The sequence below is a fragment of the Rhipicephalus microplus genome, chromosome X (assembly GCF_043290135.1).
Source record: "Rhipicephalus microplus isolate Deutch F79 chromosome X, USDA_Rmic, whole genome shotgun sequence".
Taxonomy (NCBI): Eukaryota; Metazoa; Arthropoda; class Arachnida; order Ixodida; family Ixodidae; genus Rhipicephalus; species Rhipicephalus microplus.
Genome location: NC_134710.1, coordinates 386,832,232 through 386,976,410, shown reverse-complemented (window position 1 = coordinate 386,976,410; position 144,179 = coordinate 386,832,232). Strand labels below are relative to the sequence as shown.

At 43.6% G+C, this 144,179-nt stretch overlaps 1 protein-coding gene across 1 annotated transcript; it reads right to left on the bottom strand.

Annotated features, from left to right (window-relative positions):
• Window positions 1-49,533: 49,533 nt before the first annotated feature.
• LOC142775414 (uncharacterized) lies at window positions 49,534-143,694 on the bottom strand. The gene is made up of 7 exons (XM_075876812.1): window positions 143,335-143,694; window positions 61,090-61,223; window positions 60,450-60,550; window positions 59,421-59,521; window positions 56,513-56,713; window positions 53,571-53,634; window positions 49,534-49,623 (listed from the first exon to the last, which is right to left on the bottom strand). The coding sequence occupies exons 1-7, from the start codon at window positions 143,692-143,694 to the stop codon at window positions 49,604-49,606; spliced, it is 981 nt and encodes a 326-aa protein (XP_075732927.1). The 3' UTR covers window positions 49,534-49,603.
• Window positions 143,695-144,179: the final 485 nt, after the last annotated feature.

Below are 144,179 nucleotides of genomic sequence, written 5' to 3'. Positions count from 1 at the left end.
CTTATTCATGCTCGCTTGCTTTACTCCATGCGAGGGAAACAGTGTCGTCATTGAAGGCCTTGTCGAAGTGAATGGTAAGTGAGCATGCGCATTGCGCTAGACGAGCGAGCGCGTGTCGTCTGCTGCATGTGAACGGCAGTACAAAAGCCGGGTGCTTTAACGTGGAAAAAAGGTTTAACTTCTAATTATGCTCCACCTGACTTACAAAAAGACTTCTAAATATTCGGCGTCTCTCATAATCATATGGTGGTTTTGGGACGTTAAACCCCACATATCAATCATGACTTCTAAATACGTTACGTTTTCAAGATCATCGTTGATTTGTGACTGGGCGCTTTCCCCGACGCAAATTTTGTGTCCCAGCATGACCAGGTGGTGGGGCACACTGCAAAACTTATTATGAACGAGCACATGAAAAATCTCTGGGTCGCGGTGCTCTTCTGGCAATCTTCAGCATTTGTGAAAATATATGACAATATACATAAAGCAGGCTATGGTTCGGCACTCTGTTTACGCGGTGACTGTGGAGACACTGAAGGTTCGGCAGGAATGGCAGAATATTCAAGCGTATCGTTACTTTGTGCCAGCGCTGTGCTCCCCACAACCTTTCAGAATGGCAGCAGTGCTCTTACTTTTCAAAGGAGAACATGACAAAATACTAGTGTAACATGGAGGTAAGCTATTACAGATTCCTGATACAGCTTCTTCAATCTAAATAATATTTCGTGGAACGTACACCAAATAACCATTCGGGTAATTGTGTTTTTTAGCCTTTTCGTTGTCTGACTACAAGAACGCAGGAAAAAGATGAAAACCAAGTGACGTGGCAGGCATAAGAAATGCGCCGATTGAACTTAAATCATATAAACTTTAGTCTCGATAATAATAGGCTCACCAAGAATGCCGAAAATCAGTTAGCAGATGAGACATGAGCACATTTGTGACGTGATTCGTGCGGAAGGATGCTATTGTCTTCACGTTTGCGCGCAGATACTGTGACGAGTCACGAAACGGCACTAGTAGTTCCGCAAGCCACGTACTTCTGTGTTCACCCACAAAAAGATTGCGAATGTACTGGCGAGCCCACCCTAGGTTAGGCGTTGTTAGGTTTTCTTTAGGCCGGTACATGCATTCGAATTCAGTGCATGTTGTTGCGACGCGCACCTCCGACGACGTTACGAAGGGCGCTACGAATCTCACCGCTGCAACCACTGTTTCGAAAGACGGCGACGCCAACACGGTCCCGAAGGCGCCACTGCTTCCAACTCCGCCGGGAAGGTCACCAGCCGTTTGGTAGCGTATGTTTCTCAGCTCGCGACTGCTTCTGCTCAGAGCTGATAAGACGAGCGGACAAGACGACGGTGAGTTAAACAAGGTTTATGTACAGCATATATACAGAGGCGTTACAAATTCGGCACTGGGGCCGACAGACTCGAAGAGCCGAGCTCTCCTCTCTAACACATAGGTCTGCTCTCAAACGGGTCCGCTCTGACACACATGTCAGCTTTCCCTAGGACCGCCGATCGCGATGCGCCGCAGGGCTTCTTTTATTTGCACCGGGTCCAACCAAAATGTCCAATCAGAAGCGCCGCTGGTCGTCAGGGCAGGCTCCTCCAATGGGGTCGCCGCGCAATGCATCAGACCCCCAGACATGAAGACGCCAGTTGTTTACTCGACGGTTCGCTTGCCGAGGCTGACTCACTGCACGTGCACGCCAGAGAGGCGCCGTTGAGTTGATCGCGTCAGGCGGACTGGCCTTGACACAGATTGCCTTTTTCAGAGGCACGGCCGTTCACTGTGGACTCGCAGGCATAACAGCACCCCCGCCGCCAGACAATGCGCCGAAAAGACGAGCTGCTTCCACGGGGCTCGGATGACAGGCGCGCTCGTTCGCCAGGTCCCTCCAGGTTCGCCTCCAGGGCCATGGGGAGAATGCAGCTCCAGACTCTGTTCCGGGAACACATCCCATTCTCAACGACAGATCCCAGCTCCACTGGCTTGTCGCCACTGGCTTGTCGCCACAACTTGCTGGCCAACTTCGCTCGTCTCTTCTGACCATCTTCGGTTTCAGCACTTGTCGATGGTGTTGCAACTTGCTAAGAACGGTTCAACAACAGACAACACACGACACAAGCAAGTGCCCTCGGTCACCCAACAGAACACCAGACAAAGTATAGTACAACATATACCTATCTACGTGTCTATCGGAATTTTGTTCCCTCTACATCAAGAGGCACATGTGGGACACAAGACTCTTAAAGTAAGAACTTGAATTTTTCACACTTACACCAACGCAACGAATTAGAATACCACATAAAGTTGGCCCTTGAGATCACTCTGAACGAGAGCGCTCAGCCCAGGTCGTGATAAAGTCAAAATTTTGCCCCGAATCGCCAGCGAGAAACCGAAAGGTTGAGAAGGTACTAGCTAGAATGCACTGCTCAATGCACCTGCATTAGCGTTTAGCTTTCCCCTTTTTTTTGATAGCGAACGTCAAAGTTGCGCTGTGGAGCAACATGCTCCACCTCAGTAACCGGCCACTTTTAGGCGACGATACCTATGCGGCACCAAGAGGGGCTCACACTTGCGACGTTGCACAGGGGAACAACGATACGGCTTGCTACGGATTGACTCCTCACCGCTTAGCTCGATATCGTGTTCGATCACCCTCGTGTTTCCGGGGCGGTCCGAAAACACGTCTCCAAACTCGGATACAATCCTTCTCGGGTCCTCCTTCCGGGCTTCACTTAACCTAGGCTCTAGGTTTATCTGCTCCCAGATTACTTTCGATCCCCCTTCGATTACCTCACTAGAACTCAAAACTTCCGCTCCCTCTTCCTCTGAAGCATTCAACAGCTGATTTACGACCGCTTGATGTTGAACATTGGGTTTCATCAAGTTGTAAATTTTGTTCAGCCGCCTTCCTAATTTCACTTCATAATCGGCATCAGAAAGCTTCGATACTACTTTTGCGGGCCCTTCCCAATCAACCTCAAGCTTGTTCCTTTTGGACGGCTGCAGCAGCATTACCTGACTTCCTACTTCAAAAGCACGCTTATTCACCAATTTCTCGTAGTGCTCCTTCGACAGCACTTGTGCCGCGTTTTTGTGGCTTTCCACTAGCGCATCAATAGAGAGATCCTCACGCTGCTCACGAATGAGCGTCTCTCGATCAACTCTCGGCAGCTCGCTCCAACTTTCCGCTACAGGCGAGAGCGTTGCAACCCTCTCGCTCTGACTCAATGGCGCCATGTCGTCTCCCCCTACGCATACCTCACCGGCCGCTTCCGCGACGGGCCGCTCGCGTGACCGCTCACATGACTCATGCGGAAAATTTTCTTTCTGGGGTTCCGTCGACCCGCCGACAAGGTCACTTGAGAGTTCACTGCATTGAACCAGATCAAGCTGCCGCGATAGCTTCCGCGCTTGCGATCGCGTGAGGGCCATCCACGCTAAGTTGGGGAAGAACGATTTGCCCTGCTCTTTGAGAAGCTGCTCTGAGTTGTTGGAGAAAAGATAAGGAAAACGATCATTTAGCGCGGCAGACACAGCCGCTTCGGTGCGAAGCTTACTGAACGAGCCTTCAGTGACAACCGTGGCGATTGGTAAGCGAACACTCTGCTCCTCGGCGACTTGCCTAATCCACGCGCATTCTCCTGTAAAGTCATCCGGAGACACCAATGAAGGATGGACAACGTCCATGGTTGCCGCTGAGTCTCTAAGTGCTCGGCACGTTTTCTCATTCACCCTAATTTCTTGGAGATACGGCTCCAACAACCGCATGTTTTTTTCTGATTCTCGGATTGTTGCGAAGGCAAACTTTTCCTGACAGTTTCTCGCGATGTGGCCTTCCTTTTTGCAGTTGTAGCAGATTAGCGGCTTCCGTTTGTTTTCCGATTCAAATGCCCGTGTGGTATCAGTGCGTGGTTTAGGAACCTCATTCGATTTCTCCGCTTCTGTTTGCCCTTCCCCTACACTGTCCTTCGTAAGAGACGGGTCCTTGAAATTACGATGCGGAGCGGGTCTCCGTTGATCAGGTTTCTTTGAAAAGCCCTCTTTTCTCTCATCCTTTTCAACGCGCACTGCCCTGCTGTGCAACTTTCGGCGAGTATAATACTCCTCAGCTAACTCTGCTGCCTTGTTTAGCTGTACTTCACCAAGTCTGTCCTGCAGCCAAAGCCTGACATTATCCTCGATGCAGCGGTAGAATTGCTCCAATGCAACGCATTCCACCACTCTATCGCGGTCGTCATAAACACCTTCGCCCTTGAGCCATTCAAATAAATCGGCCTTAAGACGAAACGCGAAGTCAACGTGTGACTCATTCCCCTTTTCAGCATACCGGAACCTTTGCCTGAAAGCCTCGGGTGAAAACTTATAACGTCTCAAGAGCACTTCCTTAACCTCGTCATAGCTCTCAAACGCTTCCCTCGACAAGCAAGTTATTGCGTCGGACACTTCACCGGGAAGAAGAGCTAACAGGTTCTGCGCCCAAAGAGACCGCTCCAAAGCGTTTCGCTCACAGACGTGTTCAAACTTGACGAGATACTTCGCCATGTCCCTGCCTACTACGAACGGTGGCAGTTGGTCCCGAATCCTAAAACCGCTGACCTGAATCGTCGGAGAAGCTACGCTAGGCGCCTGCGAACACTGTAGGATTGCCAATTCTCTTCGTTTCATCTCGAGGCGCTCCTGTCTCTCGGCCTCCTCGCGCTCGCGACGTTCTCGCCTTTCAGCTTCTTCACGTTCGCGAGCTTCTCGCCTTTCAGCCTCTTCACGTTCGCGAGCTTCTCGCCTTTCTTCACGTTCGCGAGCTTCTCGCCTTTCTTCACGTTCGCGAGCTTCTCGCCTTTCAGCTTCTTCACGTTCGCGAGCTTCTCGCTTTTCAGCCTCCTCGCGGCGTGCTTTGATATCCACCCAGGCCTCATCGACTTCCTCAGCCGACACTCCCTCATCCTTCATGATCTCAAGGATCGCTTGCTTTCGTTTCGCACGGCACAAAGTAATGCCAAGTTCCTCACAAATTTCGATGAGTTCCTTCACTTTAAGGTTCTCCATCGTTCACACTAGCCTCTTGCTGTTTGCCCCTGTTAACAATTTACTTGCTGTACCCACTATAAGTCAACTAGCAAGACGCGCAAGCAATTTTTCGCACTCCCGTGTTTACCCCCTCCGCATTAACTTTAGTTTCAAAGCACTTCGACTTTGCTTTAAACGATCAAAGCTCACTTCAATGCTTCACACAGCCCTTCTCTAAACTACTACAACCTGAGCTAGAGTAGTCTGGTGAACTGAGGGGAAAACATCAGGCACTCACCGCATCGATGTCGCTGACGCCGGCCGATCCCGCAGCTGCCAACCACTGTTGCGACGCGCACCTCCGACGACGTTACGAAGGGCGCTACGAATCTCACCGCTGCAACCACTGTTTCGAAAGACGGCGACGCCAACACGGTCCCGAAGGCGCCACTGCTTCCAACTCCACCGGGAAGGTCACCAGCCGTTTGGTAGCGTATGTTTCTCAGCTCGCGACTGCTTCTGCGCAGAGCTGATAAGACGAGCGGACGAAACGACGGTGAGTTAAACAAGGTTTATTTACAGCATATATACAGAGGCGTTACAAACTCGGCACTGGGCACGACAGACTCGAAGAGCCGAGCTCTCCTCTCTAACACATAGGTCTGCTCTCAAACGGGTCCGCTCTGACACACATGTCAGCTTTCCCTAGGACCGCCGATCGCGAAGCGCCGCAGGGCTTCTTTTATTTGCACCGGGTCCAACCAAAATGTCCAATCAGAAGCGCCGCTGGTCGTCAAGGCAGACTCCTCCAATGGGGTCGCCGCGCAATGCGTCCGACCCCCAGACATGAAGACGCCAGTTGTTTACTCGACGGGTCGCTTGCCGAGGCTGACTCACTGCACGTGCACGCCAGAGAGGCGCCGTTGAGTTGTTGATCGCGTCAGGCGGACTGGCCTTGACACAGATTGCCTTTTTCAGAGGCATGGCCGTTCGCTGTGGACTCGCAGGCATAACAATGTGTAGGATTCCGTGAAAAGTTCAGTTATGTTTGATATTCTTATCTCTGGTGTTTGCAAATTGCCTAGTTCTAACGAGCGTAATAAGAGAGAAATGTGAATCTAGAAAAGTGTTTGCTAGTCTTTAAGTAAACACTCCTGCCTCGTTAACAGCTTGCATCGTACACCAAAATTGTTTTGTTTTCACTGTTGTAGCTGTTTCTGACTATTTTTTTTGCGGAAGAGCTATGTGAAGTGCGTGCAAGATTATTTACACAAAGGCAGGGAAGGAAACGTAGCCAACAATTTTCTTTTCTTTGTATAGCTCATTCCGGCAACTAAGTGGTGTGGCAACTACTGCCTTGTTGTCTTGTCAATTGTATGTGTGTTGTGTGCATTTACTGCCGTTTGACTCTTCTTCCGGTCTCTTAGATTGTTGCCTACAAGTTTATTTCTTGTGTGAAAATTATACTCATGATATGGCAGCTGTACTTCCGTGTCTTGAAGTGCAACGTACCTATCTATTCGTGTCCACATTCATATAGCATCCCCGCAGGGGCATCTGTGCAAGCAGGCGTTTGATGTGTAGCGACACCATGGACCCGAGCTAATGGGGGGGGGGGGGGGGGTTCGACTCCCCTCCACGCCTAGCCGTGCGTGACTTGCCATGTCCGGGGAAAGGGGCATCCTGGGGTTTGAGCCGGCACCTGGTGATTGGACTTTTAAGGCCCCCTGGCAGAGGCAACACACCTCTGGCCTCAGGTTCACGTAGATGGCACCCCTGGGCTGACCCACCTAGGAGAAATTGGCAGTCGCCTTTTCCTATCTTTCTCTCTCTAGATCTTCGTCTTTATCTCCTACTTTATATCTGTCCTATCATCTTGTGTCTTCTATATACTTCCGAATTTTTAGGCGGTGAGGGTTAACCTTGTGTAGTCACTCAACCTTGGGCAGTTATATTTGGTTTTATTGACATTGTGCGGCTGGCGTCTGCAGTCCTATACAAGTGCTACAACGTCCCCTAGTTGGGCTCCGTGTTGAGTGGCCGCCATTGCTGCTGAAACAACCAAACTATTATGGGAACACCTTCGTTTCCCGGACTACTTAATCGTCGCTCTCAAAAAAGGGTGCGCACCGAGGAACTAGTTTATTTGAGCCGCCCCAGCCTATCCTTCCCAGATTTTCATGTGATTCACTGTGAAATTCCGAACAAACAAGCAAGATCAATTTCTCCATTTCTAGTGTCAAAGTCGCTGACCGAAGTCTTTGGACCAGATTACAAGGTCACTAAGATGCCAAGTGGTGACCTCCTGCTCAAGCTAATGGAGTGACAACAATTTGAAAAACTTTGCAGTCTAACAGCATTCTGCAGCATCCCAATATCTACTTCGCCTCACCACTCGATGAATACCTCACGTGCAGTCGTATCAGAAGCAGACCTTCTCGGGCTGTCCGAACAATAACACCTGGAAGGCTGGAAAGATCAGAATGTAGCTGAAGTTAAACAAATCATCATCAGACGCGATGGCAAGAAAACACCTACCAAGCGCCTCATATTAATATTAGTATCCAGTGTACTACCTATAGACGTTGAGAGAGGTTACATCAAACTCTTCGTCGGCCCATATATTCTGAACCATAGACGTTGCTACAAACGTCAGAGATTTGGCCACGGCTCACAGAGCTGCCGAGGTCAAAGTACTTGCACAAAATGTGGAGACCAAACATGCATCTAAAATAACTGCACTAACACACCCTACTGCATCAACTGTGACGGTGATCATGCAGTATACTCTCGTTCCTGACCAAACTTGAAGAAAGAAAAAGAGGTTATCACGCTTGAAGTAAAAGAAAACATCTAATTGAAGGAAGCCCGTAACATATGTGCACTATTCTACAAAACCTCTTACGCTGATGCGGCGCGCAAGGGGGCAATGTCGCACCAGCGCCCACCACTCCTTCGGCCAGCGCAAAGTGAGCCGTCGGCTGTGGCACCTGCCCGCTTAGCTGTAGCAACCCAGTCTGTTCAGCCAGCTCGCGACAAGGTACCAGCGACCCCAGGGTCATTAGGTACCAAGGCGTCGTGTCGCCAGGCGAGGTTTAAAACCCCGATTATCAGCCAGTGCGTGTGGGCATCCATGTGTGCCTCCCAAGAAGCAATGAACACCACCATACCCCTGGTACCGAAAGATTGGCGTGGCTCCTTGGACCAGGCCAGGAAGACAAAAAAGCGGATAACAGGGCCCGATGACGACTTTGTTATCTAAATTCAGATCTCCTTCTAAACAACAGAACCCAATTTCTCGTACACACAGTGCTACTTTACTTTCAGGATGAACGCACAAATTATACAATGGAACGTCAGGGGCCTTCTTAGGAACCTTGACGATGTCCAAGAACTCCAATACAAGCATTCGCGATAAGTGCTGTGTGTACAAGAAACACACCTAAAATCCAAACACACTAACTTTCTTCGTAGCTACATTATTTTCCGAAAGGACCGTGATGATGCAATGACATCGTCTGGAGGTGTAGCCATTAGAGATAATCAAGAAATTACATGCACAAACCGCTTCGGTCGTCCCTTCAAGCAGTGGCCATTCGAGTGGTACTCTTTAGTAAACTCGTCACAATTTGCTCTATTACCATACCTCCACATTTTCAACAGCACAAGCATGAATTCCAGTCCATCATAAATGAACTTCCCGAAGCCTATCTTGTCTTAGGGGACTTTACTGCGCATAGTAGTTTATGGGGCGACTCTCAATTCGACGATGCGAAAAAACTGAGCAGTTTCTTTTCTCTTCTGGAGCCTCTCTTGCGAATCGGAAAAAGCCCACATACTACAGCCTTGCTAACAACACCTACTCCTCCATAGACCTTAGCTTTGCATCTCCGTCGCTTCTACCCCTGCTTCAATGGGAAATCACTATTATTCCTAATGAAATTGACCATTTTCCTGCAGCTTTGATTGCAACATCATATGAATCTCCTTAGCAGGTACCCAAATGGCTCGACGAAAAAGCTAAATGAGAACAGTTTCAAAAGGATACTGTCCTTGCCTGGGCTGACTTGTCTGCGTTAAGCATAGAGGCTGCTGTAGACTACTTCACAGCCTTTTTTAATTCACGTTGCCACCAAATGTATTCCTCAAACAAGTCGAATATCTGACAAACTACGTGTTTCTTGGTGAAACGCTGAGGGTCGAAAAGCGCGTAAAAACAAAACAAAACCTGGAGATAGCATCGAGAATGACGGAAGGAAGAAAATCTCACAAATTTCAAGAACATCAAAACCCAGGGCAGGAGAACGCTCAGACAGGCAAGAAAGGAATGTTGGGAAAAAGTTTCATCTGGTATCACTTTTTACACACATGGTGGTAAGGTCTGGAACAGGGTGAAAAGGGTGGAAGGAAAACAAGCGTATATGCGCTACCTCTGGAGGACACACAAGGTAACAGCTTGGAAGACCGGGCAAGCCACCTAGGAGCACACTTCGAGCAAGTTTTCAGCTCGTCACACTACTCTCAATAGTTTCAACGCCACAAGATACGGGTGGGGAAGCAGAAACTAGATAGCAAATGTGCAAAATACGATGCATACAACTGATATTTTCCTTCAGCTGAACTACAGGCATGTCTAACTTGCTGCAGCGATTCTGCTCCGGGATCTGATTGTGTGGTCTATGAAATGCTGAAGAACCTACCTCTCCAAACGCAAAAAACCTTACTTCACCTTTACAATGGCATCAATTGTTTTTCGATGACATTCCTTCGAGCTGGAAAGAGGCCATTGTCATTCCCATTTTAGAAGAAGGCAAGGATCCATTCTCTGTTAGGAGTTACAGGTCCTTTGCACTGACAAGCTGCCTATGCAAACTTTTCGAAAAGATGAAAAATCGCCGACTTGTGCACTTCCTTGAAACTTGATCCATACCAATGCCGGTTTTGAGATATCAGATCCACTATTGACCACCTGGTGCGCATTAAGCCACAGATCCAAGATGGTTTCCTCCATAAGCGATTTTTTCTATCAGTCTTTCTCCATATAGAAAAAGGCTATGACACCACATGACGCTTCGGGATATTGCGAGACCGCTCACACTCATGTGTCTGGGGTAATATGCTGAGCATAATTCAAAGCTATCTGTCCATTCTCCCTTTCCGTGTTCGAGTGGGGAATGTCTCGTCTCGAACTTTCGTACAGGAAACGGGAGTGCCGCAATGTAATGTGCTGAGTTGCACACTTTTTATTATAAAAATGAATACCTTATATACATCTATTCCACGAAGCATGTTTTATCGCATATACGTCAACCACATGCAGATAGGCTACAAATCATGCAACCTCGCAATGTGTGAGCGGCAACTTCAATTTGCTTTCATTAGGATAAATGATTGGGCTGACGAGAACGGTTTCACCGTTAACCCACAAAACAGCACCTGCGTCTTATTCTCAAGAAAGGGAGGTCTCAATCCAGCTCCGCATAGTGACCTGCATGGTCAGAGGCTATCATTGAAGTCAGAGCAAAAATTTTTAGGCATTATTTTAGACAAGAAACTATCACTCATTACTCACATTAAACATTTCCAAAACAAGTGCCTAAAATCAATTAATGTAATCAAGGTTTTATCACGACCATGGGGCAGTGTCAGAAAATGCCTGATGAATCTGCATAGAAGCCTCATGTGCACACGTCTAGACTATGGGGCGATCATATATCAGTCTGCAGCATCAAGTGCCTTGAAAATGCTTGCCCCTCTCCACAATTTCAGCATACGCCTTTCTACGGGTGTTTTGCACCAGTCTCGTAGAAAGCATCTATGTTGAGTCAAAAGAGTGGTCGCTTTACCGGCAGAGAACTTACATGTGCTTTGTATATTTCATCAAGGTGAACGCAGACAAGAACCGCACACCTCATATCCCACTAATAATGATTTCTCGAGCTCCGATCTGTTTCAAAAGAGACCTTCGGTGAGGCAGCTCTATTCAGTTCGCTTGAAAGGACTGGCGGAGAAGACTGGTGTGTCACTTTAACACAGCTTAGTGGCTCCTGCGGCATACCTGTTACCGTGGCACTGGCAGATTATACACAGTGATGTGTCTTTACTAGAAGTTACAAAACACGCCCCCACTTCCCACATCCACACATACTTCCTGGAAGTTCAACGCAAATACACGTGTCCTGAGGTTTTTACAGATGCCTCTAAGTCTAACTGTTCTGTGTCCCACGCTGCTGTCCGGCCATCCTTTTCTGATGCTGGCCCTCTACATCCAGATGCAAGTATATTCACAGCAGAAGCTTACGTGATACTTACGGCCGCTAAACACATTTATTAATGGCAACTACAAAAAGCAGTTATTTACATGGACTCTCTCAGTGTGATGAAAGCTCTGCAAACTCCTAAAAAACAAAAAAATCCTGTCCTCGTCTCAATTTGCTCTATTTTATGCGCTCTCCACAAACTCAAGGAACATATCGTAGTGTGCTGGGTGCCAGACCACCGTGAGACCCAAAACACGAAAGCATTGCCACTACACCCATATAAACCCATCCCTTAACCTTAAACCGTCTCTCAAATGAAAGCTCAGGGATTAATGGCAGAGCAAGTGGGATAGACACACATGAAACAAACTACCTGTTATTGAGCCACACCTTGGTAATTGGCAGCTAGAATTGAAATCACGTCGTACAGAGGTAACAATAACAAGGCTAAGGATAGGGCACACATACATGACACACTCATACCTTTTGTCCGGTGGGGTTCCACCATTGTGTCACAGATGTGGCAAAGCACTAACAGTGCTTTACATTTTAATCCAGTGGGCACACTTAGACACTCAGAGAAAACAACACTTTTCATTACCCTGCCGACAACAGATTCCACATAACCCGGCTATGTTTTTGGTAGGGAACCAATTTTAACTCATAAATCTACTTTGGCTTTTTTAAGACTTGTCCGCACTTTTATTGTAATGCACCGAGGAATTGCGTAGCGTGACCTCTCAAGAGAGGTTGCTGCTGCGGTGATTTCTTTGAAAAGCACCTACCTCGCACCCCTTAGACACAAGGGAACAGATGAGGCACTTGTGCTAGTGTCAAATATCTCCACTGTGCTTTATTATTAGAACCGTTTGCATTCATTCTTACTATACATTTGACGTCACTGTCATTATCGTATTACTTGCGTATTTTACCAGTATTAGCGGGAGGAATTTTAAGGTCCTTATACAGCCACACAACACATTCATTGTTCACATCTCGTCCTGTGACCTGGCGCTTTTTGGTCAAATGACCCTTGCGCTAAAAAACACCACACATCATCATTATAATCCTTCATATAGCATTTGTTTACCAAGAATATTACTTCAAAATAAATGTTTTTACTCCTTCAACAATTGTCATGTTTTATTTAAAATATCTTCATAGACACAAAGTGGCATCGTGTGGCTTCCGCTCTGGCGGTGCAGCCTACACGAAGCTACTTGGTGCATGATAACGACGCGTTAAAAAATTAAGTATGGCGTCAGAGACGAGAACACACTAAGAAGTGGTCTCGGAGGCTGTATTATATTTCTAACCACTATAAAAGTCATCAAGACATCATTTCCTTCGGGCTTCCATCTCTGATGCTTCGAAGGTTCCCAACTGCCGTTTGGAGCACTCCTAACCTAAATTAGTCGTAGAGGCCTATGAAGTGTGCTCTCCTAACTTTTTATTTATCATTCTATGACCATTACACAGCCTCATGAGCCGCCGTCTCGTCTGCCTCAATCGACAAGTCTTTTCTCATGGGATTTGTCATGAGAATGATTGCGGGGAGTAATACGTAAAATACAGCAGTTATTCACTCTGAAAAAAATGCCTTCTTTTTTCCTATTTGATGTGAAGCGTCTTAAGATCGAGCTCAATCCGGTGTGTGGCGTGCTCACCCTTACAGCGCAGGCGCACCACTCCCGCTCCTCTTCTACGCTCCCCCCTCTTCTAAGAGTCGCGGGCGAAGGCAGCAAAACGCCTCCTCGGCAGTGCGGCATTCACACACCCACTGCGCATGTGCATCTCCTTCACCCTCTCTATTGTCTTCTACACCACCTCCCCCCCCCCCTTCTCTACACTTTTGGTGAATATGCATCCCACGTTTCCATGAGACAGAGCTTGTCCACAATAAAATTCAAATACATAGGTCGCGAAACTTGGAACGAAAATTGCCGGAAACCTATTGCCACAAGTGAGGAGAGGACAAAGAACAATATATTGCCACAAGAGCGACTACGTGAGGATAGGACAAGCAACTAAAACTAAAAACTTGATATGAATTTTTCTTCAAATATTCGTAACTTTATATGTGTCAAAGCTAACTATGAATTTACTTTACGGAGTATCGCACACCAGGCTAAATGGTTGACTGCCTCAATATTTCGCATAGTGCCACAAGTGGGGAGGAGCGGGCGTATTCATGGCAATCTGCTCTCAATATATTTTGTTTATTTCGGCGTGTTTTTCAGTTTGGCGCATTGCCAGGTCACCGAGGCATATATTTTTGTGGTGCTCTCGTACGTAGCTTCCGTAGTTTATTTATTGTTTTTGTGTTGTTTGCTGGTGTAACATTTCAGAGCTTAACTAGCTCACAGAATGTGTAGATAACCGCTCCTCAGACGGCCGACTGCTTTCGCGGGCGGTCGGCCAGTGTACCCTCGCCTTTGGTAACAATGAATGCGAGACGCTAAGCGACGAGGCGCTGTACTCTACGGTTGCCAAAGCTATGTTCTCAAAGCTGCTGGCTCAATGATTGGGCAACGTGAGTTTTCGAACTACGATTTTATTGTGCTCGTGAATACTTGTGTCACCATTGCATCGGCGAAGTTTTTCATGCGTATTGTAAGTACCTCATTCGTCTAATAAAACAGCCTTGCTTCCTCAATATTTTGTTTTTTTTTTGTTTTTTTTCTCCCGCATGCGATAGGAGAGCCATAAAGCACAATAACTTCGCGTAATAATAATGGCTCATAAAAAGTCAGCAATAAAAAGCTGTCGATTTGGTGCCATGTAAGGTGAATGCACGACGTTGCTACAGCTTTTGGCTGTGACGTTGAATTTTATTTTTTAGTTCTTGTTTACTGTTAGCTGCCCCTTTCATACGTAAATAGAGCCGCCAATCACTGAAAGCATGATATTCTATGGAAGTTACGCTAATAGTTTACCTATCCTATGATGCGTCTGCGTTATTCGTAGCCGTTCATCATCAGCCCCTTCTCGCGTGGTGTGCACCCCTCGCGCAGCTCGGATCGCGTCATTGTTCCCATGAGCGGGAGATGGTGTATTTGTTTTAGAGAGTGCCACCTTTTCAGCGCACCTGTTTTTTTGTGCTGGACATGGCCCCCGTAACGTGGTGTACGTCAGTGTATGACCACGTTCAGCAATGTCTAGTTCTCCCAGAAAAAAAAAATATTGGTGATGTTTTTCCATTTCATTTTTTCTGTATGTTTTTCTACGTGCGTCCGCGATGTGAGCGAGCACAATTGAAATCAACTGCAAGCTACCGTACTACTTGCGGAGCAAAACCAATGCGTGGGAGCCCCACCACCGTATTCTTCTTTCGAATCTCTAGATAAAGTATTGCCAAGTATAGGAAAAGAGGCTGCTTATGTCGAGATGATTTAGGGTGACAACAGGTCTAACGTAACCAGAATCTTCAGTAGAAGGACGCAGACGCAGAACACAATTTAGACAGACACGTCGCGCAATCTCGCAACTTCTTATAAAACGCTGGATTGATAGCGTTTTATCATTTGATTTTTGTTCACAAAACCCCTGCACCGTCACACTTATTACACGTACTTTGGTTTTGCTTCTTCATAACATGACCTTGCGCACACTGGCAGTAACGTGAATGCGACCGCTATAGTTCAGAACAGTGATCGCTGTAGACGTCTTCAGTAAGCTGCTGCAGTCGTTCTCTCATACGTTTCGTTAACGAATCACGCTTTTTGTTGCATCATTACGTAAAATAGTACTTTTTGTTTCATTATTACGTAAAGCAGCATCTCTTTTGACTCACCGCATGAGTCTGACGCTGGTCGTACGTTCAAAAGAGTTTCAGAGTCAGTACGAGTGTCATCGGTGTGCTCAGAGGCATACGCGTCGCCATAGAGCCAAATCCACCGGTGACGATGGGCAAAGTGAAACAGAACGCACACGCCACGCTTCTTCGTCCGACAGCATTAGCATGCTTGCTGATTTTTCATGATGGCAAGCAGCTGGCAGGGGTCCTGGCTGCGGCGGCTGCATTTCCGATGGAGGCGGAAATGTTGTAGGTCCGTGTACTCAGATTTGGGTGCACGTTAAAGAACCCCAGGTGGTCAAAATTTCCGGAGCCCTCCACTACGGAGTCTCTCATAATCAAATGGTGGTTTTGGGACGTTAAACCCCACAGATCAATCAATAAAATCAATCAAGCTGGCAGGGTTCTGATTTCAACTCTCTCGGAGATGTTTTCGCAGACAGCCAAAGATCAGTTATTAGACAGATTTAGTTGGGCGTCCGCAGCCGCCGAACAGACGCGGCCTGCCATTGCGATCGATAGCAGGCGGCACCCTTACGGCTGGTGCGGCAGCGTGACTAAATCTGTCTACTTTTGTGGCAGTGATCATCACGTCCAGGTCACGTGCTTTCCAAAGGCACCTCAAACATAGACGTAAGGCTTTGGCTTGATTACTCACGAACCAAATCACACCCTTTGCCTCTGTTTAGCGTAGTTGAAACACTGATAAAAAATCATCAGTATGACGTAGTGCGGTGAATTCTCTTCAGCGTAGAATATTTGGACGTCATTGAAGAAGGTAAGTGTCACCCCGACAAGATAAGTGAAAAACAACACCACATAACCCATTCACCACAGTTATATAAAAAATAGCATTTCCTGGTTTTATGATAGTTTCTGCCAACGCATCGATTAGAGTTAACCACAGTTGGCGTTGTGCATGGCTGGGCATATAAGGAAACCGAAGGAGGCGCACGTTTAACACTCAACCAACCATAGTGTTCCCAGTGATTGACTGAAGGCAAGATGTCATCGAATATCAGTGCTTCTCTGCTACGCGCGACGAACTACTGCCTTCCGGACGAAGTTTGGTGGAACATTGCAAAAAAACTGGATGCAGAGTCTCTTCTTGCCCTTGAAGACAGTGGCGTCATACGCAAGATTTTTTTGGAAAGCCGAGGTTTTGCACGCACAGTAAAGCTAAGTCCACACTCCGATGCAGAACTTTTGGTTCGCTTTCTGAACCGTGTTGACCCGAGTAACGTAAAATTCTTGTGCGTTGCAAACTGTTTGTTGATTCATCCACTTCAGCTACTTGAGTGCGTGACGTTACTCGACAAGCTTGTCGAGCTGGACTGCGTCAACTGCCGCTTAAGCTCGGGCCACCTTTTCACAGTTATAGCTCAATCATTGCCTGCACTAAAGAGGTTACGTTGGTCCATCTTCGATGCGCCTCGTGAAAATGTTCTGGAGAATTTGGCTTAATGCCGGCACGTACGTAGTCTGCTGCACATGTACGTAGAAATTTGTGGAGGCACATACGGATACTCTATCTTGTCCATGATGTTGGTAATTTGCGTAAATCTTGATCACTTGCATATTCACGCCATGGAAGGACACCACATCGGTGTCTTTCACTTCTGTGAGCTTTTTATCGATGCTTCAATGAAGCTAAAAACGTTCACGTTCACGAGCGAATTCACATCTGCTAATACACAGTGGTGTGGCCATCTAGTTGCACCAGTGTGTGCATTGCGCCGCTTAGACTTTCGAACCACAGCTTCTGTTTGCGGGAACATGGTGTATCCAAGGCTGCCTGACAAGACAAGTACGTGTGTCTACGTTGCAGATATGGTCGGATGGGAAGCCCTGCAAATACTTGGTGACCAGGTAACCCTGTGCTTAAGAAATAGCCTCGACGCGTTGGCACAGCTGACAGAAGTGACCCAGCGGCCGTGGTGGTCTCAGTTTCAAAACTTAACACTGGCGCTGCTCCCTGGATCTGAAACTACGCAAGAACGCGTGATACATTACATCACAACTGCCTATATCAAACCGCTACAGCTGTTGTTCGCCGCTAGCACAAATTTGGTCCAGCTGAACTTGAGCTTTTGCCATTTTGTTCACCAGTTGGACTGGAGCAGTTTGTTTCCATCAAGAAGTGTCCTGCGCATACGTGCCTTAGCGCTTCCACAGTGTGCTTTGAAGACAGCTGCGTCCATTGAACAACTTGTAATTTCATGTCCAATGCTAGAGAACTTTGACGTATACCCTGGGAGCATCTGGAGCAGCGATTATCCGAGATGCTCATCGTGTCACAGTTCCTTCATTGCCTTCAATCAAGACTCAGTGCAAATGCTATGCGAAATCACGCGACTACAGCGGCTGACCCTGTGCGACGTTTTCGAACTTGGTTCCTTGGATTTTTTATCGAACTGTCATCTAGTCGAACTACGGCTTTCGTGGCAAGCAACGAAGACTGTCGGCAGCACGCCACAATGCATTGCCAGGTGGCTCGGTACAAATCGGTACTTACGTTTTCTGACGTTAAGGCCTCGAAACATGAATCTGAAAGAGCTTTGCGTGGCATTGAGCAACGTAGACTTGCGGTCTCTCGAAACCATGTGCATCATTTCATCCACTCCAGTTCGCCCAGTAAGTGTTCATGAGATGCTTGCAAATATCCTGACAAAGCAAAGACTTTTGAATACCTTGCATGTGCACTTCTGTGACGAATTACGCGTTAAAAAGACAGTGACGTGGACAAGCCGTCGCCTACTTTGCCAGGCACCTCAGAATGAACAGTTCTCGAACGGCGCTCTTCTATATAATGCTCCTTGCCCCCGGACCTGTAGTTTTTCGACGTTTATTGGATTGACGAAGCGGCAAAACTAAATGCAAGGACTGTTATTGTTAATGCCTACCACGCTATCATTCAATGCCCTCTACCGTGTGCATCTACTTCAGTAGCTGTCGAATGCTATCTGTCGTCCAATCACTGCACTAAACGAATTTTAAATGTCCTCTACCCATTTTGCACACCACTTGAAGTGCAGCTCATGCTGTTGTAGTAAGCACTCGAAATGACGACCAGATCCACAGGTCTAAGTCCTCTTCGTCCTTACATCTAGGAATTGTGCATGCGCGACAAAATTGAACGCCGGCCTGCTCGCTTGCACGTTTTGCTTAGAAAGTTGCGGTCAATGTTTTGTCAATTTATAGACACTTGGTTTTTTTATCCTTTGAGAGTGAGTGCAGTTGTGTTTGCGACACTTTGTGACCACACGATTCTCGGTACATGCCAATTTGACAAACGCGGTTTTTGCTGCTGCTACGGCTGCTAATGCGGTTTTTATCTCTGACTTGCAATTTTGTGGTTGTGAAATGGACCACGTTTATCGTTCAAGCAAACGTAGCACATCAATCTATATCTAGTATCTGTTTATTTTGTGGGAGTGTGCATGAGTCCTTACCACTGAGTACGAATGTCGCCACAATGTAGGACTCGCGCCTGGAAATCACGGTGTTAGGGGAGCTGGTATGTCTTATTGCAAAAAAAGGTTAAATAAAATTTGCTTTACATGCACTCTGTACTTTTTGTTTTTTTTCAGTACAGGACAATTTTTCAACGTAAAGCACGTGGCGATATAGCGCCAGTATAAAGATATCTGTACAAAAAAAGCCTGCAGCGTTGACTGAGGCAACTACTTCATGTAAATTTGAAGCACAGTTGAAAGGATATACGAAATTCATGTTCACTGCCTTCCGACACTAAAGTGCGCTAATGGCTTGAAAATGAAGACTGCCGTTGGTAACTCAATTGCGCTAAATTGGATATTTTAGTATCCCGTGTGGCTACGGAAAAATCACACTGGCACCATAGTTACATTTTAGCTACATTGAACTGCTGTTTTAGCGCAAAGAGTAGCCTGGTTTCTTATTGTTGGCAGAAGAAAAAACAAAGAACTCTGCACATCACCACACTGTTTTGAACCTTTCATTTTGCGTAAGCTAATTCGTCTGCGTTTCTTCGCCCAAACAGAAGGCTCGCGCTCATTTAGGCATTCCTATGCGTCCTTACTCAACGCATGCCACCGGCAACATGCGCGCAACCGAAGTTGCGCGCATGTTGGTAAAAGTCGTGGCTTGCAGGCTGCTCTTGATGCCCGCTATCAATGCCGACTTTTTCCAAAGCTGATGCTTAGCGTGTATTGTTGTGTGGACTTCAAAAGAAAGCAACGACACGCACTGCAAGGAAAGTAATATAGATTCATAGTAAATCTAGAACCAGTTTCGTTGTGTGGCTTCAGAAAAAGCCCAATTGAGCTTTTGATGCTCGTACCGACGTGTTGGCTGACATGTCTCAAAATCACTCCGTTCATGGGAAAATGTTTATAATATACAGCTATGTGCCAGCGCAATGAGCGTACATTAATCAATCTGATGTAGTTGCTGTGCTACCCGGTGCAAACTGTCGTTCATGAAACTAAATCTCACAAAATGTAAGCCTATTCTGTTTCGGCGTGAGAGTAACAATTGTCTATTTAACTCCTCAACGATGTTGCATTCGAACTCGCCACTTCATAAATGTTTCTCGTATGTTCATATATATTGTAATATGAAGAACCATAGTGTAACATTCTTTCCAACTACAATCGCACAAGAATAATAGCCGCGAAATTCAGCTTTTATTTTTCATTTCTAACGCAGAATCTAAACCTTTCACTCTTCTACTGTTTTGACACAATGTAACAACACAGCATTCATGACGTCGTATTTATTTTATCACCGCACTATATGTGCCATCACTTTGATTATCCTTACGAGGTAGGTATCTTATTTTTAAAAAAATTGAAAATGTTCTTTCACCCGCTATCAACCAAACAAGTGGTATCCCCTTCGCTACTGATCAAGTCTTTAAAATAAGTTTTGAAGCAATATTTGCCATAGCAACAAGCCCTAGTCTGTTAATTCTTTTACTGCGAAAGCTGTTAATAGATCACCAATCGAGTCTCACGCCGCGCTGTAGGGTCCACCGCCACCGCTGTCCGTAACAACAGCGCGTGAAATAGAAAAAAGAAACAGTACCAACGACACAGTGGGGCTTGAACCTGGGTCGGCTGGGTGCCATCCCAGTATTCTACCAGTGAGCCACGCTGGTGCTTCGGCCTTCTTGGCAAACTTCCCTTAGGCAGGCTTGATGTCCGAAAAGCAATCTCGTTATTACGACCTATAAAGCGTTTTATTACAGCAAAAAAAAACAGTCGTCGCGCAATGCGAATAGCGTAACGATTGGGTGGTCCCAATCTTCAGTAACAAGTGACTACAGCGCCACCACTATTGTCAGCCGCCGGAGGATCAGCCGAAATGCAGGGCGGCCGCTTCGTTCATTCCACTGCCTCTTTCAGTACACTGTAGCCTGATTGTAGACCCGCTGGTTACGTGATCGAATCCCGACCGTGGTGACCGCACTTTTAATGAAGCCCAAAATTATCAAGACCCATGCTCATAGATTTAGGTGCTCGCTAAAGAACCCCAGCTGTGCGAAATTTCCGAAGCCCTCCACTACGTCGTCATTCATAATTTATCATACTTTCTTGACGTTAAACAGCATCAATTATTACAAGTTTCCTCATATAACTTTAGTGTAGCAGTCAAGGTGCTCGATGGTGACCCGAAGGTTGCGGGTTTGATCATGACTGTGGAGTTTGCATTACGGTAGAGGCCCGTGTGCTGTGTAGATTCAGCGCACATTAGAAAACACCAGATTATCTGAATTTCAGGAGCCTTCCACTACGACGCCTTTTATAATGATATCCTAGTTTCCGGACGTGAATTAATAATAATAATAATAATGATAATAATAATATAAAATAATATTATTATACTGAAGCAATGATGACAACACCAGAGAAACACAAGCATCATCAAAGAAAAAGGCACCTCGAGACCGGTGCTCGAGCACCACCATCTCCCTCGTCCTGTCGCTATCTCGAATCTTCCACCTGCCCGTTAGGTTCACCCGAAAACCTTTTTACATTTGGTGGATCGTGCTGGGTAACCACATCGCCTACGCCCTGGAACTCCAATCCCGCACCCTGCCGTCGACCATGAAAGGTGACCCTGCTTAACAAACAGTACATTTCGCGGCCGCTGCTTTGCCCGGCCCAGTTCACCAGCGTGACCCCCCAATCTTTAAAGGCACCGAAGACCAGGATCTCGAGGACTGGCTGTCGTCATACGAAAAATCAGTGAACCCAACAGGTGGGATGACGCTGATAAGTTGGGCGCTGTCGATTTTTATCTGACCAACGTGGCCAAGCTGTGGTATATGAACCACAAAACCAAGTTCGCGAACTGGTCCGCTTTCAAGGAGGCGATATGCGCCGTTTTTCGTCGCCCTGCCTTACGGAAGCTACGCGCCGAACAACGTCTGCGCACATGGGCACAGGAGCCAGGCGAAATTTTCACCTCATATATATAAATTATAATTGATCTCTGCCGGCGTGTCGATGCTTATATGAGCGAGAGTGCAAAGATACAGCACATTATGAAGGGTGTCGACGATCACGTTTTCTAGATGCTTCTTGCGAAGTCTCCTAGCACTGTGGTCGAAGTGGGGACTGTGTCAGAGCTATGATGAATTGCCGAGGCAACGAGCTAAGACACCACGCTCATTCCAGACAGTCCAACCAGTGACCGCACTGCACGTAACGACTGACCAGACAAACCCTCTCGCACAAATGAAAGACTTCGTGCGAGAGGAAGAGGCTCGGCAGCTTTCTCTACTGCCTTTTGCTCAACGCCACATTTTGTAGATCATTACCAATGTATTTCTTAGCAACCCCGTTTTTCTATTGCTGAGCTTGCATAACCACCCCATGGCTCGTGTCTCCGTGAATCCAATATGGTCCATGTGACTTCTCCCTTTTAACGAGCTGTTCCTTATAATGCCCAAGTATTTGAGTGAATCCACCTGGGAAATCAGCTCTGTGCCATAGATCAGGAAGCTGTTTACAGGATCCTTGAACGAGAACGCGAGAAGCGTGATATTGTTTACGTTGGAAGACATTTGAATTTGTTCCAGCCATTGCTCTATCACGTTTAGGTAATTCTGTAAAGTCTGTGAAAGTAATTGCAGATCACTATTTCCCCGCCGGGGCGCGTGCGCAAGAAGCGTTTGGTTAGTAGCGACATTACGGTCTCGAGCTAACGGGGGGGTCTCGACCTCTCTCACGCCTGGCCGCACGTGACTGAGTCGTGTCCAGAAAAAAAGGGAACCTGGTGGTTGAGCCGTTGCCGAGTAATTGGATCCTTGCGGCTCCTGTCAGAGGCAATACACCCCTTAGACCCCAACTTCACGCAGACGCTGCCCTGGGCTGACCCACCCAGAGGAAATTGGCAGTCACATTTTCCTGTCTCTCTCTTCTTATATCTTTGTCTCTTTCCTCTTTAAATGTATCCTGTTTTTTTCTCGTTTCCATTTACTGTTTCCATTTATGTTTCGTGGAGGCTAGGGCAAAGCTAGGGTGGCAACCGTACCTAGGGTAATTCATGTTCGGCTATAGTAAAGGCGTGTAATGATGGAGTAGTGCAGGCTTGTTCACATGTTCTGCCGCGTCCCCTTGTTGGGCTCCATGGTGGGTGGTAGGCGCCGCTGCCGAAGAAGCCACTTTTTATGGGACCTCTGAACCCCCCTGTAAGCAATCGTGTCCTCGAAAGGGTATGCACCAATGCATCATCTCAGTTTTTCCGCAAAACATTAAAAACTTCCCAAAATTTCATGTTGTTCACTGCGAACAATCTTCATCCAAAGCCAGAACAATCTGACTTTTTCTTGTGACCAAATGCTGAAATGACACCTTTAAAACCAGCTATAAGGGCAAAATGGTGGCAAGTGGGGACATTCTTCTTGAATTCAAAGAAAAAGGACAGTTCAACCGATTCTCACATCTCGTTGCTTTTGGCAATACTTCCGTATCAGTAAGTGTACATCGTACCATGAATACAGTGATGCGCGTCGTATTCAATGAAGACCTGAAGACACAAAGCGAAGAAGAACTCCATGTGGGATGGAAGGACGAAGGCATAACACATGTGCAGCACATAAAAATCACACGCAACAGCACCTAAACCACAACGAAGCACCTAATGATTACTTTCAATTCAAGCGATTTACCCCAAACCCTTCAAACCGGCTACTTAAAACTTCCTGTGCGTCTATAAGTTCCTAACCGAAGACGTTGTTTTAAGTGCCAGCAATCTGGAGACGGATCTCAGACCTGCCGAGGTCAGTTGACTTGTGGTAAATGCGGCACAACTGGTCACAGTACTGATGAGTGCAAATATGATGAGGTTCACTGTGCAAACTGCAAATCAAGCCATCCCGCATACTCCAGAGCGTGCTCAGCCTGGAAAAAAGAAAAAAAAATATTATCTTCATAAAAGCTAACGAAAATGTAACGTTCCTTGAAGCACAACAACGAGTCTCGCCTTCCTTCGCACTAAAAACCTCCTTCTCTGAAGTGGTGCAACGAGGCGTGCCACCACAGTGGCCCTTGGTGGCCACGCCTAGCGTGCCCAGGTCAAAGCCACCGGCCCTCTGGTGGGAGCAGCTAGCGCTGCCCTGCCCACAGCCAACCAGTACACACCGGTGGGCTCTACAAGCCCTGTCAGCAGGCAGAGCAACGAAAAGGATAAGGGGGTCCCAACAACGTCTTGCCCGTTGGGATCAAAGACTTCGTCAGCTCAGGTGAAGTCTAAGCGACACACACATCGCTCTGTAGAACGGGTGTCCAGTGCCTTGCAGGAGGCTAAAGACATTACTTCTAGCCAAACGGTGCCGGTAGCGCCAAAGAAGCGACAAGCTTTCGTCGACCACTCAAAAAAAGACAAAATACCAAAACATTGCCTTACATAGGCCCTGTAAAATAGTCTCCTTCTTTGCGGTACCCAGTATACTACACACAGCACCACTTTCTGCCCAATATAAATCCACAAATAATGCAATGGAACATAAGGGGCTTTCTTAAGAACCTCGATGGCATACAAGAATTCATCAGCGAATTCGATCAAAGAGTGCTGTGTGTACCGGAGACACATCAAAAGTCCAAACATACCAACTTTCTCTGTCACTACGTCACTTTCCGAAAAGATCGCGATAAGGCTGCGGCGTCATTAGGTGGCGTGGCTAATATAGAAAATAAAAGTGTGGCGTGTTCTCATTACCCACTTACAACGCCTCTTGATGCAGTTTCCATCCGAGCCATTATTTTAAATAAGCTCATTACTTTTTGTTCACTGTACATACCACCTCATCATCAGCTCTAAAAAGAAGACCTACAATTATTAATAGACGAGCTCCCTGAGCCCGATTTGCTTTTGGCAGTTTTAATGCACACAATGTTTTTGGGGCGATTTTCGCTGCAATACTCGAGGACGTCTTATCACACAGCTGCTTTTTATCCGCTTAGGTATGCCTTTTTGATACGAAGAATCCCACGTATTTTAGCCTCGCAAACAATTCATATTCGTCTATAGAGCTTAGCATTTCATCTCTATCGCTTTTAACCTATTTTAAATGGAATGTTATCAAAAACCCTTATTAAAGTGATCATTTCTCGATAATCCTCGGTGCGCCAAACCAGAGTACCTTCTTCGTCAGGCCCCTCGGATGAAGCTTGCCGCGGCCGACTGAGAACGGTTCCGAACTGTTACTGACCTGACGTGGGCTAAAATGTCCGGTCTGACTATGGAAGGTGCTGTGAAGTATTTTACAGCTCTTTTGGTTGATGCTGCTTTTCAATGTATTCCAGAAGCGTGTAGCTCCAAATCTAAACGATGTGTATCCTGGTGTAATAATGAATGTAGTGAGGCACGGAACAAACAAAACAAAGCGTGGTGGTTGTTGCGGCCATCCCAAACAGCAGAGAACCTCACAAATTTCAAGAACGTGAAGTCTCATGAAAGGAGGACGCGCCGGCAGGCTTGAAGAACGAGCTTGCAAAAGCTCTTGTCAGGAATATGCTCGTATACAGTTCAAAGCAAAGAATGAAACATGGTTAACAGGATACATGGACAAAAAACACACCCCTTTTGTGACTGATATGCAGGGCAATACGCTGGAGGACCAAGCAAACTTCTTGGGAACCCATTTCGAACACGTGTCCAGCTCATTGCGTTACTCCAAAAGTTTCCAGCACTACAAAGAGGGAATAGAGAGACAGAAACTAGAACGCAAGTGTACAAGATACGAAGAATACAATACACCTTTCTGCCTAGCTAAGTTGCAGGCATCGCTAAACTGCTGCAACAAATCATTCCCAGGTCCCGACTGTGTAGCATATGAAATGTTGGTGCACCTGCCTCTGAAACACAGAAAACTGTCCTTTCACTCTACAATGTCATATGGCGTTCCAGTGTAATTCCTACCTCGTGGAAAGAGGCCATTGTACTCTCTATCTTGAAACAGGGCAAGAATGCGTCCTCTGTTTCAAGCTACAGACCGATAAATCTGACAAGCTGCCTCTGTAAGCTTTTTGAGAAAATGGTAAGCCATCGATAACATATTTTTTGGAATCAAAGTGCCTCCTTGATCCACAACAGTGTGGCTTTTGAGAGGGACGATCCACTACTGATCATCTCGTGCAGAATGAAACACACTTTAGAGACGCTTTCATACACAAGCGATTCTTTCTCTATGTGTTTTACACACAGAGAAAGCATATGACACTATATGACGATTCAGAATACTGAAAAACATTTCAGAACTCGGTATTCTTGGTGAAATGCTGAACTTTATTGAGACCAACTTGTCTAACCTCACTTTCCGCGTTATACTGGGCAACGTTTTGTCACGACCGCTTGCACAGGACACTGGAGTACCACAATGTGGCGTGTCTAGCTGCAGGCTTTTCATAATAAAAATGAATTCCCTGCGTATATGTGTCCCATGAACTAAGCTCTATTCGACATACGTAGACGATATCCAGATAGGCTTCAAATCATGCAATCTCGCAATATGCGAGAGACAGGCTCAGCTTGGTATGAATAAGGTGTCAAAATGAACAGCCGAAAGTGTATTCTGCCCTAATCCACAAAACACCACCTGCACCCTATTTTCTAGGAGGACAGACCTACATTCAGATCCAAATCATGATTGACGTGCACGGCCGTTGTCTTCGCGTAAAAACAGAACATAAATTCTTAAGATTCATATAAATATCAAATTAACATTTGTATCACACATAAAAAGTGCATAAAAACAATGACTATTCTTAAGATTTTATCGCTCACAAATTGGGGTAGTGACAGAAAATGCCTCATGAGCTTATATAGGAGCATTACACTCACGCACATAGACTACGAGGCTGTAGGGTATCAGTCCGCCACACCAAGTGCTTTGAAGATGTTGGATCCGGTCCACCATCTGAGCATCCGCCTTTTCACAGGCACCTTCAGGACTAGTCCAATACAAAGCCTTTACTTAATAGCAAAGAAGTGGTCGTTGGAGTTGCAAAGATGCTATTTATTGTTCACATACTTAAAAGTTAATGCAAACTACAATTACCTACAATATTATGATGTAAACGACCTGTCTAGCTCTTCTTTGTTCTATAACCATCCTGCCATGAGAAAACCATACTTTCTGCGTGTAAGAGCAGCACGCAGAAATTCTTTTCAGCAGCCTTCTTACCGAAAACAGCCGCCGATTGGAACCACCTTCCCTCTTCCGTTGTAACAATAACAGACCCTTTGTTATTCAAGACTGCAATTTCTCAGCAATGCTTGTAACTATACGCAGTTTCCATTATCTATCTTTGTCTTGTATGTGCTTGAATTCTTATACATTTTTAGTTGACTTATGTTGCCTTCCCGATTCGCGCATCTGACACTTGTTTCTTTATTTTGTCTTTTTTTTCTTGTGTGTTATAAATGTTGTACCCACCCCCTCTGTAATTCCCTACGGGCCCTGAGGGTATTCTAATAAATAAATAAATAAAGAGATGTGGCTGACGAAAGGAGCGTTCCGTTTTTTGAACATCAGCTCATAACTCCTGTTGAACAGCTCCCGCTGTGGAAATGGCAGCTCATAGACTGTCATTTATCTTTTATAGAACTTACGAAGCATGCCTCTGCTGCACTTATTCCCACACACTTCCTTGAGCTTCAGCATAATTATTCTTGTCCGGGATTCTTCACAGACGCATCTAAATCTCCTAATGGTGTATCGTACGCAGCAGTCGGCCCATCTCTTCCAGAGGCTGGCATATTACATCCAAATACAAGAATATTTACGGCAGAAGCATACGCAAGATTAGTGGCTGCTAAGCACAACGAAGAATCCAACATACCTAAGACAGTTATATACACGGACTCCTTAATAAGCGTTGTGAAACACAAAAAACTATGGAACACACAAAAATTATGTAATAATGCGTCTCTATTCACTGTTATGCACTGTTTACTCGATCCAAAGGAACGTTGTGGTATTTTGGGTGCCTGGGCACCGAGATATTGAGGGCAATAAAATTGCCGCCTGTCTAGCTTCATCTGTTCTTACAGACGGCTCTGAAACATTCACGGAGATCCCTGCATTGAATCTAAAGCCCTTTCTGAAGAAAATACTCTAGTCACACTTGCAATATTTCTGGGACACTCAAACAGAATATAGGTCAGCTGGTCAAGCCATAGCTGAGTAACTGGCCACCAACATCAAAAACACGTCGCACAGAAGTCACACTCTGTAGATTAAGAATAGGGCACACTTACAGTACCCACGTGCACCTTTTGTCCAGGGTGACTCGCCTAGCTGCGATAGATGTGATAAGTCCCTGACAGTTTTGCATATCCTTATACAATGTGCAGAACTAGAGCCGTATAGAAGAAAGCACTTCCAATTACTTTACGAGCACCAAATTCCTTTCCATCGTTAAATGTTTTGGGCAAAAAACCTCTCAATAAACACGAGTCAATTCTGAAGTTTTAAATAAATGTGCATACTTTCAATGTCATCTCACCTGCTAATCCATAGCACGGCCTCTGAAGAGAGGCTGCTGTTGCGATACGCACTTTATGGAAATCACCAGCCTCCCAGCCCTTCGTCTCGAGGGAATCGATGAGACATCCGTGCTAGTGGATTAGCCTTACAGTGCTAGCTATACAACCTCCCGCCATTCATTTTAATTGTACTCACAAGTCAATCTCATGAATTTAAATACTCTTTCATTGCGGTCGTTATTACGCAGAATTTTAGGCCCCCATACAGCCAGCTAACACCATGATCGTTCGCAAACCATATTTTGTTCTGGCGCTTTTTAGCCATCAGTGGCCCTTGCGCCATAAAGTACAATTCCTCATCAGATCACTATTTGTTACAAAGAAGGAAATGTCATCTGCGTAATCATATAATATCGATATGTGTTGGAATCGGGTTGAAGAAGCTGTTAAACAACACCGATGAGAGCACTGCCCCCTGTGGTACGCCCCGGCACTGCTGATATGTGTTAGAAAAACAACCCCTTTGAAAGCAATAAAACACTCTCTTCCTTGAAAACTTTGCTACCGATGCTGTCATGTAGTTTGGTAAGCGATATATTTTCATCTTCTGTATTGGTATTTAATGCTCCCCTTTGTGGCATGCCATGGCCAAATCTAGAGTAACTAATGCACAATACTCTCATATACGTGGAGCCAGCTGTTTACGACTATCCAAATCCACGTTCGCACACCAGATGGAACATCCCGATCTAAAGACAATTTGACTAGGGTTCAGTATTGACTTATCCTCAATGTATGTCAATATATGGGCATTCAAAACTCTTTCAATCAGGTTAACTGAATTAGATGTAGTAGAAATCGGCCTTACGTTGTCAAGAGTAAACCGAAGTCCCTGCTTTTTTTAAGTACAAGAACTATTTTGGAAAATTTTTAATCCGCAGGTATCCAAGAAAATCTCAAAGAGTAATTAACCATATTACGTAGTTTATATAGGGAAATGTCGTATAGTACTTTTATAATTGCTGAGGTCATCATATCTGGTCAAGAAGCTGCATTAGGTAAGCTGCTCACTACATCGGCTAGTTCCGCTAATGACACCTAATTGAAGTGCTCCCCTGTAATTGGCTTTACTATGTGTTTAGACGTTAATAATTTGAAACTATCTGCTAATTCTTTAGCAACACTTACTAAAAATTTGGTGAGTCTGCGAAGTGGTAGAACTGAAGAATCATATCGTCTGTTGGCGTTATCGCTTTTCTGTAACACCAAAATCTCAAACGTGCTTTCTATTGTTTGATTTTGAAAGAGCTGAATTGATTAGTGTCATAGTACTCTTTTGCTTTGCGTACTGTGCGTTTAAAATCTGCCGCCATGTATTTATAGTCACACCAGTTTTTTGGCCATTTGTTGTGAATAAGTTTCTCCAACACCGCTTTTCGTTTTCTATACCCGCTCGTACATTCAGCATTCCACCATGGCCTACACGATCCTCCTGTGCCTGAGGTTATTGTGAAAGTTGACTTTTTAAGTGCTCTTTTCAATGCCGCACACAGACTCATAGCCCGACAGTTCTTCTACATGTCATTGTGAGGAATTGAAGCAGACTTCAAGCCTTTTGGAATTGTTAATAATTTACAAATTAGCAAACTTTGTCAGTTAAAACGCCTTGGAAATGTTAACATCAAAACTAATAGGAAGGTGGTCACTGTGTCTTGCAGAATCTCAAGTTTTTCACGAACACATCTTTGGTAATGAGCTGGAGAAAGTCAGATCTATAACTCACTTACGTTTCATCAAGCATACGTAACAGTGGGAATATTCACACAATATAATTGAGTATCAGCCATCTACTCCCCCAAGCGCCTTCCACTTACATCAGTCTTGAAACCCCAAGACACGTTGTTTGAATTCAAGTCACCAGTTCCAAATGCTTCGTTCCTGCATGAAGTTAACATCAAATTTATGCATCTTGTGTCTTGTACTGCTTCTCGAAAGTATGCAATAACAAAATAAAAAAGGGGAGCAGTCTGGCCGAGTGATGTCAAATTTCATATTTTCATAGTATCCATACACAGGTAGTTAAACTTCGCTCTGTAACGAAATTTATTTGATGAAGACGGCAAGTCCACCACCTCTGCTAGGTCTATCTAAACGAAATAACCGATAATTTTTTAGGTAAAATTTTTTTATTTGTAAGCTGGGTTTCCTGAAGATATCTGGGGAAATTTGCGAATATATAGAAGAAAAATCTGTGGTAGCCAACCCCATTGATCAATAATTTCACTGTAATACATTAGGGTACACTATTTCGAAACTATAAACTTATCGCAGAGACTGCTTGATCCGAAAGATCTTTCTTCGAAAATCTTTTTTAGAGAGGTTCTCAAAGAGGCCTTTCTTTGAGAAGTAATTTTTAAATTCTGATTTCTTCCCATGACGTTTTCAAGACGGGTGATCTGGCGTGCTTCGAGGGCTTTTATGATTCCGCGTCCATATATGTGATTTGACCAGAATATTCTCATATGGGTTCTAGATCTGCCCGCACTAACACTTTGGGGGGTCGTGCTTGAGGAGATGCATGTCGTGTAGGGGGTATCAGGCTTTCTGTCCCTGCACTGCTTGAAACTACTAAATCCTAAGAATTTGGTGTTTTCATAGGCACTGAAGCAAGGATTTGGGTCAACTGAGATGTTAATAATTCTTCCACGGCTCCGATAAGATTGTTGGCAAGACGCTCTATTGCCTGTTCATTTGCATTCTCTGTGACCTCTGCTAGAGATTTTGCTAATGATGCATCTGTATCACCGGTATGCCGTGCTGTTACTTTTGCGTAGCCTTTCGAGCGTCCTTGTAGTTCCGTCACAGCTGCCCTCCCAGAGCAACGCCCGCGTTCTACAATTTCCAGTAGCCTAACATCTCAATCTTTGGACTCACAGTCTATAGAGTCTCCAGCACGTGCTTCAAGACATAAACAACACTTCGCTTCACAAAGTTGCACTCACGGCTGTCATAATTTTTTACGCATAATCGATATCAAGCAATTTACCAGAACCCTTTTGCACTGTGGCCATATCTCCAACAAATAAAGCACTGCAGTGGCTTAGGGCCAGATGTTGTACCTTATAGATAAGAGGCCAAGCCTTAATTTCAGATGGCCTTATCGTTCCAGCTAAGGTTGCCATCACCGATTCAATGGGTAATTTAATGTTGTCATTCAGACAACAGAAAACGCGTGCATCTGTATGTTGACAATGCACCTGCTACCAATAATAGGTCCAAAACTGTAGGGCTCAGGCTCGTATCTACACCGTGGACTAGGTCTTTTGAACATGCAAGATGCGCTAGATTAAAAAAGCTCACCGCATAGGCTGCAAAAGCGGAACGATTAAAAAGCTCTCGGACGCATTCATGATCGCCAGAGTAGCACAAAATACCACCACGACCGAAATGCTGGACCTCCATGATCTTTTGACAGTGGGATGTGGCTTTCTGAAGCTCCACTTGAATAACCTTCGGATTTTTTATCGGTATTGTACCTACATTCAGATTCTCATCGGTATCGTACCAGAGCCATGGGGACGTTTGTAACACCACTGCTTTGAAAAAAAAAAACCAGTCGGCCAATCCTAGGCCTGTATAGAAGCTAGCTAAAGGGAAGGCCTTTGGCCAGGTGAAGAAATCGACATCGAGATAGCCTGAGTCACTTGAACACAAAATCCAATAGCACAGACCACAAAAAAACTGTCCCAACAGCACTGAAAACCATAAACAAGCAAACGCTAAACTCAAGTGCGGTCCTGCCACACGTCGTTTCAACCGTGTTCTAATGTTCTTCTTCTTAGAGTCTCAAATGAACAGAACAGAACCGCCTCCTGCCTACTCGTTATTCTTTTTTGTCTTCTTCTTCTTCTCTTCATTCTTGTTCTTTTTCTCCATGCCGCACTGCACATACGCGCTCTCATAAATGCACTGTGCTTCCGCACGACACTTTAAGTTCCCGTTTCTGTTTCGTGCACCACATATTATCACAAAGACTATATGCCACGCTGTTGCTGATCTAGTGGTCGTTAACTAGCTAGCTTGGGATATACAGAATTTGATATTATGAGATGGCAATGCGTAATGGAGGTATATCACTTTTGCAAACATCGTAATCATAAATTTCGTGTCATATAAGAACATGACTACGTGCCACGCTCATGATGTGCTATCAGCTGTTTCGCTAGCTTCACACATAAAAAATTTGGTATTACGTGACGTGAGTGGACGACGAGGGTAAATGACACGTCCAAATTTGATAAACATGACATTCTTGTGATGTAAACCATGACTACGTGCTGCACTCATAGTGCACTCATGGTCGCTTTGCTAGCTTCACATATACCGATTTTGGAGTTAAGTGACGTCAATGAGTGTCGAAGGTATATGACTGGTGTAAGCATGCTAATTATGGAACGCGTGTCATGCAAGAACATTACAACATAACATGCTTATTATGGCCTCACGCTTGTTTCGATAGCTTCACAATGCCACGCTTGGTATTAAATGGCGTAAATGGCCAACGAAGGTAAATGACATGTCCAAACATGATATTTATCGCACGCGTGTCATGTAAAACATGACTACATACGCTCATAGCGCACTCGCGCCTGTTTCTCTTGCTCCACATATACGAAATTTGAACTGATGTGGCGTGAATAGACGACGGAGGTAAATGACGCGTCTAAACATGATACTCATGGCATGGAAGTCATGTACGGTATGATTTACGTCCGCCTCGTAACGTTGCGCTGATTTTAAAGTTACATTTCAATGTTCCTCATTCGTGCTTCACATATCATTGATTCCCACGTGGGATTTGCCAATTTTTATCTCTCCTGTTTTCTTCTCTTTTCCATATACTACCCTGTTTCCTGGTGGAAAGAGCTAACCTTGTGTGTGTGTCCTCTCTTGGGCAGAGTATATACAGTTTTGGTAGCTGTGTACAGCTGGCGTTCGCTGTCGCGTCCCCATGTTGGGATCCTTGTTAGGCACCGGGCACGACTGCCGAAAATACTCATGTTGTATGGCTTGCACCTCTGTTCCCCGACATAACGATCGTCTTTACTAAAGTGGAACGCATTAAAATAACTGAAAATGTGTTCATGAAACTCCACGAAATTTTTTCACGATTCAAATATATTTCCTGAAAATCAGTCGACAAGAATGGTAGAATAATCTCCCCATTTATGGTATCCAAATGTTTTACCGACCCACTAGTCTGAGTTTACAAGGGCGCAATAATGGCTTGCAGAGATCTTCTTTTCGAATATAACAGAAAATCAAAATTTAAAAACCTGTCTAAACTTTCTTCGTTCAGAACAGACCTATTTCTGTCACCCTACATCGCTTTTTTTACAGCTCGCGAAGAGTGGTATCAGACCAAGAACTGCTTTATTTCTCAGAGAGTGAACTGCTCGAGGCCTGGAGTACCAGAGCACCATGAATGCCCAAAGAATTAAAATCAGGTGTGATATGAATGAAATACCAGCAAAACATCTGACCTTATATTTGTTTCTAGCACGCTTCCAGAATATGTAAGAACGGCTTATTTGTACTTGAACGTCTGACTGTATATTCCCAACACCCGGCGCCGCTTCAAGTGCCAGCGCTTCGGTCCCGGCTCTCAGAGCTGCCGTGACCGCCAAACATGTGCTAAGTGCAGTTCACATGACCACTGTGCAGACAGATGCGGTGAAACTCTCCGTCTGCAAACTGCGAGGGTGTGCTCCCAGGATACTCTACCACATGTACAGCATGAAAGAAAGAAAAAGAAATCATAACACTGGAAGTAACCAAAAACACTTCATTCAAAAAAGCACAGAAGATTCTTACATTTGTGCAGGTTGCTTTATTCGTGGACGTTGCATGCATGAGGCAGTGCCACAATAGTTCACTGTGTGCACACGTACCGCACACAGTAAGCGGGTGGTAGTGTAGTTCGCTGCCTCAGCAGAAGCAGCAGTCAGTGCTGCTCCGCGACCAAAGGGCATGCAGGCCTCCAGACCTGCAGCCCCAGCACCTTCTGTTGCAACAGAAAGGTCAAAAAGACGAACAACCACGTGCAAAACCCGCAAGTGGACATCCAGCGCCTCTTCCGAGGCAGAAGACACTAGCTAGACACACGCCGTCCCCGACGTCGAAGAATAGCCGCAACTCGTTAGAGCGCATCAGAAAAGTGACAACTCCCGTCATGGGGCCTCACAAGGACTCCCTGACTTGAAGTAAAGATTCTTCCAGTACACATAGCACTACTTTACACACAAAACGGGGACGAAAATTCTACAATGGAATATCAGAGGACTGCTTAGAAACTTTGATGATATCCAAGAACTTTTACGAAAATGTTCACCAAAAGTGCTGTGCGTGAAAGGCATTTCAAATCCTTACTAATTCAAACGTACCTTGAGGCAGTGGCTGTTCGAGCTGACCTTTTCAAAAAACTCATCAACATTTTCTCTCTTTACATACCCCGCATCATCAGCTTTAAAAGTTTGAATTCTAGGTCTTAATTGATGAGCTTCTAGAGGCTTATAGCACCCTTTGGTAGTTTAATGCGCATAGTAAGGTTTGGAGGGATTCTCGCTGAGATCAGAGAGGTCGTGTATTTGAACCATTCCTTTTTTCGTACAGCGCATGTCTCTTGAATCAGAAACAGCAAACGTATTAAAGCGTGTCCAAGAATAGCTACTCGTTCATAGATCTTTGCATCACATCATCATATCCCCAACGCTTCTACCGCTTCTCAAATAGCAAATCATTAGAAATCCTTATGAACGCGAGCACTTTCCAATATCTTAAGCATTGAGATAGCTGAGGAACGTCCTGTGCAGACTCCTAGATAGCAGATAGACAAGGCCGACTGGGAACAGTTTTGAAAAAATACACACATATGTTTGTCTGATTTACGTGACGTAAGCATAGAAGCCGCTGTGGAATACTTAAAAGCTCTTCTTTTCGATGCTGCCACACATTGTTTCCCTCAAACTTGACTGTCTTCCGTGACTGCCAGAATGTCTGAAAAAAGCAAATTAAGGCATGGAGGTGACTTCAGAACTCACCGACAGACGAGAACCATGATAATTTCGAAATCATAACTTCTCAAGGCCGAAGAACACGCAGACAGGCGAGGACGGAGAGGCGGCATAAGTTTTTACCTAGAATCAATTCATATACACAGGAGGTCAGAGTCTGGAACTTGGTAGGAATGTTAGTAGGACGACAATCTCATCCACTTCCTCTTGTGAACACACAAAGCGACAGCTTGGAGGACCAGGTGAACACTCTTGGGGCGCACTTTAAACAGGTCTCCATCTCGTTGAAATACATCACATTGTTCCAGCAATACAAAAGAATCGAAAAACAATAAACTGGAGCGCAAATTCACAAAACATGAACCATTGAATGAACATTTCATCTTAGCTAAGTCACAGGCATCGTTAAACTGCTGCAATAAATCCGCCTCAGGCTCCGACCGCATTGTATACGAAATGCTAAAACACCTGCCCTCTGAAACACAAGAAACGCTTATTTCCTTGTATAAAGCCGTTTCGGCTTCCGGCGAGATTCCGTCTGCCTGAAAAAAAAACCATTATTATTTATATTCTAGAGGAAGGCAAGCATTTATCATCCATGACAAGCTACAGGCCAATCACAATCACTAGCTGCCTATATATTCTTTTTGAAAAGAAAATTCACCGCCGGCTTTTACATTTCCTGTAGAAAAAAGTCTACAGAGCCCATACCAGTGTGTATTTCGTGATGGTAGATCCACCACTGACCATCTGCTACGCATCAACACACAATTCTGCAACGTTTTAGTTAATAAACAATCTTTTTTTCTTTCAGTATACTCAGATATAACAAAAGCGTATGACACGACAAAGTGGTTTGGCATGCTGCGAGACCTCTCACATTTAGGTATCATAGGTAGCATGGTTATTATAACCGAGAGGTATTTGTCCAATCATAATTTCCATGTCTGGATGGGAAATGTCTTCTCTCGGACATTTTTCTAGGACACTAGAGTGCCGAAACTTAGTATTTGAGTTGCAAACTTTTTATTAGAAAAATGAACACCTTGCATTCCTGCATTCTACGCCACATGTTTTATTGCTTTTATTGCATGTATATCGACGAATCGCAGATCGGCTTTAAATCCTGCAAAATCGCAACATATGAGCAGCAGGCCCAAGTGAATTTAAAGATGGCTTCCGATTGGGCAGTGAATAAGGAGTTTCGACTGAATCCCCGGAAAATCACATGTGTCTTGCTTTCCAGAAAGAGAGGCATTCACGCTGACTCCGACATCTACCTACTGGTAAATGTCTGACTGTAAAGCGCGAATTTGAATTTCTAGGCCTGATATTAGATAGTAAACTACCATTTGTACTTCACATTCAATGTGGAAACAACAAAGGTTAGAAACTGTGAATATTGTGAAATTAGGAGTGCCTTCTCAGCCTTTATAAAATATTCATTCGAACACGCCTAGACTACGGGGCCGTTGTCTATCAATTTTCCATGCCAATGGCTTTAAAGATGCTGGACCCTTTGAACCACTTTGGAAATTGCCTTTTACGGGTGCTTTTCATACCTTCTCCATGGAAAGCCTGTATATTGAACCGAATGAGCCGTAATTACATCTCCAAAGGTGCTACCTATTTTTTGGGTACTTCGTCAAAGCACAAGCGAACAACAAATACCCCTTACACAACACTATCAGAGGTATGTTCAGTTCTGCCCTCTTTGACAACCACCCTGCCTTGAGACAGCCCTACGCAATTCGTGTGATAAGTCTAGCTAAAGAAACAGGCCTGCCGCTAGAACACAATTTGGCTGCTCCTGCTCCATATGTCCCGCCATGGCAGTGGCAGTTCATAAACTGCGATATGTCATTTGTAGAAGTTACCAAGCACGCACCCATTTCACATATCCGTACAGGTTCGCTTAAACTCCAGCATAAATACTCATTTCCTGAATTCTTTACAGATGCCTCAGAGACTCACACCTCGGTGTACTATGCAGCGGTTAGGCCATTTTTACAAACGTCGCCACTTTGCATCCTAACGCCAACACCAGCATCTTCACACTAAAAGCCTACGTGATACTTGCAGCCATAAAACACATAAAACAACTAAATTCACTAAGCGCAGTAATATACACAGACTCCCTGGGTGTTGTGAAAGCTCTCAAAACCCCACAAACACACAAAAATCTCGCCATTGTCTCGCTCTACTCACTTCTATGCATATCGTACACACCTAAAAACATGTTGTGTGCTGGCTGCCAGGGCACCTCAAGATACAACGAAACGTATTGGTGCACCAGCTAGATGCATCCGCCAACAAAAACTGCACCACTCTGTTCGTAGATATCCCAGCGCTTGACCTAAACACAGGCGAAAGTTCAAAGCTTACTGGCACAGCGCATGGGATATACACACGTAAAATAAACTACACGTCACGAAGCCGCAATTAGGTAACTGGCCATCTAAGTACCACCATACTGAAGTTACACTTACAACGTTTACCCCCGTATTAACAAATGCTCCTTCACTCAAGGGCTCTCCTCTACTTCACGACGTCAAGGCGGAGCGTGCGCCTCCACTCAAGAAGCCGCTGCGTTTCATGAACGCTCCTCCACATTTCCTTTCCCGAAGAAGGCCAGGAAACACTCCCTTCACTTGAGTGAACCGTGTGGGCCAAGAAAGGCACCTGATAATTAGAGTATTCCTAATTGTGGTTAGGAAATGTCGATGTCTATACACTAAATGAACGCTTTCCTTAACTATTCTTTATAAATTGACATTACGGAAAAATACATGCACTTAGATTGGTATTGAAGTTTCCGTACGCCTTTAGTCGGTGTAGTTAGTGAAACCCCCGCTTCGAGTCTGGCAACAGTCACACGCAGGCAGCTGAATGAACAGCTGATGACGTTTTGTCTGCTGCTGAACGTTTCTGCGTGCTTCGTTTATTTCGTTTCGTATGCGTCTGGTAATTGCAGTTTATATTTACGGTAGTGTCCACGTGTGTGTTGTTTTAGACCCAACATTCTGGGTGACTAACAAGCCATCCGTCCAACAATAGATGGTTTGTTGCTTTGTTTACTTTTTTGCTTTCGCTTTGCTGAGAGGATGCTGATCACAAATATAGCCACCGAACGATTAACGTGGTGGAGTGAGTAATTTTTATTATATATCACACTACATCGGCGTCCTTTTAGAGTTCACCACTGCATTGTGTACAAGAAATACTTGTACGTAAATTCGTTATCTCTGTGGGGGTACGCGCACAGTACGTAAGTTCAGGGGCCTGTGTTAGGTTTACTTATCTCATTTACTGCAAATTTTAACGTGGCACTTTTGTAGTTGTCTTCATACGTGTAATAGAATATTTGAAAGACAATGCTCGCAAGTGCCATTCAAGGTTCTACCAGGGTAGAGTTAAAAAGTAGGCATGGTATATTCATGGCTCAGCGTTAAAATTAGGCTGCAACAGAAGATAAGAAAAGCGATCGTGTGCCATTCTTCCACTATTGAGGAAAATAGCATTTTAAAGTTGTTGTTTTCCTCAATTAGCAGCTTATATAGAAACTGGTTTATGTTTGTGTGTGTTTCAATTTTAAAATTTTCAACTTGCAAGGATACAGTAAGCAATTATTTTGTATTTGTTTTATTCACCTTGCATTTGTAGATGTGCCTAATATGACAAAATATAAAAGGCGTAACCTTTAAATCTCTTTTGGTTCCGTCTATAAGTTCGCACAGTGGCCACGTCTTAAACGTTTTGTCCGGTCTTTTTTAGCTGCGAGCTCAGAAGCACATTCGATAGTGCACGAGTTGCCGTTGCGCTTTCGTTTCGGCTTTATTTGGGGAATATGATTTCTGGAGATACTTGTTGAAAAAGATTGTAGTGTCTGTGCTGCGCTCCAAAGTTTCGGTAGTACATAATTTATAGGAAATGTTTTATTCTTAAGGAAATCATAATATTGAAGTGACTTCTAACTATGGGTGCTGTTAGATCTTAAAAACAACCATGGACGTTTTCTCAGATTAGGAGAAAGTGTCGTTAAGAAGCAAAGTAATTTACTCTGCTGATTTTTACTATACAAATATTTTACTCTGCTGCAAAGACGAGTGCAACAAAGTGGTAAAAAATGCTGAAGAGTATTGCACTCATCGCGGATACATCTGGTCAGAATCGTGTAAATGAAATGTCCGCTTTTGCTGCAACATTAGCATGTCTGCTTGTTGTAACCACGCCATCTAAGTTCCATGGAAGGGGAGTGGTGCTGCTATATAGAAAACAAGTTTGATTTTTGTAGAAGTGTTTTTTGTAGACTCGGAGAAGAAGTGGTTTTGGCAATCCGGTCTCATCATGAAAAGAAAAGTATGACGGTAATTGTGTATTGGTAAATGAAAAAAGCAGAAATTGCGAATGGCAAATGAAATTTATTGCATGGGGCTTATGAAGAGCAACGTGACAAAACAAGAGTGTTTCCAACCTACACAGTGTAAAGATAAAGTTCGACACCGTAAGTCATCATAAGTAAGATCAAGGGAGTAGACACCATAGCGTGTCTAATGCATTGCAGCTGCACGCATTCACTGCAGGTTTTATCTTTTTGTATACAGTCGTGAAACCATTGCAATGCATTGCTAATACATCGCACTTTAGGCGAGCTTTGCTCTGTGTTCTTCTGTCGGCAGCCTAGCCCCTGCAGTAAAGATTTATATTAAAAAGAAATAGGTAGGACACCAAAGCCGCACTTTTGTACTTCTCGTGGTGCACACATTCATAATTATTTCTTGCGTTACAAAACAGACACGGTTGAGTTATTAGGCTTTGACTATTTGACACATGTTTGACTCAGCCACTTGGGCAGCGGGCCAAGCAGATGGTTATAAACTTGCATTATCTAATTGCACGAATCTGTGGTGTAGCCAGCGATTTCTTCTCAGTGGGGGAAGGGGGCCCGAACCATTAAAAACAAACCTATATTGTATCAGCTGTATTTATATTTGATATGTATGCGCTTTCAAACGACACTTCATGCATTCTTGCATACATGCAGGTTTCACAGAGCAGGACCCTCTACTTGATTCCCTATAAAGATTGGCTTGGTTGTTTACTTGTGAGCTGCACAGACTATTTATATAAAATTTATGCATCACCCGTAGTAGCAACAGCAGCACACTGATTGAGCTCAATTACATTGTGTTTTGTTTATCCTAAACTGTATCTAATAGTGATCTGACTTATGTAGGGTGATAATAAAAAAAACGCAGGAAAACTTACCATCTCGTTGACACAATCATCTAACGGAAGTATGCTTCACCGTAAACTTCGGCTATGGTAACTAAGATTCACTGGAGCGGATGCCGCAAGACTACGGTGAATGCCGTGCATCGAAAGTTCGCTATAACGTTTCCTTTCCGCTTGTTTGTCTAGCTTACGTGCCACACTTGAACTGATATGGCGTGGCAGCTTAATCGAAAAACTTTAAAGCACTGGTGTCCGCAGTAAGTCTTGCAGCGCACGCACGACCAGTATACGCACACTCGAACAGATGTAATCGACTGGTTCATGCACACAACGCATGACGGTACTGGGGAGTGGTCCTTTTGACACCACGCGCACCTGTCCTGGCGCCACTGTAGCCGTTGTCGAACTATTTGAAGACATCTCCGTAGTAAACGCTTACCGTCACTGGCGAAAGAACGCTGTGGTGGTAGCATAATTGGTCAAGAAACGCCGTCAATGCGAGACGGTATCCGCTATGGACGCGATGTTGGCGGAGAAACTTCCCTTAAAGAAAAATTTAAGGTAGGTCAATCGCTTCCTTGATAGTCTCGAGGAAAACACTTGAGCTTATATCAAGTCAAGGTACGTTTCAAGTGAAGGGTGGTTTGCAAATGTGAAAACGACACTCAAGGAGCGTTTTGAGTGAAGGGTCGAGTTGAAGAGCGTTTATGAACACGGGGGTTGGAATCGGACACACTTACAGTACACATTTATACCTTCTATCCGGTGGTCATCCACTGATGCGTGAGAAATGTAGCGACCCACTGACCGTGCTTTATATTTTGTCACAATGCTAAGAACTAGACCTTATTAGTAAGAAATATTGCACACTATTGCACCGAGAGCCTCTTTATACAACGTTTTTAGTGGTAAATATTTGCTTCTTAAACTCAATTCACTGTTCTCGATTTTAAATTATGTTCAATGATTTCACGTCATATACCCTAGTATTCCACAGCATTACTTCTGAACAGAGGTCGCTGTTGAGGTGGCTACATTAAAGAAAGCACTGGCCTCGTTACCTTTGGCCACAAACGCTTTGAGTAGGCACGCGCGCTATTGTCCATCTCTTCCTGATTTTACAGCGAAAGATACTATGAGATCTCAACTCGGGTCTCGCTCGGCGCCACCACCGCCTCCGCCGCTTCTGTCCGTAACGATATTGCACAAAATTAGCAAAAATACTTAATACCATTGACACAGTGGGGCTCAAACCAGGGTCCACTGGATGTCAGCCAGTATACTAACACTGAGCTACGCTCGTGCTGGGGCAATCTTGCGTTAGGCAGGTTTGATGTCGGGAAAGGAATGGCGTTATTATGAGTAACAAAGCGTTTTAGAACAGTAAACGAACGACCACGTGCCACACATTTTCAACGAGTGTAACAAGTGAATCATCTAATGTTTCAAGCTATTACAAAAGCTTGTTCTTGATAACCTATTAACTGTGGGGCACACCCACTTCAGACATAAGCCCTCATCGTTGTCAGATACTGCGTGAACCATTGGCACAAAATTCCTCGCAATATTTTAGTGGATACCACACTTCTCAGAAGAATCTCGAAGGATAGCAGAGTGAATGCCACCTTCTGCCCTAAAAGTTTTATTAGTAATGCCGTAGTGGGTACCCAGCAGGTGTGCCTGCAGGAGTTACTCAATGAGCGCAAAAAAAGGTATCAAAGGCCACTCTTCGAGGTTTCACTGTGACTGCATTGTGCCTTCCGCACAGGCCTGGCGTTTCACAACCGTTTGCCGATCATTTTCAAGGCACACACTACAGGTCATTCCCATGACTTTATTACTTATATATTTTATCCGCCTTGAGGGCGAGCAATTTTAGGCCTCTATACAGCCACTTAACATAACCATTCTTCAATTTCTCAGCCATTCATTGGTTCTCTTCGGCCACCAAATGGCCCTTGCGCCAATAAACATCACATAACAACAACAAATAATTTAAAACGCGAAGTGAATGGGCATTCATTGCAATAACGTGTTCTTCACTTCGAGACGGAATTGAAGAGCTCCCAAGTTTTTTGACTGATTGATCTCATGCTACAAAGAATCTAGTTTATATCTTCCAAGCATTCGTAACAAAGTTTACATTCAATACAAACATTTTATGCTTATCGTGTGGCTGACGTGGTCGAACCAAGAGATGTGTTCTTTTGTAAAAATTACGCAGTTGTTAAATAATTTCCAAAGTGTAGTTGTACGTGATTGAGCTGAATAAAACATAATCCTAGCTGTCTTCGTGACAAAAACATTGCTGCCTTAGTTTCAATTTGAATTGGAACCACCATAAAGTGCTGTCAAGGAAAGTGTTAGATGCAATAATTGTAGTGTAGACATGAAGAACTGAAACCTTGCCACTGGTAGACACTCAATATAGAGCTTTCTAGTATAGGGTCCGGTCCTCTACCAACAGCGACACCGGCGGTCATCCGCCCGTTTCTTTTGTGGGGCTGCAAGAGGTCTCACCAGTGCGAGCGCCCTTGGAGAATACATGTGTACTTTTTAAAGTTCTAGCTTGTCCAAATTCGTCAGATTTAGACGGAGTTTTTGGCACTGTGTTCCTCTTTAGTGTACGGAGAAAATGTTGCCGACAGACTTTCTACTCAGCCTTTTATTTTTTTACAAACCCGAGGCGAATATCCAAAAAAATTTTACTTTTGTATTGCTCTTTTTTGTTGTCTTTAAAGGACAATAACTCAATTATTCGGAGGTCATAAGTTTGATTCCTGGTTACGGAAAGTTATTTTTTCACCCACTTCTATTTCTTCTTATTTACTTTACTATATATGAAATAAGGGAAAAATGTGAATACCTAAGGGCTCGTTTTTCTGTGTTTTAACCCAATAATAATGAGATCTAACAGACAGTAATGCGAAGAAATGTACAGGGGAAGTTATTAGAATCAATAGAATGTAAATAATAAAGAAAACCAGCCGTGAGCAGGAATCGAACCTACGACCTTGGAATAACGCGTTCGATGCTCTAACCACTCAGCTACCACAGCTCTAACCACTGAGCTATCCACTTTTTTGTGTTTATATGTGAATTTAGAAGTAGGAGTGACAGTCAGCGTCATCTATATATATATATATATATATATATATATATATATATATATATATATATATATAGATGGCGCTTCTCCCAGTCATATATATATATATATATATATATATATATATATATATATATATATATATATATATATATATATATGACTGGGAGAAGTGGCCTAGCTCATACGCCATGTTTATTTCATTCAGCTCTTCATCCTCGGCCTCTACCAACCATCGCTTCATACGTCACACGATTTCCCCTCCCCCTGAAAGAAAGCATGAATTACGAACAAGAAAAAGTAAACGAGGAGAGGTTGAGAAGTCACAAATGTGAAAATGCACAATTGGTTTCATGGCCCAGTGGTGTTCCGTAAACTCGCAAAACTTCAGAAAAGAGTGCAGAAGTCCGGTAAATGGGGGAGTTCTGGTGGGTGAGGCTGGCTGTGGCGTTCTGGAGAAGGTAACCGCGTCTTGCAAAACTGCACTGACCATGACATGACTTGAGCAGCTGCAAGGAACGAACAAGGTTGAAAGTCCTTGTAGCACTTGTAGGTCGAATGATGTAGGCGCCGGATTCTCTGTCGTACGCCCTGTATTCTGTGTCGTGGTTGAGACAGAATCAGGGCTTGCAGCCTGCGTGTGCAAGATCTGAAGTTCAAGAAATTATGTCTATGTTCGTGCTTTGTACAAACTATAACGTTCAGCCTCTTTCGTAGTTTTCTGTGGCGTTGGTTTCGTTTGATCGCATGGTGGACGATGTTTGGATATCAGGTGTAGAAGACTTCCTTGGCGTGTTTTTTTTTTCTGCGAAGATAGCTCGGATGTTGACTTTGTCCTTCCCTTAAGTGTGATCGTTTCTTACGACCTTCCCTAAGTCGCAACTATGATTGTGGTGTCATTTTTGTTCGTTGTAGTGCTAGTTCATGTAACTGCTGTAGTAGCGGAATCTGACGAGGTAGGTTTCCTTTAGTATCATGAGCCTGCTTTTCTTTCCAACTTGATGCGATTAGTAAATAGTGGGTACTCATTGAGGCCCCATGCTTCTTGTCATGCAATGAAGATTGTGGGCTACAATGTGGCTAGAAATGAAAGCTAGAGGAAGATCTGCGAAGGCTCTTGCAACGCTGCTCTTAACGGACGCTTTTGGTTCATGACAGTGCTTGAGAAGTGATGCTTCTGAGCCTCCTGTGTTGTTTGGACCCTCAATTGGCTGGACACTGGACAGCGACACTGTGACCGGTGCGATTTGGTAAGATATTACTTGTAAATGTCGGTCAGTCTGTAAAACTAAAGAGCTGAGCTCATTTATAGCGTGAATCTGTATTGAGTCTGGGCTCGGTCAAGTACCTCCGAATTATTCTGCTCTATTCCGGCCACAGTGAGCATTTTAGGCATGAGGTGGGCGAAGTGAGCAACCAAAGGGTCAAGTGACGGAAGACCAGGTGGTGGGCGAAGTGCTTGAGACCGGGAGCACAGTGCGCGAGGTGGTTCCGTAACACGAGTCTTTTGGTTCAGTAACGACATAAAGGTTGGTTTTCGATCGAGCAGTTGCAAACCGCGGTCCAGTGGAGGGTAAACTCTTCCTGCAAACAGATCTGGCTGCCTTTCAGTTGAAGGGTGCTTGAAGTGGTCTTGTTTAATTGGCCAATTCATTCTTGGTGTCTGAATGCGTGAGCAGTGCTTTTGACTGTGGCGACCGAGTGCGATTGTTTTCACATGGTTAGCAATAAGAATGTCTTAACCATAGTCGCGAAAAGGGGCGATCATTTTTTCTTTGATCTTTTGCCACGTCGCTTTCGTTGTTTTCGACCATGTGTGTCAATTAAAACTTGAAAGCCTCACCGGAGATGTAGTCAGTAAAGTTGGTGACCATCTCGCGTTCCGACCAGGATGCAGCGGCGGCGTGGAGCTCGAATAGGTTTAACCAGTTCTGTATGGGTGTCGTCCGCTGATCCGGTATACTTGAGGATGTCAAGGTCGGCTGATGGTCATGATTCTGGTCTTTGTGTAGAGTTGGGATGATCTTGTGTGGTCCACGTTCCGTCACTGCGTCTTGCTGAGATGTTCGATGATGATGGCTGGTTGATGAAGTGGCCACCAGCTCTTCATCCTGTCGACTCGTGTCATGCTATGATGACTGCGAGACGTGGCCTGGCTCGTACGCCATGTTTATTTCATTCAGCACTTTTTCCTTCTCGACCTGTCCCAATAAGTCACACATATATATATATAGATATATATATATATATATATATATATATATATATATATATATATATATATATATATATATATATATATATATATATATATATATATATATATATATATATATATATATATATATATATATGTGTGTGTGTGTGTGTGTGTGTGTGTGTGTGTGTGTGTGTGTACATACAGGGGGTCCCGACAATCTGAGCCACCATTTTGACAGTGAAAGACAATTAGGCGAATTCAACTAAACGTATACTATTCTCACGAGCCTGTAAATACGCGGTTGATTTTCCCCTATGCTAAATACTTATTGAAAATTAGTTACCAATTTTTAAATTATTGGCTAATATTCCCACTGAGCTGTATAGCACTTTCACAAACCACCGGCTGAATTGCTTTCTGTGCGATATAATTGTCACACTGTTATTTTTTCGCGTAGTAAAGTAGGCTCGAGCAAGCTTTAAAGCCACGTGATGGACCGCGAGCGTGTTTTGTCGGCTTTTTCACGACGGAGAAAAACTAACAGCGCAACACGTATTGTGCAGGACACAATTTAGTCGGTGGTTTCTGAAAGGGCTCCACAGCTCAGAGGTCATGTTTTGGTGTTTAAGCGAATAATTAATACTTTTGTTATTAAATATTTAGCTTAGAGGGAAATAAAAAAATAGTCTAAGTATCTACAGGCTAGTCCAAATAGTATTTGCAACTTTCACAGATGGTGGCGATGACATGCGGCAGCCGTCGTAAGTGTCGTTTTGGTGTGGCCCGCTCTCATGTCCTCTTTGCCCGTGCTTGGCGAGCTTGCTGCGTTCGATTGGCATCACTTTTAAGTCCTCGGAGGCATATCACGAGTTTTTCTCAACCTTGAAGCGAACCACTAAAGCCAGAAAAGTGATGAGAATCGTAGAGGCAATTATTTTGTTGCGTTATTTGCTCAAAATGAGTAAGATATACAAGAGTCACAAAATGTGCTACGTGTCACAATGCACAGCTGTGCAGTCAAATGTGAGGTAAGCCTGCACACGTTTCCTAGTGACAATCGAGTTAAAAAGAAGTGAATTGTGAAACTACGAATTTGAAAGCGAGTAATGAAGGTGATGATGGTCTGCAGCGCGCACTTTGTCCCGAAAGAATTTTTCTGGGGTACAGTAGGTAATTAAATATTTCGAATTCACATGTATCATAAGTGTCACGGAGATAGCTTGCTTTAGCAGGAACAAAACAGATGTTCAGTGTACGAGCACCCATGAGTGATCAATGTAGATGTTCACTGCCAGCTCTAACAAAATTCTAGATAGCTTGGTTTTACGAACCACCAAAATAAATAGTCTGCATGCAGCCCGGAGGGTCTCGATAAGTTTCGGACATTTCGCGTGCCTTTAATATGCTCGGAAATATATCAGCGTTAGCCACTGGCGTACCCATAAACTGTAAGAGTTAATATATACCCTTCGCGCTCCCAGCCGAAGTTTTTCGACTTCCGTGCATACAAACGTAACATAGTTTCCACGGAAACAAAAGCACGCCCGCAAATATGGAAGGGCGGGTACATGATTGCTCTTGAATATATACAAATGCACGTGATTAATTTTTACTAATATCCCTGAAATAAAAAAACACAATTATTGTCGTTATGTCTATCCACTTATTAGCTAGGTAAATGTCAGCATGTTTCTGGGTAATCTTTATTTTTATTCGTTACAGCTTCCTGTGTCTAGTTATTGCCCTCAATCTTTTCTGAGAAAATGAATGATAAAGTCACTTTGATTATGATTGTTAGAAGCCTGTGAATTGGAATAGGAACATTTCAGTAGAACTGCTTAAACATCACTAAAACGCAACTCGTATAATCATTTTTCATTTTGGTTGCATGCAGTAGGTGCCTTTAGGTGCCAGCATAAAATTATTTGACAAAGTCTGTCATCTCTTATATTTAAGTCCAACAAATTTGGAAACCAGCTCGGAGACAGCTGAAGAAGACTGCAGTACCATTGAAGTGCCTACTTGTGCACAGCCTACTTGTGCGCAGGACGCAGTAAGACACCAGGCATCAGCTGAAAGGGCCTTGAGAGCCGAATTAACAGAAGCAGCAAGTAAGTCACGTTTCACTGAATCTGCAATTCACAAACTGCCATGAAATAGTTATACGATAAGATTCATTTGAAAGTCTACGTTTTATGGTGTTCATCACACACGGAGTACAACGAAGTATATTTAAACATTTCGTCACAAGATGTAGATTGACATCTCTATTTCTGATGGCAAATCTTTTTTCTGGGACCCTACTTTCACACTTAATTTCAATTCAACAATCTTCGAAGGCATTGTCTTTACTAGAAATCAAACTACAAGCAAACACCAAACTTGTTCATTCTCTTCCTATAACTTCTTAGATATAAAATTACAAATTACAGGTTAAGAAGAGTTTTTGTATTGCCTATGTTGCCAATTTTCTAAGTAGGTGCCTATTCAACCCTTTTTAGCTTCACAATTTTTTTTAAGTCCGATATCAGACTATTTTCAAGTTATCAACCTTACAGTGGCTGCTGAGAACTATATTATGTTCAGTCACTGTACAAGTTCTGTTACTAAGTAAGTTCAACAAATTGTAGCAAAAATCAGCTGCATTTTTGCTTGGTCGCATTGCTAGCACGTTTAAGACAGCGTATACATAAAAACTGGGACCGGGAGAATGATGTGTGATCAGTTGGCCTAGGTGCAGCTACTCACAGTATAAAACAAGACAATCACAAAAGTGTCCAGCTGTCACAAGGTTTTCGCATTTTCCAGCCTTTGAAACAGTGAAGCTTAGGTTCCGTGTACATGAGTTTGTAAATGTGTGTGTTGCATGCCCCTGCCTGGCATATGAGGGTATGCGTCAAAAGTGATCGAATGTTAAGTATGCAGTACTAAACTGTGGTACATCCAAGCGGGGCAGCCAGTTCAGGTGTGGTACAACAGCTATGCAAGCTGTACAACATGCATGACGAACGTCAACAATCACACACCGCACACTGTAAAAAAAAATGTCTCGGTACACAGCAAAAGCTGCTGGTAAATCGTTGCCGGAGGCATTCTGTAAATGAGTAACAGCAGGCTCCGTATCACGAAGTCTCTGTTATACATTTTTCCGTATTCTCTTTCACATCATATCTGTATTCCTGAACACAGCAGATCTGTTATTTCAAACACAGCAAATCTGTTAACCCAAACACAGCAAATCTGTCAACCCAAACACAGCAAATCTGTCAACCCAAACACAGCAAATCTGTTAACCCAAACACAGCAAATCTGTTATTCCAAACACAGCAGATCTGTTATTCCAAACACAGCAAATCTGTTATCCCAAACACAGCAAATCTGTTATCTCAAACACATCATGACTCTGTTTGTAGGAATACAGAATTTGCTGTATTTAGAGGAGGAATAAACGGAGATCGCTGTAGAGCAGTCTGGCTGTAAATTATTCCGTTATTATTAATGAAAACAGAAGCTTCAGTAAAACACCTGGTTTCGTTTAATGGCTTTTCTGTGCTTGACTAAGGTTTTGTGTAGTTTCTTTGCCTTGAAGGAAAGAGTTGTTTCACTGAGCATAAAATAAACTTAGTTTTGGTAGTAACTTAATTTGTGAAAAACTAACACAAGCTTTTGTTGACCAGTACTGTCGAAAAGCCGATGTTTTACGGGATGGAATGGAATGTTTATGTGGCTGCCTGTAGATTCTCATGATTGAGTTTTATGTCCAATTTTATGTACTGTTTCAACCTACACTAATGCAGTCTTTATGTACTGTGTGTGTGTAAACCACCCCTGCTGCTGCATACCATATAAATAATAATGCAACATTAACAAAACACAGATGAATTTATTTACATATAATACATGTGCTGTAGCTTGCTACATCACCATTCTTCATCACTTCAGCATGTTTATGCCTGAAAAGAATGTGAAAAACAAGTGATCAAATGAATGCAAGAAGCAACTTACACACACTTTATAATGCCTTCTCTGTGTATGTATATGGCCCTTGATACAAAAAGTAGGGGCACGTGGTAGAGCAAAATGTGAAAAAAAAAATCGCTTTGTTTTCTTTGCAATTTGGGGAGGGGTGTCCCTTTGTGCATCCACATTCGTGCTTTTCATAAACAGCATTTTTGGTGGCTCAAAACCAGTTTTTCCAAAAGGAAGTAGCCAGTGAAAACACACTCTAGTGCAAGCCCCTTGCATTCGCTCTATGCTTACGGCCTAATTTTCTGACGTACAAAAGTCAAAATGCTTGTCTAGAGTCAGCTGTGTATAGAAGATTGTCGGGTAACTTCTAAAGCAGTCCGAAGACACTGTGCACCTTTGTATTCACAATCCGCCTTCAGAATACATAGGTTGGAACACTTTCAGCTCCTAGCATCATTACACCTTGCATTTGCCGTGCTTGTCGATAACCTTAGATGCTGGGGGTAAAGAAGGTTCTGAGGAAGTGTAAATTTCGTTGAAGCCCGTACAGTTTTCTTGTTAATGTGAATAAATCCCTGTGACGTACTGAGGTGCTGAACCAGCAAGCTCTTTATTGTTAAACCTCCCAGCCTTTTCAGCATCTTTCGAGGTGAATCACGTATATACATGGGGACAACGGGTATGCTCTAATGGACATGGACTAATATTTCTGATGCAACTGAATAACAATGTGTGAGAACGACTCAGTGTAAGTGTTGAGTTAATGGGAATTGAGTCACAGAATCTTTCCTTTCTTTGTTTAGGGTGAGAGTCCTAGAAATGGCGACATTGAATATTTTTTTTGCATTTAATAATGGTAGTATCACACGAGCCTCTATTCTGAGATAGGATTGAAGCTTGGCCAAACTACAATGAATTTGCTGGAAATCGTTGACCACACTTGACGATACGTTGCAGATAGAGCTGAATGACATCTCACAAAAAAAAAAAACAAGACAAGCATTGCGAGAGGCTCCACGGCGAAAAATTGACTTTGGCAGTGATTACCAAGCTTGTAACTACTAAACAAAATAATTGAACAGTGTTTCTGACAGTGCGATCACTTTTCACCTGTTTTTGAACTTTATTCCATATCTCAAAACAGTTTTTTATTACTTAGCTACCATTATTTCCCATGTATTTTAAGATAACCAGTTGATTATTTTTTTTGTATACAGCTACTGAAGCAAAATAGAAGCTATGCACTTTACCGTTATTGTGTTACAAATTTTCATAGATGCCAATTAACTCAAAAGTCAAGCTCTAGTGGTAAAAAATTCACAAAAATTCTATATTATGAAGTTAAAAGAGCAAAAAGTTTGGAAGAAAATGATGTATGGATTATATGAATATCCCTTTTAGTCACTGAGAAAACTACCTAAAATCAGCAAAAATGCACAGGATGTATAGGGCCTGCCCGGCGCTCCTGAGAAGTTTCCCACTGGCTCTGATCATGCTCAGAATGAGCAGTTACATTTTCAGAAATATTTGTTGCTATTGTATAGCAGAATGCACGGGTGAATACCTATACTGATTTTCAACTTTGCATTCTGCTGTTAAGCTCTATGTGCCACATATAGCTACAAATTATGGCTGAACTTTCTTAATATAGATTTACCAGCGCAAAAAAAGACGGCACATATTTTAATCATGAACCAACTCGCCCAAGCAGCAGCTTTAGTGAAATTTTTTAAGCACTGTTTATTGATCACAGAATGTTTTTTTTCACTATGCTGAGGTGGGAGGGGGGGGGGGTTGAGGATCCTGTAAAAAAACTGAAAGAGCTTGACCTGAACTAAGAAACATCATGTGAATATACACTACACTTATTCGTAGCCAGGCGGTGGCACACCGGGCCCGTGCCTCTCCCCTCCTTCCCCCCAAACTTTTTTCTCCATGAAATACTTAGCGCAAAATTACCATTTGCCTGCCCAGACCTCTGGTTCAGATCAAAAAGGGCCCCCTCCCCCTAAAAAGTTCTGTGTATGCCCTTGGTTTAGATGAATGAATTTCCAAACCCTGTTTAACATAAGCATCAGTGAGATTAGATAGATATATGGGGTTTAATGTCCTAAAACCACATATGGTTATGAGAAACGCTGTAGTGGAGGGCTCCGGAAATTTCGACCACCTGGGGTTTTTTAACGAAGCATCAGTGAGATTGATAACTAGGATAAAATTAAGGCCAAACCTTCCATTTTTCTCTTTTCACAACATACTATATGTCCTTGGCACAATTCACAGTATATAGAAATCTCAATTGAGAGTGCATTTTCATGTGCTGGCTCTTGTGAAATAATAGCAGTATATTTTGACTACACTCCGAAGGACAAAAAAAAAGAAAACGCCAGGCTCATAATACTTACAAACAAATTAAATTGAAAATGCAAAGCCACAATCAAGATAATATTCAGCTCTAATAACCGGATATCATCAGAAAATGTGTATGATTCATGCTCACACTTTCACTGATTGAAACGCAGCTTCTGGGCCAACTTCATTATCTTTGTGTGCACACTTGTGCGAGACTTCTGGCCACCTTCGCACCTGCTGCCCTTTTTCGTGTTGGAGCCCTTTAAGGTTATCAAGGTGTGGTTCAAATGAAACATATGAGAAGAGCACAAGGATGGGTACAGACTCGTCAATGGGCTTCATTTAGAACACGTATGGTTACACGCTACAGTCTGCAAATTCCTCATCTATGCATCATAGACTTGCATTAATTCTTGTACAATCTGAGCCAAATACGCTGGCCCAATCATTTTCCTCCTGAAAAAAAAAAAGAAGACCTCAGCAAGCTTAGGAGCCAATTGGTCAAGGCTGCATCTCCGAATTTCATTCTTGCCAGTAATGGCTGTCATAGTTTCTGACAAGTAATCAATGGACTTTCACTGAAGTCAGAGGCAGATAAGACCCTTGTCAGGAATCAACAACTTGTGTTCCCTGCGCCGTTCATATATATATTGGCCTGTTTGATTGATGTAAACATTCCTCCTGGTTTGATAAGCAACTAACAAACTAAAAGGTGTGGCACTTAGTGCAATTTTACACACCCTACTAGTGGTTTGTACGCTCCCAAAATTTTTCCAAGGCTTCCTTTGAAAAAATGTGCAATGGCCTTTTTCAGTCTTCGAATACGCACAATCATAAAATAAGTCTTCACATGCTCGTGGTAAATATGTTCAGAATGTATGATCTGATGTTAAAGTTGGGTTAATATTAAAGCACAGCATTTTGTCTGGTGAGCTAGTTTGTGGGTGAAGGTTACTCTTCTGTGCCGTTCAAGGTAAATGCTAAGACCCCGCATTGCCTCTATGAGGTGTGCAAGATTGCACTAAGTGCCACCCCACTGAGTTCGACGTGCGCTCGTCAAGTAGGATAACGAAGTCACTCAGACATGGAGGAATGTTAACATTGGTCATACAGGTCAATGTATAAATGAATGATGTAGGGAACACCAGCCCTTGATAAAGACCAGACAAGGTTCTCACCTGCCCAACTTAAATGCATACGAATTGTTTACTTTTAGTAAACCATGGCAGACTTTACTGGCAAAGACAAGAATTGAGATGCAGTTGTGACCCAATGGCACTTGAGCTTGCCTAGGCTTTTTTCCTAATGAACAAAAGCAATGATTGTGTCTGTGATACTTCACTCAGACTATCAGAATGAACGCAGGTTCCCTGCATGAGTGTACTGAATAAAACCCAGTTGCAGGTCTGCCCTCATCTTCCACTCTTCTCCTCCGACAACATCTGTTATTTAAGTGTATAAGTATCTACTGCACCTTGTAGCTGGAGTTAGGCTCACACTCATGTTGTAAAATGTCATCAATTTACTTGACCTCCTCGCACAACAATCAACACATAATGATATCGACAAGGGAACTCACCCAGTGCAATGATTGTAGGCGTTGATGGCAACTCGGCAAGCTTTTCAGTGATGCTTGTTCCCTCCTGGATGAGCAAAAATATCCCATGTACACAAAAGCACAAAGAGATATGTACAGTTGCGGCCATTCCAATATATAAATCAGAGATGCGATCCCTGCAATTCCGTTTTCCACCATGGTTCCTGGTCTATTGCAGGCTGTGTGCACCAAGTACAAATTACCTACCTAGGAGCCTTGAAACTTGGAACAATTTTAGAGCAAAGTAGAATGGATAGCGAGCACGCAAAAAAACCTGCTCACATTTTGATTCATTTTTCTCTTTGGATTACAGCAACATCATAGACAACTCTGAATGATTGCAGGTCAATATATCAATGTTAGTGGTGATAGTATTGCTTAAAATTATTTTGCATGTGCGACAGCAAGGGACAAAGTGAGCAACATCTTGCAACAACTCTGGCCTATTCCCATTCTTAGTGCCCTCCTCACTGCGTCGTAATGAGGCACTACAGCCAAAGTGACGAGAAACATTGTTCTGCAGTGCATTGCAAAAAACTAATGCTTTGTGCATGTGGAGCACTCTGATTGCACACAAACACTTTTTTTCCCATTGAGCCTGAAAAAGGCTAGTAAACCAAGTTTGTGCACTGTGGTTCACCATGCGTGCACCATGCCCCAACACAGTTTTTGTTGCATGAAGTCTCACTTTTCACAGCGCTACGTTCCTTCTCATTCACTCTGTGAACTTTATAGTCGGATGCTTGGGGACTTCACTCCCTATCCTAGTGGCTCTGATGAAACAATGGCACCTGCCCGCACTAACTGTTGGCTCAAGGGCAGTGTATTTTTTTTTTCAGAACATTTTTGTGACTACGACACAATGCGGATAACCAAAGTAAGTTCCACAAAAAAATTGAAAATTGCCTTTTTTTTACACTATCTTCAAATGCTGATACTTGTGACAAAGCGCGTGTTCCGGTGTAATTTTAATGAATAATGCTGCTGTACAAAGCCACCAAAATTACCTTAAAATGAAGCACAAAGGCAAAAGATATGCAAAGCTACACTATCCTCCTTTTAACTTGTGTCCAGCAATTCATGAATTAGGTATTTTTGGATGTTTAGCATATTTGTTCTGTCAAAAAATTTTGCTGCAGCGGTCACTAAATTCTCATACGGTAGCATTGCACTTGTTCTTTATGGGAAGAAAATACATCGATTAAGAAGTGTAAAAAAGTTAAGTCTGCTCAAAGTTCAGAAATTGTGAAATTAGAAGAAAACTGATTTCAGCAGTCAAAGTTTAATTTTCCTTTATACAAAAGCAGCTTTTTTCACAAAATTCAACTGAAAAAGCTATTGTTTTGTGCTAAAAACCTGCACAGCATTCAGTCGATCCCAGATATATTGAACTCGAAGGGGATCGCGATATATGTAGTTCAATATATCGATGAGTCGAAACACAAAATATGTGTATTTAAGGCATAAATTAGAGCATCTCAGACCTAAAAACAGTTTTTTGAAATCCTAACAAGCACTTAAAGAATGATTCTCTCACAATATGATAAAGAACAAGGCCTGAACATCTACTTTTGCAAGTTATCGCACTTCATTTCACTTGAAAATAGTCTGTAAACTTTTCTCTCTTTTTGCGTGCCACCAAGTTTCAGTTGTCCTCAATATCACTGGACCCTTCCAAGTAAGCAAATTCAGCTCATTCGGCCACAACAGCGCTGAGTGGCACTGAATGCCAATGTAAGCTCCGTAGAGCGTTGGTGGCGAAAGCAATAATTCCACGGCACCGTCAACATTGGGCATCATCTCGGCATCCATGCAGTCAGAACCAGCGACGTCGTCTTCTGCTCCAATGAAGCCGCTCGCTGTCCGAGATGGTGCCCGAAAACACTAACAAGGCATAGAATTTACTGAGGCATTGTACGCCCTTGACAGCAGTCATGACGCACTCAAAGTCGTCACCTGGCACAAAGCCCGCAAAGAAACAGTTCACGACTGTGCTTTACTTGAGGTCGCTCCTAGCACCAGCCATGATTTTTATCGCTACGAGCGTATCAATGTGTAGCGCCGACTTCCAAATGATGATTTATCAGTAACGAGGCGAGAAGTACACAGGTCCACAAGCCACAAAAGGCGATGCTGCCCACAAACGAGCAAGCTCCCACCGTCAGCATGTTGGTGATAGCGATGTCACTTGTGGCTTTGTCATTTTGTAACCGACAGCTGTTGCTTTGGTGCGGAAAGCTAGAAAAAAGCGTAGCCTCCGAAATGAGCGTTCTAAAACCGGAAGCACCAAAATACCTCATGAAGTTGCACATCTCGAAGGCCACGCTTTTCAGTCCCACATGCCATCATACACGATTGAATGCGAACATCGCAATGAGATCACTAAACTTCCTTAAGTCATTCCACTTCGTTTTGGTGCCCTCGGTCATCACCATGCCCCCACGTTAAAACCTGCAGATCGCACATCAAGCATACCGGTGCACTCACAAGTGCTGTGCAACGAGCTAGATCAGCAAGATGGAGTTTCAATGTTTCACTTTTCAGCACCCCCTTTTAGTCACTTGCACGCGAAAAGGGATCGGAACTTGTCGAATTGTGGCTATAAATGATCATTATTTGTTAGGAAAAATGCAATTTGTGGGCTTTAGCGTGGCTCAGAGTTCAATTTAGCGGATGTTCTGCTGTGCGTGAGTTCGATAGATGTGTACAGCAGTCCCGTATTTTTGCATGGGAAATTCAAGGGGATCTCTCAACTTTTTGATATAGCCAATAATTCGATATATCATAGTTTGATATACCCGGGATCGACTGTATTCTATAAAATCTAGAACCTAAAGCTGTTCTCAACAAACCAATACATCACTTTCTGAAAAGATGTTACTGTCCAGTTTTGTACTAACATAATGCAACAAAGTGAAACTTACTTCAAATACTTGGTAAAGGTAGTTCTTGTCTTCCTTAAAATGCGCGCAGAGGAATGGTAGCACAGCTACCTGGACTGCTTTTTCTCTTTGTCCTTCGTCTCTCACGCGCACCACCAGTTCCATAGTATGTTTCGTCGGCGCCTCCTCCATCATCTGAAATAATGCAGGCGCACAGGCCGCCATCCTCTCCTGGAAGATTTCCTGCAATTATTCCAAAAATCAAAGTAAATAACAGTTACTTGATAATAGATGAATTCATCTGTAGAGATATTAAAGTGAAAACTGATTGAAATGTAGAACTATATTACCACCCTACAATTGAGTGCAACAGCTGTGACACGCCAAAAAAAGAAGACAAAAAACAGACTGGTGGGGAATACCACCCTGAAACTACTGCACCAGCTTACTAGAACATGTTGTTGGCTAGTAGGTTCAGGCTGAAGAAAGGTAGGGACGTAAACCACATAGACAAGAAAAAAAGAAGTGGACGAGATAGAGCATTGATTGCAACAGATTTTGTTTGCAAAATAAAAAAGGCTCCTTTTGTTTTTGTAAACACCAAAGCATATGAGCAGGAAAATGGCGTGCACTCCACGATTATGACATCACTATAAAAAAAAAAAGGGGTTCAGCGGCAAATCGCTGTCACAACCAGACTCCCTTTCACAGTTATCTCCAACATCAGCAGGGGGTGTGCTACTGTGCTCTTGATCTGAACTGGATTCAATTTCAGGTACTTCCGTGCACTGTGTTGCAGTTTTGCCCCGGTGATACCTTGAAACATGTGTTCTGAAGGAACCTGCTGACCTCAGCACACTACCACAACCCACAAAAGGACACATAACAGCATCAATTCCACTCTCCAGATGGGCAGCTATGTGACCAAGAAGCTCCGTGCGAGTAGGCACACTCGCCCCGCATGACAACACAGAGCAGACAAACGCATCATCAGTCTGTTTGCTGCATCGCTTCTTGTGATGTCTGAAGACGTGACTTCTTAGGCTCTGATAGTTTTTAAACAAAGCTCCACAAGGCTCACAAGGGCAAAGGGCACCGCCCAACACACTGCTGTGATAGTGGTAGTGCTCGAAGTAGTCGGTCAATGTTGAAAATGTCTGTGCGCAATGCCGGCAAGTGGGCATTCTTCATTGATGTTATGGCTGCAATGAAGGTAGAGCACTTATTTTGCTAAATTACATTCACTGGCTTGTGCACTTTTTCAGACCGCCCAATTTTATAATAAAAACACTGCTACAATGGTAATAATACCTTACAGTCTACAATAGTAGAATCATTCCAATATCTGGTTAGCATGTCAGGTTATGTTCAATTTCATATGAACATTAGCCAATGCTTTTTAAGCAGTCCTCTATATAAGAGCACAGTGAATATAAATATTCTTGACCTGCTACAAATGTTTAAACTAAGTTGAAGCAGGCGGCGCAAGGAAAAGAAATAATGACGGAGACTGTAACATTAACTGCACAAATTCTACAGAAAACTGCACCCATACTTGCGCAACTTGGGTCTCTTAAAAGGCTATTCCTGAATGTGCAGTCAAAAGTGAGCTTAGCATATGCTCCAACATTACACATGTTCACAACTTAAGTAATGCTATCCATTATATCGCTAATGTTGACAACAGATGTTCATATCTTGCACATATGTGAAAGCAGCTTCAGCCTCTCAAGTGCAGCCAGGTCCAATATTGAATACAATTACTTTAAAATTTTAGCTTGAAACATAATTACTTTAAACAATTACTTAAAGCTTTTTGTGATATATTGACTAATCAAACAGTTGATACCAAGTATGAATTGCACCGTAGCCTGCCAGTAGTACGCGCAAGAGATGGAAATGGGTGGCTTCAAGATAGGGCACCCAAAACTTCGCATATGCGATCGCTTGATTCTGTTGCCATACACCAACTTCTTGGGTACACACAAGGACTCCCATGCTGGATTAGCTGCAGTTAAGCAGTAGTATGGCTAAGTGACGTGCAAATTCGCAATGTTGTCGGGTGTAAGCAATGTGTCGTGCAATTCCAAAGAAATGAACTGCTGAGCACGCAAATCAATAGACACAACAGAACATGCATGCGAAATGCGAGCGCCAATCGTACCTCACGGCTGTCACTCAAATTCCGCCAAGTACGGCAAAATAAGTTTACACACAGCCAAGTGACAGTTGCTGCCCCTGTCGTCTCCTACACCTATTTTTGTAGTAATGGACGTATGACTTGCAAGCGATGCAGGCATGGAAAACACGAGTGCTTTGTCTGCGCTCGATAAGACGACAAAGACACGTACACGCCTGGTGTGTACGTGACAGCAGACTCCTGCTGATCCGGCTTACAAGTGCACCTTATAACAGCCATGTGCATGGGCACCGAGGAGATCACTAATGAGTGCGTGCACAAACTGACCTGTGACATCCTCAAACTACAAAGATGCAACTCAACAGCAGGCTTCACCACAATAATACAATTAAGTGACACTAACAAAGGAAAAATGCCGTTATTGCTGAGTGCAAGCAATGCTTCATATAATTCCGAAGAATTAAACTGTTCACTGTACTGCTTCCTGCATGCGCAACTCAATAAAGGTGCAACACAGCGTGCGAGCACTATGGTCGTACCTCATAGCCGACACTAAAAATCCACAAAATGCACTGAAATATGCCTACGCACAGTAATGTTACCGTTGCTACCCCTACTGTTTTCTGTGCCTAATTTAGTAATAAGGTATGTATGAGCGATGCAAGCATGGCAAACACGTGTTTCATTATTCACCTTATAATAGCGACAGACATGTTACATGCCTAGCTCGTATGAGCTGTGGCATGCGAGTGCACCTTATAACTGTTTATAAGATAGGTAATGATCGATAACGGTGAAATAAATGCCTACCTGATTGTGATGTGTGCCAGGTGATGGACTTCGCAGGAAGGTGAGAGAGCTCTGACAATAGCCGCCTGCCTTGACCACGTAGGGTGCCAGAGACCACTGAGCTGAACAAGTGAAGAGTGCGCCAAAAAACTTGACAAGTGAGGAACCAAACAAATGAACTGCTAGCACTACTTGGTCCTGAGCACGTAAATCAATAACAAGATGCAACACAACCTGCATGCAAAATGCGAGCACCAATCGTACCTCACGGCTGTCACTCAAATTCCGCCAAGTACGGCAAAATAAGTTTACACACAGCCAAGTGACAGTTGCTGCCCCTGTCGTCTCCTACACCTATTTTTGTAGTAATGGACGTATGACTTGCAAGCGATGCAGGCATGGAAAACACGAGTGCTTTGTCTGCGCTCGATAAGACGACAAAGACACGTACACGCCTGGTGTGTACGTGACAGCAGACTCCTGCTGATCCGGCTTACAAGTGCACCTTATAACAGCCATGTGCATGGGCACCGAGGAGATCACTAATGAGTGCGTGCACAAACAGACCTGTGACATCCTCAAACTACAAAGATGCAACTCAACAGCAGGCTTCACCACAATAATACAATTAAGTGACACTAACAAAGGAAAAATGCCGTTATTGCTGAGTGCAAGCAATGCTTCATATAATTCCGAAGAATTAAACTGTTCACTGTACTGCTTCCTGCATGCGCAACTCAATAAAGGTGCAACACAGCGTGCGAGCACTATGGTCGTACCTCATAGCCGACACTAAAAATCCACAAAATGCACTGAAATATGCCTACGCACAGTAATGTTACCGTTGCTACCCCTACTGTTTTCTGTGCCTAATTTAGTAATAAGGTATGTATGAGCGATGCAAGCATGGCAAACACGTGTTTCATTATTCACCTTATAATAGCGACAGACATGTTACATGCCTAGCTCGTATGAGCTGTGGCATGCGAGTGCACCTTATAACTGTTTATAAGATAGGTAATGATCGATAACGGTGAAATAAATGCCTACCTGATTGTGATGTGTGCCAGGTGATGGACTTCGCAGGAAGGTGAGAGAGCTCTGACAATAGCCGCCTGCCTTGACCACGTAGGGTGCCAGAGACCACTGAGCTGAACAAGTGAAGAGTGCGCCAAAAAACTTGACAAGTGAGGAACCAAACAAATGAACTGCTAGCACTACTTGGTCCTGAGCACGTAAATCAATAACAAGATGCAACACAACCTGCATGCAAAATGCGAGCACCAATCGTACCTCACGGCTGTCACTCAGATTCCGCCAAATATGGCAAAATAAGTTTACACACAGCCAAGTGATAGTTCCTGCCCCTGTCGTCTCCTACACCTATTTTTGTAGTAATGAACGTATGACTTGCAAGCGGTGCAGGCATGGAAAACACGTGTGCTTTGTCTGTTGCACTCAAAGGTGGTGTGGTGTCCATGTCGAACGCGGACAGCATCATGGGCACTTCGGCATTGGGGTCACTAGTAGCCGGCGTTGCGCCCGCGCCAGTGTTGGGTCGGCGCGGGTGCTTTGTTAGGCCTAGCCTTGAACGTACCCCGGGCGCGTCCTCGTTGTGGGGTTTTTTTCGCTTCTGTGCTTTAAGTCCCGAAGATTTTGGTTGCAAAAGAGTCTTAGCAGCTTTACTGACCTTGCGCACAGGAATCTTGGAGGCAGGAAGAGAAGTTCCGGGGCAATCCGGCGTTTTTGTGGGAGCAGATGCAGCCGTGACTGATGTACACGACGCTCGTAGCGCCCTCTTAGGCTACGAAGGGAGGCGCTCAGCTGAAACGGCACCGGCGGGTGGTGCGGCTTTTAATCGAACTCGCGACGCTCCCTTTGGGGCAAACTGACTACTTTAGCGCCTGCCTACAATTTGTTTTTGTATTCTAGCCGACACCACGATGCACCGATGCTATCTTGCACCCATTCTATTGGGCAGTGATGGCCGGACACACCGCAGCAGTCGTGTTATTTTGTGTGACCATCAACGCATTTTTTTTTCTTTTGGCCTGTTGTGGTTGGGAAGAGCTATGGTGGTGCAAAAAATTTATCGGTTATTCAGGAAAAGTGGTGTAAAGGGAAATAGTTCTGAAGAATCGATGTTCTCGTCGCAGGTAGTGAGAACCATTCAACAACCGATGAATTCTTCGGTGACGAAGTGAAGTCGCCGTCGGTGTTCACCGAGTAGACTCATGAATTCATAAAAAGAACAAACGTTTCCCCGAGCCTTCCAAATTTTATTATTGGGCTTGAGCTTGCATGGTAGGCTTGACGGTGCGAAACAGCGTGAAAACAACGAGTTCATACAAAGAAACAGCAAACCGCACCCTTTTAAAATACACTTCATTACTGTGTTTCATTGACTGCGTGTTAATTGGTGTGCCAACTATACAACGCAGCTACGATTATAGGATTGCTCTCACTAAACAAGTCAAGGCTTGCAAGCACGAAAAAAAAAAGGAACGAAAATAGGAGAACATGTACACTGTCTCTTCTTCTGTGTGTCGTGCATTCTCACGATGTGACGAAAAAAAAAAAACGTAAACTATTATGCACACCATCAAGATTCACATATATGCAGGGATTCTTGGACGGGTATGTTTTTTTTTCACTATCTTTTGTCAATAAAGTCTCATAGACGCAGTACAAGTACCTGTTCGCTTTCAATCTTGCAAGATTGAAAACGAAGTGCAGCGCCTTTCGACGATATATATATATATATATATATATATATATCGGAAGCGAAAAAGCACGACGTACGCCGAAACACCTTTACTAATTACAAATGTTTCGGCTGATGGGCCAGCCTTCGTCAGTGTGACCACACTAACGAAGGCTGGCCCACCATATCGTCTCGCTTTATAACTTTTTATGGCAACCCGACTTCGCTACTAATAGTAAATTTAGCTTCCCTTGCGGTGAAGTATCATAATGCTGTAATTATCCTCTTCCTTAATCGGTAAAAACTCTGAAACGTTCTCTTTTTCTTTTTTACCGCTGCTATCCTTCTCCGCCTCTCCGAATATATATATGTATCCATACTGGCACTTTCCAGTGATCCTGCATGCAGCTCTTTTTCTCCATTGTGAGTTAATGAACAGTTTCTCTTCCTCATTCTCTCGTATTTCTTAGTCTATCTTCGAACCCAATGTTGCTCTAAGCTTAATTTCCTCATCAAAGCCTGCCCAGTTATCACACTTTCCGTCTTCGTTTTCTGACTTTCCATGAGCGTACAATGCGAATCTGCGCATTCCTTACACACTGTGGGACGCCTCATCTTAGTCGGCGACTGCAGCGTTGCCGCTGTATGTATACGTTAGCCACCCGCCACGATAGCTCTCTCAAGGCATTGTCCATGGCTATCGCTTAATTTTCTGTTCTAGTTCACTGTATCATTGTCGAACGGGGGGAATGGTCAAAGTTCAGCCAGTATGTCGCCGACAGCTCTCTCAAGGCATTGCCCATGGCTGTCGCTTAACTTTCTGTTCTAGTTCACTGTATCATTGTCGAACGGGGGGAATGGTCAAAGTTCAGCCAGTATGTCGCCGTGCACACAAATCACGGAAGCGTGTTCTTGAAGTACAGAAGACATACGTTTTTCTGGTGTTTTACGGAAGGAGCGAAAGAACGGAAACATCGACTGCTGCTTTACGGCAACTCCTGCTGTTTCCCATAAACCGCAGCACAGTTTGTGCTTTAAACGTCCAGTCTCGCTATTTTTCAGGAAACAGATGTTACTCTGTAGTTTCTACGGTCTGCTCCGACGTTAAAACACGGATATTTTTTACAGTGCAGCAAAATTGTCCATGTCCAAAAATGTCCAGTACCATGATGCTGGTGAATTTAAATATTTTAAGAGAGGTCATGCCTACTTCGAAACGGACTTGTATATATAATTTTATGCAGATTTGCTGGTTGTACACTTTCACAGAATGTGGCTGCTGCTGGATCTCTGTACATGCAGAAGTGTTGCAGTGCAGCAACCTAATCTTGCCAGTCATGCATTTGTAACTTTCACACAAGAAATTCCGTTCAATATACTTCGGGGAAGCGACTAGGGATGCAGAGCATCAGCGTTAAGTCAAACCACCCTTTGCTCACACACTCTGGCGAGCTTGTAGACAGTTTAGGCTGACTGTTTTCACCCCAGCAAGAAAGTTGTGGCTCTTGAAATGAACCTACTTTGTTGTTTCAATCGCCACTTTATGTTACATTTCACGGAGAGCCATCAGGGGAGAGGAAAGCAAAGATAGAAACAAAAAAATACGGTGTGCACGTGGTTTCATTTTGTTTGTAGTTTCCACTTTTCAGGCACTCACTGATGGGGGAAAATTTACCATAGATGAGGAAAATTTACCAATTCTTCATTGTAAATTGCATTTGCGAAAAAATAGCAGTGCTAAACTGAAAAACCTTCCCACAAGCGTCTACTTTTAGCTGAATGTTTATTGTCGGAAAATGTAAAATACGAGCACACATGGTTCATGCTACAGGCTGGTGGCTAAATTATCATTCTGAAGTTTATGGAAGTTGACCGATAGTCTTGTCGCGCGCATCACAAAATTTGTGAATGAAACAAAAGTGTCTAAACAAAGTAAAACAGAAGTGTTTTCAAGGCTCAACAAAAATGTTTCCAATGATTATAAAGGCCTTCTACATTCATAATTTTAGTGACGCGTGTGTGGCGAAGCCATAGGTAAACTCGCATAAGCTTCAGATTGACTAAATGCCTTAATGTGTCTTCACATTTTTGATATATCTGTGTGTATATAAACAGCAATATATTACTTCTGGTGTTATTTTGTTTTTTGTCTTTTACTTTTTTTTCAGATGCCATCCAACATACGGTAAGACCCGGTCAATGCGAGGCATACCTGCCTCATGTTTTTTAGCAGCCTGTCTATACACTTCTTTGTTGCTCTTATCAGCCATGTCAAAAAGAGAGAGACAGGAGTGTGTTGATTCAACAGGAGACGCTTGACTTACCATGCTGGAGATTATAGGGGCATACAGTATTCTGCCAACCATGTGGAAAAAGGACGATTACGTGACCATGTTTAGAGACTTTGTGCCGTTATTAGCAACAATATTTTTTGCTTGCCTGTCATAGATGCAGGTCATGCACACTTTTGTTTTGAACTTATTTGCATAGCCCCGCCGCGGTGGTCTAGTGGCTAAGGTACTCGGCTGCTGACCCGCAGGTTACGGGATCGAAGCCCGGCTGCGGCGGCTGCATTGCCGATGGAAGCGGAAATGTTGTAGGCCCGTGTGCTCAAATTTAGGCGCACGTTAAAGAACCCCAGGTGATCGAAATTCCCGGAGCCCTCCACTGCGGCGTCTCTCATAATCATATGGCGGTTTTGGAACGTTAAACCACATAAATCAATCAATCAAATTATATGCATTTATGAAAAAATAATTCTGCCCACTTTTGATGTCGGAGACCTAAATCCTGTTTGTCTGCCTATTTTCAGCGCCTAAAACATTGTTTTGCCTGCATAGTTTTGACACCTAAAGTGCACCTGTGTAAATCCTAGAAATCCAACCTTTAGTCATTACTTGCAGGTACAAAAGTGCCAATTATGTCTACGTTTGCTTTGCGTGTGTCTTTCAGGGCTCCACTCACCTGATTCATTTGAGGCGTTCAAAACATCGCTTGTTCACCAGCACGAAGCGACATCAGCGTAACCTATGTGAATTAGGACTCTTATGCAAGTGGTCATGCTCCCAAAGCTCAATAGGGCCTACTTCACAGTTGGTTATATTGAGCAAATTAGTTCTAATCTTATGCGTCCACGACTGGCTAAAAAGGTTCCATTTTCAAAGTGTTGAACTCACTTCTATATTTGCAGTTATATGAGCTAAGTGAAAACTTCATTGCTATTGAGAAACTTTTCTATTGTTTATATTTGTATTCCTAATGTATTCAGTGTCATTTATGTCGAATGAAAAATTTGCCTTGTTCTGCCATTCTTATAAAATTTTGCCACTCATTATCTCTCTATTTAACAAGAAGCATCAGAACGTTAAAGCAGTGCTAAGGACACGAAAGAAGATGATGCCGCTGAAGCTTTTCTTCTCCTTTGTGCCCACCCAACGAAGATTTACGACGTCCATAGTGCTGCAGTTGTGTACCTGCTGAAGTTAAACCAGAACCAGACGACATAATCTTTGCATAAGGCTGTGCAGGTCAAAACAGATACAGCACCCAGCACTAACTGAACACTCGTGTACTTGTTTCGCAGTGATTCTTGTGTTAAAGCGTACACAGATGTTGAGAGTATGAGGCTTTTATTCACTATTACTGATGATGTGGCTCAGGTAGACGATGTTATGGCAGAGAGAAGCGTATTAGAACGCGTAACTATAGTACTCGTGCCTAAAGACTTTTCTATCCTTTAGGTGCCTTGCAACATCCTTTTCAGTGTCTGAAACCACAGTGCACCTTTAGTTTTATGGCAAAATAAGCCCATTGACAGCTGTCCCAAAAGCAGCAATTCCAAGGCCAAGCAAGGCAGAAGTGCATTAGAATCAGCCTCAATGCTTTGATGCGTACAGGGATGTTAGAATAGTGCTTGACTGCACAGAAGTTTAAGTGGAAAAGTCTTACTGTGCATCATGCCAACTTCTAACAGATTCTTATTCAAGGGAGTTCATACCGTTAATGTTTTAGTTGTGTATCCCCAGGTTCTCAGGTTACATTTCCGAGTGACCGCTTTGGAGGTCGCGCTTTGACAAAACAGTCAGCTAAAAGGAAGACTTATATATGTGAAACAAGCAAGAGAACAGCAGAAGCAATTATACAAAGTTACGACGACGACAAACAGTAGTGTATGTAGGAGAGAGAAATAACGACATACACAGGCGCTAGCACAAGCCAGTCTGGTTTAGTGCTCTCTGGCAATTATGATATACACTGCATGAAAAATCAATAGTTCAAAAAACGCACAAACGTTGCGGTATACTAATAAAATACCTCCATGAGATAGACGAACAAAAATTATGAGAAAGATCATGCTCCTGCTTTGAAGTTTCTTGTGTATCACAAAGCACACTACTACAAGGACACTTGAAGCTAGTGACAAAAAAAACGTCAACAAAATAGTCACATTAGGAAATTCTAGGTACACCATGCCGTCTCATCGTGCTGTAGGGGAGTTGACAAAAGTGGTGCTGATGATCTTGCCAGCTTAGATGACGAGGGTCTGGAGTTGCAACAGATTATCCGTTGTGTGGGACAGTCCCCGCGAGCCTCAAGACAACGATGATCGTGCACTTCACTGGTTGAACATCAACCGCCAAAGAATTACTTTTGTGGCGTACACATATGACGCATGAGAGCCATTCCACCAAGGCATGCCTATTGCCTGTGGTGGGCGAAAGCGCTGGAGCAATAGCGTTATTCAAATTTTTTTGTGGGAAGTCTCCCTCCTGACACCGCAGTGTCGTTTTCTTGACGAAGGCGGTGGCCGAGCAAGAAACGCAGACGTTCATAATGGCTTCCTATGTGGTGAACTCTGACAAACAGTTCACTAAATAAACATAATGTAGTCACCGAACCAAACTCTCAATAAATGACAGACACTTCTTCACAACAATCACAAGTGATTGCACCCGGCTGTACACAATGAGGTATCCTTCTTCCAACTCGAGAAGAAATAGCCCTAATTGTACTTGTGAATAATAAGAATGAGTGGGTCTCAACGAATAGTTTTCGCCGTCTTACGAAATGTATGATACGTTTTTATGATTAACAAGGTCAGAAGTTCATCAAGTTTTCCCACGTGTTGAGCTTTTGATTTCAAGCAACACAGTTGGTTTTACATGACGAAAAACAATTCAATCTGTGCTGAATCCGGGCCATGGAAGCATCGGGTTTAAAACAAGACCCACATTATACACTTCCTCACCAATGTTCGATTGTATTCTTCAACGGATGGTTACTCACAAGCTTTTCCATATCTCATTGCATCATTCCCCCCGAAGTTGTGGGTCAGAAGCTTGATTACCTACTCTTGCCACCTGCGTTCTGGTGATGGCACAAACGTGTATAGTGTGCCATTCACTGCCTCTAATTCGAGGCGTACGTTCCCTTTGCCAGTGAGTGACGCTAACTATGCGGCCCGCGATACGAAAATTAGATAATGTGCACTTTGTGTATGTGGTGTAATATTTTGGCAATTGGGCTTAATTGATAGAGAGAAGAAGAGCGATTTTTAGTTGACTTGGAGAACTAATGGGCAGTCTTTTCCGACCATTGTATTATTAATTCAATTTCAAACTTCAAAGAGCAAGTAATTAACTATAAAGCAGCTTTGTTAATTGAAGGATTTCTTTGAAAGATATATTTTGAAAAAAACCCTTCTAGATTCGGGAAAAGTTAGCTGCGAAAACTAAATGACGTAACTTTCTTCGTGTTATATATATATATATATATATATATATATATATATATATATATATATATATATATATATATATATATATATATATATATATATATGGCACATCACTCCCATTTTAAGAAAAGAAAACAAAGCCAGCAGACAAGTAAAGTTATTTTCTCTGTTTTTCCAGACTAGGGGCAAAGGATGTTAAAATTTTGTTGTGACTTGAAGCTCATTTGAAATATTCCAATCTTGGACAGTTCTGGGAAAAAATAATATTTGAAGCAGTTATTGCAGGTACGGAAGGGCAATATTGTACGATCATGGCGTTGTCTATTGGCGTAACCTGAAGAAAATGAAATAATTTTTTCATTATCTATCTTGTAATGCCCATTATTTATTTGATATAAATATTTTAATCGGTATATGTGGTTTATTTCCGAAAGTAAAGGTAAGTTAGGTCTGACTGACAGTTGATTTACCGAGGTTCATCCACACCTGTTATATATGAAGAAAACGGCTCTTTTGTGCATTTTTTTTTACTTTATGAATGTTGATTTGAGTAAATAGATCCCAGGTCAACGCAGCATAATCAAATGAGTGGAGGACTATCGATTTCTTGGCAAGAACACGGACAGATGAAGGAGAGAGTTTCAAAGTCCTTCGCAAAAAAAAAAACAGTTTCTGATTAGCCTTGGAAGTTCCTATATTAATATGTTCGTCCAGTTATGATCATTTGTTATCCCTAACCCAAGATACTTGTAGGATTGAAATTCTGAAAGAATGACATTGTTTGCAAAGTATTGAAAATCTAATTTGTTTTTCTTTTGAAAAATGGACGCGTACACTGTTTTTTTTTTCGAAATTGATTGACACTTGCTAAGCCTCGCACCAGGAAACAACCTTGTTAAACAGCTCATTCAACAAAACTTGGTCTTTTGAAGATTCAATTTCAAAGTAAATAACGCGATCGACCACGTAGAGCCTAATATTTACAGGGATACCATTTATTATGTCGTAATATATAAAATACATAAAAGGGGTCCCAGAATGGAATCTTGGGGGAGGTCAGAGTCAACGAAAACCCTGTGAAAGGAATAATTGTTAAGAACTCCAAATTGTTCTGTTTTTCAAGTCGGCCGATATCTAAGTTGATCATTCTAAAGAATGTTTTTATAATTTGTATACCAGTTTACTGTGAGCAACCTTGTCAAAAGCTTTTTAAAAAATTCGTAAAAATTGCATCTGTTTGTTTTGCAATAATAATTGAAGTAGCGAAGTCGTGTATTATGGACACCAATTGTGTGGTTGTTGAAAATTCTTTCCTATACCCATGCTGTTGTTGGTTTACCGATAGTATGTTCGTCCAGGAAATATGAAATAATAACCTAATAAACGACAAAACTGGGATCAATAAAGGCAAATACATCAGACCACCAACATACATCTCATCACGAGGGTACCATCCTTTGAAAGTGTGTGAATATACGTGCCGAACATCAACGTATCCAATACTTCTTTTCCTAAAACTATTCACGAATGAAACGGTCTTCCGAAAACCATTGTGACCGCCCCTTCCACAGCGTTTTCTTCCCTATCAAAGGAGTATGTGGCCCCATAACGATATTGTATGCTGTGATTTAGGTGTTTTTCGTTTTTTTTATTTTTTGAGTGCCATGCAATTCAATTTCTCCCCACTGATTTAAATGTACTTTGTATTTGAAACCCCCCCTACAACAATGCTCCCAGAGGCCGCTGTAGGTATATGTATAAATAGATAAATAAATAAATAAATAAATAAATAAATAAATACATAAATAAATGCCATTGTAGATACTGTGTTCCAGAAGCTTACAAACGGTTGAAGTCACCAATACGAGGCGATAATGTTTGGCACTCTGCTTGCTGCCTGATTTATGAATAGGCTTGACTCTAGCTGTTTTCCAATCGTGCGGAACCTGACCCTCACGCAGCAATTTTGTAAAAACAACTAGGAAGTATTTCGACATACATTCAGCGTATCTTTTTAAGAACGTGTTAGGAATATTTCAGGTCCACAGGACTTTCTGATATTAGGGTCACAAGGATATTCAATATGCACTGTTCCCTAACAACAATATCGAGCATTCGTGGCGAAAGTTTGAAAGATCGGTAATACAGAGTTGTCACAAGAAAAAACCGATTTGAAGTGATCGCTGAAAGCATTTGCGACTCGAGCATTATCGTGTGCGAGAATACCACCGACTTTAAGAAGTCACTGTCTCTCGACGCGGGCGAAATTCTCCTCCAAAATTTCTCGGGACAGGAAGTGCAGTAACTCGACAGATTCCCCCCCCCCCCCAAAAAAAAACGCAGCTTATGTGCTTCAATTGGATTTTTCAGATTTACTGAAAGCTTGGTAATTTTTTGTGAATACTCTTCATTTATACTTCGCTTTTCTTAACACAATTTATTTGTCGTCTTAAACTCAGTGTTATAGAAGAAATTCAAAGATTTTCCCGCTTCGATTTTTCAATTACGATGGGGAAAAATGATTGAATGCATTCCTTGACAGTGTACTTAAACCAGTCACATAAATTATGTATATAAGTTTCATTATTCGCAAAATTATCAAAGTTGAATGAATGGAGATTTATAATAGCAGTATCATCTGCATGATCAAAATTAGAGAAAAATAAAGAGGGTAATGTCTTATCAAAAACTGTGTCACTTAAAGTAAATAGCACTGCATGATGATCGTAAATTCCAGGTTATATCTCGGTCGTTGCTTTAAGTGTAATTGCCTGGTTAACGAAGAAAAGGTCTAGGGTTGACTGAGCGGTCCCTTGCATTCTTGTGTGGCCTCCAACTAGGTGAAAGAGGTCAAAACTGTAGCAAATATAAAACACGCCTTCAACCGAAGTGTCGCACTGCTTCAGGGAAAAATTGTCCCAATATATATTAGGTAAATTATAATCACCTGTCATTATAATCTGGTCATCATGCTTATTATTCAGTTTCAAATAATTCTTCAAGTCATTCAGTACGTCAACAGGAGCATTTCGATGCCTACAAACACCTCCAATAGTGGAACAGACATCATTGTGATAATCCTTACAAAATATACCTTCTACTCGTTACATATCTGCCTTTCTACACATTTTGAGGTTTTCCTTGAAAAGTACACAAACGCCACCGCCTTTACTAGCCCGGTCATTTCTGTTTGCGCTGCAGCCAGACGGAACAAATTCACTATCAAAAACCGAGTCGCTTAGCCACGTTTCCGTCAAGACAGCAATAACATGATCTTGAGAAAGTATTAATGCCTCTAATTCTGTGGCCTTATTAGGAACGTTCCTACAATTTACATTTAGTATTTTTAAAGGGCCAGTCAACAGGCTCCGAAACGCCCAGGGAAAGCTCGCGCATATGCCTGCGCGTGACCAACCTCCTCATACGCGAAGTGACGTCAACTCGGCGATCAACGTCGTTGACTTTGTTACTCATTATAGAGATCTGGTTTAAGCCAATCGACGAGCTGCGTGCTGCGTGACGTCGCACCACGCAGCGACATGACGTGACGTGCTTTCTTGACCATGTTGTTCTATTATCAAGGGATCTTTTGGCATGTGGGGATATTGAATTAAAACCAGAGCCTCCTAACAAAGATATGTTGAAGGAACTGTTGGAAGAACAAAAGAAGCTCACTTGTGTCGTTGAACACGTTCGGGAATCGCAAGTAAAGATTGAAAAAAGAGTTTCAGCTTTAGCTGCTCGTATATACAGCCTCGATTAGAAATTGAATGAACTTGTCTAACGACGTTAAGAATATGAAGGTGTGAACATCAAAGCTGCTCTTTCTCTAGACACGGCAAGTCACTGCATATCAGCGATAATCTGCTGCGATTCTTGAGTAGCACAGCGTCATTTTTAAGCGGAGCTGTGGCGCAGTGATCAACTCTGACAAGTGAAGGGCGAAAGTCGAGTCGAGGAGCGTTTCTGAATATCGAGGTTAAACGTGCTTGACACAGTGAGGAGATGTATTGTTTGAATTATTGATTTTTGTTCGCATTTTCCGCGTGGTAACATCTTTGATCATGTTTTTTTTCCTCGATACGGTCGCAGTCGGCCGACCCGCTCTGCGGCGTACGATACTCGTGCGCACGCAGCGTGACACACAGGGCAAAGAATGATTCGGAGGTGCTTCATCCGGATAAATAGCGAGACAAATAAATAACAATTCAAGTTTCAGTTATGTCCAGTGCCCCGAACTTACCGCATCTGTAGATGGAGACAGCCTGTCTTGGCGATTTTCCGGCCAATTTGCGCTGTTGCTCTCTTTAATTCTGCCGTTTAAGCACAAAGTGCAAAGCGGAAAATGCATTGTAGGTTCACAATATGAACCAAAATCTGGCTGTGAATGGTACACAGACTCCATATAAGCGAGTATTGCAGCACGTTTGCTCATGATCAGCCCAACAGTTTCGCTTTCCCAGCTCGTCCATCAGATGGCGCCAGCGGTGCCGCCCGGCGCGTCGGGAGTACCACGTTCGCGCTGCTCGCCTTCTCTCGCTGGCGCCCGTTGCGCATGCGCGAGCTGCTGTTGTGTGCCCACCTTTGTGAGGAGGACTCATTTACTCTTCCCTACGTCCAACTTCCGAAAACGTGACGTAACAGCTTCTCCTCTGTATATCACTTTCTTCATGAGCTCAGCAAAAGAAGAGAAGAGCGTCAACGAGCGACAAAAGAAGCAGGCACGAAACACAAATGCCACGCATTTGCCTTCGCATCAAGCTCAGCGGGAGAACAATTATTGGGGAGGAGAGTGGTGGAATACTCGATGTTGTTACTTAGGTGTGCTTTGCATTAGTTTGACATGAGACTAGTTCCCGGCTTCACAGGATTTGACAAGCTTCGCCTGCCGCTTGTTTCTGAGAAGAAAGATCTCAATATTTGTCGATTCTGCTTTAGTTTTGGAAGCTTTTGCAATTGCCATATCCTGCATGGCTTCTTTTTTCTGCGTTCTCTTAACACATCCACACCTTTTGGCATTGTACATTGTTATTTTGGCCCACCCATAAGGTTTTCTCCGTTCCCACGTTAACATGGTCGACCAGCTTCCTCTGGCTACTGTCGGGCCTTGCTCCACCTCAGGTTTGGGGCCGCATTATTGGCCTTCAAAGCTTAGACAAAAGACAGGCCAACGTCAATGGCTCCCTCTACGCAGACCCGAAATAGGAAGCCAGTGTATCGTCAAGCGCAGCTCTCTTGCGGGCTAGAGATGTTTTGGTATTAAGCGCAAAAGGAGGCAAAAACCAGAACGAGTAACTAGCGTGGTCCCGGATTCCTTCTTTTCCCCCCACATCCTTTTATGCTCGTAATTATGTATTTGCTGCGTCGGCGTGACTATGTTGGCAGACCGTTGAAAAATTGCTTTCCACGTTTTATATTTCGCCTGCGTTTAATGCCCATCGGCGCTGTTTCGTCACAGAAACGTTTCCAGGGCACCACCACGGGGAGCAATAATAATGCGACCAAGCGTTGAATTTTCAAAAACTGTTATTGAGAACTCTCAGAGAGTGCATGAATGCTCCAACCCCACAGTAGCTCAACGCACATGGGATCATCGTATCCCTCAAACTCGCTCGATTGTGTTGTCATTACATCAAAATAACCCCAATATGCGAAGTGATATCGAGATGTTCCTTGTTTAAGATAACAAAAGTAGTCCATAAAATATCAATAAATTCAGCATCATACAACCCCGGACTAAGTTCTAACAACTATTTACTACCTATTAACCAGCGTGGAGTTCTATCCAAGGTTACAATGTAACATGGTGTGCAAAATTGTCATCGTTGTCGTACATATCTCTTTGTTTCTCGTAGCAACAATTTTTCACGAAAAGGACATTGTGCATTGCGTGATGGAAAGTAATTCAAGTTTGGTGTTACGCAGAGATTTTTCGTTTTTTCTTGAAGTAGTGCAAAGAACATTGGTTCATTGCGTTATGGAAAGCAGTTAAAAGTTGGTATTGCTCATAGCTTTTCTTGCTTTTTTTGCAGGAGCAGTGCTGACCACACTCGCTACGTTCACATGCTGCCTCACCAACACTTCGTCTCTTTCGCACTAGGGGTATTCGAAGCGTACGTCATCGTGAACAAAAAACTGGCCTCGATTACAAGAGTGAGTGCTTCAGCCGTAACCAACGTCCCCTCTTCGAAAAACTAAGTTTGACAATTTAGGAAACAGTGAGAGAAAGACCTGCAAGCTGTATTGCCGGCTTTCCTTAAATCGAGAGGAAACTGTAGAAAAAAAATCTCTCTTAAAGGGGCCATGACGCGAACAACCACCAAATCACGACATTCAGCAAAAACTAGAAGTAGAGGGTCTGGACCATTGTACATCCAGATATATGGACAAAAGGTGCTGTAAAAATATTTCATTGCGAAAATACCCCTCAAACACGCCGGCTATTAACCCACTCTACTGGTGGCGACCACCGTCGTGCGGTGGCTTTCGTGACGTCATATGCTTCATGGAGTGGCGCCGCTATCTTCTACTCAAGTTTCAGCAGATGCACATCGTTATGTTTTAAACGCCAAGCCCAACGAAGCGGTAAAAGCTCTATTACACGCGCAGCTGATCATGAAAGGTAATATTTGACTGGAACACAGACGTTCGCGAAGCAAATGGCTTGTTACTGCATGGCCCGCAAGTGCGGCAGTGTTGTAAGACTCTCAGGCAGCCAGCATGTTTTTAACAATATTCATTAAAAACTGGCTGCTTGACCAAATATGTGGAAATTTCGCCAGCCAATTGGTGAAGAACGATAGATTAATCCACATAACACAGTCTATTAGTGAAAATTAGGTATCATAGCCTCTTTATGCAGAGACCCCGGTAATAAGTTGTGTAGACGGTGGCATAATATAGTCATTTCCAAAATCACCTTTCTTGGCTAGTTATCAATAATAATGCTTGCCTTTCTTCATCACATGTCTATGCGTTTTATCAATAATGGCGAACAACGCCAAAAAATGAGAAGAACGGATGTAACGAAGGTTTAAATCTCTGGTAGTTTAAACTGAAAACATAACGTTATGCATGAAAACCTACTTATCTTTATGGTTTTTTACGCTACAATGATCTTTTGAGTGCATATGTGAGCATGATAAAGAAACCAAGTGATGGAGCGTAAATTTGATTGCACATTTGAGGTGAGAAGTATAGCGCAATACTTAGTTTGTGGCATGAGGCAATGAGGTTTGGAGTCGACGTGCATCCAGGCTACGTGACAATGCCTCCATGGAGAGCAATTATTTTATGGGTGTATTGTAAGGAAGGGTCTGGCGTTACGTATCTATTGTCAGGTGGCATTTAGTTACAAATATGGGCCGACATTTAGCCGATCACATGGTGGTGGTTTGAGATAGCCACAAACGTATGGTACTTTAGAGATAGCACCATACTCTACTGCACTATTATGGTCAGGGACCGACCGAGGAGGCGCACCAAGCTTTACGACTCCAGGAAGTAAACGAACAACAACGATTGGCCAGTGAGTATGACAGGGTCTGTCCTTTGTGGTCGCCAAATGACCTTTTTTCTGGGCACCACGAAGGTTGTTTCTTTTAAAGCACTCAAGTTAGCCACGTGCCCCACCAGTGCGCAAGATCTGACGCTATCTCTAAATAGCTGATGTGCGTGATTAGCGCAGACTTCACCACCGCAGGGGCGCCTGCGCAAACAGGCTTTTGGTGTCTTTGCATACCACGGTCCCAAGCCCAACAGGAGGGGGGGGGGGGGGGTCACCTCTTCTCACACCTAGCCGTGCGCGGCTTAATTATGTCCGTGGAAAAGGAGATCTTGGGGATTGTGTTGATGCCGGGAGATTGGACCTTTGAGGTCCCCCGACAAAGTTAACACACATATTTGGCGCCGGCTTCACGTAAACGGCAGCACTGGGCTGAGCCACCCAGGAGAAATTGGCAGTCGCCTTTCCTACCCCTTTCCTTACATATTCGTCCTGATCTCTCTCTTTTTATCTGTCCTGTCATCTTCTCTTTTCTTTTTCATTTACTGCCAAACTTTCTGTCGGTGAGCGCTAACCCTGGGGGACTGACCTTTCTTGGTCAGGACCATAGGGTTGTATGGCTAATGTCTGTATGCGTTCCCTTTGTTGGACACCATGGTGAGTGGCCAGCATAGCTACCGAATGATCATGCTTTTTCATGGTAAAAAGTAGCCCCCCTTTTCACAATGATCGGTTCTTTAAAAGAGAACGGGCGGAAGTCAACAAAAAACTATTGACTAAAAAGAGCCATTGCACAAAACGTTTTGTTGTAACGTTTTTCACTGAGACTAAAATTCAGGACATATCAACATTTCCGATCGCAAAAACAACCAAAGGGTGCATTGGAAGCCATTAAAGTGCAAAAAATCAGTTCAGGAGATCTTCTCATAAAAGTGGAAAACAAAGAACAAAGTGACGAAATCTGACCCCTGAAAAAATTGGACAACATGAAGTCCATGTAACAGCTCACCGATCTCTCAATAACACGTGAGGAGTATTATTCGACAATGAGCTGCTTAAGTGTACCGACGCAGAAATTGAGGAAGCTGTAGTGGGTGAAGGTTGACTTGCCGCAAGAGCAATCATCATCCGTAAAGATGTTGCTACTTGCATGTATATTGATATTCTAGGGGGCGACGCGCGTGTGTGCCTGACGAGGAAGACGAAGAGTTGTCTCCGCTCCATCGCTGGTGAACCGGGCACGCCATTACCGCTGGTTTTGAATATATCTAATACCCAGCCTCGTCTTTACGGCGTCTCTTCTTTTCCGTAACAATATCAAGAAAACTCGCACAAGGGATGTAATACTAACCTTCGCACGACTCTTCCTATAGCACTTAAGGTAGCGTACCTATACCTGCGTGTGAGGCCCTACATACCTAATCCTCGTAGGGTGCTTCCGGTGCCGGAGATTCGGGCACGGGTCGCATTCACGCCGTTGTAATCCAACCTGCGTGAAATGCGACCAGAATGACCATGATAATGGCGAGTGCACCAACGCTTTAAGCTGTGTGAACTGCAAGAGTCCCCATGCAGCGTAATCACGCTTCTGCCCAAAGTGGTAAGATGAAAAGGACATACACTAAAAACCAAACATACCGTATCAAGAAGCAAGCAATCGAGTGGCGCTTGCCCAAAAGGGCACATATACACTGAAGCGGTGCAAAAGAGGAGGCACTTAGGCACCACCGACGGTCTTTGTAGGCACACTGGTCGAACTCCAGGACCTAGTGGCCGCAGTCCATCCCCCCAGAGAAGAGGGAATAGAAGGTACTAAGTGCCTTTTTTCAGAAAGACCCTTAAGCCTCAATCAGTGTTGGTGACAACCAAACTAATGTTGAGGCAAAAAAGGTCTCAACAGAGGTTTCGAGTAGCCAGTTTCCTTTGAGGAGGCCAGCATCTTCGCCGGGCACCAGCAGTGTTGAGCACCCTTGTTTTCAGATTCCATGGACGCGAGTCCACCGGACGCTAAAAACCTTGGAGACCCTGCTCCAGCCAGCAGGGCTATCAGGCAACCCATAATCCCGCTCGGTAAAGAAAAGAAAAGGAGCCGGAACACTTTTTCGACCCCACAAAAACGAAGTGACCAAGCACGGGAATAGCGTCGCTTTTCAGCTTGCGCACAACTAACTCGAAGTACAATTTTTTTTACACATTATTCCACACAACGTATAAATCATTTTTTGGAACTGTAAAGGAATGGCACAAAACTTAAGCGGCGTTAAGGGCATAATTACGAGCTTCTCTCCTGCAGCTTTATGCTTGCAGGAAAAGAATGTGGGACCAAATAAAAACGAAATATTAAAAGGTTACACTGTTATACGCCGCGACTGCTCGCAAGACAGCCGGCTGCCAAGTGGCATCGCCATCTTTGTCTAAAGTGGTATAGCGGTAAGAAAATTTATCGTTACCAGCTTCACTGAACTGGTTGCAGTGACCATTTTATCACATAAAACTGTCACTATTTGCTTCATATACATTCTACCTGATACATATATTATCGCAAAAGATCTAGAATTTATTGTGGAACACAACTCAAATAAACATTTTCCAATGGCAGGAGATTTCAATGCGCACAACATACTATCAGGTAGTGTAAAGACAGATAGTAGAGGGCAGGTAGTTGAAGATTTCAATCTAACTAACAATGTGTTTCTTTTAAACACTGGGTTACGGACATAGTGCTTTCCAGGCACAGGAACCATAAGTTTCTTTAATTTGGCACTATGCTCTAGCTCACGGTTTGCTAATTATACTTGGGGAACAATAAGCAATTCTACGGTGGTGACCACCTGACATCGGTTGTAAAGCTAACATCATCACACCAACTATGCGTTCTCGACCACATCAATCGAAGGTTCGCCAAGCTAATTGGCCTTTCTTTAAACAGAAAGCTAATCTACAAGATCAGTTCTCTGAACACCTAACAATAGACGAAATAAATGACAAGTTTACCACTTGCTTACTCTCTGTGGCAGAGGAAGCTATTCCCCATTCTTCTGGACTAGTCAACTGAAGCCATGGTGAACCAGTGAGTGCGCACAAGGAAAAAAACTAAAAAATAAAGCATGGTTAAACTTCCGCAGGTACCCTACATGTCACTACCTTCTCGCGTTCAAACAAGCTGAAGCAAAATGACGATATATTCCTAGAGATGCAGAAAAAGCGTCCTGGCAGAAGTACGTTCCTACATTCAATAGCACAACTACATCCAAGAAAATTTGGAACTAGGATAGAAAATTCAGTGGTGGCAACTCTTGATATGCAATACCCATACTTACAGACCGAGGCACACATATACCTCCAGAAGAGCAAGCGGACTTTTTAGGCGAACAATTTTACACTCTATCGAGTTCCGCTAACTACACACAATCTTTACTTGCATACAAAAACTGCCAAAAAACAAAAACTGCCTGTAACCGGTGGCCTAAATAAGCCGTACAACGCTCCTTCAACACTCCAAGAGGTAAACACTGTGCTTTCGGCGGGAAAAAAGATAGCGGTTGGGCCGGACAGAATACGCAATGCTCGTGCACCTTTCGCAAGCTGCTGCGCAAGCAATATTAAAGTTCTTTAACGTAATTGGGAAAACTGGCAAAATGCCCACAAAATGAAAAATGACTACCATAGTGTCATTTCTAAAAACTGGAGAACCACCGACTTCACCGGGTAGCTATAGGCCTATAGTACGTACAAGCTAGATGGCAAAATCATACTAAAGCATAATGAACATCAGGCTAGCATACACCGTTAAAATAGACGATCTACTAGATGATCATCAGTGGGAGCTTAGGAAAGGCCATTCAACGGTCGATCATCTTGTTCGTCTCAAACACACAGTACGTGAGGCCTTCTTACATAGGCAACACTGCCTAGCAGTGGTTTTTGACCTGGAGAAGGCCTATGGCATCACTTGGAGGTACGATATATTGAAAGACGTGGTGAATCTCGGAATACGTAGAGAATGCTTAATTGCCTTTATGACTTTCTATCAAACCGAAATTTTGAAGTACGGTTGGGCTCCACATTATCGCGTGTTTTTGTCCGAGAAATTGGTGTGCCGCAGCGTTGCATGTGAAGCACTACAATTTTCGTAGTCAAAATGAATTCAGTGAATGAGGTAATCTTACCCTTCATTACGCACTATTATGTGTTGTTGACCATGGGATAGCATGCCGGGCTTCAAGTATATTCACATGTGAAAGGCAGCTGCAGCTGTCCATCAACAAACTGACCAAATGGGCAGATAAAAACGGCCTTTGCTTTTCTACGCAGAAAACGGTTACCATACTTCTTTCGCGAAAGCGTGGCTCGTATCCGGACCCTGTTTTTAAAATAAACAGTGTACTGCTACTCAAGTTAGAACACCAGCTCCAGGGTCTAGTATTTGACAGGAAACTAAACTTCATTTCCTACGTAAATTACACACACAAAAAAAAGCAAAAAAAGGCACTCAACATCCTGAAAATACTATTCTGGAAACACTGGGGGGCCGATCGAGTCTGCTTTTTACGCATATACCGCTCGATTCTGCACAGCATCTTTGACATCGGCAGCACCTTTTACAGGTCAGCCAGAAAATCCTACCTCAAGCGTCTTGACCTAATACAAAATCATGGATTGCGCTTGGCGACTGGGCCGTATAGAACTTCAACTATGCCGACCTTTTATGCTGAAAGCAATGAGCATTGCCTAGAACAAAGAACAGCTCTACTTACTGTATCCTATGTATTAAGAACCCGATGTAAACCAAGCCACATATGTTACACTATTGTTTCTCACATCGGTGCCAGAATACAGTACAACAACAGACCACACATGGTGAGACCACTTGTCCTGCGCTTTGAAGAAATGTGTCAAGAGTATGAGGTACCTAAGCAGGTGCTAAGCGTTGTCCAAACGCCAGAAAGAGTGACTCCATGGTTGGACCTCTCGCACTACACTGACTTTGCCTTAACTCATTTAAGGAAAAATGAAATCTTAATGGAAACAAATTATCCAGCATTTGCTAGCCACACAATAAAAATATAACACACATTCTGAATAATACACTGATAGATCAAAAAGAGAACATACAGGAAGCGCCGTTATATCAAAACACTCAGAAACATGCATAAAACTGCCGCCATTTGTATTTGTCTTTATAGCAGAAGTATATGTTCTTTCGGCTGCCCTTGAAGGAATTTTATCTGGAAACCGCAAAAAGCTTTCATATATACCGACTCTCTTAGTGCATTAAAGCCCTACACTCAAGGTTGGAAAGCGAATCGTTTCTTGGGGATATTTCACAGACGATAAATATAGCTGAAAAAACTGGCAAGACATTTCGTCTAGTATTGGTGCCGAGTAATGTTGGTATCCTAGGAAACGAAAATGCAGACAAGGTAGCAACAAGAGCAAGTGATCAAAACATAGCAAAAAATAAAGTTAGCGCTCAGAGACTGCTTCAACAGATGTTGGACAGCCTTTAGGGCAAATTGGCAAGTAGAGTGGTAGGCTCGAGTGCATAACAAGCTCCAAATTGTGAAGCCTTTTCTACAAGAATAGAAGTCCTGCAATCGCCAAAAGCGCTTCATCGAAGTAATACTACGCCGCCTGGGGATAGGCCATGCTCACCTAACCCACAACTTTTTACTGTATGGAGAAGATCAGCCAGAATACGAACAATGCAAGGAACCTGTGACTGTCAGTCATATTGTCACGTGCTACAAAAGGTCTTCAACTCGAAAGAACTGAGCCGACGGGGAGACGCACCGAAAGCTGGCAAGATGGCTGCTTCAATAATCAACAACCAGAGCGCGTGTTGCTTCAGAACGTCGCCTTTCGTTCTATCGGGCAGCCATTGCTTGCGTTCGCCGTACCTAGTAGCCAAATGGCAATATTTTAATAACATACCTTGACTTGGAAAAAAGAAGACTGGCTTAATTTAAAGAATTCTATAGAACACAAACACCGTTTCACCCGATGTTAAAGCTATAAGAAAACGCAATTATCCCCGTAGAAGATGTTTTTCTGTTTCTTGTGGCCGCAGGTTCTTTTAACAAACTGTAAACAAAAATCTTACAAAATTTTAAGCCTATTATCAAAATCACCTAGTGTCTGGCGCATCATAGTCATTCTTGCTTTTGCACCATGAAACCTAACATAACTAACACAGAGTTTACACAACCTATATTGTTCTAGAAACTACCATGAGCATAGCATATATAGACGGCACCTTTAGAGACGAGTTTGAGGGAGGCGGGCGTGTCTTAGCGGTAACAACTTGACTTCCAGAGGTCTCAATGAAAAGATAGATATGTGGAGTTTAACGTTCCAAAACCACCGTATGATTATGAGAGACGCCGTAGTGGAGGGCTCCGGAAATTTCGACCACCTTGTGTTCTTTGACCTGCACCCAAATCTGAGCCAACAACATTTCCGCCTCCATCGGAAATGCAGCCGCCGCAGCGCGGATTCGATCCCGCGACCTGCGGGTCAGCAGCCGAGTATCTTAGCCACTAGACCACAGCGGCGGGACCCTCTCAATGAAAACAAATGTCCATAACCTTTTGTTGAAAATCCTCATCCAATGGCATAAAGACATGCATCTGCAGGTCTCTATGTGGGAAGTTTGAATAGCGTACAATTCGTCGCCTCTAATTCAAAAATTTCAGATGGTATTGGTTTGCCGTTAGTGTGAGGTTCTGAAGCTCGTATGTCAATCGTTCTGAACAGACAGATGACACTATGCGTTATACAACTACTTTTTCGGTTCTCTTAAGACCGTGCGCTTATCTCTGTAGCGCAAACGGCTTCCCTTGAACGGCTCGTTTTCGGCGCGACCAGATGGCAGCTTGCCTTGTTTCCGGTTACGTGACCTTGCTACTGCTTCTTTGAGAGAAGCTCAGGTTTAACGTCGTGGCGCGGAGACGCACGCTACTAATACAAGGAAAGCGATGACAGGCAAGCACCTCTTGCTTGCCGTAACCGTTAGAAAGGACAGTATGAGCTTCTTGCCCATTATTTTAGCGACTGGCACCACGCTTCCGACCCGCTGACTCTGAGAAGACGGCACACAGGCTTCAAGGCTACAACACCAATATATCTCGGGCATAGTGTGCGAAGCCGCTGTCACTTCTGGTGTTTGGTGAGAGTGTGCCCGCGGACATGTTGCGCAAACGTGTGTAATCAACTTTGCAAAACATTTACGCAGAAAAGAATTGCTGAGGCTGCGTGAGGAAGAGGAAGAGAGCCATGGTGGGAAAAAGTGCCAAAGCCTGTCGAAACAATAAATGCACTGGTATCTGGATTAGGTCAGCCCTAGAAGGAGAGACTTAAGTTGACGGTAAAGAGATTGGTTAAGAGATTGGTAAGGTTGACCAACAGTGGTCACCTTCTCTTTTATTTGTTTGATGCAATGTAATAAAGACCAGATGGATTTCCCTTTATTTCAGTCCAGGCTGCAATCACATAACTGATAAGTCAGTAAGACTCCATACGATGCAAGTTTTATTTGGGTGGTAACTACTCGGTGGTCTATAAGTGAGGTACGGTTCTTCGTGCGTAGTTACAGTGCCCTGGTCTCTAAAAAAAGGGAATTATAGAAGAGTAAGACACTGTTTAGGCCTATGTTGTTATCAGTGTGCCTCGGAAGCTGTAAATATTAGTATATATAACAAACAGTATATCTTGAATACTTCATTGCTTCGAACCTGCCCCCTGCTTCATTAACGCCAATAATTATTCTCTCTGATGAGACTGCATCTTCCCCAAGGCGAACACATCAACGAAGAATGAGCACAGCTGTTACCATAAATGAACAGAACTTGAGTGCTCCATTCAGGCTGCACACAAATAGAGCCCGCCTGCCAAACATGCAGAGTAATATGCCCGATAGAAGAGCAATTTTACTTATGCGGCTTAAGGCAAGGTATACTTGATGAGCATTACTCGCCGAGTTATTTGCTGCGCCTAAGTATAGTGTAAGAAGCCAACTACCGCAAAGCATCTGTAAGTTTCGTTTCTTGATTATGCCCCACGTCAGTTATTTACGAATACAAATTGTTCCGATCTGATGTAACAGGGAGGCTGCGTCTCCTGTGTGTCCGGAGTGCTCAGTTTCGACTTCAGCATTCGAAATTTGTGTGGAGTATTTCGAAATCCGCAAAAATTTTGTGTTTTATAAAAAGTGAATAGTCACGAATTATGGCGGCCTACAACGTTCCCATGCGATCAACTCTCTTCTGCTTCAATGTAGTGTTGATAATTAGAAGTTTCTTTAACACTACCTTGTAAACTTTTATCATCGAAATATCTTTAGCTGCGGCGAATTGTTTCCGCCTTGATGTTGCGAAGATGGCTGGTGTCTTCCTGGCAGAGGTTTTGAATAAAAAGTTCGCGCTGTACATACTTAATACTGACATCATATTCATCTCGAATAACATTGCGTTCGTGTGTAATCTCCCCGATGTTCTATGTAACGAGCGTCACACACGTTTTACTATTTGAACTTTTTGTTTAATAAAAAATCACTGCTTCAAATCTTTAGAGAAAGGTTCTTCACTTCGAAAGCACTTGAGGAAAGTTTCGCACAGTGTGCTCGTTTAATGAGTAGTGTCATTCAAATTCAGTGCGTTAGCCTGTCGTTCTCTCGTTCAAGCGGCATCATTGGATAACATATATTGCGATAGATTCAGATCTGTCTTTCTAATGCATTCCAGCACATTGATGGCTGGTAATTGTTTTCAGCAAACTTTTAACTTAGGATGACTTGAGTTTTGCTTTTGTGAGTTTGGCTGTCTCAGCCTCACAAGTAGTGCGTGCCAGTTCACGAGGCTTCAGTGTGTTACCGAAACTTGGACAGTGAAGCATATTTTATTCCAAAGGCTGCCGATACTAATTGCTGCTTTTGCTTTTCCGAACCTCTGTACTGGTGCAGAAGCGTGTCGCAGTGCTGTGGGTGATCGCAGTCGCGATCACAATGCTCGTGTGCTTGTTTCCCTACGCGTGGGATTCGGCTTGCATCCCGTACGACCGCGTGCTGGCGGCCTTGTACGCCTCTCTCTATCCAGTGCTATGGAGCGTATCAGTTAGCTGGATGCTGCACTCATGCATCACGGGAACGGCAGGTATGACACGTTGCAAGACGTTTTCATGAGTACTTTTGTGCATTTTTCTATTTCAGTCTTCTCCACACTCTGGGTGCATTGCATAAACGGACGCATGAACACGTGCAGTAAGGCGACAGAAATTCTTTTAATACTGCGAGAGATACTACTATGCAACAATGAGTAATTAATGTTAATATTGCATAATAGAATATGTAAAATAAACCATACTACTGGAAAACCCAACTTGAAAATTTTGCTGATCGTAATAAAGAAGCAGGGCAAAGTTTCGATAGGCGCTCAATGGTTAATCTTGAAAGACTTGGTAATTGAAGCTTTTGCTTTATCGAAGGTATCTTAATGTGTCAGTGGTCCACCTGTAGGCTTCCATAGAGGACAGAGGGAGTTTTCGATTGCGCATGTGTAAAGCAGTGTCAGTTGGCGCTTGTCCCTGTCCACTCGTTTGTGGATGTATCCTATTTTCACGCAACCTATTCATTTCAAGCACGACGAGCACACTATGCCAAGAAAAAAAATTACAAGAGACTTCTTTAGCGCGTGCTCAGTACGCTACATATTGAGCGTAACGGCAAGCGATGAGAACCGCATACTACAGTATATCACAGCAAATTATGCACGACAGCTCTATATATTATACGCCCCTAAAGAGCAAGGTGGTTTTTCGCTTATTAGTGAAGTACAAGTAGAAAATCCTGCAAAGACCTCACTAATGCAACACGACGCTTAGTAAGCGAGAAAACGCACGAGAAGAAAATGTGGTAGGCGATGCCACCTTCAGCTTTCAGTCCCAATCGCCGTGACCTAAGAAATTTTGAAGACGTCTACTGGGTCCTGCATAACTTCAAATTGACAAAAATGAAGTAAATTGTAATCTCTGAGCGCTATAAATTTGGCATACAATGTCTCAAAGAATTTCATTGAGCAAATGCCGCGAAAATTGCGAAAATACATTTTGAAATTTCTAACGCCACGCGCGCACATTTTGGCACAAAGTTTAACAGTAAAACTTCAACTTTGATTTTATCAGCTAATAATGAACACAGGTGACTTAGACTTCTCAAAGTGCAGTTTCTAACTTTAAGCCAATAATTTGCGTCCCTTCGTATGCTCCACACTTGAAAGATACGATCCCGGCACTGCGTCGAGCCAACTGGAGAGTTTTCAGCTGAAAAGATCCTCGTTTGTGTGTATTGCAGCGCAGGGAAGTGACGCGGATGTCGATACCGTTTATTAAGATACACCGGGTGAAGGGACCGAGTGAACGCACATAATGGCCAGACGTGTGGCAGCTTGAAGACGCGTTTTCCCCGCTTAGTTCTTTCTTTTCTGCGGTCCAAAACCTTTTTTCTCGGAGTAATAGGTAGCAAACTGGATGCTCACCTTGTTTACCTCCCGGGCTTTCTTCCTCCTTTTTTGTGATATTTCCACTTACAATATGAGCTTATATATTCTAACAACTACGCTGCAAACACTGAACTTCCCCGAAACGTTCTATGTGTGTGCACGCAGCATAATGTAAAGTATTATCTGATGACTAAGGTTTCCTTTATTCTAGACCTTATGAGAATTTGAGGGATTATAAATTTGTTTTTGTTATGATCACAACGTAACATTCCGTTTCGTTGGCTCAATCTGCAGTATATACAAAAGACTGCTCCCTCACTTCCCCTAACCCCGATAACTAAGAGGCTACAATAACATCTCGGCAATGCTGCGTGTAAACTGCCTGGGCATGTGCGCGAACTGTATTAAGCTGAACTAATAAGTGCCACCCTCTTGGAGTTTTTTCAAAGCAAAGGTGTTAGGCTCGTGATTCGACATGTGCAATGGGCAGAAAATTATTATGGTCATCAGTCAGCATGTGCTCTCTTCTTCCTCGTCTTCACATTCGTCTACACATGTGGAAATTTATCCAGCGTGTCCGGCGTTGGCTGTGATGGGCTATAGAACTAGTACAGTTTAAGAAACATAGAGAGACAGGGAGTGACAGAAACAAATAAAAAGGGGACATTCTGCGTGAAAAAGATTTTTTCACAAGATGTCCTTTGAACCGGCGTACCCACGATCCCAAGCCTAGCATTGTAACCACATGGCTAACCAAGCACGATAGCAAAGCATAGCATTACCTTGTATAGTATAATTTAGCGTGACGAGAATTGGAAAGTGAAAATGAGGAGAAGAGTTATGACTGTGATGGAAGGCTCAAGGGCAGCACAAGCACAAAGAGAGAAACAAAGAGTCAGAAATAAAGAGATGAATAGAAACAAGGGAATAACGAGAAAAAAACGTTAGGGAGCGAGAGAGTGGCTGTAGTCAGAGAGGGAAAGCAAGACGGAAAACCGAGAAAAAATTGTGAGAGAAATGTAGAAAACAGAGGAAAAGTTTGAAAGACAGAAAAAATAGAAACATACAAAGAAACGCAGAAAAAAAGAAAGCAGGCATAGCAATTTATTATAAGTGTAGCAACGAGCGGGAAATAGATAGCCTAAAGGCTTAAAGCATAACCTACTTTTCAACAGGAATACTCGGGGACAACGTTCTGTGGCAATGAAGGGAAAACTACGGGGGCGGACCTACTTCTTCTGCACTCATCCGTGAGGTAGTCCGGTTCGGCTCGCATTTCGAAAGGCGGTCGTGTTCAAGTAATCCCACTGAACAAAATTTCATACGCCTGCTTACACCGCCATTTGTGAGTGAAATTCCACACAAGCTCCTTTGGCGAGTCATCGGAATTGCCGGAGAACGACAAGCACTCACCTAATCGCCAGGACGTCATTTTAACTGTGAGGTGCCCGTAAAACTTGGGGCGTTGTGAGACGAGCAAAAACATAAATTGACTCTTCAGAATGCAAGAATAAATACGAATATGTGCTTGATGAGTGTAGTGTCTCTTTATGAACCGCATACAGTAAAAAGATAACGTTGTTCGTTACTCATTTTCGCGCAGAAAACATGGACGCATATGTAGCATTATAATCTACTGTGGTGGCGCACACTCACTTTGGCTCCGTGGCCTTCCCCTCATTGCCGCAGAAAGTTGTCTCAGAGTATAGGTGCCCACCATATCTATGACGAAGTCTTGCGCGACATAGCAGAAGTTGAGCCATTTTTTTTTCGTGCATTCAGTCACGTTATTCACACTTCCCTGGTATAAGAAAATATTGATGCGATCTTCTTAGAATGGAGGTACGAGCAAGTTTTTATTCTGCTAGCGTAGGAACCTTCGTAGTGGTAAATGTTTGCGCAACAATGTCGGATGCAAGTGCGTGTCTTCCCTGTCCGGTCTACTTTCTTTTTCACAGCTTGTGCACTCCCCTTCACAAAACATGTAGTGCATCTACATGTATTTGAATCGCCTTCGTACAAGTAATCTTGTGCGTGCTGCACGTTTTCAGTAATTGCTCACTTTTAAATTCGAAGTACATCTTACCAACTTCTGCTGCCGATTTGAGCGTATCTATCCATCCATCTGTCCACCATGCCCCGACCCTATCTTACACTATGCTATCTTACAAATACCTTACACTCCTTTACCTTACCTTACTCTACCTACCTACTTACGACTGTGTCCTCTCATAGCCGTTTCATCACCTTGATTTATACCAAAACACTAATTTCGTTCAAACACTAACTATGGTAGTGAATAAATAAAATAAACAAATTAACTTTGTAACAACTTGGAATAAGCAGTTTAGTCAAATAGCTGTATTGAAGTTCTTTTTGCGAGTAGTGCATAGCCACTTTGAAATGTCTGAAGAGCATCCACTGGGAATTATGGCGGGACTGCGAAATCTGGCTAATTTAGCAGGTGAAACAAAAAAGGCACACAAAACAGCATCTCTGCAATTTACTTGGTAAACGCTCTCAATGACGACTCTGTTTTTCGCGCATTGGGGGAGGAGGATAAGCGAGTCTCGATAAATGGCCATGCGGCATTGCCACTACACAAAGTAGATTGACGGTTGATGAGCGCGAGAGAAAGAGTGCCGTTGTCAAACTGAATGTTAGATGCGCTGTTTGGTGCGCTGGTTTCTCTTTCTCCCTCTTTTGTCTACAAAATTATACAGATTCAATTGCCTCGTAATGAATACGAGGGGTAGCCTTTCGGAGAATTCAAAGTTGCTAGGGACTATTGGCAAAAAGCACTTGAATTTGCCTTTTAGACTTTTATTCCCACTGCTCAAAGTGTTTTAATTTCTATAAATACTGTCCTAATTATTGTTCGAACACATCTCAAGATGCCTTCTGCCACCCTAACTGGAACGCCACCGGTAGCATGCAGATACATTCTTTCCGCAATATTTCAACCACATTGGACACATTTCTTCGAACACCCAGTATACCAGAATTGGTGTTGCGTGACATGAGTGAGTGTCGAATGTAAAGGGCAGGTCACACTTTTATAGACACCAGAGAATACGTTTCACTAGCATTGTTTATAACTGATTGTACATATGCACCCTTGACAAACGCGCTATACAGAAATACATGCGATAATATGAATGCCGTATTTAGTGTACAAGACGCACAATGCGATGTATGCCGCTTCTTGCTCACTGCTTCACATCAGATCCATTCCCACAGTGCGTGGGATACGATGAATTGTTTCTTTCTGTTGCTTAGGAATTCCTTAAATCGAATTCACGTGCGACCAAAAGTTACTCCTTCGGGATTACACCAATTACCCAGCCTTCCCGTTTGACAGTTTCTTTGTGGTACGTCATTATCATCGTGGTTGAGGTACCATTTTCACTTTGCTAATTACACAGCATTGTGTCCTGCTAAACCACCCTTTCTTTCGCTAGGACTCGCGAACCGGTTCCTGAGCATGGGAGTGTTCATTCCACTGGGGAAGCTGAGCTTCTCTCTTTACCTCGTTCATCCGTACGTTCTCTACATGAAGGTGGTCACCATCAGGCAATTCAGGGCAATGGACCACTGGACAATGGTGAGACGTGGGCACCTTTAATTGGCTCCATCTTTAAATTTTAAACTTTACTTTTTATTTCCTTGATATACAGCTCATAAAAATCGAGAAATTTGAGTGGGGAACTATTGTCGGCATGCAGCGTTTAAGCGCGCTTTCCTGCAACTGTTATACTCTTGAAGTTTTCTAAATATGCGTTTGCCGTTTGCAGCTTACTCGGGGATGATGAGGCACCATGATTTGGCATGTATATAAAGAATGCCTGCACGCGCACCTTGAAGATAATGTGCATTTCTATCTTCGCAGAAAAACAAGGTTATGCCTTTGGTGTTTCCGCTTGAGCATTGTAGTAAGAATGGAGACAGTGACACAACAAATTCTACCTTGTTGCTCTTTCCTCACAGTTGTCTACGTTTTTGTCCCCTGCTTGGCTGTGATCACGTGATTCAAGAAGGAGAGTTAGAAAACGGAAAGAAAAAAATACTAGAGAAAAGTAGGCTCACTGATATGCACTGTGAGAGCCAACATTACGGATGGCAGATTCTAGAGGAATGTTATTGTTACTTGAGAGACGCCTTCATCTAACAAAGCAATTCGAATAGGGACTGCAATAGCTCGTTTGCGAGTGTAGTGGAGCCACGTTACTGTTGTAACCAAATTCTAGAGCCAGTAGGCCACCTTAATATTGAAAGCGAAAGTGGCCCTGGCTTTTTGAAGCCAGAAAACAGCAGTAAGCCTATGATAAGGTGCTTGCGCTCTTTCTTGGCGTGGCTAGGAGTACAGTGTCAGAAAATTTATTTATTAGTTGACTCACTCAGACTTTACTTGAGCCCTGAGCGTGAGTCTGAATAGTTATATCTCAGTAATAATTTGGTCAGTTTGAATTTGAGTGAGTTTGGTTGAGGAAAAATTTGCTGAAGCTGAGTACGATCAAGGGGTTCCAACCAACAAAAATTAGCTGTACCAGTGACGTTTGGCCTTGGCTATTGAATTCGTGTAAATGACAGCGTCATTTAGTTCGTGATTATGAATTGCTCATTATCTTCTCAAAGGCATAGTTTTGGCTCCGCGGACAGTTGGTTAATGTCATTTAGTCCACAAAATCTGTTCCTTTCCTCCAATGCCACTGTGCCCTGAAGTCTCCCACCAGCAAGCAGGTCGCGGGATTGAATCGCGGCTGCGGCGGCTGCATTTTCGATAAAGGCGAAAATGCTGTGTACCCATGCGCTCAGACTCGGGTGCACGTTCAAGAACCTCAGAGTGTATAAATTTCCAGAACGCTGCACTACGGTGCCCCTCATAAAATATGGTGGCTTTGGGACGTTAAACCCTACCTATTGATCAATACCCTGCAAACTCCTTCAAATAAAAGTTGTCACTGTAGACGTAGACGTTGCTTGTGAATACAGAATTCTAGACCAGCAACAGCTTGTAGGAATTTCACATACGGGATATGGAGGGTTCAAAAATCGTATGTTGTGATGTCTTTCCTCTAGTAATGAAATTGTGAGCAGCGTACTGAGCACAATTGGTGAAATTCACGACGGCATTCACTTAAGACTGGCGCATATCGGCGACTTGCAGCGGTCGCGTGACCATTCGCGACTGGCGACTAAAAAGCGACTGATGTTCACACCGGCACAAGCTGCATGCGAGCGACCCTAATACCCCTGTCATGCGGCCACCACCAAACTCCGTTGAACACCGTCAACGTAAATCTCCCCTGGGGGGTTCGACGGAGAAGGAGTTGTGGCAGTGCCACACGGCAAAGACAAGGTTGCAACAGTTGCCGCGAGGGGGCTCAGCTGGCGCTGTTTGATTTTCGGAAAAGCGTTCTAATTTCATCTCTATTGATTTTTTTGTGAATCCTTGTTATGCGGTTTTTAGAAAAAAAGCACCATTAAGTAAGTATGCGGCTGACAAACCATTATTAAAAATAATTTCAAATAAAAATTTATTTGTTAAATGTAGCAATGCTGCTAGTGATGCTGGCCACATTGTGCTTTTAGTTGTTTTCTTGCCGGTATACATTCTCGGTACGAAAATTCTTATGTTTCCTTGCCTCGTGAGCGCACATTTTGTGTTCTTCAGCCATGAGTGACACAGCGGACGACGTGAAGAAGTGGTACCATATTGCGCGGGTAATGACGTTTATCGGCTGGCGCCGGCCGGCCTGACTCGTGAGGCACGGTGTGTAGGGCATCAGTGTTGAGAGTAAGTGAACTCTGGCGGGCGGAAATATATGTATACAAACACGCGTTGTGAATGAGTACTACAACGAAAGAACGTTTAATATTGCCAAAATGTATTATTCTTTCACTGTGGCCACTTAGTACTCGAAATTTTTCTCTGACCTCTACACTGCTGGGGACAAGAGTACCTCGTTTTGCTGCGAAGGGAGATCGTTGAGCGTCCTTTGCGAAATGCTCCGTTTACTTTCGTTTGCTTAAGGGTGGCTGTGTGACACTTACCCCATCTTCGTTGTCGTAAGGACGAGGGAGTTAAATGGTCTTAGCGGGTACCCGTGTGACAGGGGTATAAGTCGCAAAACTGGAGAGTCACGTCCGGATCTCGTTATCAGCGAAAACTCTCGAGACCGTCGCCGATCAGCTGATCGCCGCCAGCTGAGTGAACGGAGCAAACCGAGCGTGCCGCATTTATTGTTTTCGCCCGTTCTCGCACAGGATTAAAAAACAAAACAAAACAAAATTTAGCATTGCTGATTGGTTCCAGCAGCTTTGTGACTGCAGTCGCGTGACTGAAACATCGGTCAGGAAGCGACTAGCCAAAGCAGTAACTTTTCGACCGTGTGCGACCATTCGCGACTGTTTGCGACCAGTCGCAAATCGCGAAAAGTGCCGGCTAAAAATTGTAGCTTATTCGCATCACTGGGGGACAGACTGCATTCGCCCAATTTAGTGGCTTTCGGTATAAGTTCCTGTGACTCATCAAACCTGTGTTTTTTGCTCTTGACATAATCTGCCCAACATGACAAGCGACAAATTTACCAAGCTTGCGAGTCGTTATGCTTCATGGTAAATCATACGTAATAATCCACCTCAAACGTCCAAAAATGTGGCAGAAGGAATGAATTTCGGAATATAGTCAGCGTAACCTACATATCAACTAATCTTGTCTTGTCATACAATGCTCGAAAATAACATTATAAGACTGATCGGCACCGAGCACAAACGCGGTCTGGTTCCGTCACGCTATACACACCCCCTTCATAAATCTCTGACTAGTTGTTTTTCATGCATGGCTCACTAAAATACATGTATTTGAAAGGCAGGTTAACTAAATTTGTTATGTTCATTTCCTATCATTACTGCCAATTTCTCTCAAATATAGGAAATGGCTACTGAATTTACATCACATCCCAAGACTGGAAAGATTAACAGTATTTCGCTGTAAATAGGTTCATTGTTGACTGCGGCTGAGAATTTATTAGGCGAAAGGCTGCAGTTTCTGCCGCTGTTGCATCCAATTCAAACTCTGTACTATCGTGTATACTAAAGATGCAATAAATCAAATTCATCGCATCCTCGGTTGTTCGTTATTATTTGGGAGACACTTCAAGAAAGCATTGTATCCCGAGCTTCGGTGCTTGCGAAGCGAAAGTCCCAACCATACTCTTTCCAACTTGGTGCAGGTGGAAAACAATCTTGCGCGAGAAAAAGGACGCACTCAACCAATTCAGCCGCCTTTATTTTTGCTTGCTCATTGTTTTGTTTTAATGGTATTTCGATAAAATCAACTTATTCTGAGAACGTTTAACCGGTACCATTGCTCTCGTTTAGTGATAAAATTTTAACGAACAAATATTTTGAAGTGTGGGTGTCACAAAACTTTTTGATGTAACTGAAATTAACCGCATTGTGCCTAAACTTCTATCGCATTTGCGCACGCACTGAAATGACACTCAAGTTCAATGCGGGTGTGACATGAATGCAGGATAAAGTAGAAGTGGTTGTTTTTTAAATGTTAATTTATTGTTGCCGATTTTTTTGCAAGACACATAGAGGCGCGAGCATCATTGGGGCAAGAGATGCATAATTATGGCGACAGTGTGTTCACATGTGACTTAACATTATTTTACTCTGTCACGCAGCTCACCGATGCTGTTTCGCTGCTGTTTCTCAGCTTGTTCTTCGCATTCATCTTTTACATTGTGTGTGAATGCCCAATCACTAATTTGATAAGGTGGCGGTGGACGCCATATTGAAAAGAAAAAGGCGAGATGCGATGAACGATGCCCCTCCAGCGAACATCTACCCCAACAACATTGAGCTAGGCGGCTGCGGTACACAAAGTCTTGCTAAAAGCTTCAAATGATTACATCAATGTGCATCATGTTTGAGATATTTTACATTATTTTTGTTTCCTATGCTTTCTATGTGTAGTGCTTTCTATGAATAGTTTAGGCATTAGAATTTGTATTGCCCCCTCTCACCAAGAACTTGTATACAAATGGCACGTTGGGGGTATGAAGGGGGTGATGATTTGCCTCTCCATAACTGCCTTCAATTGGTGGCGCTTTTCGCAAACAATAAAGCATACGTGGAGTCAATGTACAGGAAGATTTATATTTATACGTAACCAGTTCAAACACTGTGTGCTTGTGTTTTAGTTGTATTTGTTCGCACTTACATTGAACATCCAATTTCTCAGTTTTGCATAATCTTTTATTTTTTTTCAACTTTGGTCAAGGTTTCTGACCCTCTCTTAATGTCTTGTTTCCACGTGTTTTGTAATTATTGAACTCAATTTATTGGTGAGGTTTTTACACACTCGTACTGCTGAATGAAATACAATAAAAATACGATGAAATATAAAAGCCTCTTTTTAATGATGCATTTATTAGTTCTCAATATGCGTCAGGGGACCGCAGAGGCTTCTGTGTAAGTAAGCGTTTGGTTTGGTGCGTAGTGACACCACGGACCTGAGCTAACGGGGCAGCGGGGGGTTGATTCCTTCTAATGCCTAGCCTTGCGTAGCTGAGCCTTGTCCGGGCCGAAACCTTGCGTAGCTGAGCCTTGTCCGGGCCGAAGGGGATCTTCAGGGTTGAGCTGATGCTGGGTAATTGGCACTTTAAGGCCCCCTGGCGAAGGCCACACACCACTTTTGCCTCAGCTTCACATAGACGTACCCAGCACACCTGGGCTGACCCAGCCAGGGGAAATCAGCAGTCGCCTTTTCCCACATTTCTCTTCCTACGTGTTCGCCTTCCTCTCACTTTTTATCTGTCCTGCCATCTTCTATCTTTCGCTTACTTCTACTTTTTTTCTAAGGACGAGGGTTATCTTGTTATATTTGGTTATAGTGGCGACGCATGGCTGGCGATTTGTTCTACCTTGCAGCATCCCCTTGTTGGGCCTGGTCGTGGGTGGGCAACATTGCCACCGAGTATTATGTTTCCTGTGTGGCATACTATCTCCCCACATTACCTGATTGCCACCCAAAAAGGTGGGGCACCGAAAAAACTTTTGCACTCCACAAACTTGAACAGTCCTTTCAGAAGTATCATGTCGTGCACAGTCAAAAAGGAAACAAAACAGTTCATTCAATTTTACCTTTGCTGGTCTCCAAAACAGTTGCAGAAGCCAGCCCAGGCTACAAGGTAACCAAGTTGGGAAGCGGCGACCTCTTCCTGAAGGTACGCGACAAGCTCCAGTATGACAACTTATTTAAAATCGTAGCATTCGAGGATGTGCCAGTTTCAGTAGGCCCACACAGGTTGGTGCCTACAGTGCGTGGTGTGGTCTCTTATGATGACCTCCTCCAACTATCTGAAAGAGAATACTTAGAAGGCTTGCAAGAACATAACGTAGTCAAGGTACATAGCATAATTATACTACGAGAAAATAAGAAAATACCCACTAAGCACATAATTATAACCTTTCCTACCAGCAACGTAACCGATTCAATTGAAACAGGCTACCGTAAGCTCCGTGTCAGGCACTATGTACCGAATCTCTGTCGATTTTTCAAATGCCAGCGCTATGCACATGGATCGCAAAGCTGCAGAAGGTGTGCCACTTGCGTAAAATGTAGCTCCAATAAAGAAACATTTTACAATTGTACAGCTGCAGCCCACAATGCAAATTGCAAAGGAGATCATTCCGCCTACTCGCGACCATGCCCATCCTGGAAAAAGGAAAAAAAATCGCAGCATATTCATGGAATGAACGATGGGGAATATGGCGAAGGGCTCGTCGATCCGTCCGTGCTTCCTCCGTGCATCCGCCTTCCGTCCGTACGTGTGGCCGTTCGTGCGTCTGTGCGTCAGTTCATCCGTACGTGCATGCATTCGTGCGTCTGTTCGTGTGTCCGTCCGTGCATTCGTCTGTGCGTGCGTCCATGCATCCGTTCGTCCTTTCATCCATCCATGTGTCTGACTGTCTGCCTGTCCGTCTATCTGTTTCTCCGTCCATGCGTCCGTCCGTGCGCCCATTCGTTAATCCAGTGAGCACTTGAAGTACCCGCCATCCCACTTGTTTTAATCATATATTCAACATATACAAGTGCCGATATCCAGCGGACAATCCAAGGACTAAACGTGAATATGTACCACAATTCTTATGTCAGGGCTTTGTTAACATTTAGAGCGTGATAATGACACCATGCTACATTTTTCGTTACTTATGGACAAGCGGATATGTGCCACTAGTATGCGGGTATGTGCCAAACCTTACGCAATACTACGAGTGGGGACGCACAAGCCACGTCATATGAAGCTTCGCCCCTAAAACAAATCCTTGAACATAAAGTAAAATTTAATCTGCCGTTTCAAGTGGCGCGTCAGTACTTCTCCCTCCATAACCAGCGCTCTCCTTGCTTTGAAGATCTGACGCACCAGGGCGCCACGCCACATCTTTCCACTGGCGCGGAAAGATGTGGCGAGACTGAGGTCAAATCGAGTGCGACTGCGGTCGCGCCACCTGCAACCAATGTTGAATTAGCCTGTGCTGCTCCAGCTCCTGCCAAACTGGTTCAGCAAACTTCAGAGTCTGGTTGACCCCAGATCACTGCACTCGCAGTTAAGTCTGAAACTTCTGTGAACATGCCTGCTCACCAGGTGCCATCAGCCTCCTCGCAGGAGGTGATGGATACAGGTCCCACTCCTCCTGCGCCTCAGACGCCGTAGAATAGGCGCAACTCTTTGTAGCGCACTCAAAAAGAAAAATAAAGTGCCAAAACACTCCCTCGACAATATTGCAGAAATTTGAGACAAACACACACCAAGAGTGCGGTGTGGGCAAGAAACACATTTAAAATTGAAACACACAAACGTCCTACGCAATTACTTTATTTTTCGAAAGGATCGGGATGACACGGTCGCGTGATCTTGTGTTGTTGTCATAATATTTATTCAAGGAACAGCCTGTACACATTTGCCCTTCCAAGCATTCCTGGAGACAGTAGCTGCCCGAGCTGTCATGTTCGACAAACTGCTAACGATTTGCAGTATTTACATACCTGCTTATTAACGGCTGAACTAACACTAATTTCAGTCATAAATAATAATTGATGAACTTCCATAACTCTATCTCGTCCTAGGGGACTTCAATGCACATAGTAGTCTATGGGGTCACTCTAACTGCGATGCGCGAGGCCGCCCTACTGAGCAGTACGTTTTCTTCTCTTGTGCGTGTCTCCTCAATTGAAAAGAGCCGGCATAGAGTAGCCTGGCTAATAATACTGACTGTTCGAAAGACTTCAGCACTGTCTCTCCATCGCTCCTAGCTTTATTAGCATGAAAAGTCATAACTAATGCTTACGAAAGTGACGTTTTTTTTAATTTTGAGTTCACTAATATCTGCTGAATGTCTTGCACACATTCCAAAAGGGCTCGTAGAAAAATCCGATTTGACCATTTTTATAAGAATGCTAGCTTAAGTTGGACTGACATACACGTTTCTAGCATAGATACATCTGCGAAATAGCTTACTACTTTTCTTATTGAAGCTCGAGATAAGTACATACCGCAAACTTCTGGACTACCCAGCAAACCACGCGTCTTCTGGTGGAACATTGAGTGTCTTAATGCACGCAAACAACAACAACAAAAAAGCATCGAGGCATCTTCGAGACTCACCGACCACTGAGAAGCTTGTAAATTTTGAAAATATCAAGTCCTTAGGCAAGAAAACGCGTCGACAGGCCGGAAGAGAAAAGTGGCGGAAGTTTCTATCCAGCATCAACTCATATACACATAAGGCTGGAGCATGGTCAGTAGTAGGACGAGAAGCATATTCACTTCCTCCAGTAAACACACAAGAAAACAGTTTGGACGACCAAGGAAACTTCTTTGGTGTACGCTTCGAACAGGTGTGTAGCTCATTCCGTTACAGTCCAGCGTTTTAACGCTACAAAGCAAGAATGAAAAAACAAAAAAAATAGAGTGCGAATCCACAAAAAATGATGCATACAATAAGCGTTTTGTCTCGCTAAGCTGCTGTAACAAAACCACTTCATGCTCCAACCGTATAGCCTTCGCAATGCTGAAAGGTCTGCCCCATGAAACCGAAAAAAAAACCTTCTGTGCGTATATGACGCCGTTTGATTTTTCGATGGGATTTCTTCCAGCTGGAAACAAGCCACCATTCTTCCGATCCTTAACCCATATTCAGCATAAAGCTACACGCCCATAGCGTTGACAAGTTGCCTTTGCAAGGTCGCTGAGAAAGTGATTAACAAGCAGCTGATGCCCTTTCTTGAAACAAATAGCCTACTTGACCCAAACCAGTGCTGGTTTCAAGTGGCTATATTTTTTACGTCCCTGCATGTCCGTATCGAGGCACAAATTTGGGATGCTTGTATTATTCAACAATTGTTAAGCGAAGGATTTGTTAGCAAACTTAGGCGTTTTTGAGCGTATCTATCTATCTATCTATCTATCTATCTATCTATCTATCTATCTATCTATCTATCTATCTATCTATCTATCTATCTATCTATCTATCTATCTATCTATCTATCTATCTATCTATCTATCTATCTATCTATCTATCTATCTATCTATCTATCTATCTATCTATCTATCTATCTATCTATCTATCTATCTATCTATTTATCTATCTATCTATCTATCTATCTATCTATCTATCAATCTATCTATCTATCTATCTATCTATCTATCTATCTATCTATCTATTTATCTATCTATCTATCTATCTATCTATCTATCTATCGATCAATCAATCAATCAATCAATCTATCTATCTATCTATCTATCTATCTATCTATCTATCTATCTATCCACCTACGACTTTTCGCTCTCCTCGCCGTTTCGATAATGGTATCAATACTAAATCTAACATGGAATAACAGGACTGTAATACGAGCATAACCAACTAATCATAACATGAAAATCATGATGTGTATGTCATGAATGTCATGATTTACGTTCCGTGATCTTGCTGCTCTTACGGTGGTTTCGTTCACATGACTAGTTCCGAAACTGCTGTGATATGACATGACTGCATGGAAAACACAAGAGACAAACCCTAACGTGGAAATTATGATATGCGTGTAATGTAAGAGCATGATTACATGCCACGCTCATGATTCGTTCGCGGTCGTTTTCGTAGCTCTGCATGTACCAAATTTGTCATTACGCAATGTGAGTGGATGACAAAGGTATGCGACTGATGCAAACATGATAATCATGAGATGCGTTTCATGTAAGAACATGACTGCAAGCCACGCTCATGATGCGCTCGCGGCAGTTCTCGCTTCCCATATACCACATTTGGTATTAGGTCACGCGAACGGACGATGAAGGTAAATGACTCGCCCAAACATGATAATCATAGCATGCGTATCATATAACATCACAACATGTCATGCTCATGATGCACTCGCGGCCGTATTGCTAGCTTCACATATAACAAAGTTGGTATTACATGACGCAAATAGACGAAGAAGATAAGTGACACGTCCAAACATGATAATGATGACATGCGTCCCATGTAACAACATGAGTACATTCCACGCTCATAATGCGCTCGTGGTCGTATCGCGAACTTCACATACACCAAATTTAGTAGTACACGATTTGAAGAGACGACAAAGGAAATGACACATTGAAACATAATAATCACGACATGGAAGTCATGTAGCGCATAATTTAGGTCTGCCTCGCGTTGTGGTGCTCAATATAAAGCGACATATGAATCTTGTTTATTCGTGCTTCGCATGTCATCGGTTCCCACTGTGCGTGGCATCTGCCAATTCTTCGCATCGAATTCTTGCGCACTTTGAAGTATGTTTGCAAATGCCTTGTTTATGATTAGGTACTTAAATCTTATGGAGTACGTAGGATCTGCCAATTTTTTTTTTCGACACGGTAGTCGTTATCGGCTGCTAGAGTAGACCTTTTTGAAGCACACGAGTGCCACCAACGTCTGCACAAGCACTCCAGCAAAAAGTGTACGCACCAGCAGCCGCTACGGTGAGTGTGTCGTCCGCATGCTTTAGCTTTCCGTTTGCGCCGAGCTAGTACTTGCCAGATAAAGTGGATTTGGCAAATTATTTCATATTTGTGGATAATTCAGTCATGCACTTGGGTTTAGCTACGAAAACCTCTCTTTGATTTGCACCTCTCTAGTGCTCCAGAGTGCCACTGTTGGATCAGCTAAGTGGTTCCGAAGAACCATAGCTTCTTAGATGCGAAGCATCTGATGAGAAGGATTGCTACTGACTGCTCAGTGAAATTCGCGAATTGAAGAGCCAGTTGTCACCGAAAGTCACCAAATTTCTTTAAATTTTGCCAAAAAAGTCTGTGGTACAGTCCACACCAGGGACCGAATTCACAAAACTAACTTATGAAACAATTTTCGCGCAAAAGAAATTTTGTTGCGTAAGTCGATTGAAGAACGGAAAAATTGTCATAAGAGGCCATCTTTGTCACATAGTCCGCTGCAATAAAGCGCGCTGTGACTACCCGGGAACATGTCAGCGATGGTGCTGCAGTTGCTATATTTGCTTACCTCACTGAAAAAAAAAAGCTCGTAAGTGAATTCATGGAGCGAAATTTCGCGTACGAACTGTGTGGCTAGGGGAAGAGTGGCTAAGATTGGTCCGGACCACTCTTAGGAACAATGTGGCTAGTTAGAACCTGCGACCGTGGCGGTGCACTTTGGTGTCCTGGCTGGTTTTAGTTAATTCACGCCGATGCAGGGTGCCTGATGACTGCTGGTGCGTTTTAGTTTATTTCAGCGCTTTGAGTTTCCTGTGTTGTTTCCCTTGTACGCAGTGGATGGTATTGACAACCACCATCGTCCAATAAGTTCGGAGTCGCAGTAATTGAAGAATCTTATTGGGCGTCAATAGCGTAAATTTATACAAGTAAATACTTGTGATTGGATGAAAACCAATGTGCTACGTGACTGTTCGGTGCATTCGAATGTGGCACGCCATATGATCAACCTTGTTTGTTTTGTTGTTGTTTTGCGCCCCACTTACCCCAATTAAGAGTACAACTCGAGATGCTTGCGTCATTGTTGGAAATGACAACCAAAGAGGTTAATAGAAGCATATTCCTTGCACGCTATTTGATATAAAGATGAGCGCAACTTTTCAGTTAGCGGTTGATAAAGCCTTTTTTGTGGTTGTACCGTAGTGTAATTCGATTGGTTCTAACTGTCCAATGCGCATGATCTCTTAAATACAGCTGCCGGTACACTTTTGGACGATCTGGAATGGGCGCGTACTTTGTAGACCGAAGCGTATTAGAGGTACACGTGATTATGCATGAAACTACAAACAAATCAAGCGTTTCTACTTTCACTGTTCAGCAACCGATATGTGCCGTGATATTATGGCAAACAGTCGGGATAAAATGACCCTAGTAAATTTAAATTACACCTGAAGTGTGCAAACGCTCTTGATTCTGGGGCAAAACTTGGCAGAATTCGTTCCTACGACTATTACCAGCCGTTTCACTTGGCGCACGAATATCATTTAAAAGTGAAGTGAGCCACTGACATGTACTTTGTGCGACGGAGCAACCACTTGAATTGGGAATAATTGCGTTGCGAAGACGAAACGACCGTCTAGTGGCTAAGGTACTCGGCTGCTGACCCGCAGGAGGCAGGTTCAAATTCTGTCTGCGGCGGCTGCATTTCCGATGGAGGCGGAAATGTTGTAGGCCCGTGTGCTCAGATTTGGGTGCACGTTAAAGAACCCCAGGTGGTCAAAATTTCCGGAGCCCTCCACTACGGCGTCTCTCATAATCATATGGTGGTTTTGGGATGTAAAACCCCACATATCAATCAAGACAAAACGACCGTAGAATGCTCTGATCGAAACAGACGACAAACGCGAGCAGACGATGGCTTTACCGACATGCGCTGCTTGCGATTAGTTGTGAAGCAATACTCTCAACATGAGTTCACTCCATGACGTTGTCGAAACACTTATTTCATCTGGAACGCCTATCGTGTTCGTCATATCACCCCCTACATCAGAGCAAACATTGGCACGCCGTGAAAAATGTGCAAAAGCTTTCTAAGAGCCCTCTAACGTGCTTTCCACTTGTAGAAAACAAAATGGCGTCATAAGCAGCATACCTTTCTATGCGAATTTTAACAAATGCCTCTCGTTTTACTTCTTTCATCGTTCGACTGGATGTGTTCTGATTACCGCTGCTTTTTCGGTGCAATTAAGTGGTGTGAAAACCAGCAGCGGTGTACCGGTGTACGATGATGCGTAGCGAAGCCTGTGCCTCGGTGTGTTTATTAAGCGAGATCGCCGCCTATGCATTATCAACAACTAGCACTCGAAAAGGCTGTAATGTGTGTTTGTGCACTGGTAACCGTTCGTTCGCTTCACTTTCCAGTCTATCAGTTGGGTGATGTGCGACATTTCGGATTGACAGCGTTTTGGTACGTTACTTGAGTGACTCCAAATACGTTCGGAAACGTATGAACTGCGGGCTGTGTTCGGTTCTTGCTTCGCCACTGGTTAGCCCATACGCTTATATTTTTTTCGGGAAAAGTCAAGTGTTCGGGAGTGAAACGATGTTCGTTGTGAACAGTGGTGCTGTGTTGACGTTTCCAAGACTTGTGAAGAGGATCTGCTAGTGTGACCGAAAATTGAAAGGCAGCGTTGATAATGGTATTGTCCTGCAAAGTTGCAGCGGTGGGGCTTGGCGTTTTTGTTTAACTCGTCACTTCTCCTTTTTGTGATAGCCATAGTCCGAGCGCCGTGATGGGACTAACCGAAGCTGCGAGATGCTACATTCTGTTGTGGCAAGATGGCAAGTTGGGCCAGTTGGATTACGCTGTGAATGATTTTGCAGCACGCCTAGACTGTTCTTCGCTGAGAACTTCAGAGTTCGTGTGCCAGCAAGAGCCAGTGAACGTGAAGCTTCCCTCAGGTCATCAGAAAGAGCAATGATTTAACCGGTGCTTTGCTCTGAATATAGTTGTGGGCTAGTACCAGCTAACTACCGGCTTTCGAACTCGTCTGGCCATTGTGCAGCAAGGTACTAGAGCCTTGACAACGGTGGTTCATTGCCAGTTCCTACAATATATCAATGAACTTGCACACCTGGCCAGCCTTTCATTGCTATTTCATCGGCAGCTTCCAGTCTGCAGATGTTCTTTGCCTGTTGGCTCGAGAACACACTTGGTCCCTGATGACACTGACGGCTACTAAATACAGCCGTTGGTGAGTTCAAGTTTGTCATGTTCAAGTTTTTCAGCGCAGCAGCTGTAATGTTTCCTCACGTAAAGTTCAAGCATAAAAATTACTACTACTGTTATACACATCCATATAATATGTAGAGGTGGCAAATGAATCAGCAGTTTTTTGTAATTTGTTATAAGTTAGCTCTTGTGTGATTAATAAGGTGAGCCTGTCTATTTACCACGTTTGATAGCTGAAAACGTAATGTGAATTTATTTTCCAGGAGACAAGTTGCACTTGAGGAACTCATGTTATTTTAAAAAAAAGTAGTTCTACAGACGATTACTGCTGTGGTAGCAATGTACTTCACTAGGGCATATAAATTGCGGTATGTAAACCCTACATGGGGCTTCACTTTCTTTCAAAGTGATAGCACTAGATATGATCACTTTGATGAAGTTATAGCTTCGTCAAGTAAGTATAGGAAGTGAGTGCTTTTAATGATTGTTTTTAAATATATCTTTTTCGGCCCTCACAGATCGCAGAGTTTCTTAAGGTGCTGCGTTGCATCGGTTGCTCGTACTGGCAAATCAAGCCTCTTAATTACTTGGAGCTCCTGCACGGAAATAGGAAAGACACGTGCTCTCTATATGTGCAAGTTTATGGTACGGCTGGGACTGTTATCATTCAGCGGACCTGGAACTGGCCTGGAAGCTTGCATGGCAGTCTTATCTAGAAGGACTGTGATCTGCCAGGGAGCATCGAGGGCACAAAATGGCGTAACGGCTGGTTGCAAGGCTAGATTTTCTGAAATGCGTAAGATTAAGTAAACACCACTTACTGTGCACAAATTGAAGGTTGCTTGCAGTATTGTTTTCTCACATACTGCTTATTGAACATTAATACAAGTAAATTGTGAGATAATTGAGAATGTTGAAAGTGGAAAGCTTGCAGCTTATGAAGAAACTCCACTCATCTGAGGCTGAAAAGCTCGTGCTTTTGAACGAGCATAAATACTTTGATTCCTTTTTGATTATTGAGCTTGTGACTCACTCTGTGGATGAAGTGCTCTGAAAGAAAAAAAACAAGTGGGTGAAAATCACCTGGCTGTTCACAACTCACAAGGAGAAAGACCTATCGTACAAGTCTCATATGACATAGGGCTGGTAACTGCGTATTTTACTTGATGTAGCTTCTTCTCTCTAAAGGTGACACTAAGTGTGCCTCAAAACCATGGCTCCTCACCTCCCTGTCCGTGTCTAGCCTACTTGAGCAACAGTGCGATTCAGCCAGCACCCATGGAAGCCAACTCACGGAGTGCTCCTTTGGTGTTCTGTGCAGGACACAGCATATCCGTCCGGCCAGACACTGACATCAGTAATAATGGGGAGTGTTGTTGGCATCTGTAGGAGCCAATTGTGTTTGTTGTGCATGATTATTCTCCCTAATGAAATACATGTTTGGAAGGTCTTGTTTTCGTTTGGTATAATAGATATGAGCAACAAGCCCACTACTAATCCACAAGTGCTTTGTGTCTTCTAGACTGCCCATTTGCTTCTATACGATATATATGGTGAGCTGGCTATTTTATATAGCATTAAAGTTATGAACATTAGCTGTTGTCTTCTCAGGCAGTCCAACTTGTGTTCTTTAGGGAAATTATTTGTGGTCAGCTTCTGGCACCTAGTGTAAAGTCGAAATAGAAGATACTTTATTGGCTTATTATGCATGGCAGAAGTTTTATGCCTTCATATATAACATTGTAGTTTTGCACTTGTGTCATAATAAAATATATTTTCAGTCTCCATTGTTTTTTTGTGCATTGAGACTTCTTTTCTTTTTATTATTTCTGCATACTTGTAATCGGCTTTTGAAAATACATTTGTAAATATGAGTACATATTTAACAACTGTACACTTTTGCATGTAGCATGGTTGTAACGATGATCTGTATTCATCTGAATTCCAGCAGTAACAAGGGATCAGGTGCTCCATGATCATGACCAACGTATCACGAACGGAGAATACATTTGGTCAACTGCAGTGTTTTGCTAGTTGGCCACAAGACAAACGGCTGAGGCATATGTCACAGGTGTGTGTTCCTTTCTCCTTAATATGCTACCGTGCACTTCAATGCTTTAAGTTCTGGCCGTTACTGGTCCCACAACACCACCTTTTTTCCCATGGAATTTGAGGCATGAACGGTTGCAGTCCTAATGGAGTTTTCTTTCTTCAGTAAAGGAAGCTTCGATGCTTTCGTTCTGTAATTGTTTCTTACTAATTCAATTTTTTTCTACTAAGTCTGCTAGTGCAGGGAAGCTTTTTTAAGCAGCATGTTTGTTGTTGACAGAGTATGTATGGTAGCCTATCAGCAGTTAGGCGAGCTTCCTTTTCTGTTCCAACGTGATGCACACACATAAGTAAGACCAGGTTTATGCAGCTGTCTGGACGACCAATACATTTGGTCAACTGCAGTGTTTTTCTAGTTGGTCACAACACAACGAAGGCTTAGCTGCATTTATCAAACTGTCAACAATTAAATTAGACTGAGGCTGATTTGAGATGGAAGCTGTGTGCGAGCCGCCACTGCTTGGTGAACTTCGTGTGCTTTGTACATCACAATTGTGGACTGTTGTCACTAGTTCGCACAAATGGTGTTTCATACCTGGAAGGTCTGTTGTCTGATCATCTTGTCGTGCGGCTGCTGATTGTTACATTCATGCACTTCTAGGATTGAGGCAGTGGAGAAGAGACGAGACGTTATTTAGCTTGCCGCTTTAAGCAGCGAAGGGTGCAGCGGGTGTACCCTTTGTTGCGTGTCGGCATAGAGTGTGCATGAAGTGTTCATTTCTGGTTGTGGAGTCACCTCAGTTGGGGGACAGAAATCTAAGCTGTTGTAGATAAGGGCAACAGGTCCTGCGAATACTGAAGATTGAAGTATCACCGTCCATTTGATAGATGCAGTTTCTTGACCTGAAACGGTGAAATAAAGCTGAAATCGCTGTGTGAGTGTGAACAGCATTCAGTTCCCCCACAAATCGCCGATCATGAACTTACGCGCTAAGACATCTCTGCTGTGGACGTTATTTTGCGTAGAAAGATCCGCATCAAGTGAGCTCACGATGATGCTTAGCTGTTGCGTGGAGGTACTCTGCTTTTTTCACCAGAGGTTGTCGTTATCGGCGACGCTTGAACGACTCCTCATGATTGACTAAGCCACCCTAACTTGACGCCTTTAACAGAGAATGCAGAGCGAAAACACACGAAAATAAGATCCTCCATACTACTGTGTTACGATGATGATGACGATAATAGTGAGTAGAAATCAAAATTGCACAAGTTTCGATTTCAACTTAATATTAAAGTAGTTTTGTAACAGTGAAAAAAAAAGACAGGCAAGGCAGAATAAAAGAGTGAGGCAAAAGTTGTTTGCGAAGGACCGAATTACTGTAGGCACTAATATAACTGTAGGACAACGCTATGACTTGTACAGCGCAACTGAAATTTTAGTTATGCACTCATCACTTGTTTTTTTTCACCCTCATGATACGTTTTTACGATGATCTTTATGTTGCGCTCAACAGATGTCACCAAAGCAAAATAGCAGTTATGATTAAAACTAATATCAAGATACGCATGAAAAATATTAAAACCTACCTATTTATAGAACAAGCAATAGCCTTTAAGATTGGCACTGGCTTTATTTGTCTCAGAGGCTATACAATGTCAACATCGGGTCGCGCTTTGCATCATGGGCTGTTATAGTCACGTGATAAGATTTCGCACTCAAAATAATGGAGAGTTCCGCCGTGGTCCCTTCATAAGTAGTGAACAATGTGAAATTTTAGTTTATATAGAGTTTGCATGGCTGCATTTATCAGCTTTGTGTTCTGCGGTGCCCCTCGTGTCCGTGTACAACTAAGCAAGGCGTTCGGCGACGGCTTCCACCTGACTACTCCTGACGCTGCATGATCAGGTAAGTAGCGGGGTTTGCAGTCTTCTTTTTTGTAGCCATTTTTGTCCTCGCATGTTTTGTCGCACTAATTGTGACGTAAGTCACGTTCACTACTGGTGTCACACGGGCACTTTTGATCGTGATTGGGCTCCTCAATTGCTGTTTGACTCTCGTTTCGGGCAAACTTGATCCATATTAATTTGCACCGCTTAGCAACGACTATTGTTGATCGCGATCAAGAAATCAGGTGCGTCCTCGTTCCGTTCTCGCGCTATAACTATTGTGATGTCATACCAAGTAGCCCAAACTGCCACGCTTCCAAATTAACCCTTCTGACGAGCAAACGTGCTTCTGTGACACCGATGAAATCTACTGTATGGAATCAAAAATCGTATATTGTCATTTTTGCGTACATTCACTTTCAACATCTCGATTTATGTAGTGTATACAATGTATGTACTAAATAAAGTAAAAATAATATCAGCTATTCTGTTCTCAAAATCATTGTTAGGTGTCTGTGTGTGACTATGTCTACAAAAAAGTAGCCCTTTGAATGAGTGACAGCTCTTGTTCGTTTAAACAACGGTTTCACCTTGTTTCCCCGGGCCACTAGTTTTGCCGTAACCTCTTCCGTCGCGTCTGTTATCATGGCCTTCTGCGCTTGGCTCAAGTCAGCGTTACTATATTTGTACAAGTTACTTCGTTTTATAGTATTAACACAATTTTACTCCAATTAGTCTGTGAGGAGAACAAGTATGATTCTATTAAGGCAGTTGAAACAACCGCAGCCTGTAAAGCGTATCCCTATCGACGTGGTGGCGCGCGGCACAAGTATTCATTTGCTTTAACCACTTGCAAATAGTTGAAAAGTGATAAATAAATGCAACTTTCTTAATAATTGTGTAACCAATCTTCACACTCAAATGCTAACCACTCAAATGTTGACCATAACCTGAATGACTTAATGTTTAAAAGTTAACAGTGTGGAATAACCCCCTGATTAAGACTACTTGAAAGTACTACACTGTCTTCAAAGGCACCTACAATCCCACCTAGAGATTCGGAAATGCCTTGTCACTGTCGTTTGTATGCTATAATGCTTTCATGGAGTCTATCCTTAATACAGCGTCCTATCTGACCCATGTAGCTCCTGCTGCATGTCAGTAATTGTGTACATCATGCCTTTAACACAAGTTACATACTTCTGCCTGTGATGAGTGCGGCATTGTTTCCTTCCTTTCATCTGATCGATGAATCTGCGTAGGTCAGAAAGTTTCGGGGGTCATAAGCTCTACTTCAACTCCAGCACTTTCTTCCTGTTTTCTAGTAGAGTTTGTAAGAAACACTCTGTATGCTAAGTGCGACAGCCATCTTCTTTTCTTGCAGCCCTCCAGATGGTCTGTAGCTCCTTTCTACGCCTCGCATGCCTAAGCAAATCCTCGGCTAGAGGCAACTCGTGTTGAGTGGAACCTGCAATATGAAGTCTAGAGATTTTCTTGGAAATTGCTTATACCACCTTGTGTTAAAGTGATTCACACAGAGCACTCTGCAAGGCCATGTGCATGGCCGGCCTCTTCACCCTCTTTGTGTGCCCCAATGGGAAAGGCAGCAGTGGCTTCCATAGAGGAGACTTATACCACCAACTTGTGCACCATTTTGTAAAAAGCTGTGTTAAGCGCAGGGATTAGATTGTGACACATTTGGGAATCTCTTGTGTTGCCACAAGATGCTGCATCTTGTGCTGCAAAACCTTCATACTGGGCTTGACAACCTATTGCAGTCCACAGATTCTACCAAATTAAACAGTAAAAAATTATCGACATAACAGGAGATTGTACAGCACTGAAACCTAGCAATCGGTTATTATTGTTCATTTAAATACTGTTTAAGTGCAGGTCTTTAAGAATTGATACAGTGCTAGATTCAAAACTAATACCCTGCCGTAACAAATACACGTTTATGACCTAGCCAGGAAAGGTAGACTCAGGTAACAGCGTGAGAAACACTTCCAAACACCTGCCAGTGACATTCAACACTTTCCAGAGAAGGATACTGCTCAAAGAAATTCGATAGCATCCTTGACGCAGAGCAGTAGATCCTTTGCGCTAACAGGCTGTTTATATTTGGTTAATCATTGCATTGACCTTTAATGACTTGTACTTGGCCTGGGCTGAAAGAAAAACATCAATAAAAGGCTGATGACTACTACTGCTGTAAGATCCTCCTGCTTTGTAAATGATTTTTCGGTGTTTCACTAGGCAGAATCAATAGGCTGGGAGTAGATTATCGTGCCCACTTCGAAGCTTTCATAGGATGTGCTCAAACTTCTTGAAATAGCGTAGCTGCTTCTTGAATGAGGCACGATTAAATTCTTGATCTTAGGGTGGTTTATCAAAGGATAACACTCATATTGGTGATATGAACCTTGTGCTTAGAAGCTATTGCTGCTTTTGTGTCCGGTATTCAAAAGTGGCTAAAAGGCGGAATATGTACTTACCTTTGCAGAATGCTCTATAGCAATCGACTCTTCTGAAACAAGGTGGATGATGCATTCTCCGAGTCAACATCCCATTTTAAAATTGCGGGTTTCACTCAACATGTGTTGTTGTTGGTAGCTGTGAGTTTGCTTACGTATGTGATGGATCGTAGGCAGCAAGAGGAGTGGCTGGCCGCATCGAAGGCCCAAGAAAGGAATAAGGTACAGTGCATGTACAGTGTTGCATGTACATTTGCATGTACAGTGTTTCACGCAGACTCAAGGAGGTAGGGACAAAGTGTTGAACTACAGGCAGTGTACTTTCTTGCCTGTGCAGATCCACCCCTTGAATGAACTAAAAAGGCTGCAGCTCTGATCGCAGGCAGAAGTGTGTAACAGGTTTTCAACACAAGGTGAACACAATCCCTTTAACAAAGAAAAATGAGCCCCTAAAATTTCCTTTTGTTCACTGATATGGAGGGCCTCGTTACTGTAGACTTGATGCCTTTAGGTAGTGTAGGAGAGCATATTGTCAGCTACTAACACGTAGAAAGATCACGTGCTACGAACCGTGCCCACTAACACTCCCATGTTTATGTGCTCGCAAACACTCGATAATGTCTACAAAAGGACAGCCGCCACTTTACTTAATAAGAGCTTCGAATGCATTATCCGAAGGTTGAGGTTCAGTCTTTGCTTGTGGAAAGTTGTGTGTTTGTCCACCTTAATTTCTGAACATTTTAATCGTTATTGCTGTACTATAGTCAAAAAGCTACTAATAACGTCTCCTATATTTTTCATAGGCTGATTGTCTGTTTTCATTGAAGGACTGTATATACATCTGCACTGCTTTGTAATAACTTTCAGTTGGAAGATGGTGCTGCATCTTTGTATCTTTTGTCCATCCAATTGCATTTGCTCGGAGTAGCCTTTGCAGGCAAGTTAACTTTTGGGATAGGTATGCAGGGGCATGGTTGTTGTCTACAAAATATCAACAAGTGATATATGCTGGAACACACTTAAAATGAACTTTACAGTGCTTGTCATACCATTACTTGCAGAACACTCCTTTGGTTTCTGTCTAAACAACCCACCGCCTTCTAGGTCATAAGTTTGTGTTGGGTTCAGCAAGCCTTGCAAGGGCTTTCCTAGCAGACTTCTTCAAATGAAGAGGGGGCACTCTTGCATGGGAGCACAAAGGCTGCGCAATTTTATGGGTCATGCATATTTACATCTCAGAGGCAAAAGTATCCCTGCACCCAGAATGCCTTCACTGAAGAAAGTTTTCTGTGTGGGGACCACATCCACGCGGTTTTTTATTCATGTAGCGAGCTATGTTCGAATGAAAACAAGGTTGCATCTCACCTCACTTGTTTAGCGCCCTCTGAAATCAAAATCGTGACTGAGCACTGTAAAACCTTTTTCTAGTTAACTAGCTGTTCCATACACAATGAGTGTGTCATTAACTACTTATTGCAACAGAAAAAACGCTATTCAAATATTTTGTGTGAGTACTCAGGCTGTGTATATGTAAGATAATTGAGCCCTTAAATGCTCTTTTTGTTCTGTGACAGGAAGAAAGGTCAGTGGCTCAGACAAGAACCACACATAATGATACACTCTGTGAGCACCATTGCAGTATATAAACAGCAGTTTAAAGGTTTCTCGGAATTCTTGCGTGGGTTGATGGTTTAGGCCCATTTTTGAAGACAGTGTGTTTCTTGCACTTAGTTCAGTTCAAAGGGTCAGGGAGAGAGCAGAGGTGGAGCTGATTGCAAGGTCAACTGACGCATGTGTAAGCATGCTATCGTTGCACTTTTGAGATAGAGAGCACTCTCTTTTTGTGGGATTCAGGGATGCGAGAAGTTAGGCTGCATCTTTTTTGTTTCGCTTATCCTGGTATTTTATTCTGTGCATGGTTTGATGCTTTTATTTCTTGTATTTTTTGTATACAGCTTACCCTTCATGCAACTAGATGGACAGGTGAACAGAAACATTTTGGTGTTGCAAGAGTTTCGTTATTGGAAAATAACACAGTACTTACTGAAATACGCAAGGATCCATACCATATTGGAACGAAATTGAGGACACAACAGAAAAAGCGTCACTCGCAACTGACGTTATTCTTAAAAAAATCAGCGAAACATATAAGCGCAGCAACCATGCGCGTGCGCATTGCCTCGCATGCCATTCAAAATACATGCAATAAGACTGACAACAAACGAATGATGACAAAAAAGCCACTAAACAAAAAACATTCTAAGAAACGAAAATTCCCTACCATGCAGAGCAACAGATGTAACCCTAACATGCATATCTCTCTTCTTTTTAATGTAAAATGCTTCCATATTTTAACGTTCTAAAGTATCATTACTCTTTCCAAGGACTGATACACTAGAAAACTTAGCCTGACATTTGCAGAAACCACAATGCGCTGGCAAATATGCCGAAAGTATTTTTCACGGGAAGTACTTGGTCCCTAATTCTGTCCTTTATGCACCGGCACATTTGCCTGCACATTGTGGTTCCTGCAAGTGTGAGGCTAGGTTTTTCAGTGTATCGTTCCTTGGAAAGAGTAATGACACCTTAGCACGCAAAATTATGGACGTCTACTACATTATAAAGGAGAGAGATACGCATGTTTGTATTACATCTGTTGCTCTGCGTGGTGGGGAATTTTTTTCTTCAAAATCTTTTTATGTTTAGTGGCTTTTTTGTCATAATTTTTTTGTTGTCAATCTTAGCGTGTTTTTTGACTAGCACGTGAGGCAATGTGCGTGCGCAAGGTTGCTACGCTTATATATTTGCTCATTTTCTGAGAATAAAGTTAGTTTCGAACGACGGCCTTCCTGTTCTGTCCTCAATTTTCTTCCCCGATGGTATGCATCTTTTTAGAATGAAGTAAGCATGTACTAACTACCCCAACAAAATGATTTATGAAGGTGGCGGTCCGACTCTGGCAGCACCCGCTCTGCACTTTATTCACTCTTTGCCGACGTTCTATGCTCAGCCTATTGATAAGAATTGTATTGCATTAAAAAGCTTACATTCTCCACTTTTTAACGACAGCTAGTATTGTCGCCTAGTTTGAAGTGGTTTTGCATAGCATTCAAAACAGTGTGAGCAAAGACCAGCGCTTTTGCTGTACAAGCCTTCGTTGCACTAGAAGTGGGGCAAAACTGTTCAACATAACCAAATAAAATTTCCTGAACCTCTTCAGAACGCATTATGCAAGGATCGTATGAAGCAATTTAGCCAGTAAACCAATCAAAAAGTCATGCAGGCTTCAATCAAAAAGAGCAGAACAATGTAGGTTTATGAGTGAATAACATTTCTTCTTTTTTGAGTAGAACAATATTCAATGGGTTTCCAGGCTACAATGTAGCCAATGTCTATGCGAAGTTGTTTCGCGTTCTGACGAATAGCTCATGAATAATAACTGCTTGAATTTTCAAATTTATGGATCCACTGGTTCAGGCATTACCGACGAGGTGCAATAACTGTCCTAGAAGAAAATCTAAAATTTTCAATTGTGAAGCAGCGAACCTTTTTATGCAGAGAAAATTTTCATAAGTTAATTAGAAAAATGTAAGACAGAGTGAATTTAGCTCATTTTTTCTGTTTGCCAAGTTTGTGCAAGTTTACTTTTTTCTTTTATTGCTAATTCAGAAATATCACACATTAGCAAGACTATATCATATTTTGTAATTACCAGTGCTCACTAACTTTGCGTAGCAGAACTTGACTCAAAAGATTTTCAAGAAATAGTAAATGTCGCAAACATTTTTTGATGATTGCGTCATCTGTGAAAAGAACCATGAGGTTGTCTCGTGTCAATTCTGACGTTTGTCAAAAGCCCCGCCGCTGTGGTCTAGCGGCTAAGGTACTCGGCTGCTGACCCGCAGGTCGCGGGTTTGTATCCCGGCTGCGGCGGCTGCATTTCCGATGGAGGCGCAGTAACTGCGCCTCCATCGCAGCATGTGCGCAGCATGTGCGCAGTAACTATATTAAGGCGCAGCATGTGCGCAGCATGTGCGCAGCATGCAGCAGGAGGCGCAGCATGTGCGCAGTAACTATATTAAATACTTTTTAGTTAATAAGCCATATTTCCCTAACTGCAGCAAAATGTGCGAATAGATGCGTGAGCTCTATTGCGTTTCCAGCCACGCGCATCAAAACAAATGTCCAGTGTCTTGACGCCTTCTGAAGTCTGGGAACAGTATTTTCAGTATGGCGTCTTTTTGATAAAAAAATGTGTTTGCTAGCGTAATAATTACTCTCAAATTACGGTAACACATGTATTGCAAATGATCATTGTGTCCTCGAAAATCATTGATGTGATGCCATTTGCTTGTTGTAGTGGGCAGTGACTGGTCTAGCAGGGAGATAGCAGGAATAATGCTTGAACTGCACGAAATAGACAAGACGGTCACCATTTAACTCTAGCAAAGCTAAGCTTTGGCATATAATCTGTTTGCTCATGTAGGCCTTGTTATATGTTACTTTTTAGGCGCCCGGCTTCACTGACCATAGTGGGACATAACGCATGTACTCTAAGCATCGGCCACCATAGACACCTAGAAAATGAGACGTTCGCAGAAAACGTAGACGCACTCAAGCGTATTTCTCCAATGAACTTCTTCGAGTGCTCACTTGGTGCAGCCACAAATGTGTGAGCCGCCTATTCCCCTGCACTTCCCGAAGGACAAATGCAATACCCGAAGTGGTTTTGCAGCTTCCACTCGCTAAGCCAGGGGTCGCAATCAGCTAGCGTGCTGTGCAGACATTCAAGATGGTAAAAGCACGAAAGGGGTGAGAGAAGGGGAGGCAATTTCAAGTTTGAAACAACATAATCGGAACCTTAAAAAAAAAGGACTGGGCGTGAGTTTTCACGATAACCGTATCACATGCTAGTGATATGAGTACTCACATAGGTGAGCACTAATTAAGCAATTGTTTCGTGTGAACACTTCGCATACCACACCACTGTGCTGCTGTTCTAAAACTGGAATGAAAATATCTGCCATACCATGTGCACAAACTGATCAGATTCTGACAGGTCTACCGTTGCATTCGTGAAAGCCCACTAAGTGTGTAGGTGGGGTGTGAAACTTATGTCCCAAAAAGACTCCCGAGATCTCATACGCGTTTCTCTTAGAGAATTTGAACGCCTAAGCAGCCATCGTTTTCTCCTCCTTGGTCTGCTGTATTCTCCCGCCAATAGCTTTCTGCGCCTCATGTGGTTCGTCAGTTTCTCGGGGATCTGCCGAATTTAGACCAAGCGGCGATGTCACTTGAAGACGTCTTGATTTAAAAAATTTTGGTGATACATGATGTCAACGAATGACTTTATTTAGCACTTGTGTAGACAGCGACAGGCACGTTTCGCGCTTGATGAGGTCTGTAATCTTTCCTGACCATGTGTGCTGTGGTGTTTATTTTGTAGGAGCCCACGAATATTATTACCTTTTCACACTGAATGGAATACTGCCAAAGACATATAAAAATAACCACTTTTTGGATTAGAAATTTGCGTGAATATGATATCATTAGATTTGTTGTTCAAAATTCAGTGGGTGCAATTCGCATCTGTCTTACAAATTAATTGCGGTGCGAGCGGAACTCGTTTTATAGCTGAAAGAATTGACTCTCATATGTTTCTATAAATCTGAAAACTGCATTCATGTATGTAAGTGTGACGCCACCCTCTAAGTACGAAAGTTGCGCTTCTTTACCCGATCTCTTCCTCTGTCTGCTCACCACGCTTTCACCACATGATGACCGATGTCACCCCAATCCCCATATATATTCTTGAAGGTTTCGAGTAGTTATGTGAGAAAGAAAAAGGAAGTGGCAACCGATACATCTGTGTAGCGATGCATGAGGCTAGTAATGTTTTGGCTGGCTAATTCCTTCCACCGTTCATGAAATCACCGTTTTTTTGCTCACTGCAAGGCATGAAAGGGGGCTTTGTGTGAAAATAGCGAGGAAGTAGTAAAAGATAGTTTTCCGGGTAAATTATGTATGTAGCGACATAAGTATCAAGCGGACCATGCGCAACACCTGCAGTTTATGTGCAGATGGGTCTTCTGTTAAAGGGAACGCCAGAGCACGTGTCATGTGCTCTGGTGTTTTTCACAAACTGCCACACATAGTGGCCATGAGGCCAAGAAGAGGATGTGACATTTAACATCCCCTGAAACGGGTTTGCAAACCTCGCGAGCTATAGCTCGTGTCTGTCAACTCACTACATTCCCCCTGTAGGATTTTTAGAACGAATATGAATAACACCCGCAGTGAATAATGCTACCGGCTGGAGAGTAAAGCCCCGAAAAAGGGGCCATCTTACCTCTGTTGAAGGAAGAGTGCCCCTAAAGCAGAGGTGGAGACAGGGAAGTAGCAGGACAGGAAACTTGCATATGCCACAGGGACGTCTCACATCATGCCCATCAAGGTGCTGCCTCACAAAGACTGGTGTGCAGCTGCGGCCTGCTAGCAATGTTTAAAAAATACAGGCACATCTTCAGAATCACTGAAAGTAAGTGGTTCATCGGAACAGAAGCTGCTCTCCAGTGGAATTTCGATGCATTCGTCTTTTTTTCTGTTATTATTTAGTGTGATTTAAGCTCCGAAAGTGGTATTATAAGAGTGATGCACATTAGAGTAATTCGAGTGTCAGAGAGACGGCATGTTGTAAAGGGTATGCCGTAAAATGCAGGCATTCTGTTGCTTTTCACGAGGCAAATTGTTGCTATCAGAAGGTATACCAGTATAATGAAGGCTAGGCATTGTACGTGAGTTAGCCATGATTTGTTGTGAATTTGCAGCTTAAGATGATATTCAAGGGAATGCCTCTGCGAAGCCACTGATACAGTGTCTTCATGACGAGGAAGTACATAAATTTTTAATCCCATGCCACAAAGTGTAGAGCAAAAAACTATGCTTGTTCTAATTTAAAAAATTGGAAATATTCACTTAAGGCAAATGCAATAAATCGGGTCAAGCTTGTTTTGATGCTTTAAATTTAGAAGGAGCATTGATAGAGTGAGCAGCACTTGTTGAGCTAACTACTAATAAAAAATTCGGTAGCCAACTGTTGCACTTCTTGAATTAACACAGGTGGTGTATCCAAATAGAAGAGCCATATAGATAACAATGTCCAAGAAAACAGTTCACTAGCAATAACATAATTTTGAGATGGTAGATTATCGGTAGTCAACGCATAGCATGAGTGCTGTGTAGCAATGTTTATTTTGCCTCAGGAGAGAATTATGTACGCAAAGACAGAGAGCAAGTCTATAAATATTTGGTTTTTGTTTAAATAAACAATTTTTTTCTGGAAATATTTGAACATATGTCAAATAATATGAAATTGAAAACCTGCTCCTTAGTAATTATAATATGTGCTCTGACTTTATTCGACAAGATATAACAAATCTATACAGACATTATGCCTCCGATGTGAGTGGCATCCTCAGTGTGCACTGGCACCATATGTGTGAAGGTGACCGAATTCACTTATTGCCTCGTATGTGTCTACTCATCCGCGTGGAGGACGTGATTGTTGTTACACGCTGGCTGGTCACGACGGTCTAACCACGACTCGAAAAGCTTTCTCTTCCCTCTTTTTTGTTCCCGAGCCAGCGTCATCGAATTACGGAAGTCGAAGGCATTCCCCATTTTCAAGCAGTGTTTGATGAGTTTTGTCTGAGAATGCATGGTTTTTGTGAAGTCCCCTTTGTGTCATTAAAACTCGTTAACCACTTCCTGCCAGTTTTGCCAATATAAGTGGTGTCGCAGCAACCGCACAGGAACTTGTAAACAACCCTGTTTTGATCATTCGCAGGGGTGCTGTCTTTGGGCTTAGAGAGAACGTTTACCAAGGTACAATGAGGCTTGAAAGTAGTTTTAATTCCCAGTGGACGAAGTGCTATTCGAGCAGAGTCTGAAAATTTTTCAACATAAGGTTCAGAAACAGTGGGCTTTTAGTTTTCTCGCGGCACACTTGTTCTTTTTTGCATGTGTTTCTGGGTGTCGTTGATAAACCTGCTCAGATAATGACTTCGTTACTATTAACCAACAACGTTGTCCATCTATATGACTGCAAGTGCTGATCAGTGATCTATGTGACAACACATGCATGAGTGAAAAAGGTATAAAGCGACCAACAGGGCTCAAAGAGCACAAAGGAGACATTTCAAAAGCCACCCATTATAAGACAAAACTCGTCGAACGCTGCTCGACGACGGGACATGCCTTCGACTTCAGTAATGACATATAGCTAGTTCGGGAGCAAAAGAGGGGCAAGAAAAATCTTCTCGGGTCTTGATTTATTAGTGTAACAAGTTGGCGTGCGATAACAACCGCGGCTGCATACTAAGCGACATAGAGACAAGAAGCAAACTGTGTAACCTCCGCTCATTTGGTGCCCGGGCATACTGAGGATGCCAGCTGAATATCTGGCGAAACGTCTATGTAGTGTTTTCTGTATTTTGCTGTGTTAAGTATGAGTCTATATTTTTAATCATGAACTGGCCTGTCTTTTGGAACATTTTTATATCTGCTCCTTAGTTATAACTCTGCTGCATACTGTAGTGTACCAAAAAACATGCTGATAATTTTATTTTGATGTTTTGGGTGAATTTTGTTTATTTTGTTTTATGTACATATGCAGGAGCCGGAAGAAGAAAATGAGCAGCGGAATTTCATCTTACTTTGCTACCAATGCAGCTGATGAGTTGGACGGGAAAGAATACTACGCTGTGAGTGCAATCTGTTTGGTAAGCACCATACTACATGGCAATTTTAAATTACTAACAATTTTCTTTGGGCATCGTTTATATTTATTAACTCAACAAACATCGCTACGCTGAAAAGAACTAGGTAGACTGAATATGTGTGAGCTGAAGAACTGAAATAAGACGGTAAATAGGCGCAAATTGTTGATTCTTTGCTCCTTACTGATCAATTATCAGTAAGGAGGCAATCATTGATCTCGAAAGCTTCACTAATTTTATCTGTGCACTATTTAGGTTTCCTCACTGCAGGATTGTTGCATAGCTTTCTGTCAGTCCTGGCACAGCTTTCATAGATTGTTGCAGACAGATTTTGTCAGCCGATTCTCTGCATTTTCTTAAAGAAGTGTGCCCAATATTCATTTTGTTTGCTTGATAAGCTTCTAGTATGGTTATAATCACTTTCTCTCGACAATGCAGGCCCTAATTGCCAACCGATTGTCTCGCATCTTGGCTTGTTCCACGGTCATCACAGCCATCACCATGCAATTGCTGTTTGCCGACATCGTCGACAGTTTACCCCTCTTGGACGTACCCTGACCTGGCGAGCTTGTTAATTCAAGTCGAATCACATTGGCAAAGTCTCGAGCAAAGACTGGCAACTTCAACATGCTGCTCAGTTTGCACATGTGAACTCCACTGGGCATGTGAACTGTTGTGACGGTATGGTTGTTGGTTGCTTCTCTGATGGTGATGCAGGTCGGTGTCCTATTGTCATTCTACTCTAAAAGATTGCATTTCGTGTGCCTGCTGCTGTTCGTGTTCCCACAAGTATGATTGTATGTGTATGCTTAGTTGACAATTATAGTGTTATACTTTTGTGTGAAATAGTGTACTCGGTCATAATACTCGTTCTGAATGCCTTCGAAAAAACAAATTCCTTCCAAACTACTTCCGCAAACAAGTGAGAGACCTTTGCCACTTTTACAAAGACGCACATAACCAGTCGCTACAAAGTATCAACTTGGAAGCTGCATTCACTGCAAATCCAAAAAAAAAACTGAAATGCTGAAATTAGTGGCACACACAACACAAGAAATGCATGAATGAAAATTACTAGACAGTTATACAGAGCAATGGAAAACCATCTAAAAATAACTTGAGCTCACCTCTAGATACAAATTAATAAAATATGGACTGAGTGAAGAAAAACATTTGTGTCAAGGCAGTTTTTTTTATTTATTTATACTGTCAGCCCAAGGGCCAAGACAGGAGTTGGAGTTACATATCTGGCATGTACAAAGAACATACGTGGAAACAAGTTTCACACTTTACGCTCAAGACGCCCAGTTTATGGAAATAACAAAACAAAAACGCAAAACTATATCAGAATACATTCAGAATAGGTCACAGATAAAAAAAACATGCTCAAATACATCTCGTACACGTCACCAAAAAGAGAAAAAAAGATTTGAGTGATATAGTACATATTGAACATATTGATATAATACATTGAACATATTCAACCATCAAGGAACAAGCAATTTGGTTACAAATATTCTGACAAAGCCTTTTCGAACCTTTGTAAATCGCAATGTTCGACTATGTATTCAGGTAATTGATTCCAGTCATCGATGCTCCGAACGAAAAACGAATACTTCAAATAAATCTGTTCTGTAGCTAAGTGGTGTGATATGTTTTGAGTGTTTTGTTCTGGATTGGGTAAATGGCTGTAGTGCGATGTGTTCCCTTAGGTGAACCTTGTAGTCTTCATTGAGTATGTGAAAAAAGAATATCAGTCGATTATGTTGCATTTTTCGTTTCACCGTCATTAAACCGGCTCTGTCTCTAAGCTCACTAATAGACTGAGTTCTGGAATAGAGGTTAAAGATGAACCGTAAGGCTTTGTTTTGTATAGGCTCACATTTTAGTGCATTTGTTTTGGTGTATGGTTCCCATAGATGACTTGCGTAGGTCAGTACTGGAAGAGTAGTCATTTTATACGCTGTTGTTTTAGCTTCCGGGATGGCATCGTGAAGTTTTCGTCGTAACGACCAAAGTTTACGCATGCTTTTATTGCAAACACTGTCAACATGCATGGACCAGTTCAAGTCATGTGTAAGATGAACACCTAGATACTTAACGTTCTTTACTTCAGTCAGCACTGTGCCTTTAATGCTGTAAAAAAGGATAACGGGTCTTTTTTACGTGTCATGCACATGAAGAGAGTTTTTGATGCATTAAGTTCTATTTGCCGTTCATCGCACCAAAGACTAAATTTTTGTAAATGGTTATCCAGCTGATTGTCAGTGGAGCCTATCTTCGCATACGCAATGGTGTCATCTGCATAATGTTTTATGGCTATTCACTGAGAAAAATTGGCACCCATATCACTGATATAGATAGAGAAAAGTAAAGGGCCTATGACGGACCCTTGCGGCACGCCTGATCTGACTGGTTTATTGGTGCTGGAGACATTATATAATTCAAGAAATTGTTGTCTAGTTGACAAATATGCCTCTACCATTTTAATAGCTGACTGTCACCAGTCAAACAAGACAACTTTTTAAGCAACTTTGTGCGAGATATTTTATCAAATGCTTATAAGAAATAATTAAATATGATGTCCACTTGACCTTTTCCCTCTAAACACTGACCGATTTCATGCGTAACCTAAGTAGGAATTGAAATTGTGGAATACCCTTTGCGAAACCCGTGCTGATTATTACCTAAAGTACCATTTTCTTCTACAAACTTCATTAGGTGAGTAGTCAAAATGTGCTCCAGTATTTTACAACAAGTACTTGTCAAGGAAATCGGTCGAAAATTCGTGACGTCATATTTGGAACCCTGTTTATGGATCGGTATTACCTTGGCACGCCTCCAATCTATCGGAACGTAACCGGATTGAAGTGATTTTGTGAAAATATCCAACAGAAAAAATTAACACTACTCGGCATAACGCCTTAAAAAGGTGTTGGGAATTCGATCAGGTCCTGGGCATTTTTTCACATCTACATTAGGTAAGAAACCCAGAATGCCTTCTTGTGTTATAGTTAGCTCAGGTAGACATTGCTCATTAGAAACTCGCACTTGAGGAGTTGAACCATCGTCCCTAATGAAAAACGATTCAAAATATTCATCAAGTTGGCAAGCAATCTTATATTTATCCGTTATAGTTACATTATCGTTCTTCGAAAATTGGATGCCAAGTTTTGGTCCTGAAAGGTACCTCCAAAATTTTCCCGGTGATGTTTTAATGAAATTGGTAAGAGTTTCATTCATGTACCTGTGTTTTACATGAATAATTTCCATTTTGAGTTCCTGAGAAAGGGAACTGACGTAATGACGTGTTCTTGTTGACAATGGTGTTTTAGTGCTCGTTCTTTTCACGAGTCGTTTTTTCTGAATTATTTTTCGCGTAATCCATGGGTTTCTTCTGTTAACTTTCTTGGTGCGTTTTGGAACAAATATTTCTATTGCTTTCAAAACAATGCATTTAAACATGTTCCATGCATCATTTACTGATGTAGTATTCAGAGAAATATATTGAGTGAAAGCATCATATCCCTGCTCTAAGTGATCTATTGCTCCAGTATCATCTGCTTTAGAAAAATCGAGAACTGTCGTAGTTTTATTCTTTTTTACCCTAGTGCGCGTGGTATCTATATGCGTGATCACCATTTTGTGATCAGATATCCCTTCTAATACTTCACATTGATATTTGGATAGAGCGGCAGATCTGCTCAAGAAGACCAAGTCGAGCAGTCATTCTCCTAATTCGTGGATTCGCGTAGGTGTAGTTACAATTTGTGCTAGGTCAAGGGAGAAAGCCAGATCCAAAACAATCCGAGACACAGCTTGATCATTTTGAACTTCCTGACAATTCACCCAATCGATATGCGGTAAATTGAAGTCTCCAGCCAGTATGATCTTATAATTAGAATGGCTAAACTTATGAGTTAAGAAATTATTAAGAAGTATCATATGTTCTTCAGGGGGGCCAGGTGGGCGATACACTGCGATAACTACAAAATACTGTCCATTCATTTGTATCGTGCACGCAACGCATTCTAATTCCGGTGGGGTGAAAATTTCAGAGCAATGAATTGAAGTTTTGTGAACAATGGCAACACCTCCTCCCCTGGATCCTCGGTCTTTGCGACAGGCAGTGTAATTCGGAGGCAGCAACTCTGTATTTTCAACTGATTCGCTTAACCAGGTTTCTGTCATGATTACAACATGCGGTACATGTTCAAAGAGCGCAGCCTCAAAGAGTGATGACTTGTTACAGATACTAAGTGCATTAACATTCATAACTGTTAACTTTTCAGGAAAAATTTCCACTGCCGTCTAAGCTGGTGTCTTTCTTATAATGTCGAGCGTTTCGGCACTCTTTACGCAAATCAGTGGAATCATCTCAGTAATACGCCTTGCCGTCTACGTAGAGTTATCGTAAGCTAGGCGCACCCGCTTTCCCCTCAACTTTTCGTTTTTAGCACTTTCCCAAAGGCACTTTCTGCTGTGTAGCACGCGTTTTGAGAAGTCATCACTGATTGAGACGTGCGAACCCTTTAGCTTGTAACAGTTACGCATAATTTCCTGCTTTTCCTTGAAGTCGTATTGTCGGAGAATTTTTCCAATGCGGTGCATGCACTCCACGCTTTAAGGCGATAAACCGATTACAGAAAAAATTTTGGCCTGTACCACTTTCGTCAGGTCTTCCTGTGTTTCCATGTCTTGCTCATGCAGGCCACAAAGAACAAGATAATTGCGGTGCTGTTGATTTTCAATGTCATCAACCTTTCTAGATAACACTTCGACTACTTCGTTCAGTCGGGTTGCTGTTTGTTGTGCGTCATTCAGTTTAGACAGAGAGGAAACAAGTTTAGCTAGGCGGTCTTCAATATTTTTAGGGGCGAAGCTCCTTAGGGCGTGGGCTGTGCGTCCCCTGTAGCCTGTATGTAGCCACCTCTAGTTTAGTTCTTGCAGTGTTCACTAGATGGCGGTACCGTCCCCTGTATGTAGTCACCTCTAGTTTAGTTCTTGCAGTGTTCACTAGATGGCGGTACCGTCTCCTGTATGTAGCCACCTCTCGTTTAGTTCTTGTAGTGTTTACTAGATGGTGGTACTTGTAGCTGATGATGAAAAGATGCAAGATGTTATAAACTAGAAAGCGGTACTTGTAGTTGATGAAAGACGCGAGATCTTATAAAATAGGAATGATGTCACATTTGGCGCGTTTCATTGGTTGAAGGCAATCGTTTGATTTAGTGCGGCGACGTACGCTAGGGGGAGCGTTGTAATAAAATCCGTTCGCTGTTGGCGCGCGCTTTGAGTCGCCGGATGGATAAGGCTGCACAGCGGAGAGAGCGCAAGGCGGCAGCAGCGCGCGCTCGCAGACAGAATCACGATGTGCGAGCGCGCGAGGCAAGGGACATCGCAAGCCATCCATCGTCTAAGAACAAATAAAAGTTGATTTGTGTATATACACACACAGCGTTTCTCACGTCTTTACATGACGATCGACTAGGCGAATTACACGGAAGATTCACAGTTTACCGATGAATCCCTCCGGAGCTTCGCCCATTCATCATCATTCACCCCGTGAATATGCCGTAATTTTTTAATCTCTCCTTACCCCCTTCCCTCGTGAGCTACTATTGAGATGTCCTCCCCTTGAGTGACAGTTACGGGGCTCACTTTTATCTTATGTTCATTTAAGAATCAGCTACTCCCCCCCCCCTGGTGAAAAGACAGATAAGAACTTTGAGAAGAATTTGAATATAACTACTGACGAGACGGTGATGGACACAAGCGGGGTGCCGCTAAAGCGAACCCTTGAAGGGGATTCCCCCCAAAATGCAGGAGATGGCAGCACGAAGGAACCGATAATCGAGATTTCATATCGTCGGATGACCATAAAGCCGGCGCCTAGTCGAGCCAGGAACAGAGCAACACAGCACCGACTTAGAAGGTCTTCTTCGGTGCGTTCTCTCGCGTCTTTATTTTTCTCTTTTTTTCTCAGTTTTTTAGGGGCGAAGCTCCTTATGGCATGGCTTGTGCATCCCTCGTAGTACGTAACCACAAACGGCACATACCCGAAATAGCGGTCCTTACGATTTTGACCTCCAAGGTGGTTCCGGTGAGAGATTTCTTCTGTGCGTTGTTAAACAATAAAAGATAGTGCTCAATGCACATGTTAATGGCTGCTAAGGGGGAATGAGAGACAGGAGCATTCGGCCTTTAGGTAACGCGCACGCTGCGATCCCCATTAGCAGCTATTGGCATGTACATTGAGCACGATCTGAAAAGAAAGGGTTGCTACGTTATACTCGCTGGGTGTAACCTCCTTCGTTTTAGAAAGGTTTAGCGAGAGTTGGGCCGCACAGCCATAAATACAGTGAACTAGTATATACCATGAACTCGAGGTGGTTAAAGGTGGGAAGTAAACCCGAAGCGCAAGCCGTAAGAAAGTGCATGTGCCACCTCCCGTTTAGTCCTTGAAATGTCCGCTGGGTGGCGGTGCTTCTATATGGAGAATATATGATGAAAAGATGCGAGATGGTGGTACTTGGAGTGCTGAATAGATGGACAAACGGGCACACAGACAGATACATGGATGGACGCATGAACGGACGCAGGCACGGATGCATGGACGAACGCAGGGACGGACGCACGAACAGACGCACGCACGGACGGGTGGATGGACGCATGGACGGTTACACAGACGTACGCAGGAACGGACGGAAGCAAGAACGAATGGATGGACGAATGCTTCGCCCCACTCCCCATCATTCCCCCCGTGGATATGCTGCCATTTTTATGGCAGTACCATGTTCTTTTACTTCCTTTTGGACTGCTCTCCGATCACGTTTAATGTGAGCTAATGTTTTTGACTGCTCCTTCAAAGTTTGCAAAATCTGTTCAAGTTTGTCATCTGAGTTTGAGCTCAGGCCGGGATTCAACTCGACGTCACCACTTGTAACAAGCTTAAGAAATATAGAGAAACAATCGCACACTATCAACGCCAGTGTTCTGGGGCACATCATGAATATGAGTGACAAATCATTGCTTTTAAATGATGAAGTATCGTGCCCCACCTGCAAACAAGCAAATACGAACACGTTGGACACCATGCTTGCATTCGTGCCGTGCCCGCAACTGAGTAGGTGGGCGTCCGGTGGGCTATTTAAGTCGGAAGCAATCCATGGCGTGGTTGTCGTTGATTGGTAGATGCTTCCGATACAGGTGTCTTTGCTGCACGTGGATAGAAGTGGCATCGTCGACAGATCCAGATAGCTTGGGAACGGTGGCTCGTGCTCTGTCTTGGTATATGTGGCAGTGGCACTTGAATTCGCAGGGGTGACAAGAAGCGGAACCTGCAAACAATCAAATACGAACACGTTGGACACCATGCTTGCATTCGTGCCGTGCCCGCAACTGAGTAGGTGGGCGTCCGGTGGGCTATTCAAGTCGGCAGCAGTCCATGGCGTAGTGTTCGTTGATTGGTAGATGCTTCCGATGAAGGTGTCTTTCCTGCACGTGGATAGAAGCGGCATCGGCGACAGATCCAGATAGCTTGAGAACGGTGGCTCGTGCTCCATCTTGGTGAATGCGGCAGTTGCACTTGAATTCGCAGTGGCGACAAGAAGCGGAACCTGCAAACAATCAAATACGAACACGTTGGACACCATGCTTGCATTCGTGCCGTGCCCGCAACTGAGTAGGTGGGCGTCCGGTGGGCTATTTAAGTCGGCAGCAGTCCATGGCGTGGTTGTCGTTGATTGGTAGATGCTTCCGGTACAGGTGTCTGCTGCACGTGGATTGAAGCGGCATCGGCGACAGATCCAGATAGCTTGAGAACGGTGGCTCGTGCTCCATCTTGGTGAATGCGGCAGTTGCACTTGATTTCGCAGCGGTGACAAGAAGCGGAACCTGCAAACAATCAAATACGAACACGTTGGACACCATGCTTGCATTCGTGCCGTGCCCGCAACAGTTTAACCATCCAGTGGACAAAAGGACAACAACTTGTTAATGAACTGAACAGAAAATAGTTGCATGCCTTGTATATTCGTTTCGTGATCAATATTTTTCGCTTGGTTGTGGCTGGGAAGTGAATGTTTCGGGCGAATTACACTGAGCAGTTGCTTCAATGATCGCATTTTGCTAATTCTGACAGCGTGTCGGCTACCTTGACTTTCAAAGGCGTATTTTATATGTAATAAATCGGCCACATTTAATGAACCGCTTTTCACTGAATGCGTGTCAGGCAGCAATCATGAAGTTCAGTGCCTTCAAACTGATAAGCTTCTTTTGATGTGCAACATGTTTTACTACACAGATATCGGGAAGTTTTTCTGTTTTGGTAAAAACAAGTTCTTGTTTTGAACCTTTTAAGCTCCGTCAAAACAAGCTAAACCTAAGTGGGATGTGCTAGTCTTTCAGTGCTGCTATATTGTCTCTGTTCATGAAATCATGACACAGACAGTCAACAGCAGTGGCAATCATCATTGTATACAATGCATGCATCACTGTTGGAAAAGTACCGACAAAGCAATGACTGTCTATGGTATTCGTGTCCTCCTACGTATTCAACACATAGCAGTTTCGCCAGTGTCTTCTTCCTTGCCTATTCACTTTCCCACTGATATTGTAAATACTATAGATAAAAGCTTTTTTCGTCAAACTTTTGCTCAAATTGTATACAGAAGTTGTGTTTTCATTTTGCACCTGTACTTATTTTTTACGACCCAGCAGTTGACATAGTATGAAAGAAACTTGCATCGTGCCTTGTTCATATTACTTACTGAATGCTTAAATGTGTTTTGTAACACTGCCATTCATGTTTTGCTCTGTGACAACGACAAATAAATAAGAAGTAAGTAATCTTCGTAAATAAATGTCTTGTTTTTTCTTTCATATGGCATTCAGGCACTTCGGCATGTTCTTTCCTGCCTAAGCTGTGCGACTGCATGTCCTCATGGTTGCTGCACTTCCGCGCATAAAAATACTGCACCGTCAACACATGCTCACTTATTGTAGTCATTGCTTACAGAGAGCAAAACCACATTTTTTCAATGCTCTAAAAATGCAGTATGTATATCACATGTCTTGGAAGCTTTGGGATTCGAAAAGTGAGTTTTCGGTCTGATGGACATGCACAAGTGTGTTTTGACATTTTTTTAGCTTGGCTGTTTCAACACCCCTCGTTTATGCATGTATGAATGCGTTGATAAAGAGCTGTTAGGAAGCAGTTTTTGTGCATGGACAATAATTTGGCAATTTTTCACACCATACCAGAGCTTTTTTTCGTAGCCAGAAGCTTTATGGCAGTTCCCAGAACTCGTCAACATGCCTTTTATTATAACGAACGCACAGTAGTATATATTTTTGGGGCACGTCGCATGAAAGTCAACATGTCACACAGCAATATTGACATCACGTTGATTGTATGGGGCCATCATGTTGCTGGTATGTTGATGTCACGTTGCTAGGATGTTGACGTTACGTTGCTGCTATGTTGCGAAAACATTGCCCTGATATTGAAAATGTGATCATAGACGTTGCCTTATCGTACTGAATGTTACAAGCAACGTTGTCATGTGGTCAAAAAAAAAAGAGGACGTTAAGCGCTTTTAGGCCACGTTGCTGACTGACATCTGGGCGCTTTCATTGAATGTTGGGATAACATTTTACGTTACTTGTATATATATATATATATATATATATATATATATATATATATATATATATATATACATATATATATATGACGCTACGATGAATGGGAGACGTGGCCCGGCTCATACGCCGTGTTTATTCTATACTGCACTTCTTCCTCCTCTGCTTCTACCAACCGTCGCTACCTTCTTACGTCACATGATTGCCGCTCTTCAGGGGCTTCTTTTTCGCTGTTCGTTGCGAGTCACACACACACACGCACGCACGCACGCACGCACGCACACACACACACACACACACACACACACACACACACACACACACACACACACACACACACACACATATATATATATATATATATATATTGAAATACAACGGTGCAGCTGACGCTTTATTGAAGCAACAGCAAAATGGCCCCGATCATGAAGAGGAACGTGCCGAAGACTGATGATGATAATTGATAGATGAGGAAGATGACGTACAATGAATTCTCACACTAATTTCCCCCGTCGACGGAAGCGGCCAGCCTGGCCGCGAATTACGCTGTGGAACGCATACAATAGGGCTTGAGACGCGAAACATGCACAATCTCTGTCTCGCGGCAGCGTTGGTCAGTGGGAACATTAACAGGTGTGACACGGTAGTTCACCGGTGAGGTCTGTTCGATAACTTTGTAAGGGCCAAGATAGCGTGACTCAAACTTTTCGCATAAGCCAGGCGTTCGCGCAGGAGTCCACAGAAGTACATTGTCGCCAGGGCGGTAGAGAACGACGCGGTGAGTGGCATCGTAACGATGTTTGCGATCTTCTTGGCTAGCTTCGGTGTTTACGCGGGCAAGACGACGGCATCGAGCAACGCGGGACAGAAACTGGTCGCAAACGAATGGTGAAGAGTTGACGGGGCCAGAAAAGAATGAAACGTCGAGTGGTGATGTCGGTTGGCGTCCGTATACTAGGAAAAATGGAGAATAGCCTGTGGTTCGTTGAACTGACGTATTATATGCATACGTGACAAAGGGTAGTATGGCATCCCAATTGCGATGGTCCGGTCGGATATACATGGACAGCATGTCACACAGCGTGCGATGAAATCTTTCCGTTAAGCCATTGGTTTGCGGGTGATAGCTAGATGTTGTTTTATGAACTGTTTTTGATGCTTGAAGAACTTCACTGAGCGTGCTTGAAAGAAATGCCTTTCCCCGGTCGCTCAAAAGGACACGAGGGGCTTCATGACGTAGATAAATAGCATTCAAGAAGAAAGTTGCTACTTCCGAAGCACTTCCTGAAGTGATTGAGGCCGTCTCAGCGTACCGGGTCAAGTGATCAACCGCGGTGACTATCCACCTCTTGCCGTCTTATGTAGTTGGGAGGGGCCCGAAGAGGTCAATTCCGACGACAGAGAACGGCTCCGATGGACAAGGAAGTGGTTGTAGGGTCCCGACTGGAGGAGTAGTGGGCCGCTTGCGGTGTTGGCAAAGTGCGCACGAGGCAATATATTTAGCTACTGTCGTGGAAAGACCTGGCCAGAAAAATCGACTGCGGATGCGCTCGTATGTTTTGTAGTAACCCAAATGTCCTGACGTCGGGTCGTCGTGGGAAGCGCGCAGAACTTCAGTGCGTAGTGCGCGTGGTACGACGGGAACCCATCGGTGGCCTTCCGGGTGCAAAATGTATCGATATAGCACATCGTCCTCCAACTTGAATAGTCGGAGTTGTTTCCGGAGCCTGGCATTAGGGGAAGACGAAGCACCGGTAAGCCGACCAATGATGTCAGTGCAATAAGAATCGGCTCGCTGGTGAGTAGCAAGTGCTGATGAACGGGTGGATGAAGGTAGGGAAGAAATGGATGATATCGACGAGGCGTCCTCCGTATAGCCAATTTGACAAGGGGATGTGACGTGCACCGAAAACTGCGGCAAAGGGCATCGTGACAAAGCGTCGGCATCTTGATGTTGTCTTCCAGTCTTGTAGATGACGTCAAAGTCATAAGATTGTAATCGGAGAATCCAGCGGCCAAGTCGTCCCGACAAGTTTTTGATTGTGGACAACCAGCAAAGAGCATGGTGGTCTGTCACAACAGTAAAATGTCGACCATGTAGGTACGGACGAAATTTTTGGATGGACCAGACAACAGCCAAGCACTCTTGTTCGGTTATCGAGTACCTCTTCTCTGCAGTGGTCAGAGTGCGGCTTGCATACGCGACAACTTTCTCGCGAAAGGCATGGTCGCGCTGGAGCAGTACGGCGCCGATTGCTTGTCCACTTGCGTCAGTGTGTAATATCGTAGGTGCCTTGTCATCGAAATAACAAAGCACCGGTGGGGATGTCAGTGCCTGCTTGAGTTCTTGGAATGAGGCTTCGCATTGATCATTCCAATCGAAGGAACCGGTACTAGCAAGGAGCTTGTGGAGAGGAGCGGCAATAGTGGCAAAGTTGCGAATGAAGCGGCGAAAGTACGATGCGAGTCCAAGAAAACTGCGTAGTTCTTTGGAGCGAAAGGGTCGCGGAAAGTTGAGGACTGCGGAAATTTTGTCCGGATCGGGCTGGATGCCATCTTTAGTAACGAGATGTCCTAGTACTTTTATAGCTGTGTTGCCAAAATGGCACTTCCTTGTGTTTAGTTGAAGTCCAGCGTTGGAGAGACATGTAAGCACTTGATCTAGGCGTTGCAGATGATCATCAAAAGTGGAAGAAAACACGACGATATCATCGAGGTAGCATAGACAAGTTTTCCACTTGAGGCCACGAAGAACAGTGTCGATCATCCTTTCAAATGTGGCGGGAGCATTACATAGACCGAATGGCATTACGTTAAACTCGTAAAGACCGTCCGGCGTAGAAAAGGCGGTCTTTTTTTTGTCTGCTTCGTCCATTGGTATTTGCCAATACCCGGACCGAAGGTCAAGGGTGGAGAAGTATTGGGCGCCTTGCAATGAGTCAAGTGCATCATCTATACGGGGCATCGGATATACATCCTTTCGGGTAATCTTGTTGAGCGCGCGGTAATCAACACAAAATCGTACCGATCCATCCTTCTTTTGTACCAACACAACGGGTGATGACCAAGAACTGGTAGAGGGTCGTATGATGTTTCTGTTTAGCATATCGGTCACGTTCTCCTCGATGATTTTGCGCTCGGCCAAGGAGACTCGGTAGGGACGACGGCGTACAACAGTCTGACCTTCAGTGTCGATGCGATGATGCGCAACTGTGGTCTGTCCTAGTGCCGAAGCATTGGCGTCGAAGGAGGCCTGGTGTTTCCTGAGCAAATTCATCAACGCCTCACGCTGAGAAGCAGAAAGGTCAGGATTTATCCCGGGAGCAAAGGAGGAGGACGTAACAGACTGGGCCTGTTGTAGCTGAGCTGTCAAGGCGTCAAGAGAGACCAAAGAAACCGGTTGGGTATCCACATAACATGACACTGCAGAACCTTGGGGTAGGAGGACGGGCTCTGGGGTAGGGTTCAGGCCAATGATTATCGCTGCACTGTCTTTGAACCGCACCAGGCTGGAGGGGACTACAACGCCGCGAGCTAGACAGCTGCTGGAAGGGGTGATGAGGACGTCACCATTGGCAATATTCGGAGAAGTGATGGTGATGAGTTGCTCTTGACCCGGGAGTAGTATGGATTCGGAAGCTGTGAAGAAACGCAATGGTCTTTCGTCGACGCGTTCGCTGCAGTGATCGGTCTCGGTCATTTCGACTACACGTTGACGGCAAGAAATTAATGCAGATGCTGATGAGAGAAAATCCCAGCCTAAAATTAGTTCATGAGCACATGAAATTAAGACAGCGAAGGTGATGTGATGAAGAATACCGTCAATGAAGACACGCGCTGTACATTGGGCCGATGGTCTAATTATTGCTCCATTGGCCCCAATCAAAGATGATCCAAGGTAGGGTGTCTTCACTTTCCGCAATCGAGAACACAAGTCGGCACGCATAACTGAAATAGTTGCTCCCGTGTCCACCAAAGCCAACACCCGCACACCTTCCACAGTTACCAATAACATGTTTGACGGTCGTTCAGGAGGACTTGGGTCATTTCGCCGCGATGCAGTTTTCCCTCCAAAAACTGCACTGCTTAGTTTTCCGATCGCTGGGCAGCCAGTTGAGAGACAGGCCGAAGTGGTGAAACAGAGCGTCGGAGTGGCGAAGGGGAGCGTGGTCGGGATGCACGTGTATTGTTGGTCGTGTTGGAAATGCGCACAGGAGACGGTGATCGGTGGTTGGAAGGACTGTCGGCATAACGGTAGTAACCTCGAGCATATGTGTCGTCTCGTTCAAAAGCGGCATAACCACGACGTTCATCTTGCTGCCGACGTCGACAGACCCGGGAAATGTGTCCTCGAATTCCACAGTAGTAGCAAATAGGACGTGGGGCCCGCCAGGAAGAATGGTAGGTAGGGTTCGGTGGACGGGCGACTATAGGTGCGAGATGTTCGTGATCAGGTACAGGTGGTGGTGCTTGAGACGGCGAGGGTTGCATTGCAGCGATCTGTGCATACGAGGGGGGTTGGGCGCATGGTGGAGCACGGTGAATGCTTTGGAACGCCGACATTTCTTCCCTAATAATTCCACGCAGATCGCTAGAGGCGGGTTGAGCGGGAACGTTGTTAGAAGGAGGTAAAGTGTAGGCTTGCAATTCCTCACGAATAATGTCTCGAATGATGGTTCGGAGCTCCATACTGTTTGCCAGGGGATTCTCAGAGAAGTCGGGTCGTAGGCGGATTGACTGCAGGGTATCAAGCCGCTGGCATACCGAGGCGACGTCGGAAACCGTCGAAGGGTTGTGTGCGACGAGGGCGTTGAAAGCGGTAGGTCCGATACCCTTCAGAAGGTGCCGGACACGATCACCTTCTGGCATGGTGTCGTCGATACGGCGGCAAAGTGCAAGCACATCCTCAATATAGGAAGTGTAGGACTCACCGCAATGTTGAACGCGTTCTGCCAGTTTCTTGCGAGCAACTTCTGAACTGACGGTTGGTGTACCGAAAATGCGTCGGAGCTGGTCTTTGAAGGAAGACCAATCGCGGAAGTCGCTCTCATGGTTCAGGAACCACGTCTTGGCAACCTGAGAGACGTAGAACTGGACGCGTGCTAATTTCGATGCCTCGTTCCAGTTGTTGTAGACACCTACGCGGTCATAGTTGTCGAGCCAGTCTTCGACATCTTCGCCAGGCAGACCGGAGAAGATTGGAGGCTCCCGAGGGGGGTTGTTGACCGGGCTAGGGTTGGCGGCTGGTGGTTGCGCCGGCGAGTGGTTCGGTTGGGCTTGCTCTTGGGCCATGGTGCTCTGCTGGCGCAAGCGACGTCCCGAACGGAGCTCCAGGAGCTGGCTTTGGATGGAGAGAGGTCGAAGAGATCGGGAAGCACCTTCCACCACTTGAAATACAACGGTGCAGCTGACGCTTTATTGAAGCAACAGCAAAATGGCGCCGATCATGAAGAGGAACGTGCCGAAGACTGATGATGATAATTGATAGATGAGGAAGATGACGTACAATGAATTCTCATAATATATATATATTTATATATAGCTTTCCTAGTTTTAACACTATATTAATGAGATCTAACAGACAGTAATGCCAAGGAGTGTACAGGCGAAGTTATTAGAACCAATGGAATGTAAATAAAAAAGAATAGTGGATGAAAAATTAACCAGCCGTGAGCAGGAATCGAACCTACGACCTTCGAATAACGCGTTCAATGCTATATATATATATATATATATATATATATATATATATATATATATATATATATATATATATATATATATATATATATATATGAAAGAGGTGTATACCTATGGGTTCGTTTCTTCGTGTTTTGACACAGTATTAATGAGATATAGCAGACAATAATGCCAAGGAGTGTATAGGGGAAGTTATTAGAACCAGTGTATAATAAATAAAGAGAAAGAAAAGTGGGTGAAGAGCAGGAATCAAACCTTCGACCTTCGAATGACGCGTTCGATGATCTAGCCACTGAGCTATCACGGCGGCTACCCCTCAAGCCACTTCATTGGGTTTATATGTGAATTTAAACATTGGAGTGTCAGTCAGCGCCATCTGTAGCCAACACGGTGAGTTTAGAACACCCTTTTTATGAGCCTGTGTGGCGTCACGTAGCACGTGAACTTATTACGAGCGGGCAGCTGGCCAATAGTTTCTCGTACACAACCTATCGGCACCAAGTCTGCCAGTACGAGACACCCGAGGGGTCTCGTACTGGCAGACTTGGTGCCGTTCGACAACGAAGCTATGTTCGCGTAGCTTCGTCGTCGTTTTTGCAGTCCCGCTGAGTGCATCTATAAATGATGTTTCGGGTATGTCATCCTGTATTGACAAAGTGAGAAAGGTATTTTGATCATAAGAATGCACTAAGTGGCTTCGCTTAAATCTTGTACCCTGAAACAAGTTGTCGCTCTGAACATGACAAGACACAACGTGTTTTTTACGAATCGAACACGCTGTCTACTATTAGGCACAAAGTTTTGGGGAATTGAAGAAAGCACTTTTATGGGTGCACCATAATTGTCTCTTAAGTGGGAGATTGAAATTATATAGTTATCCCACAAAATAAGGTCATTGAATAAAACAAATTAATATAAAAAGCACTTCACAGAAGTGGGCCTATATCTGAACGACCCGTTGTTGTACTTTGAGCGAACATCATTCACAAAGTACGTTCACGCTTAGGCAGAATACTAAAGCTGATATTCAATTATCACCAACACTCGAAACCACTGCGCTCACGATGCTGACACAGACGACCAAGCACACGTATCAACGCAAATCGCGACGTTTTGCGATTACACGATCACACGTTTACGTGCGTTGCGATATAGTACACGAAGCTAAGAGCCATTTCATACCTGCGTTTATACGCATTTAGCAGCTGCAGCCACCGCCGCGCGCAGTACGCACGGCCAGGCCGACTAAAGCCACGCTCACATGCCCCTTCTTTTCGCAGCACACATGCCTGAATCTGACGCTCTTTCTTTTCCATTTCACCCATACTTTCGAAGATGAGGTGTGCATTAGGACACGCTGCCTTTCTCCTCACAATTGCACACTTTCACAAAAAGCGAATGTGTCCCTATCGATAGTTAATATGCCAAGAAATTTTATTTGAAGCAAAACAGTGAAAATATAAAGCCAGAAAATAGTGATGTGTGCCAAAAACTATGACTATTTCCAGGATTCGTTCTTCAGAAAAGCATTACAAACACCACAATAAAAAAAACAACAAAACAACTCCTAAGTTTGAGTTCGGCACAACTCGAATTACACGAGTTCATTAAAAAAAGCTTATCTATGGTGCTTTGCTCTTAGTCACAAAAACTTTTCGCGCGGATATTTACAACCAGTTTTCAGAACTAATTGCACTCATAAAGACAAATATTTGGCAGGAGCATCCAATCCTCTCAATGATCACCCGTAGTAATTAAGACAATTCGCATAGTGCGCGCTATGTAAATGCAACATTATAAAACACCCCGAGAAAACTCCAACTCCTAGAACACTCTTGGCCGGTACGCCCAAGCCACTGCATGAAACATGTGGCACTGTTAAACAAATAAAAATAGGTGTCTCACTAATACTCTCATAGTATAAATGAGCATGCTACAAAACGACAAGTCCGCTCCCAAACGTTCAGAATCAACGAGCGTTCCGGGGCTGAGGGGGGCTAAGCTGCATGCTCGGCGAACAAGTTCAAGGGTGCACGGTGAATTCGTTCGGCCACTCTCTCATCCAAGCCGATGGAGTCCTGAACATGGACACGCATTTTTGTTGTTTTTGTGCGTGCGCACGAAATTACTAGACAATAATGCGGACAGAACGTAAAAATTAAGGCTTGCAACCATTTAAGAGAATTCGAGAAGGCATAGCTACGAGTACAATGGCGAAACGTGCGGGCCCGCGACGCACCTCTGAGAGAACAGGAATCACATAGATCAAACAAAAATGCACGAGCTGTTGTCGTACACACATTCGCACGGTCATTTAAACTTTAAAGATAGTTGTTGAGGCAAAAAGTAGTAACCTTACAATAGTACAATCGCACATTCTCAGGATTTAAATACGTAACTACACAGCGCTTTGGCTTTCATCGAGTGGAAACAGTAGTGACCAGAGCTCTCAGCAGATACAAAAATAATCAAATAAGTGGCCGCTTGCGTGGAATTAGCAGCACCACAGCAGTATTGGAACATAATAGCATGGGACGCCGTAGCTGCTTGTTTAAAGGAGACAAAGAAACCTTCTTCTAAAGAGTTCAACTGTTTTGCTTGAAAATGCATACAGTCGGAAGACAACGTATTGGACGCATCTTGGATGACGAAACGTACAAAAGCGAAGTTCAACTTCCAACGTGCTCACTGCAATCGACGCACAAGCTAAAAAACTACTAAAACGTTTAACCACGCGGCGAATAAGCACCGGTAAATCCCAGTGAACTTGTTCTAGGGCCCATCCATGGGTGCAAAATCACACACATTTTTGGGAGGAGTGAGAGAATGCAAATGCAAAAAGAGCGCAGAGCAGAGTTTCTGCGCACGTGCCGTAGTCACTGCTGTGACCTTGGCTGTCGAAGACGCGCACTTTGCTAGCGCCTCCGAACGCATACTCATGTCGTGCGTAGCACTCGGGTAAAAGCTACATACAGTTGCCTATCTCCCTCCCTCCTCTCGTCACATCTTTTGTGCCCTCCTCCCTGTTTCAAAGGTGCTGCATACGCTGACTTTCCCATTCTATTACGTTTATTTCTTGTCCTCAACAACTAATTCCCCTGCTCCCCAATGTTTGTAGGAATTAGTGCATCATATTTTTTCTACCAAGCACGTCTCGTCTTCGTGAAGCTTGTTAAAATGACTGGTACTAGAATGGCTACTGATTGAGAAAAGTTTTTGTAATAAGTTCAAGCTTTTTTTCAATGGCTTCTACACTTTCATATGTGCTGTCAGTATATAGCGTCAGTAGCTGGTTCGTTTACTGACATTTATTGCGGACTGTGGGAAAATCACGCTTTGGCGTTTAAAAGCGCCAAATGAAAGAGACGCAAATCCGAGCATCCATAGCAAGAGAGTGTGTTCTGGATCCTTGACGTTTTTTTCTTCTTTGTCGTCCTCAGTCATTCGATGAGCGTGCTATTCGTGCGGAAGGTTCAAAACAATTTACAACAACCTCCTAGCCCGACAAAGTTCAATCGCCCGACTCCAACGGGCACAAAAGATGTACTGGCCTCGTAACGTCTGTACCTCCTGCTAAGAAAATCTTGCAGGCTCTAACGTGATTGTCACATGATAAGTACACCTCAGTCACTCTACCAACTTTCCGAAAAGTTATGGGCACCTTGTTTTTCATAATGATTACCACATCGTTCACCTTAAGCTGGTTTCCAGGCTGCACTCCCCTAATATGCGCACTTCTCAAGCACGAGCCGTATTACATATACCAACGCTTTCAAAAATCAGTTACTATTTGGTGCCTGTATTTCCAATGCTTTAATGTATCGGAGCGACTTCTCGAGGTTTCTATAGTATTAGCACTAGGCAGTGTAGTAGACTACCACCGGTTAGAAAGTGCGAATGTTTAAGTACAGCTGGATTGGTAGTGTCAGCAGAGAGGTACGTTAGTGGCCCAGCATTCACTACATTTCGTACTTCGGCAAGGATAGTTTCAAGCTGCTTGAAACCAAAGCACCCATTCCGTAGAATTTTTCGTAGGTAGCTTTAAACAGTGTGATTAAACCTTTCTCAAAATCCATCCCACCATAGACCGTGTTCTGCAATAGGTTTCCAAATAACGTGGTTAGTCGAGCAAAAGTTCTGTACTTGAGTGTCCCTCAAAGCTGGGTAATCATCATCATCAGCCTGACTATGTCCACTGCAGGACAAAGGCCTCTCCCATGTTCCACCAGTTAACCCGGTCCTGTGCTTGCTGCTGCCAATTTATACCCGCAAACTTCTTAATCTCATCTGCCCACCTAACCTTCTGTCTCCCCCTAACACGCTTCCCTTCTCTGGGAATCCAGTCAGTTACCCTTAATGACCAGCGGTTATCCTGTATACGCGCTACATGCCCTGCCCATGTCCATTTCTTCATCTTGATTTCAGCTATGATATCCTTAACCCCCGTTTGTTCCCTAATCCACTCTGCTCTCTTCTTGTCTCTTAAGGTTACACCTACCATTTTTCTTTCCATTGCTCGATGCGTCGTCCTCAATTTAAGTTAAACCCTCTTTGTAAGTCTCCAGGTTTCTGCTCCGTAGCTAAGTACCGGCAAGATACAGCTGTTATATACCTTTCTCTTGAGGGATAGTGGCAATCTACCTGTCATAATTTGAGAGTGCTTGCCGAATGTGCTCCACCCCATTCTTATTCTTCTAGTTACTTCAATCTCGTGGTTCGGCTCTGCGGTTATTACCTGCCCTAAGTAGACATAGTCTTTTACAACTTCAAGTGCACTATTACCTATCTCGAAGCGCTGCTCCTTGCCGAGGTTGTTGTACATTACTTTCGTTTTCTGCAGATTAATTTTAAGATCCACCTTTCTGCTATCCTTGTCTAACTCCGTAATCATGAGTTGCAATTCGTCCCCCGAGTTGCTCAGCAATGCAATGTCATCGGCGAAGCGCAGGTTACTAAGGTATTCTCCATTGACTCTTATCCCTAACTGCTCCCATTCTAGGCTTCTGAAAACCTCCTGTAAGCACGCGGTAAATAGCATTGGGGAAATTGTGTCCCCCTGCCTTACACCCTTCTTGATTGGTATTCTGTTGCTTTCTTTATGAAGCACTATGGTAGCAGTTGATCCCCTGTAGATTTCTTCCAGAATGTTTATATATACTTCATCTACGCCCTGATTCCGCAGTGTTTGCATGACGGCTGATATTTCTACTGAATCAAACGCCTTCTCGTAATCTATCAAGGCTATGTATAGTGATTGGTTATACTCTGAGCATTTCTCTATTACCTGATTGATAGTATGAATGTGGTCAATTGTTGAGTAGCCTGTTCGAAATCCTGCTTGTTCTTTTGGTTGATTGAATTCTAATGTTTTCTTTACTCTGTTAGCAATTACCTTTGTACATAGCTTGTATACTAGAGAGAGCAAGCTGATCGGCCTGTAATTCTTCAAGTCCTTGTCATCTCCTTTCTTATGTATTAAGATGATGTTAGCGTTCTTCCAAGACTCTGGTACTCTTCCCGTCAGGAGACACCTCGTTAACAGGGTGGCTAGTTTTTCTAACACAATCTGTCCTCCATCTTTCAGCAAATCTGATGTTACCTGATCCTCACCAGCAGCTTTGCCCCTTTGCATGCCCTCCAAAGCTTTTCTGATTTCTTCTATCATTACTGGTGGGGTGTAATCTGGGTTACTGCTAGTTCTTATAGTATTAAGGTCGTGGTTGTCTCGGCTACTGTACAGATCTCTGTAAAACTCCTCCGCTATTTTAACTATCCTATTCATATTGGTAGTTATTTTGCCTTCTTTGTCCCTTAGTGCATACATCCGACTTTTGCCTATCCCAAGTTTCCTCTTCAATGCTTTGACACTTCCTCCGTTTTTCAGAGCGTGTTCAATTCTCTCCATGTTATACCTTCTTACATCACATACCTTACGTCTATTAATCAACTTCGAAAGCTCTGCCAGTTCTATTTTGTCTGTTGTACTTGACACTTTCATGATTTGACGCTTCTTAATTAGGTTCTTCGTTTCTTGGGAAAGCTTGCCAGTGTCCTGTCTAACTACCCGGCCTCCAACTTCCACTGCACACTCCGTAATGATACTCGTCAGATTATCATTCATTGTATCTACGCTAAGGTTGGTTTCCTCACTAAGAGCCGAGTACCTGTTCTGCAGCGACACTCTGAGTTCCTGTACTTTCCCTCTCAGTGCTAGCTGATTGATTGGCTTCTTGCGTATCAGTTTCTGTCGTTCCTTCTTCAAGTCTAGGCGAATTCGAGACCGTACCATTCTATGGTCACTGCATCGTACCTTGCCAATCACTTCCACATCCTTAACAATTCCAGGGTGTGCACTCATTATAAAGTCTATTTCGTTCTTATTTTCGCCATTAGGGCTCCTCCATGTCCACTTGCGGTTTTCTCGTTTTCGGTAGAAGGTATTCAAAATCCGTAAATTATTGCGTTCTGCAAATTCTACTAGTAGCTCTCCTCTGGCGTTGGAACCTGAACTTGGCAACGTTTAACGCTAGAACCTTATCTAGTGAGGGAAGGCTAGCTGTACCATTCGAGAAGCTAGCGGGTGTTAAATGGGTTTTAATAGGGCTCAGTGAGGTTAGGAGGACAGATGAGGCCTATAGGGTGCTACAGAATGGGCACGTCCTTTGCTACAGGGGCTTGGCAGACAGAAGAGAACTGGGAGTGGGGTTCCTAATTCACAGAAACATAGCTGGCAACATAGAGGAATACTATAGCATTATTGAAAGGGTGGCAGGTATCGTAATTAAACTGAATAAAAGATACAAAATGAAGGTAGTACAGGCTTACGCGCCTACATCCAGCCATGATGACGCTTCAGTTGAAAACTTCTATGAAGACGTGGAATCGGCAATGAGTAAGGTAAAAACACAGTATACTATAGTGATGGGCGACTTTAATGCAAAGGTAGGGAAGAAGCAGGCTGGAGACCAGGCAGTAGGAGATTATGGCAAAGCTGGGTACATCACTTTTAAGTCACGACTGGCAGCACGAAAAGCTAGAGCACTGTCGGAATAAATAACACTAGGCAAGCGACGTCGCGACACAAACTGATGGGAAGCCAGTAAGGATGACCCCACAGTTGTATTAGTGCGCAACTGTAAGTGCATCGCCTGAACGACGGCACACGTAAAAATAACGATATAGGCTTTCACAGGACTGGTTCCTTTCACAAAAACAGGACCGGCAGTCAACACCCCAACTTGAAATGGGTGCAATCTCTTCACCCTGTCGATCTGCAGTAGTGCGGCAAAGGCTGATGCAGATTGAAGCTTGAACCCAGCACACACTTTCGATTTAGAGACCACCTTTTTTACACACTGGCAGCCCTTAAACACCTGAAAACGCTCGCGTAGCTCTGAAAGGGTATCGTTTACACCATTGTGAAGCAGGTGCCGGTGCGTGCGGTCGACGCTGAGGTATGTGCAGCGGTGGTCAGCTGGTGGTAGAATCGGATGCCTCACGTCTTCTGATATTTAAACGTTGTCAAGCCGGGTCTTGATTCTTGAAATCCCTTCATCGTCCAGGAATGAATGCAGATCGCGAATTCGGGACGCCTTAGATAATAGTTTGTCCTTTAATAATGAGGTGAATTCTATGCCAAAGGTGTCCGCTTGTGCATTCTTCATCAATGTAGACAAGCTCTCTTTTATTTCAGTGAGAGTGAGCCAGCCCATCAGAAGATGACTGGTGTGCACTCAATAATTGTGGATAAATCTCTGAATACAAGCTGTGTTTCTAACGACTCGTATTCAGCTGCTGTACTTGTCGAGGTCAAAAAGTGGCTCTGCTGGTGAACATTGACAAGGAAAGAGTGTTGCATCTTCGTCACTTGATCTACATAGTTCATCTGTTGACTCATGAGCACTAGCTTGCAGCCCGGCTACGTTTCTTAGGGACCAGCAAGCCAGTCAGACCCACGCCACCATAAATCGCTAGTACAAATGTGACGCGCTGATATACCTCTTGTAAGTAATTCGGCAGGGTTTTTCTTTCCAAAGCAATGTCTCCAGTAACTCAGGCCCGTGAGCCCTTGAATCTCAATTACGCTGTTGCAAACGAAGGACTTCTACTTGGTGGCTGTAGACTTGATCCAACTAAAGCAAACTCGGGAGCCGGTCCAGGAGAAGTATTCTACATTTGTGTATTGCACAGTGTCTAGGAGTAGCTTAAGAAATCGAGATCCAAGAACCACACCGACGAGTTTCAGGCGTGATAAAGTGAGACCCTTGATTGGAGCAACCCGAGACTTAGCGAGCATCTGCTGGAGTCGAACCGCTCCTGCACTGTTTTCGACTCGTATGTACGCCACCACTCCGTGAGCACACGGGCTAGCATCCATGAATATATGCAGCTGGTGCGCGCTGTTATGAGAGCTGATGCTGTCTAGTTGATACCTCTTGGTTCTAAAGTCTTTGAGGTCTTGAAGTTCGACAGTCCACTTGTCCCATTCGATCTTCAGTGTCTCGGGGAGAACGCTTTCTCAGTGGAGTCTTTGCATCCATATCTTCTGAAAGAGTAGTTTAACTCGAATGGTAAACGATGCTAGCAGTCTCAAGGAGTCAAAAGTTCGTGATGAAGCCTAGAGCATAGTTTTCTTGATACTAAGTTCCACTTTTAGGATTTGTCACGCAATCAAATTTCACTGAAATGGCGTTGTCAGTGTAGTTCCAGGATAGCCCAAGAACCTTAGATTGCGAAACCTCGTGAGCTGACGTCTCTCCTGCCTGCTTGAGTTTCTCTTTTAACAAGTCGCAGTTTTTTTTACCACTTCTTCATTTTCATTCCGGCCAGCTCCATTATTGCATTCGTTTTTTCGTAGAGTTGTAGCGCTTCTTTTGTAGTTGAAGCTCCGAAAACTAGGTCACCTATGTAGAAGCTTGCTTTCAGTTTTGCAGCCGTTACTTGGTAAACTTGTTCGACGTGATCGAAATGATATTTCAACGTTGCAGGTAATAGGAAAGAGCTTCCGAAAGTGCAGAATGTAAGTCTCGTAATTCGTATTTTTTGTATTTTTGGCAGTGGTCTGCCCGATATTAGTAGCCTTTCAAACTACAAAAACGAAGAGCATCTCTGTCTTTTTCACGAATGCTGATATGTAAATACGCCTTTTGCACGTCTGCTTTAAGTCCGAAGGCGAAAAAATAAACCTGATCAAAATATTAAGCAGGCTGGCATTGAGATTAGAACCTTTTTCGAGTTTTTCGTTGAGAGAGCACGCTCCTGATGCATGCGATGATGCGTCGAAGACTACGAGAAGTCTCGTCGTCGTGGATGTTTCACGTATAACCTCTCAACGTGGCATGTAATACAGGCACTCGGGACGATTAGGGGCATCATCAACTTTTCCAGCATGACCGACCCCTGCATACTGCGTGATAGCCTTACCGTAGGCTCTCATGGCATCGTCGTTGGATGACAGCCGCCTCACGAGTCCGTGGAGCCTCAAAAGGGCTACTTTGCGATTGACGGCCATGTCGACAAGAGGTGATTTTTATGGCAACACAACTTCATAGCATCATTTCCGAAGATTGGTAGTGTTGTTAAATTCTTCTAATACATCTTCTAATACATTCTTCTAATTCTTCCATCACGCTGAGACGTTAATTCGGATAGCATCAAGGTCCTAAAATCTTTGTAATGGGAAGGCAATCTGGTCGTCTTCATGGGAACATGTTCAAAGAACACATACTTGGGTGCTTGCATTCTTACTCGTGCTTCCTCTACTAAACAAGAGGCCTTGCAGAGCCCAGCCAATTTTTGTGTTGATGGCGAGTAAGGCTGGGTTTTTTTCATACCACTTCACTTCAATTGTGCTGGGCATCAACTTCCAAAGCTGGTCCGATCGAACGAGGACACTCACACCTGGCTCACAATCTACACTTCGGTAAAGAACTGCGTCACTCAGATGTTTCCCTTTCGCTGCGATGGCTTGAAGAACACGAATCTGACTTGGTGCTGCAATAATCTCCTCACAAATAAAGGGCACCACTATGACTTCAATGTAGAGGATCAGGTTGGCATGCGCACTGCGGAACATGATCTTCACCATTTTGAATCGTAGTTCTGGGTCGCTGGCTCTACCAAACGCACTGATGGCGAGTTTGGTCTCGGCAACAACAGGTAGACCCAGCTTGGAAGTGACGTGCTCAGTTACGAATGTTCCCTGGATTCCGCTGTCGAGAATATCGCGTATATAGCAACATGGGATAAAGTCGTTGTCCAAGCTCGAAAAGTCTGGAGAAGAACATCACTGATGAGTCGGGGAGCTGAAGCTTTCTGAGTGCAAACTTGCACCTTAGCGTTGGGTTTCTTCTGAGCATTAGTCAGTGATAGTGTTTCAGAGCTACTAGCACAGCACATCGAGGAGGCATGTCTGTGCTTGCATGCTTGACAGTGCACCCTCCCCCAGCAATTACGAACCAGATGTTCTTTTGACGTGCTCCGGAAGCATCGACTATCTGTCACAAGTTTGTTGCGCTTCTCGGTAAGAGTGATGTCGCTCGTGCAGTCCTCCATCTTGTGATTGGTAGCAGC

Excerpts from the sequence above, each read along its gene's own strand:
- LOC142775414 (XM_075876812.1), bottom strand. The coding sequence starts at position 143,694 with ATGGTGAAGATCATGTTCCGCAGTGCGCATGCCAACCTGATCCTCTAC. Across the intron at positions 59,522-60,449 it reads CTGGCACACATCACAATCAG|CTCAGTGGTCTCTGGCACCC; the intron begins GTAGGCATTTAT and ends TCACTTGTTCAG. Across the intron at positions 53,635-56,512 it reads ACCTTTACCAAGTATTTGAA|GAGGGAACAAGCATCACTGA; the intron begins GTAAGTTTCACT and ends TTGCTCATCCAG.